We start from the raw sequence: 118423 nt of genomic DNA, 5'->3' as shown, positions 1-118423 counted from the left end.
CCTTCCAGGGCTTCCATAACTCCACAGCTGGCTGCAGCGTTGACCTGCACAAGGACTCCGCTTGTCTACTCATGCTGCAGGGGTTGTCAGCCTGTGTAGCGATTCTGAGAGTCCTAGTTGGTAGAGCTGTCCCTGGCTCTGTCATGGGCTCACTCTGCTGAGTGGCTTTTGTGATGGTCTCCTTCGTCTGCTCCCTATAAAAAGGATTGTTTCATTGACCCTCTTGCTTCTGAGCTTGCTGGAGGGGATTTGGCTCCATGCTTCTCCTTTTCTTACTATAGAGTGCTAGCATGTTCAAAGGCTTTCAATTTAGAGATTAGGCTAAAAAAGTGCTTTTTGATGACTGTGTGAAATACCCACTATTTGTCACTTTCTTCATCGTCTTTGTATTTTACAAGTGTCCAATTAAAGATCCAATAGTCGCATTAGAGTGTGAAGAGTAAAACTGGAATAAGGAAATAAAAATCTTCAAATACCTTAAAGCCATTTTGACTGCCCATTGTTTTTTGGTTTTAGATTTTATTTAAATTCAAGTTAGTTAGAGGTATCTGGGCACCTTAGTCAGTTAAGCATCCGACTTTTGATTCTGGCTCAGGTCATGATCTCAGGGTCATGAGACTGAGCCCCACATGGGGCTCCCTGCTTGGCAAGGAGTCCACTTGAGATTCTCTTTCTCCCTCTCCCTCTGCACCCTCCCTAAATAAATAAATAAATAAATAAATAAATAAATAAATAAATCTTTAAAAAAAAAAACTCAGGTTAGTTAACATGTAGTGTACTATTAGTTTCTGGGGTAGAATCCAGAGATTTATCAATTGCATACAATAGCCAGTGCTCATCACAACAAATGCTCTCCTCAATACCCATCACCTAGGTACCCCACCCCATCTTCCCTTGGCTGCCTGGTTTTTATCTCTCCTCTGGTCAAGCTTATTTCTCAGGTTTGTCCCAACTAGTCCAGTGGAATTTCCAAGGCAGGGCTGGGGGCGGGGCAGTGATTCGAGCAGAATACGGACCCCCGCCCCCAGCTTTGCCACTTGCTCTAGAGGAGGCATCTGATTTTCTCAGTGTGCTGTGAATTACCATGGTTTCAGTCCCAAGACTGTGGCTTCCAAAAGGGGCCCAGAAGCAGTGGACTTGGCCACATGATCCTCCTCCTCCCTGTCCACGTCTAATGTAATATTAGTGAACAATAAGGGAGCACGAGATGAGCAGTGATACAAAGGCTTTGCTAACTCATCCTGTGTGTGGGCAGGTGGGGATGAACCAGCATGGGTCTGGGACCAGCACAGCAACATGGGCCCAGTGCAACAAACACCACTTACAGCTGAGGGGAGGTGAGGTCCCTAAGGGCAATGTATGGACACAGCCATTGCTTGGCTACCATTTCCAGGAGACCCTGGGTGGCTTTTAAGGAACTTGGGAGAGTAAGTAACAAGCTTGGGCCAAATCTAAATAACATTGTGCAGTTAGGTGAAACGAACCTGACTGAGTTTGGCTCTTTTGATACTGTGCTTCTGATACTGTGTGTCATGGGGACCCCCGTGGAGCTGAGGAAGTGGGGAGGGATGGAGGAAGAAGGGGGTGAGCCACGATTGTGCTTGCTGGGTCTACACTTGGTCTAGAGTTACTTAAGACACACCGTAATGGAGGGACGCCTGGGTGGCTCAGTGGTTGAGCGCTTGCCTTTGGCTCAGGGTTGATCACGGGGTCCTGGGACTGAGTCCAGCATCAGACTGCCCGCAGGGAGCCTGCTTCTCCCTCTGCCTATGTCTCTACCTCTCTCTCTGTGTCTCTCACGAATAAATAAATACCTTAAAAAAAAGATACACTGTGATGGAGATTTAGTAGGAGTTAAGAGGTAATGTACTTTTGATCAATGCATGTTATTTGGAAGAAACAAAATGGAACACCAGGGACTCCACCTTTCCTCCCTTTAGGATTTGTAAGAAGGGGGATGAGGGATGCCCTGAGAATGACAAAGCCTGGGTCATACCCAATGAGCAATACTCGTGCCTAGTTCCAACGGCTTCCATTGGGATATGACTGTCACTACCGCACTGTCCCAGACTTAACACAGCTCCAACACTGGATTAGATAGACTGCAATTGAATCATATGATAAAGATTTTAAGTATGTTTTATGGCAAATTGTCTTACTTTTTAAATGATTGCATACATAGGACCATTTCACATTCAAATGAATCTAGGTTTTGGTAGCAGATTTATCCTAAGATAAAAATGTTGGAAGAACCGACATGGGGAAACCCATGAGGAGCTGTGACTCACTCTACATTTCTAGGAAATATGCTGTGTTGAGTACTTTTTGAAATACAGATAAAAGGGCTATCATATCTAATTACATTTTACTAGAATTCCATAAATGAGAAAAATCAAGAAACAGAATGAAATATGTATTTTCATTATCAAAAAAGAGATCGTCTTTTTTGACCAAAATTTTTTCAAAAATTGATTTTAAGTCAACACATCACAACATGTACACTCAAGTGGAGTTGTTTTGAAGTAGTTTGGATGGCTGGGGATTTGTTCTTTGGGGGCTGTCTTTCAGGACAGCAAAGCATTCATTCATTCAGCAAACATTTGTGTACGTACTATGAGCCGGACCCTCTCTACTCTTTGAGGCTGTAACAGGTTTACAATAATCCTTTCTCTCAAGATGTATATGTTCTGGCAATATGGAAAAGCCAAGCGCCGTGTGGACTCAGGTATGGAGGGCGGTATGGAAGCCTCTGTCAGGTGATATCCCTTGGCTGAGAAGCATGAGGAGGCCTTTGTATGGCTTAAAGATGGGTATGGTGATAGTTCCCGGGACAAAATGCACATGATAGCCTCTTTGGGTGAACCTCTGAACAAGCATCTTTGGGTGAGTTTCTGATCTGGGGTATGTGCCAAACACCCTCACTCCACACGTGATGCCTTCTATGGAGTAGATACACTATAGTGAACTAATAAACTTGTTAAAATTTAAAACTGGTCATTTCTCAAATGCGTATTTCCCATATCAGAACTCAGCTGCCACAAAACAAAACAAAGTAAAACAAAACAAAACAAAACAAACCCAGAAGACTGGCAGGCTGGAGTCATGAGATGGTGTGTCCTGAGGGTGTGTCCTGTGACCTATGGGCAGCCTGAGAAGAACTGGTGGTCGAGGGAGGGCTGGCTAGAGCAGGGCGGACACAGTGCCTTCCCCTGGCCTGGAGAGTAGCTCAGGTTGCTGCCTGTTGGCTCCTGCGAGAGAGGTGTGTGGTCGTAATGTCTTCCCTTTGGCCATAGCAGTCATTGCAAATAGTCCTGCATGAGGAAGCAACCAGCCCCACTGATCTGGTGGCCCTTCGCTGGAGGCCATCACTGATGTCGTGTGGTGGTGATGGGAAATAGGTCCATGACGGGCTTTAATACCCAGTGAAGGCTGTCATGAAGCATGACACCTCTGGACACCGACTTCCTGCTCCAAACAAATGAAAATCTGTCACACATGTCCAGACGGGTCTTTTGTGTTTGTAATTTTTGAGCGGTAGTTTGATTTCCCAACTCTGATTTGGCCTTATAAGTTGAAGCTTCCCATGAGGTCCAGGTCCAGGTGAGCAAAACATCCCCAGCCTCCCCCTACCTCTGGTTTTGGTGTTCAGAGATGTTTGTTCCACACTGGAGTGGACCTCTCTCCACCGGAGCTGCTCCTCCTTCTCCTATGTTCTGGTCAGTGCTCTGCGCTCTACACAGCTTGGAAAAAGGGGAGGTAATACAGCCTCTAGCACCTTCACCTTCCACATTTTAGATGCTCAAAAGAAATCTCCCTCTTTATTTGACAGACCGTTTACTGTGCATGATCAGTGAGTACCGTGCTGTAAAGTGTGGTCATCATCACAACCAAGATGCCACGGTACTTCTGCAGGGCAGTCTCTTTCTCCCCCGTCCTGTCTGCCCCTCTTTTTGCAGTTCAGGTCTGTGCCTGCATCCTCCTGGGAGCGGGAGTTTTTCTCTAATCGTTTCTATTTTGTTGGTACAGATACCCCAATAGAGAATGCCCCACTCAATGTCTTCCTTTGGCTTTTTTTTTTAAGATTTTATTTATTTATTCACGACACACACACACACACACACACAGAGAGAGAGAGAGAGAGAGAGAGAGAGAGAGAGAGAGAGAGAGAGGCAGAGACACAGGCAGAGGGAGAAGCAGGCTCCATGCAGGGAGCCCGATGTGGGACTCGATCCCGGGACCCCAGGATCAGGCCCTGGGCTGAAGGCGGCACTAAACCGCTGGGCCACTGGGGTTGTCCTGGCTTTTTCTATCATAAAAACCTACAAAAGACAGACAAATGTGTCTCTCCAACATTTGACTCTATGAGTTCCCTCCGCTCTCAACATACTTCTTTGTCACACTCAATCCTGGTACCACAGGCTAAGTGAGAAATCTCTGTGGTCAGATGGAGGTGCACCGACTGGATTTCCCCTCCAGAACGAGCTTGTAGGCATTGTGGGCAGCACACAATCTCCAGCTGCCAGTTACTCTAGGGTCCTCCTGTACTGCAGGTAGCAGCCCTGGCCAGAGCCATGTCACCCAAGGCCACTGCATCCAGTGCCCAAGAAGTGGGGGATGGAGGCCATCTGGTAGGTGGCATCAGCTGCAGCGCTCCCTGCCAGGCTGGCCACGCTTCACCCAACTTGCTTCATGGAGTCTCCCTCTGCTCGATCCTGCTTCCTCCCACTTCCCTTCATGAGTGTCGATGCCTGATAAACATCCTGCACCCCAAACTCCAGCTCAGTGTCTGCTTTGAGAGAAGTCAGCCTGTGACTATCTTTCCACCAGGGGCTGCCAATTCTAAGAGCCCATTTAAGACCAGACAGGTACAGAGCACCAGGTGTCTACGAGCCACATACTGTGGTGAGCATCTTCCCAGAACACATCTCAGAAGGCTGGAGAGCCCGGGCTGTGTCCGATCTTAATTCACGGGCGGAGATCTTGGGCACTGACAACAGGTCAGGGCCTTGGTGTGCAGGACAGACAGCCTCCCTGCCAGGACCTTTCAGCCACCATGTCCGACTTGTTTACTCCATGCCAGGTGGGTACTGGGATCAACCCCGTTTTACAGACAGAGGGGCTGAGCCTCATGTTAAGTCACCCAAGGTCATGCAGTTAGTAAGGCTGGTGCACAGACAGGGTATGCCGGGCCCTCCAGCCTTGGCTTCTGCCCGTGATGACATCCCGCCTGGCCTGCCATGGTCAGACAAACCAGCCATTGCTTTGGAGAGCTGACCAACGATTTGCCAAATACCAGGCTGAGTAGCAGGGGATGCAAGGACAGATGGACAGACATCACTGCATGCAAGCTCTAAACGATGCCGTGTGACAGCCTGGGCTTTGCTGACACCCCCTTCAAAGGTGGGCTGGGAGGGTGAGCCAACAAAGGATGATGTTATCCTCACAGAATGGAGAAGGTTCCTACTTGCTCCCTGTCCTGGGGCTCCTCCCCAAACACACACAGCTGTGAGGCTTCAAAGTCAGCTGCAGGTGTGCATGCAGGTGCAAGAGCAGTGCACCCTGCCCGGGCAGACTCCTGGGCCACAGCACACCTGGTGGTGGTCACTTCCTCACCCCTGGCCCTTGTCCATCTTTCCTGGTTACTTCCCCACAGACCTGCCAATCCGCCCCCTGAATACCACTAAGTGGACTCCATGGAGACCATGTGGAACAGAAGACTCACCCAGCCAAGCCCTGCTCAAACTCCTCACCCTGAAAATCATGAGATGTACTAAAATTGTTATTGTCTTAAGCCACTGGGGTTTGGGGTGATTGATTTTGTAATTTTGTTATTTTTGACATAGCATTCTTTTTGGCTCATTCACAATTTCCTTGGACCTTTGCTTTTTTTTGATGAAAGAAGTGATTTTACAAACTTGCTTGTATTCCATCCGGTTGTGTTCTTGTTACTGTTGCCACAGAACCCAGTGGCATATAGCAGTAGCTGCTTTATTGTGCTTACTGTTCTGAGGGTCATGGATTTGGAAATGGCTGGTTCAAGGTCTGCCACGTGGTTGTTGTCCGACACTGGCTGGGATTGCAGTCCCCTGAAAGCTTGACGGGAGGTCAGGCCACGTGGCTGACACTTGATGCTGGCTGCCATGCAGGGCACCAACACATGGCCTCTTCAGCTTGCAGGGGGGCACTTATGGCACTTGGCTCCCCTGAGCAAGGGTCTGAGAGAACCAGGAGGAAGTGGCAGATCTTTTTCTGAGGTCACAGAGCATCCTTGGGGCTGTTTTCCCCTGGTTGGAACAGTGCCAGGCTGGCCTAGAATCCTGGGGAGCAGCCACAGGCCCCACCTCTTCTGTTAACGGTGTCATCTAACCTTGGGGTCAGGTGTTAAAGCCACCACAAGCTGCTGCTCTGTAAGTTAACTTGTCTTTCAATGACCCGGATCACTCAATGCCCCAACCGTCTTGCTGACTAGCACCCAGAGAGAGGAGAGCCGAAGAGAGGAAAAAGTGCATGTAGATGACTTTCTTAGTAAGAAATGCTCATGTTTTTGAGTGATTCTTTATGGGAGCCACTATGTGAGGCTCTTTTTTGGTAAGTAATCTCTACATCCGACATGGGGCTCGAACTCACAACCTCAAGATTGAGCGTCACCTGTTCCACCGCCTGAGCCAGCCAGGTGCCCCAGCAAGGCCTTTCTTTGATCTTATGGTCTTTACAGCATCCTTATAAAGTACCTACTATTATGTCTCCCACTTAACAGGTGGAGAAACTGAGGCACAGAGCAGGTCAGTCCCTTGCCTCCAGCCATAGCTAGGAGGAATCCATACAGGTTTTCTGACCCTAGAATCTGATGTCCTAGATGCTCTGTTATACTTTCTCCCCCTCTGGAGTGCAGGCACTCTGGTCCCACTGGTCCGTTCACACCTTGGAATCCAGGTGTGTGGCTCTCGTCCCACATAGGCCAAGTCAGGAGGTGGGGTGGCTGTGGGCCGGGCCGGCCCCTGGGGAGGGGAGCAGGAGCCCTGCCCAGGCTCCAGCTTCCTCGCCCCCTGGCTTCATGCAGTCACGCTTACTGTTGAGTAGTTGATCCTTTGGGTGAATGTCTGAGAGATAGTAACAACTTTGTTGTGACTTGAGCTCGTCGGAACTGAGCGTTTGGTTGTTTATTGTGAAACGGAGACAGCCATGAGCTGATGTGAATTTGTTTTCAAATTTTATTTTATTTTTAAAGATTATATTTATTTGAGAGGGGGGGGGGATGAGCAGAGGGAGAGGGAGAGGGAGAAGCAGGCTCCTTGCTGGGCAGGGAACCCGACATGGGGCTCTATCCCAGGACCCTGGGATCGTGACCTGAGCCAAAGGCAGACGCTTAACCAACTGAGCCACCCAGGCTCCCGTTTTCAAATTTTAAAAGTGGGGATCCCTGGGTGGCGCAGCGGTTTGGCGCCTGCCTTTGGCCCAGGGCGCGATCCTGGAGACCCGGGATCGAGTCCCACGTCGGGCTCCCGGTGCATGGAGCCTGCTTCTCCCTCTGCCTGTGTCTCTGCCTCTCTCTCTCTCTGTGTGTGACTATCATAAATAAATAAAAATCAAAAAAAAAACTTAAAAAGAAATAAAGAAGTATCTTTATAAAAAAACAAATTTTAAAAGTTAATCTGGCGTGTAATAAATGTAATTCTGTGGCACAGAAGGGTATCCCCTGGCACCAGCTCCAAAGCCTGGACAGATGCCCCGGCCGCGTTTCCAGGGGCGGCCACTGCTAAGTTTCTAGCGTCCTCATGCAGAGACAGGCATGACGGCGCCCCGCTGCCCAGTGTGGTGTGCGGGGGCACGCTCCCTCCAGCCGCCCCCACCCCATACGACACCGTCTTCCTCGCTGCTGCTCTCATAGACGATGTGTCCATGGAGAGTCGCGTGTGTGCCGCGGTGTTACACGGGTGGGCGTGTCTGGAGGAGAAGCAAGCGCTTTCCCGAGGGAGCTGGGACCAGGGCGAAAGGGAAGGTTCGATGGTCAGACTCTGAGGTGGCCTCTGCCCCTTGTCCCTGTTCGCAGAGCCACCTGGCAGTTCTCCCAGCAGGAGAGGTCTCTCTTCCCACCCCCCAAGTCTGGGCAGGCCTCGGTGCTTGCTCGGGCCCACAGAACACGGTCCGAGTGATGTTGTGCCTGTTTGGAGAGGGCACGAGGCTGGGCATGTGCACTTGCGGTTCTGGAAACCTGCCCAGCACTTCCCCGAACAGGCCCGGCCATCCTGCTGGGGGTGTGAGACCATGAGGGGCAGGGCACGGTCACCTGGCCGAGGTCGTCGTAGGCCAGCCGTCCCCTGCCCCCCTTGACCAAGCAGCTGGCCGCAGACGCAAGAGGGAGCCGGCCGCGACCCGCCGCCCGCCAGCCACCTGCTGGACACGGGAGAGCTCGGATGATGTGCTGCTGACCAGGGCGTGCGTCAGTTCCCGGCGATGCCTGCGCCAACCTGCAGACCTGGGAGCTAAATAAATGCTTCGGGTTGAGGCCGCTGGTGTTGAGTTTGCTTGTTATGCAGTACTATAGTGACAATAAATATCCCACGCAGCCCTTCGTGTGGATGATGCACACACCAAGGTCAAGGGCTGCCATAGCAAATCCGGCTTTATGAGAGAGGTGTTTTTTTGTTTTTTGTTTTTGTTTTTAAATGAAAACAGTTTAGAGAAAACCACTCCCACAGCTGTCTCAGCTTGGTGCAGGCGTAGTAACAAGCTCTATAAATGGTGCAGACTTACCAGCTCCCCTGGGTCTTGGGCTGACGTATGGTGAGAGCCTGTGAGAATGATATTTACCACCTACTGTTATTAATAAACCGGTGCTGTGATGAGCTGATCTGCCTCCTTTTTTTCATAAAGACCTACCAGAACCCAAAGTTCCTTAGATTCCTCTTTTTTTTTTTTTTTTTTTGGCCTTATGTACTTTGGCACCCAATAAAGCCTACTGGCCCCTTCTCAGAATGTTGTAAAATGAATAAAATAAAATACATAGGATTACAAAGAAAACCTCTGTTGTGATACAATTCTCTAAAAATCAGAACAAATGTATGAACTACTAATATATGTGCCTTTTCATTATTAATGCATTAATTAGAATCTACCAGCAGGTCTAATGACAGCCTTCGCTTCAGAGCGGCGATGACATTTTGAGAGTCTGTGATAGCTGTCGTGTCATGTGAAAATATCTGTTCTTTCCATTGGTGACAAAGCCACAGGTCTTGCTGACAAACTCTAGTGTGACATGTTCTTTATATTCATGATGGAGTGAAGACCGAAGGTTTAGTTCAAAGTCAGGGGAAAGATGCCATTCTGCACCCCCCCCCCCATATTCACGGGCCTTCTGACTTCTGGAGGTGGACCAGGTGAGGACTCCACATTCAACCCAACCTCCCCCAACAGTATCCATCACTACCAAACTCTCATTTCTTCCTATAATCCTTAAATTTTGGACATGAGTGGAGCCACTTTGGGTTGGAGGAAGGGAATGTTTTTCCATCTAGAAATGATCTGCCAGTGAGCAACATGTCCTTGAAGACAAACGCAAGCCATAAACGAAACCATGGGCATGAAAAGATTTTACCTGCAGAACAGTTTCCTTCCAGGTGATTCCCCTGTGCTCGGGCCAGCGGGCTGAGGGAGAGGTCCTGCTTCCAAGATTTAAGGGTCGCTGGTGGAGTTAAATTGGGGGACGGACCCACGAGCTCGTTTAACCCCTCAAGTTCTAACCAAGGCGGTGACGCGGCAGTGACCCTCAAGGGCCTGCTCGGCGTGGCTCACCGTCACCAGCACCACAACTGGTGGATTTGTGAAGGAAGCAGCCTGACAAACCAGACTTGTCGTGGCTGTGGATGGGTGATGCTCTCTCTGAGAACACCCCACAGTTCTGTGGAGGTCCTAGCTGCTGCAGGAGGGACGTCTCGGCAAAGATCTTGGCCCCACACATGGACCTCTGGTGCAGAGGCCTCAGTGGTGGTGGTGTTGGTGGCGGGATGGTGGCTGCTGCCCCGCCCCAGGGCCTTTCTGTGAGAGCACGGGAAGCCCTGAAGCCAACTCAGAGCCAGAGCTACAAACCCAACTACCTTTTCCATGTTTGCAGCCACCGCCTTCTGTGTCTGTTTGCTCTTCTATGCTCTGCCCACCGCCCTCACCCCCTTCCTTCCTGCCTTCCTGGGAAAAGATAGTGCCTGCCCCACTGACCTGGCTCACAGGTGTTCCGGCCTCTCTGGGAAGGATCCTTCTCTCCTTGAGGCTCAGAGGGCTCCTTGGGAGTGGAAAGCTGGGGAGGCCCCCTACCCCATGACCAAACTTTGCCTTCTCTTTGACAATTCTAGGGAGTCCCAGGCCCAAAGCCAACCCTGGCCTGGCACTGAGGCCTTCCTTTTGGCAGGGACACTCACGTGTGTCAGGTTTGGCAATACCTGTCTCACTTTGTTCATTTTTTTAGCTAAGAAGACTGTTCATTCCAGGCTTCAGGTGGGGGAGCCTCGTTGGAGACAACCATAGTCCATCTGTGCCAGAAAGTGTGAGGAAGCCACACCAGGCCCCCTCCTCCCCCAGAGGGCGGAGATTGGGGGAGGGACGGGGGACAGACATCAAAGACCAGAGGTTGGCGATCACACTTGTGCTCGCCTTCACCATCCTCTAGAAACCACAGGTGTGGGAAATGTAGAAGGCTGACCTTTCTGTCAACCCTAACCCACTTTGAATGGCTTTCATAATAGCTATGCTCTCCCCCTGGTTTCTGATGGCTTCAGCGTCAACTGCTCTCTCAAAAAAAGTCCATTTGCTCATCTTGGGTGACAGGTTTCACCAATCTATTTGCTTTTCAGAGGGGTGTGGGTGGCAAGATCCTCTCACCAGATTTTTCCCACGCATCTTCAAACCGAAAGGGCTGACCTGCTGAGAGTTTCCTTCTGAGTCCCCTGGGGGAACCTCTACATCCTCCAGCACCTCCGGGGAACATGGCCAGGAGAGGCAGGGCACCTCCAAGTGCCACAGAACCTGCAGACACCAAGCTGGGCTCGGGTTCTTGGAATTGAATGTAGGGCTTGGAGAACCTGGACCAGACTTTGGTCACCTTGGGTTACTTAGTGCTTTAGCGAGTAGGGTGGGGGTGCAATGGGGATTTTGACATGGAGGCCCCTAGATCCCAGCCTCCAGTGTCACATACACAGCTCTGTGTCTCAGTTGGTTCTCATTCCAGCTCCCAGCCCACGTGGACACCAAGTCTCTGGAGGGGACTGTTCTCTTACCAAAGAGCTCCTGCTGCATTGTTTTGGGCATTTGGAGAAACCAATCTTCCATAACTTCAACTGGACAGTAAGAGGCTTGACTTGAGGGCATCATTAGTACAAGATGGGGATGCAAGGGGAGCAGGATCGAGGCCAGCTCACTTCCATGCTCCCCACACCTCCTCCTGCAGGGTTGCTCTTTGCCCTTCTCTGCCATGGGAATCTCAGGAGCTTCTGCCCCTGGCCAAGCTGGCCAGTGGGATTGTTGATGGCCTTCTAGCTGACCAGTATCCTCTTTGATCTCATATGTGTTGAGCACTTTTGCATCTGCCATGGTGCTTGACACTGTGCGGTTGAGGGAAAAGAGGGAGATGAAGAAGGAAATACAGTCCTTGCCCTTGAGGGAGAGCATGGCTATGGTTACAGAAAGTACAACTTATTTCCCTATAACAGATTCAAGAAGAGGCCGCATGAGAATTTGGGAACAGGGGGACAGTTGGAGGAGGAAGGAAGGGAGATGGAGGGAAGGGGGGCTCAGGGTGTTCTGTGAGGTTCGAGGCACCCGAAGGTAGGAGCCCTTGTCATGTGGGGTGTGAGGCGAGTGTGGATGGACCGTCCAGCCCGAGCTCGATCTGAGTGGTCCAGGAATGTCTGGGTCACATCCCCTCCAGGTCCGTGTCCGGTCATTGCTGACCCAGTGCCAGTAGCTAAATAGCAGTGGAATGGGACTTCTTCCTCTGCCAGCTGCCTTGGCCTGATGGTCTTGCCCAGCTTTGTACCATAGCTCCACTGATCACGGTTTCAGGGCATCCATGACCTTCCCCCCTGACCCCGCTGTTCCGGTAGGTCAGCAGGTGTGCTCTTTCCTTGCAGTGTCTCCGAGTAGCCCAGGAGAGCCAGGCAGCTCACGTGGTAGAGGGGGTAGCTTAGAATGATACCTTGGCTCCAGCAGGTCTGAGCACTGACATCAGGGTAGATGGGAAAGTGTCTGGATACCAGGCCACATGGCAACCTCTCAGGGTATCTGCTGGTGTGAGCCCTTTTGAAAATCCGGAGTGTACCAGTTGAGGCTGTCTCCTGGTAGGGCAACTCAACTATGAGTCTGGTCTGGGTAACTTCATCAACGGGCCTTATGTCCCAGTAGAATAAAAGACAAGGCTACTCCCCCCATGTCATAGTGTTTGCTTTATTTAAATCCTGAGGTTAAAAATAAAACCATTCCCAATGGTGCAGCAGATGCTATAAAGGAATACATTTTGAGATATAAAAGTTTCTCACCCCTACTGCGCAGGTGGGGTGTTGGCATTGGGTGTGCTTCTGGGTAATTCTTTGGCAGGTAAGAATGCAATGGGTTCCCAGACCCACTACCCCATAAGGCCTCGAGAATTGAGGATTTGTCAATCAAAATGCAATTCTGATTTGGAAGCTGCTCAATGGAGGCACGGATGTTGCTCTGCAGCCCCCAGAGGCAGAAGCATCTCTGGATACCACTCATTATGAGGTTCTAAGGAAGCCTGTTCATTGGCGATGTCTACTGAAATCTAAAGATAGACTTTATTATCTTTAAAAAGCAATTATGGGGGAAAAGGCATTATTAATTAAGTATTCCCTATCTCCTTGGAAGAATCACAACGCAATGAGAAAAACTCCAGGTTTCCTCTAAGCAATGCCTTTCGCTCTGTGTTTTGTAAACACGGCTGGCTGGCTCACTGGTCTCTGTAAGGGTGACCGCTGGTTCTCGGAATCACAGACAGCTTCTCTCTGCTTTCACTCTCAACCCCTTGGAGCCAGGAATGGGGGTCTTACATGTAGTTATAAAGGCGAACTTTAAAAAATGAAACTCCTAAAAAACTTTAAAAATGAGCAGACATCTAACCAGTGGCCTGTAAAGCACAAATTCTGGGATTTCACCTCCAAATGGGGATTTCCTTTCATTTGAGTCTAGAACGGCTTAACCACCTTGGGGGGAGGAACAGGGAGTGGATAACTGAAGAATTTCAGAAAAACCATTCCCTTGATTTTTCAGTTATATTATGTGGTTTTTTTCTACTTTACAGACCCGGTGGGGTTTTTCAGTTCCAGATTCCTTCTTGGTCTGGTTGACCTGGAGTCCAGCAGACTCTGGCCACAAGTGCACCGTGGATGCCACGATTTATCCTGACGCCCTTCCTTGCTGCAAGTGAGCATGTCTGAGAGGCTGAGTTCTCGGCAAGGTTGCTTAGTGGCTCCTGAGGCAGAGATGAACAAGGTAGCGGGATCGGTACTACAGAGCAAGTGGCTGTTATTCAGAGAGCTGGGCCATCCAGGGGCTGCTGGGTTTTCATTTTGTTTTGTTTTGTGCTGAATAGTGGTCTGGGGTCCCATTGATGATTTCTAGTGTCAGTCTACCGGCTGGGGCTACCACTTTCAATAGTTGCTCTTCATTGTCACCTGCATTTTTTAAAAGTACCTCAACCCCCAAAACCTCAGTAAAGTCGGGAACCTCTTTAAAATAGGAATAAAGCTATTCATACAAGCCACACTGAAATACGCCACCATGTTCTCTAGTTGCATAATGCACAGCAAACTCGAGCTCACACGGCAAAATAATGAAGGAAAAGTCTGTCCAGTATGAAAATAAATAGGCGACGGCATCAGGACATGGCTGCTGGGGGAGAGCAGGCGGTCCTCTGAACTACTATGGTCAATGCCCCAGAGGGTGCACACCACAAGGGGCCCCTGCTCTCCTACAGCAGGGCTGGCTTCGTGAGAACCATGTCATTTTTAAGCTGTAGTTGGTCCCCTGCCGGCTGAGTGACAGAGGTTCACAAGGGGGGGGGGGCTTGGATGGAATGTTCCAGGCCTTTCACAGGAAACACAGGAGCTGTTAGCTGCACAGGATGGTGGCGACACCATCAGCTGGCCAGTCTCCATAGCATCCTGGGAAAGTACTCGAAACAAGACTCCAGACTGCTTTGGGTTCTTTTGTTAGTTTCTTTCTTGTGGCAGACCACTAATTCCGATGACCCTTTCCAGGGGAGAGGGTGGGTTCAAAGGCAGGACAACTTGCTCTGGAACAATCCGCTGCCCTGTAGCACACCTGTGAGGACAAGTGTGAAGCTAGGGAGAGTCTCTGGGAGTCTGGCTGCTGAGCATGGTCAAGGCCTTGGCCCCTGGGAGATGCTAGGGCCCCTGGTGGCTTTCTGCCAGAGGCAGCGGCTGCTCCAAGGAAAGAGCAGGACAGGTTCCGCTTCTCTCTGGGTTAATCTCTTGGGAAAATTTACCACTCTGCCCCCTGCCCTGCCTAAAATGAACTGCAAATGGCCAAGTCCCCTAAGGAGTGAAAGTTCTGAGTCCATCACGGAGGTTATTTCCCCCTCCCCCTGCTGCACGAGTCCCCTCTGCTGGGTGGTGGCCGGAGGGGTCTGCACTGGACCTGGCCTGGGTGCCCTGACCCGTGCTCAGGCTCTCAGTACCAGCCTGACCAAGCCTGCAGGTGACAGGATGAAGTGTCCGTGTGGTGTGACTTGACTGGTCACCAGACCAGCTGGGGGACGGGCTGGGCCCAGCACTCAGATCCCCAGACACTCTGCCTGGTGCATCTCACCTGGCCAAAGCGGTCTGCGTTGTCAGATGGCCTGCTCGCCTGTGAAAGTGTCTAAGCCCTGACTTCAGGCTCCAGCCTCCGTGAACAAGGCCCAAAGAGGCCAGCAAAGGGAAGCGGGATTCATCGGCCCTCAAGGGGAGATGGCTCCTGGTTTTTAGGGGTGGGCTGAGCCACAGGAAGTGGGCACATGGGGTGCTGGGGAACAGACCAATGGGCAGTAGGGCCGAGGAGGGAACTCAAAACAGATTCATGAATTATGCCTGTTGCACCTGAGTTACCAAAGACTTTTGATAAGAAGGCTGAAGTTTCTGAAAGTGGTTCTTACCCTGATTACGATCATTAGTAAACACGTCTGCGGGTGAGGCAGAGGCTCTTATACAGAGACAGCCCATCAGCTGAGGAGTGAGTCCTAAGGGCCAGCGCACAGCACTGCCTGTGCTGAGGGCCGCGCCGCGAGCCAGCGGGGGCTTCAGCCTCAGTGTGGAGACAGCCACTGCAGGACACGTCCTCTGTGTGTGGCGTCGGTTTCCCCGGCAGTCTTTAGTTCTGATTTCTAGGGCCATGTTTTGAACTACTGAGGGGCCTGCCTGAGTGAAGGGCTTTGCATGAGAGCAGACCTTCCCAGAAGGGCCAGGAAGAAAGTGCAGCTAGTGGCCCCTCCAAAACTGCTGAGTTTTGGAGCAGCCCCAAATTGATGGGGGCAGGAAGGGACAGAGGCCTAATGGCAAGAGGCTGGCTGGGGCTTCAGGAGGCTCCCCAGTCCACCCCGGGGTGCCCTGACTGTCATGATGGCCCTGTGAGAGGCCTCGCAGCCTGAGGACTCACAGGGTCTGGCCGGGACATCCCAGCTCATGGTCACGTAGGATGCCTGTCCCCTGCTGGGCAGAGTGGGGCGCTTCTCTCCATGAGCAGAAGTTGGGATCCCTGATCTGGCCTGGGCAACTCTCCTCGGGAGGCAGGGAGCCAGCTGTGGCTCCAGGAGAGGCTGAAGGTCTCCTGAGTGTTTAAACCTTTGGCAGAATGTCCCTTTGGGTGTGAGGACAGGTGGATCCCTAATCACTGGAAACATTGCTTGAGCCCTTAAAAGCCATGGAGGCTAAGAGTGACCGTGCGTAGTGCTAAGTACACAGGCTCCAGACAATGCAGCTCTGAGGGGCGGCCAGAGGCCTGTCTCCCAGAGTCACACACTGGTTAGATTCGGAGCAGTTGCCCCCCACCTTTTTTTTTTTTTTTTAGTGCTTTATGTGACAGGTGAGCAAGAGTAGTGTTTCCTGTGCATAAAGTGAAACTATTAGAATCTAGAATCCAGGTGCTTGAGGCTACGGGAAATCACTTCCATCGTAGATCACAGGCCTGTCAACTGTCAAGTGATAAAACACTTTCTTGGAGACAAACCTGAGGAAACAGAAGTGGGAAAGGAGGGTATCACTCAGAGCGCCCAAAGCCCAAGGGCAGGGCAGCAGTGCCTGCTGGGGCTTCCGTGGGGGCTGCATGCATGTGGGCTGGCGGAGGGGGGGCCTCTGGGAGGGCAGAGGCCTAGGTCCCTCACCTTGTTTCCTGCCTGTCCAGCAGAGCTCTACCCAGGCAAGGGTACAGGGGTCCTGGGATGTCAGCACCGACTTCCCTGGGGCTTGATACACCAACACCCCAGCCCCTGCTGCTCTGAAGCTGCTGGGGGATGTGGGGGCTTCAGGGGGCAGTGCAGGGAGTAGACTCTGAGGAGAGGTTTCTGGGGGAGGCCCACACTGGAGCACTGAAATCCATTCTGCCATCCACAGTTTAGAAATCTCTGGCACAGAATAAGGTTGGGGTTGGTCACAGGACTCTGGCTGCCTTCAGTGAGAACTAGGAGTCTGGTCAGGGCATGGGGACTGCCTTTTGCCCTCAATGGCGTCTCCTCGGCCCCTCCGAAAACTTGCAGGGAATCTCAATGAGGTGGTGATAAGGCTCACTGCTTCTGCAGAGGATACGGGGCTCACAGCCACTTGGAGCTCTGAAGGCAGATCTTTGGACATGCTGGGCCTGTGCCCATGAGTCCTGCTAATTCAAGGTATATTCCTTTGGTGGATGTCTTTGGTCACAGTCCCTGGGGGTTGAAGGCCTGGATATGGTGAGGGGCGGGGATGGCACAGCTTTCTAGTTATTCTGCTAAAAGCCAAGTGGGCTGGGAAGGGTCCCCGTGTGGGGGGATGTATGTGGCCCCTAGCTCAGGGCCCCACTCACAGAGGATGTAGTTGGGTGCTGGTCAGGCAGGTCTCCTAAAAAAGGTGGCCCCAACAAAGGGCTTATGCTGAAGCCAGAAGACACAAAAGGGATGGGTCCCAGCAACCTTAACCACCCCTATTCTGTGCCTTCATGAAATGAGGGCCCTGGTTCATGGCAGATCTCAACCGATGTGTTCCTCTCCCCAGCTCCTTCATCGGCTGCCTTCCAGCTTGTCCCCCTACACTTCCAACTTCCTGCTTCCCTAGCCCTTCACTCCTGGGTCTACATCTGGTGCTGTGATGCAGTGCTTCCCAAGACCACACTGTTCCCACTGCCATGACAAGAAGGCCCCAGGGCTCCCCCTCAACAGCTGGTCCTTGCCTTCATTTCCCCCTCCCTCCCCCCCTTGTTCCCTCCCTCTCCTTCCTCCTTCTTCCCTTCCTTCCTCTGTTTCTACTGAGCCCCCCTTTGGGCCAGACAGGGGAGCCTAGACATCTGAGAGGCAGGAGGGCTCTGCCTGGAGCCTGGAGGCAGGCCCCCTGGGTTCCAACCTGGCTCTACCACCACCAGCTGTGTGACCTGCGAGTGTGTTACCCACCCCCTCTCCTACCCCACCCCAGTCCTCAGTCCTTTAGCAGTGCCACGAGGAGAAAGGCAGTTCCTATGACATGGGTGTGCCATGGGGCTTAAATGAATCAGTAAGAGTGGAGGGCAGAGAACTCACCTGACATATGCTAAGTCTCTGTTAAGTACTAGCCTGTATTTTATAAAATCTATAATAGACACTAGACCACCACAGTATAGGAGTCTAAGATTAAAAAAAACTATTAATAATCAATTACTGATGATTAAATAGTCTCTTTTAAATGTTCACTTCTGTTCTTACAGCCAGGTGGCAGGTGAATTCTCCAAGATGCTGATGAGTGAGGTGGAAACACCTACCTGGAAAAGGTGTTGTCGAAGATGAGCATGTAGATGCCTGGTGTGCGGACCTTGAGCTGGCCCTGAATGTTCTCCTTGTGGGAGCTGCATCGGGTTGTGGGGATAAGGACCTGGGAGGAAGAGAAGATCAGAAAAAGTGTCACAGAAGCCGAGATGCCCTATGGTGCCTCCAGGCAGACCTTTTATTCTGGGGAGGGAACTAGGCCCAGGGAGGCTAGGTGCCCTGTCTGAGGTGACAGTTGAGCAAGGCTGTGAGATGTGTGTGTCGGGGATCAGCCCCAGGAGTTGGGGGGAGTCTTCCACATGCCCTGCATCTGTTGATAACCTGTGGTTGGGGAGGAGGCTGTGGGCATGCATTCTACCCAGAATCATGAGCCAGTCAGGCCCCAAAGGAGTGGTCCCCAGCTTCCTCTGACCATAGCTGAAATGTTCCACGATCTGGAGGAGCAGGCCTTTTTCTGGTCTGGAAGCGGGGGCTTATTCTAGGTGAAATCTTTGTGTTTGGCAGGCTCCTGTGGGACCTAGTGCTGTCCTGGGTGAGGGGTGTTTCACGGGATAGGCCGAGCCCCAAGCCCCTGCCCACTCCCATCCCTCAAGCACTTTGTGGAGCTGCTGAGCTTTGCCCTCTGGCTTGAACAGGCCCAGCTCCTCCAATCGCTTCTCACCTGGCCCTAGCAGGCTGCCTGTCCTACTGCACCCCATATGTCCCCATGGCCCCAGGACCCTCTCAACTTTCTGGGCCTAATCCTCAGCCTCCTATTTACCTTCTGCCTTCCCCAGGAATGAGAAATGAGTCCCAGGAAATATTTGCTTTCTCCAGGGCACGTTCTAAGGGCCTCGGTGTTGGGGGTAAATCTGAGGACAGGTGAGTGCTGAACAGTGCCAGGAGGTGTTTGGGGGAAGGGTCTTTGGATGGCCAACCTTTCCCATGAGGGAAAGTTTAAAACCAAAGATATGGAGGGGTACCTGGCTGACTCAGTCAGTAGAGCATATGATAGGAAATGAGGACATAGGAAAATAAGACAGAGGCAACCAAGATTTTAAAAGATTTTAGAGGTGATAAACACCCCAGTGGGTTTTGTCTCAGAAAGCACCCTTAGGCCATTCACGCAGGACTGACTACACATAAGTGGTCACACAGACCAGAGGCTTTAGAGACCACAGTTAACACCTCGTTGATTCAAGCTCCTAATGTGGCAAGCTTCCCCACAAGTGAGCATTTTTATTCTTTGCAAAATTAAGTGCTAGCTCCACTCTCAGAAATATAGCTTTGTGAAATTCAGTTGTTCATTCCCTTGAAACATTTTTTGCCCTGTACAAAAGGACTGAATCCAAAATGCTCATAAAAATGTGATGGCTTTTTCAACTTACACTTGAATACCAAGGCACATTTCTTGAAACCCTACGTGTTGGCCAGAGTTCCCAAAGTAAAGTAAGTTTCCACAAAACGTTCTGCCCTCAAAGATCTTGTGGTTTAACAGAGACAGCAGATAAGGAAACATTCAGTTATAACAGTGAGCATGTCATGAGGGGAGAACCAGGAGGGGTGCCCATTGCAGCTGTGCGGTGGGGGGGGGGCATCCTGGAGGAGGCTACGCTGAGCCTGGACAAGTTAGGTAGTTGGAGGGAGCTCTGGCTGTCCCAGGGAGAAGGGAAAACATATTCAAAGACATGGGAGAAGAGCTAAGATTTGATCTCTCAAGAGATAACCAAGAATAGCTCACAAGACACTGGACATCAGGCAATGGAGAACAGTGATCTTTGAGAGAACTAGGTGAGGCCTGCAGCTGCCCCAGCTCACCACTTTGAAAGGAGAAAGGAGCAACAGATAGATGGGATCAACAGAAAACAAACAGTACGATGACAGACTCAAGCCTAAGCTGATAAGTAAGTACATTAAATATAAATAGTCTAAACATCCCAAGTAAAAGGCAAAGATTATCAGGTTGACCCAACCCAACCCCATAAGAAACAACAATTTAAATATAAAGATACAAATAGGTTAAAAGTCAAAGCACATAAAAAGATATGTTGGGGTAGCACTAATCAAAAGAGAGCTGGATTGACTTTATTAATATCAGACAAAATAGATTTGATACCAAAGGATGTGGCCAGGGATAACTTCATAATGACAGGGATGTTAATGGATCAAGATGGATGGACCAGTCCTTCACATTTATGTCCCTACTGGGAGCTTCAAACACACAAAGCAAGAAGTAGAACTGCAAGGAGAAATCGGTAAATTCATAATTAACAGTTGGATATTTCAATACCCCTCAATGACTGATGGAATAACAGACAGGAGCTCAATAAGGAGATGGAAGACTTGAAGAATAGTATCAATGGACTCAATCCAACTGACATTTACGGAACACTCCACCTGACTATAGCAGGACACACCTTCTTTTTGAGTGTACTGGGGACACCTGGGTAGGCCACCTTCTAGGCCATTGGAAAAGAAAAAAAAAATCCCACCTCATATTTAAAAGGATTCAAGTTACACAGTCTGTTTTCTGACTACAAGGGAATGAAATTAGAAATAATTGGTCTCTGGAAAATAAAGATATTTGTAAACTAAGTAGCAGTTTTAAATAGCACATGGATCAAAGAGAAATAAAAAATCAGAGGGAGACCCCACAGGCATGGGAGAGAGCGTGCACAGCATGTTCCTGACACCACCGTACATGTGCTCTTGTTGGGAGCTGGTGGTGGTGAGGGAGTAGAGCCCAAAACAAGCTTGGAGGGGAAAAAGATGCATGGGGAGCTTACTGTGGGTAGGACTTGGGGTAGCCACTTCTGCAGGTGGTCTCATTAAATTCCACTAATGTTCTAGTGTATTCAAATTCCACCGGGGACTGGGAATTCTGGGAGGTTGAGAGTTTGGGTTTGCTTCCATGGTCTGTAACCTAAGAATTCTGACCCTGGACACTCCAGCTAGCACTCTAAGGAGCCACTAGATAGGAAGGCTGGCTGTTTATACAAGGGTGTCTGCGCACCCCACACCTCAACCTCAGCATTTACTACCTTGATTGCAGAGCAACAACAGAGAGCTCGTTAGGGGGTCCTCTGAGGAAAGTACGTTTAAAACAATATGCTTCATTTCCTTAAAACATTCTGCACCACAGACCTTTCAGTCATCTCAGCTCTGCTTTTCACACCAGGGTCAAAATCTATGAGATTTTTCTCAGGTGCCAAAGCTCACACAGATGAGGTGGTGGGAAGATGATGGGGGTCTCTGGAATAAACCTGAGGCAGGTCTCTGCTGGGTGGGCTCTGGGAGCGCCTCCCCCCAGCCTCCAGTGCCTGTATGGCAGTGCCCTGATTCATGTCATGTGTCAGCAAGACAGTCCAAAATGGTTTTATTGATATTCGGATGGGCTCCCATGGCCCTGGACTCTGTACAAAGCAAGGGTTCTAGGCTCAGTGGAAGAAGTGAGTCATAAAAGGCTACATAGACAAACAGGTTGGTGGTTGCTGGGGGTGAAGGTTGGAAAGTGACTGCTAGTGGGTACAGTTTCTTTTGGGGATGATGAAAATGATCTCAAATTAGAGTGGCAACAGTTACACAACGCTGTGAAGGCACTGCGTATCTTAAGTGGGCCGATTATCTGGCATATGAATTATATCTCAATAACGCTAACAAACACCGAGTCAAGGGTTCTTGCTCCCAGTCCTGGTTCTTCCTCTGATTCCCAATGGCCCCAGGCAGGCTGTCCAGTTTCTCTGGCCAAACAGGGGTCCGTTGCCCAGAGAGAGGGCAGGGCCTGGGTCCTGTTCCCTGCTCCATCCCCAGGCTTCAGGACAGCAGATGCCCATGGGCAGCCTCAAGACTTTGATGGACAGTTTCTTCAGTCAAGCATCTTCCCAAAGTCACAATCTCTAATCTCAGTGTTGAGGCACAACCTTGACCTCTGGAAGGAAGCCCTTTGGAGAGGAGGCAGCCCCGGGGGCGGGGCAATATCTGCTGGGTGCCTCCAGAAATGGGGCTGGCCTTTTCAGTGTGGCTCCTCTACCCGGGGTGTCTCCTGGTTTGGCCCAAGGCTCCTCCCCTGATGGCTGTCCCCCAGGTGCCTCCCCACCCCCAGCAGGACACTCTCTATCTGGAATCGTGGTTATCTGTTCACTAGAGGGTGGATCTCCTCAAGGGTGGATCCCACGTTGTCCCTTCTCTCTCTAGCTCTGATGCAAACAACAGAGCCCGGTTTAGCAGAGGCTCAGCAGATGGCTGTGAGCAGACTCTAAGTCGCTTTATCTACACCTCCATAATCACACCCGAGTGCTTCAATCAGTTCTGTACATGGTTTCCTGTAAGGCTCAGGCAGGTCAGGGGATCCCACAGGGAAGGCCCCCAGACAGATGCAGAGGATGTGCATCTGGGAATAGGTTCCTAGGCTGATGTCTGTCCAGGGGACATTCTGGCAGAAATAACACCTACTCCGTGGTGGCTGGTGATGCTGGGCTTATGAAGGCTGAGGGCACCTGATCCCCCTTCTTGCTTGCCCCCCGCATATGGGCTCTTTCTGCCCCCTGGCGTCACCTCTGAGAAACACACTGGTAGTTCTGAGCCCCAGAGACCACCTGGAAGCTGCAGATGAGGAAAGCTCCTTCTTCAGGTCTCCAAGCTAGAGCCCTGAATCCTTGGAGGAACCACATGGAGGAGAACCCAGGGCTGTGAGGATTTGGCGGGTGAGTGATGGAGAAAGGCGAGAGGCCCACGGCTTGGCCACATGTGAGCAGCAGGCACGGCAAAGGCCTGGACACGGGATTTAGTTCCCCCTCCTTGCCACCGACACCCACTGGTGTTTAATGTGGGAGGAAGCGGTACTGTTACTTGGTAGGCCTTGGGCCTATGAGGACGGACAGCCAGGGGGCTGGAGGCAAGGTCCTGGTCAGTGTGGGGCTGACAAGCACACCGGTTACGGTTACCTCATCTGCAAAGGAGGACTGAGGCCTGGCCCACGTCACCCTCCCTGCATGCAGCTGGCGGGGGCTGTGTCTGCACCTGCTCCCACACCGCAAGCCCAGGACCTCCTGGGGGCAGAGTTGGAACCTCAGGAAGGAAGGGCTCCAAGCTGGGTATGTGGTCTGGCCATGAGCCCCCCCCCCAAAGGGAAGGGGGGGTGGAGTGGTTTCTAAATAAGAATAAACACGAAACTCCACAAAACAAGGCCACCTCAAGGAGGCTAGAATTCAATTTTAGGAGTGAATTTGAAGAGGACAAAAATGACAAAGCAGTCTCTATAGCAGTGAGCAGTACCAATGGTGCAGAGATGGCAGGAGAGCTAGCCAGCTCCCCGCCGCCCATCCCGGCCCTCACTGAGAGCCCCCTGCAGCCAGCAGCCCACATGCAGGAGGGACTCAGGGATATTTGCACACAGACCGTACAAGGGTCTCCTTCTACGTGTCTTCAAATTGCTCTCCCCCACCTTGCTTCCTGCCATCTCTGGAGCATGAAGGTTTCTGCATGGGGCAGCAGCCTGAGGTCCACTCTAAGCTTCTGTCTGTCCTTTCCAGCCCCCCTACCCACAATGATTCAAATGGGGCTTGAGTTTCTACCCAAACCAGCTCCCCCTTCCCTCATGCTGAGTCAGCCTCCCACCGAATCCTGCTCGACTTTCTCTCCCGGGCTCTGGATCTCACCCCATCTTATCTTCTCTGGCTTCCAACCCCATGAGCCAGGCCCATGGCTCTCAACCTTAGTTACTCACTGGACTTACCTGGGATGCCTGTGTCCCAGCCCCAGGGCTTCTGATTGAGCGGTGTGGCTATGGCCTCGGAGGTGGGCATTTCTAATGTGTAGCCAAGATTGGGACCCATGGTCCAGGCCATCATCAGCATCCCACGCTTATGAACTGAGATCTGCCACCAAGACTTCAAGCCCCACCACCCAAGTGACACAATGGCTAGGTGTGTCTACTGAGGTCTCTGAGGTGAGACGCCAAACACCCCAAGCTCATAACCCTTCTAATGGTGACCTGTTCAGGCTCTCCTGTTCGGGCTCTCCAAGGCTGTTAAAAAAGGGATCCCAAATCTGTATTCTCTAATGATCTGTCCCAAGGTCAGAGGGAAGCTGTCTGACCCAGGAGCAACCTTCAGGCACCTGCAGACCTCTCTAGCCTGCAGGTCTCTCCCTCCCCAAGCTGGCCAAGACCAGGTGCTTTGGCTGCTGCATGGGATGCAGCCCAGAGGGCTTTCCCACCTGCCTTCCTCTGTGTCCCTGTCACAGCTGCAGCCCAAACGTTCCAGGTGAGTTCTGCCCAGCAGAAGGTGGGGTGGCTACAGCCCCGCAGTAGGAGAGGTCCGCCCGAGCACCCTGCCGTATGAGCAAGCGTAGGAGCCGTCCTTACCTTACACTGATCCAACGGTGTGTCCTCTGCCTCCTGGAAGACCACACTGAAGGAGATACTCTTAGGGTCGGAGGAGAAGACCCAGCTGATGGTGAGGCCTGCCTCAGCCACGGTGATAGGGATGAGGCTGTAGGTACTGGACCGCACAAACAGCTCCCTGTTGCTCTCCCCAAAGTTGGCGATCTCTTCTACCGTGAGGGGTAATTTTATCCTAAGATCCAAATGCAGAGAGGGCCCTGAGTCCGCTGGCCAGGTCATCTGTGGCTCAGAGGTGGCCGGAAGCCCTGGAGGTTCCTGGGAGGCCAACCCCTGGGTTACCTTGACAGACAGGCTTAATTGTGGTGAAAACCTGGATGTGCAGCTCACGTCAGTATGAGCCCTGACTGTGTGCCTAGCATGGTTCTTGGCCCCGAGGACACAGAAGTAAACCACAGGGATGACAATCCCTGCCTGTGTGGGGCTGGCACGTACCCATAGGGCTGTTGGAGGTGAAGGCCGGCCCGAGGTGCTCCACGCGCCCAGGGGTGGGAAGCACACCCATCATTAGAAACTTCCAGCCCTCTCGGCGTCCCTCTTTTCAGTGGATATCTGGGGCCTACTGGTAGATTCCAAAGGGGCACCCTGACTTTTCTTAAACGGGTTCCAGGACCTGCCCTGGAACCTGTCTGCTGCGGAGTCTCACCCCCGGGAAGCCTGAGGTTCCTCCCCTGCAAACAGGGCCAACCCTGCCCATCTGCTGACAGGTGTGGGGAGGGCCTCCGAGGATGAGCTGGATGGGAGCAGAGCGGAGCGGGGTCCTGCGGCTGGTTCCTGGCCGAGCAGCGCCCCCTCCTGGACAGAGCACGCTCGCGCGGGTCACCAGGACAGCCTCAGGGGAGGGGTGCCACCTCAGCAGGGAGAGGCCTTGGGCGAGTCTCTTCCCCTCAACTGTGAACCGGGAAGGTGGCAGCCACTACGCGCAGGGCCCTCTGCTCACAGGCTTCCTGTGCCAGCACCACGGCTACGGGAGGAAGCATGACACTCCCATTTTACACACAAGGAAGCCAAGATTCAAACAGGTTAAGAAACCTGGTCCAGGGCAGCCCTGGGTGGCTCAGCGGTTTAGTGCTGCCTCCAGCCCGGGGCCTGATCCTGGGGACCCGGGATCGAGTCCCACGTCGGGCTCCCTGCATGGAGCCTGCTTCTCCCTCTGCCCACGTCTCTGCGTCTCTCTCTGTGTCTCTCATGAATAAATAAATAAAATCTTAAAAAAAAAAAAAAAAAAAAAAAGAAACCTGGTCCAGGTCCCCCGGCGCTGATATGAAGCCATCACCTGTCCGCTACACCAAACTGCCTCTTGTGGTCAAAATCTATTACTGCTCCCCTAAAGGCAGCAGCGGAAGCTAAAGCTCAGAGAGGTTAGGTAACTAGCTCATGACTGCACAGCAAGTAAGTTACAGGGCCGAGTTCCGTCGGCCTTCAAAGCTGTGGAGATGGATGGAAATATCCCCCAAAGCTGTGCTAGTAAGAAGAGTAATCAAGGACGAAAAAATCCAAAATGCCCTACAGAACAGCCCTGGCAAAGTCATTCCGCTTTTGTGAAGCCTTAATTCAACCTAACGTTTTCCCATGTGTTGATTTAGGCTTTATTTCTAATTATGTACAAAAAGCCTTGTCCAACATTCACAATTTTCAAGAGTCTGAGAGTTAGTCAAAGGGTCTATTTTGGGAAAGAGGTCTTTCTTGTAAGGAGTGAATCTTACTGCACCACCCTATGCGCAGTCACCCTGACAGAACACCCTACTGATGCCGTGCCATTTTATAGTTTTACATTCCCTCACATCCAGTCATTTAGATTGTACTTTTAGTCTTTTCTTTATTTTATTTTTTTTTTACCTTTCTAGACCTCATCTGTTCACTGAAAGGATGATACTCAGTCTTCCCAAAGGAGAGGTTAATAAAAACAAATCAACATCTTGCCATCTCTGCTCAAATATTTTTTTTTTTTTTTAAGAGAGAGACAGAGACAGAGAGAGAAAACACAAATTGAGGGAGGGGCAGAGGGAGACAGAATCTTAAGCAGGATCCATGCCAAGTATGGAGCCCAATGTGGGGCTCGATCCCATGACCTTGAGATTGTGACCTGAGCTGAAGTCAAGAGTCGGACGCTTAACTGACTGAACCACCCAGGCACCCCTCAAATATAACTTTAAATAAAAGGAGCCCACTATCTACTGGACCCACATCATTAATGTAAATTCTCCTGGTTTCCCTACTTCTGTCCTTGTCACTCCATAGTCATTCTCCACATGGCAACCAGAACGATCTTTTTTCAAATGTAAATCAGATTAAGTCATTCTGTTCCAAACCTCATTTGGGGGCTCCCATTTCCCTCAGATTAAAAGCCAAAGTCCTGTCAATAGCAAACAAGGGGGCCCTGATGTGACAAGGGCCCCCTTCCCTCTCTGACTCAGTTTCTCTCAATCTCTCTGCTTCAGTCACACTGGCCCTTTCTCTGTTCTTTGAACATGCCAGCTGCCATTCTGCCCCAGGGCCTTTGTACTGCCTGTTCCCTCTGCCTCAATGCTGTTCCCTCACAGATCTGCACAACAACTCCCTCCAGTCTTTACTTTCTTAGTGCCACTTTATTTAAAATCACAAATTCCACCCTCCCCATCCTCCTTTGTTTCTTTCCCACAGCAAGCACACCTTGTTGCACATTATGTGATTCACTTGTTTACTTATGTTTATTGTCTGTCCACCCCTGCTGGGATATAAACTAAACATGAAGGCAGGGATCTTTGTTTTGCTCACTGACATACTCCAAGGACCCAGAACATACCTGGTGCCTGCTAGGTGCTGAGTGAGTATCTGTGAGTGATTGAGTGAATCTAGTCAGTGACTATTAAGCCATTATGCAGGCATTAGACACACCACAGGAGAAAAAGAATAGGATACATGAAAAGACTCATGCAGTGGTAAGTTTTAAAAGACTATGGGGGCAGGGTGCCTGGGTGGCTCACTCAGTTAAGTGTCTGCCTTTGGCTCAGGTCACGATCTCAGGGTCCTGGGAACAAGTCCTGCGTCGGGTGCTCTGCACATCGGGGCGTCCACCTCTCCCTCTACCCCTCTCCCCTACTCATGCTCTCTTTCTCTCTCTCAAATAAATAAATAAACTATGAAATAAGATGTAGAATATTTTGTGTTGAAAACTATGTAGATATGTATTTTTAAAAACCGGAAGGCTATATACACTGAAGTGGTTTGCTTGTCTTTTCCTATTTTATACAATGAAAATGGACTGCTCTTACAGTAAGAAAACAAAACAAAGTTATTTAAAAAAAAGAAGAACACAGGGCACAGGCCTGAGAAAGGGATGGCTTAGGGGGAACGGGGAGCTTCTGAAGGTGAGGGAACTGTTCTCTGGCATCACTGTGGTCACACGGGGGCGACACTGACCCATCCTAGACCTGTGTCCCCACTCTGGGTCACACTGGGGCCTGGAGCCAGCTGGGCTCTGAGGCCCCTGAGATCATAGAAGCCCCTGGCTGGCGTGGGGCTCAGCAGGATAACTGGTGATTACACTGTATTATTTGTCAAAATCTAAGCATCGTACACATAGAGGGGGAATTTACTGTGTATAAATTGTACTTTTTTTTTTTTAAGCACAGACTGAAAGCCACCATCAGTGCCACGTCAGAGCCTCTGAGGGGCTTCCAGCTCCTCCCCAGAAGTGATGCCCTGGGGCATCCAGCTCAGGGGCAGGAGGTGGGGCGGGGGAGGGGGAGGGGGACGACACCCGTCACTTACATCAGTTCTCCGGACTTCAGCAAGCAGATCTCGGCATCCTGTCCCAGCGGCATGTCTTCAGTGTCCTCAGGGGTGAGCGAGGTTGACATGGTATCCCTGAAATGTCATACACAAGAAGGCACAGCCATTTGGTCATCAGCATGCGGGGTCCCACACCCTGGGGTCCGCAGCCGTGGGGTCAAGTAGCCAACCGCAGAATGCATGGGATCCTTTGGTCACAGAGGCCACAACAGGGCGTCTGGCAGGCTCTCCAGGGACTGGCACAGGGGCCAGGCCCAAGCAGGCAGGACAAGGAGAAGTCAATGGGGCTACCGTGACTTCCCCAGCGTCTTTCCTGTGGGTGTGGGGAGGGGCTGCACACAACTCAGGCCACCCTCCTACCCCACGCCAGTGGAGTACGGTCAGCAGCACCCTGGGGTCCTGCCTGGCCAGCCAAGCCTGCTCTGGCCCATCTCTGGGGGACAAGGACAGACCCCCAGGAAACAACATGGGCCAAGGGGGAGCAGTGGGCCAAAGCCACGGACAGAGAGTGGGCCTACGCCGCACGTCGTCTTTCACTCATGACCCAGTCAGCGCAGACGCAGCGTGTTCCCACGGCGCTCCGTGGAACACCAGGGCCGGGGCGGAGGGCCCCACATGCTCCCCCTCACGGAGCCCCTGCACACTAGACAGGAAGTTCGAGGCTCTAGGGAGGCAGCAAGGACATCTACTGGACTTGAACCCTAGCGCTCCTGTACTTATTTGATCACGGAACATTTTAAACTCCTACTGAACTGCTTACTCTGGGAACAGAGACAGCAGGCCTCCTTCAGTGACAGGGACACAGGGGCCCAGGCGGCTCCTGAGATGGAGGCCAGAGCCCCACACCCCGACTCCAGCTCACTGCGCATCCTGCCAGAGCCCCACATGTCTGGCTCAGCGTCTGTCATCTCTGGGGAGTCAAGCTGAACCAGCTCGAGGTGCTCTGCTCAGAGGAAGCTTAGTCCAGAAAGGAAGAATTATCTGCCCCAGGGTCTAAGTGTGAATAAAGAACATCTCCCACCTAGCACAGCTTCTTCCTAAAATGTCACAATAACCCCCTTCCCAGACGTCTCTGGGGTGAGATCAACGTGCCCCAAACTGTCCCCCTCTCACCTGCGACAGGTACCCCTGAGCTCTCACCAGTTTGGCCCTGGGGGCTCTCATTCGACCCCTGAGGCCCTGAGGGAACGGGAGCGAACTCAGTCCTGCTCCACCCCACCCACCGGTGAAGTGCCCGGCGATGTCGGCCCAGGTCCACGCTGGAGTGGGGGCTGGGCAGGACACCGATGCGGGCACGAGCCCCACCCCGCAAACGCCCTCCGTCTGAGTCAGCAACACACGCACACGCAGCTGGAAGAAGGTGCTCTCGGCACACAGAGCGGCCCAGGCAAGGTCAGAGGCCGGCAGCAGGCATCCGGATCTCGTGCTCGCACGGCTCCCCCTCCACCACCTTCGCACCCACTCGGGCACCAAGCTCACAGCTCCACCCGGAGTGCGGCCTTGACTTGTGCTCGCAAATGACAGTATGTCTGGACTGCGTGGCGTGCCACCCAGAGCCGTGCCTGGGATGGGCTCTGCAGGATTCCCAGCCAATTCCTGCGCTCAGGTGAGCTCAGGACCTACCCTCGTACCATCTCTGGGACATCAGAAATTCAAGACTGCTCAGCAGCTGCACCTAAGGCTCACAGAACTTCTGCTGGAGGCGGCAACTACGACCTCTGCCTGGAAGTGATTCCCAGCACACTGCTGCTCACATTTCACTGCCAGGAGCGTCCCATGGCCAAGCCCGCTGCCCTGGGGGCTCCTCCTTCCACAGGGAGAAGTACGGACACCAAGGGGTAGGGATGTACAACCTGCCCACGGGGAGGGGCTGCAGATAGTCTACAGTCTACGTCCTGTGTCTCAGGCCAAGGCTCCACACTCCGTTGGTAGGACCTCACAGGACCTGAAGGTCCACCGGCTGAGCACCCACGGGTAGTTCAGAGGTGGCAAAATTCAGCAAGTCTCCCCCAAGCCTGTCCTGGCCGTCACTCAACTGTGGGGATGGGAACATCTGCAAGGAGTCGGGAGTGCACCTGCATGAACGGTCCTGCACCCTGAGTCTGGGACAGGCAGCTTCACCAGGGGCTCGCTCACGCACAGGCATCTGCGGCCTGCTCCCACCCTGCATGCTCCTCCCACTCCTGTCACAGCCTTGGTCACGCAGGGCCTTACTTATCTCTTTTTGAGTCCTCTCTCTCCTGGACTGAGTGCCCTTTGGAAGCAGGGGCTGCAGCTGCGCTGTCCCTACCTCACAGGACTGGCATGCTGCGGGCTGGCCGGTGTCCTTTCCAGGAGCCAAACAACGTATGTGCTACTTGCTAAGTGGTATACGTGGGGGTGTAAAACGTTAGTGTGGAAATGCAGGAAGGGGCAGAGGCATGTTGACAAAGTCGAGGATAGAACCGAGGCTGGATCCCTGGAGGATGAAGACTTGGAGTCACGCATGGAGCGTGGAGCAGCAGATGCTGGCTTAGCAGCACAGCCACCGTTAACTTCTAAGGCCTCTCTGCCCAGAGGAGGACAGGTGCCGCCCAGGGAGAGGCCTCTGTCCTCTGGGGAAACCTCTGAGTGCAAGACGGGGCTTCACTGGAGTGGCCCAGACGTCACATCACGCCCATTGACCAGCAGGCCCGCAGCCCTCCTGCCATTTAGCTCCCTGTCCTGGCCTCGTCCCAGTCTGCTGCAGGGCTGAGGCCACTGGGGGTGAGACTGTTCTCAGGGCGCCGCTGTGGGGGGGTGGGGATGGAGGCCGGCATGGGGAGCCAGCAAGGCTGCCTACATAACCAGTTGCTCACTGGCACCCAGCTGTCCAGCCGGCACTGGGTGTGCACATTCTGTGCACAGTCCCCCTCAGTCCAAGATAAACAGGAGAGCCTGTCGTCTTCATGAACACCCAGCCCTCCAGGGGCTGAGCGGTGGGGGCTCCACGTGTCTAGCTGGAGCTCCTCGGGGCTCCAGAGGGCAGGAGAGGCGGTGTGGCTCTTGGTGGGGTTGCCACCCCAAGGTGGTTCCAGTCTTGGCTTTATGACTAATTGTGACTCTGCATGCCCTTCCCTCCTCTGAGGCCTGTTCTCTCTTCTCCACATGGGAGGAGGAGACGGAACCAGATGGATTCCAGGCTCCACTCCGAACTACAGGCTCGGCTGGAAAAGGTTCCTCCCTCGGCCTTTTCCGCTCTTCCCAGGGAAGGTACAGCAAGAACATGCCTGACTCGCCTGCTGCCATGGAGGGCAAGCCTGGTCCCTCACTGCCCCTCTTCCTCCCCGGCCCAGCCCCTTCACCCCCTGACGTCTTCCTTGCCCACCTCCTTCTGTGGCTCTTGAGACCATTGGCTTCTACATCCCCCATCCTTCTCCTGGGAGAAAGAGAATCACAGAATGTCAATGTGAGAGGCTGTTCAGGGGATCAACCACACAACCCCCCATTTGGCGGCCATGGATGTGGGGTCCTGAGGAGCCCGGGCAGGCCCCAGGCCATTCGGGCCTGCCTCAGGCCATTTGTCTTCATCCTTGTGCCAAGTGCAAATACCGTCTGAGACAAAGAGAAATGACATCTGATAGAACAAAACAAACTCTGAAGCCTCTTGCTTTTCCAGCGATGTCCTAACCCATCACTCCCTGTCCTCCTACAGCTCCCCCCCTCTGGCCACGACGACGATGACAGACAAGCCCTGATGACCTTCTAGTACGTGCTTCTGAGGATAGGTCCCCAATCCTTGCAGGCCTAGGCTGAGGCCCTGCACAGGAAGGAGGGTGGGGTGGGAAGCAGGGTGGGCAGGGGGCGGTGATGCTGTCCCTAGCTAAGGATGAAGGGCACAGAGGTTTCTTCTTGATGGCTTTTCAAACTGTGGGTTTGTGGCCCATTGTGGGGTTCGTGAATCAGCTTCACAAGTTGTGACTCACATTAGAAGAAATCGAATGGAAATTGCCGAAGCAGGAGCATACTGCATGTGGTCAGGGCAGTACCGCGTCGCAGGGCTCTTGCTCTGCCTTCGTGCTACATGGACGTGCACACCCTGTGTAGTTGGGTAAAACGGGTACCTTACCGTGGGATGCAGCGTAAGAGCAACTGCTTCCAGCCGTCAAAGGATGAGAAACAAGCTTGAGGATGACACGGAACAAAATCACGGCCACGAGGGGGCACCCTCTCTCCTGCCAGAAGCGTTTCCTTTTGTTGCCATTGGGGCATTTTTTCTGAGCAGTGGAGGCGAATGCACTACACAAGGCGGGCCCTTCCTCCTCCCCTTGCTCGGGCCATGGAGCCTCCTGCTGGCGATGGTGACCGCTGATGGCATGTCACCCTTTCCTGCTGAGTTTCCGTCCCTGAGCCTGTCTGTGGTCAGGAGAGCTGAACTTGTCTCAAGGCACACGTCTGTTTGGCCAACTCCTTCCCGTCCCTCTGGGGCTGGTCACCTTGGCATCCCCGGGGATGCCGCCCTGCACGCTGTCTACGCTCAATCAATGTCCAGATTACGTGCTCTGGCTGAGCTGGCTTTCTTCCCACGTGCCCCCAACAGAGCACATGACCAAGGGTCCACTTTAGAACCAAGTGAGAATAAAGTGGTGGCCAGGGGACAAGGCAGACGGTGGGGAAGTCCCCAGCCATACAGTCCAGGGGCCCGTGCCTGCCTGGATGAGGGGTCATGGGGTGGGGTGTCCCCTCTGGCCTGGTCTCTTTAATAGCTTCCTCTCTCAAATCAAAATGCCTCAGCTGCTTTTTCATGGAATTACTGTACAACTTCAGTCCTGAGAATGCCGGGGGGACAGATCCTCTGGCTTTTGGGTTTGGCTGAAGAAGAAAGGATGCCTAAAAAGCCCCTCAGGTCCGAATGTCTTGCTGACAGACCGCCTTCCTCAGGCTGTTTCTCGGCCTCACTAAGAGCACGGTGAGAAGCGCTGCTTTGCCCAATTACCCAGGGTCCACAGTCCCCAGGCCAGCTTCTACCCGTGGTCAGAGGATGGCTCTGTTTACAAGTCACTGCTCAGTACAGCCGCCACCAGCCTCATGGGGTCACCTGAATTCTAACTTCACCACAATTTTTAAAAAGCCAACAATTTGGCTCCTTGGTTGCACCGGCCACACCTCAGGTGCTCAACAGCCACTGTGTGGGACAGGTCCGTCCCGTAGATGGTGCTAGTGAGCCGCTCGGGCTTGGAACGCAGCGCTGAGCCATGCCACGGACCACACTCCCCGTGGCATCTGGGGGGCATTTTGCCATTTTACTATTAAAAGTTAATTCCTGGTAGTTCTTTCGGTCACTGGCTTCCTTTTTTGCCTAAAAACCGAGAGATGAAGAGCACCTCTGGCATTTTGATTTCTGATTTCTTTGTAACCATGGTCCGACCACAACACCCAAACCTGCAGGCCCAACCTCAGAGCCGACAGCCAGGCGGCTGCGCAGGCCTCTCCAGCTCTAGTCGGAGCCGCCTGCTGGTTGGGCTGTTTCTCTGAGGCTTTCGGGTCCTAATTCAACCTCCACGGCCCCCCATCATCCACCAGTGCTTTGTGGTTAGGCTTCTGCCAGCGGCAGGGACTGCCTCATTCCTGGGTCCTGGGGCTGAAGGTCCATCTAGGGCTCTGGTTCTGGAACGTTGGGTGTTCTGGAAAAGCAAGCAGGTTGATGCACTCTGACTTGCAAGATAAACCTGTAGTGGGCAGGGCCGCTGCTTCCTGTCTATTCTTCCCCTAGTTCTATTTAGAAAATGTGTTAAGTATTCCAGAGGCAATCTAAAACATATGATTGGGTGGTTGTCGTTAAGTTTTGAGTTTTGTTTCAAAGAAAAGTAATGTCGTAATGCCCTTGAAAATGCTGAGTGCTACAAATGGGCAGATTAAAAAAAAAAAAGACAAGCTGGCATTTTGTGAAGTGACTGAAATAAGATTCTGGCCTCCAGAATGGGCGGTGGCTCCCTCCTCCAATTGAGCTGCAAATCTTTGACTGGAGAGCTTCCTGCTGGAGAGTGGCGATGACCGATGACCACGATGACCACGCAGCCGTGCTTTCTCAGACGCGTGTCCCCGCCCTCCCTGCAAGGCTGCACACAGTTGTGGAGGGGCCAGGGCGAGGCCTGTTTCTTCCCACGGAGGATGAGTGCTTGCACTTCCCAGACCAGAGGGCATGGCCGCATGAGCGTTTGATAAGGCTCAGGATGTTCTAACTCTGTTCCGTGAACGGGTCCCAAATGACACAAGTGGCTTGTCCCCGGGAAAAGCTCATCTCTCAAAGCCCAAAAGATTCCCAAATGAAAGGCTGGCTCACCCGGAAGGGATGTCTTGCCTTAAAAAGTCTCTTTCAGAGGATGGGTGCTTTGGCTTACCTCCGTCAGTATTTGGATTGGCCCATCCACTTGTTCATCATCCCTTAGCCCCCGTGTCTACCTGCCTTATGTCCAGAGGCACACACTCTACATAGCCTCACGGCTCCTGCCCTCAGGGAACATCTCATTTGTTTGTATCAGTGTGGTGGAAGGATTTGAACTAGTTTGTTCAAAAAAGCCTTGAAGATCCACTAGCAGCCTTTAAAGTTTCTACTAGAAACACTGGGATAGGTCCATACTCAGCACGCAGTACAGGGAACACTGGCTCTGCAGCCAGACAGCTGCTGGGTGACTCCAGGGGCATGAATGTTCTTCGGCAAGTGTGCTCATCTCTTGACCCCTCTGCTTACTCATCTGTAAAGGATGAGGGCTGGACAGCTGGGTGCTGCCCACCCAGTGCCTGACACCTTGCCCTTAGGAAGAGCCGTAGGAGCCAGTATGCCCAGCAGACTTGGACCAGCCATGACAGGAAGTGGCTGAATGGGGTGCAGAGTCAGGGGAGAGAGGCCCAGTGACTCAGCACAAGGGCAGCTGCTTCTGGGAAAGAAGTGGAGTTTGCACCTCTACTTGGCAGCCTTTTCTGCTTGGGGGAGGTGCTGAGGAATAGACCCCAGCAGGCATTCCTCTGACTCCAGTCTTCCAGGTGTTCTTCCCCAGAAGCATCAGTGTTTCAGGGTCAGGGAACCAGAGGACTCTGAGTCACGTGGGTTTAGGTGGCAAAGCTGCGTCAAGCTGTCTGGCTTCTAGGAGATGGCTGACCCATCTCCTAGAAACCCTCTGGTGCTCTGGCAACGACAGAGACCTGGGTTTGTTTCCTGGATGTGCCAGTTTTTAGCTGTGTGCCCATGGGGCTGTTATTTTGGCCAGGGTCCTCAGTGTTGCTGTCTATAAAATGGGGATATTACCTACTTTATGGGGCTGCAGTGGCTATCATGTTAGGGCTGCGTGCATACCCAGAACTCAGGCCACAGCATGAACTTTGCGCCAGTCCAGAACCCAAATGGCTCCAAAGAGACAAGACTAGTGAATGAAATAATGTTAGGGTACAAATGCCACCGTCCTCAGTGGGCTGCCTGAACCAGACCAACTTGTTGCTCCTCTTCAGTTTACAAATAAAAACCCTCTTAGGTCCTGACAGATGATTACGTCCACAGCCAGGTAGCAGGGAGTGCAGAACATCAGACCCACCGCTTCCTATCTTTGGCCCCCAAGTTACATGGGTACAGGCTGGTCATGTGGATTCTGATGTACAAGGTAGGGGTGGGGAGGGCTGGGTACCTTACGATCACCAACCAAGGGCTCTCAGAAGATAGTCAACGGAAACACGAACCACATAACAGAGAGAGAGAGAGAGAGAGAGGCAGACCTTACTGCTTCAAACAAGCTCATTTCTGGGACAAAGTGACAGAGCCTCTCTGCTGGTGAGTCTTCTGATTTTTAGAGTTAAAAGGCAGGTACTAACCTCAGGTTGCTGGGGTCCTCTGATCCCTGCCTGCAGTGAAGTACGGGGTAAATGCCCATGCTTTAGAGCTTGGCCGATGCTCTCGGTTCGAATTCCATGACCGCACCACAATTAGAGAATTGTGAAAGTGACTCAACGAGGTTCTAGGTTACAAGCTTACAAGTGCTTGTAAGCTAATGGTGCTGGTAGTGCCTTCCAAGGAGATGGGGAGAGTCTAGCCACTGGCCATATCTGCTCAGTGAATAATCTGATTCTTGGTTTTTGTTTCTTTTGCATTATAAAAGGTTCTCAGATAGCTGTTTACTTTCTTTTCTCAATGTTAAGCCAATATGCCACAGCAAAAACTTCAGACAGAAAAATGTAAAGGGAGAAGGGAAATAAGTCATTATGAATTTCACAGCTAAAGGCAAACTGCTGCTAAACTGTGCATTTTTTCAATGTTTTAAAAAATACAGTCAAAATCGGGGTGCCTGACTAGCTCAGCCAGTATAGCATTTGACTCTTGATCATGGGTTCAAGCCCCATGTTGGGTATAGAGCCTACTTTAAGATACATACATACACACACACACACACACACACGTGTGTATATACACAAATTATAAATATATTTTAGAAATATATGTATTTAAAATATATACTATAAAATATATATAATCAAAATCACACAGCTCATTGTGGATTCTTTTTTTTTTCTTTTGGTGGGGAGGGGCAGAGAGAGAAGGAGAGAGAGAATCCCAAACAGGCTCCACACCCTCACGACCCTGAGATCATGACCTGAGCCTAAACCAAGAGTCTGATGCTTAACTAACTGAGCCACCCGTGCACACCATCATTGTGGATTCAAGGTTCCACAGACTATGTGGCGGAGGGACTCAAAGGGCTCACAAGCTCTCAGAACTACAGGCGGGTACATGTTAACTCCGAGGAAAATTTGTGCAGCTTTTATGAGACTCTCAAAGGGTTTATGATCAAAGAAAGTTAAGAATCATGATCAACTTCACATTCTTTTGGTCATCTATTCATTGTGATAGTAACAGCCAATGCTAATTGTGGCAAGAGTAAGTCAGGCAATAATGGAGATTTGATATGACTTTCAAGAAAAGTGAAGCCACCTGTTTCATATTCTAAGTGGTGAAACAAATGTTTTTGTCCCTGCGTGAAGCAGGAACATAAACATCATCATCTGACCTACCTAACCTAGCAGCCCACAGAGCTGGTGGGGCATGAGGACTACAGCTAGCCTATCACCCTTAGACATCTTACATTCTGCGGTCTGAGTAGGGACTTTTCCAGAGTAATCTAATCCCAAAGGCAAGGTCCTTCCTTGGAGAGAAAGGGTGCTCTGTCCCCAGGAGGACCAAGGTGGTAGCGTCGGGGCTGATACCATCTCCAGTCAGGCCAAGTCTTCCATTAGATTAAAAAGGAGACATGATGTCTCCTTATATACGCTCTTATCCGGCCAGTTGGTATTCTGACTTTGCTAAACCAAATGCCTGTTTTTCTTGAGACACCTTGAGGTGCCAGTGGGATATGGCCCTGGGTCACCAGTGGAAATGAGCCTCTGGGTTCTTGGTATCTGCACGTCACTGGCTTGGTGCCCCAAGGCCCATGCTGCCACAGCCAACCCTGCTCCCATGCCAGAGGGAAGTGACGGTCTTGAAAGGCTGGGAGCCCCAGGCAAGAAAGGCAGCTGTCTGGTTTTTGCTACGAGTCTCTCTGCAAGGCTGGCCCTGGCCCCCCTGAAAGTGGCCCACCCATCTGGCATCCCATTTCAACCAGATCTTTCATTTGTTAAGGGAGACCCTTTGGACCTAAGCTGCTAGTCACAAAAGCTAAAGTAATGGTCTCTTCCGGGGATCTTAAAAGATTCCTGAAGATGAGGAAGTCTTCAGGGAACCAGACCCTGGTGGTGGAATGTGGCATGCCAGGTGATGGAGAGCAAGCTGGGCTGGGCTGTGAGCAGAGCTGCCTGACCCCCTGGCCACCACTGGCTCAGTCACAGTGCTGGGCAGCCACGCACTTCCTGTGCCTGGCTTCTCTCACATCTAAATCTAGGCAGTGGAGGGCAAGAAAAGAGAGGTGGGACTGTCTCCCCAGGTGGAAAAGTCCTGGTCATCCCCCAAGCCCCTTCTGGTCTCCATAAGTCTCCTCAGTGGAGCCCCCTGGAAGGGGATAATGCCTTAGCTTCCACAAAGAGCAGTTCAGGGGTCGAATTTCACAGTAAATGAGGCACAGGATGGGTTGGGAAGGCAGGCCTGCCCACCATGGAGCAGTTCTACATTTCCAGAAGGGCACTGCCCCCACTCTAGTACATGGTCACCTTTGCTTTCAAGACCAGTTGGTTTTCTAGATCATGTGCAGGGTCAGTTATGTGTTATCTCCCAGGTGCGTGAGATCCTTAGGATTCTGGGGGCTAATTATGGGTTTTTCATCCTGCCTGAGCAGTTACCCCTCGGCACTGGCTGTCTCCAGGCTACTGGACCACGCTGTTGCTGGGCACAACATAGGTAGGTTCAGGAGATGCCTGTTTGCCCCCTAAAAGGGGGCAACGGGTTTGCAGGAGGGCAGAAGCCATCACCCTCAGCCCTGACCATAATCCCTGTTTGCCTCCCAGGTGTTCACGTGAACGTATGCCATGGCTGACGATGACTACATCGATTCCGAGTTCTTCAACACGTCCAGTGACAGCAGCCAGGGGCACAAACACTTCCTGGAGTTCCACAAGTTCTTTCTGCCCTGCGTGTACGTGGTAGTGTTCATCTGTGGCCTGCTGGGGAACTCCCTGGTGCTTGTCGTATACCTCTTCTACCAGAAGCTGAAGAGCCTGACAGATGTGTTCCTGATGAACCTGCCCTTAGCTGACCTGGTGTTTGTCTGCACTTTGCCCTTCTGGGCCTATGCCAGCATTCACGAGTGGGTCTTTGGCAAGGTCATGTGTAAAACCCTATTGGGCATCTACACTTTGAACTTCTACACGTCCATGCTCATTCTCACCTGCATCACCATGGACCGCTTCATTGCCGTGGTTCAGGCCACCAAGGCCTACAACCAGCAGGCCAAGCGCATGGCCTGGGGCAAGGCCATCTGCTTGCTCATCTGGGTGATCTCCCTGCTGGTTTCCCTGCCGCAGATCATCTATGGCAAAGTCTGTTATCTCGACAAGCTCATCTGTGGTTATCACGACGAAGACATATCCACTGTAGTTCTTGCCACACAGATGACACTGGGGTTCTTTCTGCCACTGCTTGCCATGATTGTATGCTACTCAGTCATAATCAAGACCCTGCTACATGCCCGAGGCTTCCAGAAGCACAAGTCTCTAAAGATCATCTTCCTGGTGGTGGCTGTGTTCCTGCTGACACAGACACCCTTCAACCTTGTGAAGCTCATCCGCAGCACAAGATGGGAGCACGACACCATGACCAGCTTCCACTATGCCATCATAATCACAGAGGCCATCGCCTACCTGCGGGCCTGCCTCAATCCTGTGCTCTATGCCTTCGTTGGCTTGAAGTTTCGGAGGAACTTCTGGAAACTTATGAAGGATATTGGCTGCCTCCCTTACCTGGGGGTCTTGGGTCAATGGAAGTCTTCTGAGGATGCTTCTAAGACCTATTCTGCCTCTCACAATGTGGAGGCCACCAACATGTTCCAGCTGTAGGCCTTACGTGGGCTTGGAGAACTGCTCAGGAACTTATGGGAGCACAGCTGTGTGCTCTGGAAGGGAGGAGGAGGACTTTGTTTATGGCTTGCACATTCTCATGGAGAAGTCACCGAATGCTGTAGCTGGTGTGGGACGCTGCTTCTCGGGCATGAACACATTCTGCTCTGCTCTTGAACCCCTAGGCCTAAAGCTCAGTGGGGGTGGAGGGGGGGTGTGGCAGCAGGGAAGCTCTAAAAACTAGAAGGGCTTTCCTTCCTCTATCCCCAAGAATGCTGGCTCCAAGGGAATGTGTGGCCCTTAAGACCTCAGGTTCTCCTTCACAGGGCTGGAACTGGACGCCAAAGGAGTGGGGGGGAGGGCGTGTCCACACAGTTCCTGAGGGCAGGTGATACTCCAGGCTCCCCAGTTCAGAAGACTCCTCTGGCCACTGGGAAGCAGAGAGATTAGAGCAGCCATGAAAGTAAGTGCTGGGCTGCATGGCTCAGACCTCAATCACCAGGCACCTGATAGAAATGAGATGAGGCTCTGTCTTGCCTTGGGGTTGGGCCTTTATAGAGAGAGATGTTTCTGTTCTCTTTGATTAATCCTGGAAGAAGGAACACCAAAGAACATGAGTGGGCCCAAACAAATTAGTCAGCTGAGGAGTCCAGGGGTCTACGGAATATTAGGAAAACGTGCAGAGTTTAAGACTATCATGAATCGAAGCAGCATTTCTGAAATGGATTCTTTGGTGGTTTTGCTCATTTAAGAACTAAGTTGTCCAATGCCTGACACATATAAATCATGTATCCTTGTATATAGAATACCAACACGCACGTACCAAAGAGCATATGATTTTCGTGACTAAGAAATAAAACCTTTTTAAAGTCTCTAACCTAGTTTATCCTTAGGCACATTCTACTTTAATGTGGTATGTTTGGAATATACTGAAAATGATTACTTATAGGCTCAGAACATAGGAAACAAGTTAAAGTTGTAATCTTCTAGGCGCTGCTCTATGAAGGAAATGAAATATACCAGTGATCACCCCTTCACTGTGGCTTTCAACCTTCTAACCAAAATGTGAAGTACATTTGTGTAACCTCTGTAATATGGTCACAGGATGAGGTGATTCTAAATGTCAGACACCTCCGTATGTTTATTAGATCCTAGCAATCTGCTTGACAAGTCAAGTGGTCTTTTTGGCTCATGTTTCACCAGAACCACTCATCAAAATGGAGAGAACCAATCACCAACAGTGAAAGAGAGTGCACAGGGTGGTGGGCCAGACCTGGCTTAACAGTTTGGCTCTGGGGCCTGGATTGACAAGGCCCTAGCTCCGGCTCTCACTAGTTGGCGAGACCAGTTGGTAATGTCTTTAACTGATTTTGTTTTGGTGAAACATGGACCATAACTGGCACCTGCCTCTGGGGAATGGCGTGGGGAGGACTTCAGAGAATGCCTACACTTAGCACAGGGCACATTTGGGGGTGGGGGTGGGGGCTCCAAAGATGGCAGTAGTGGGACAAGAACCAGTGACACATGGAGACTGCAAGTTGTCCTTTGTGAGTTGGCAAGGTGCGGGAGCGTGGCACACACACCCCAGTCCAAATGAGCACAGGTCAGGCCTGGCAGTGCCTATGTGACCCTCCCTACGGTCTTGCACTCATGCTTAAATGCACCCATGAGGACAGCTACTTCCACTGTACACAGGCCACGTGGACCAAGACCTTCCTTGCTCAACGAAATCTACCCTTTCTATGGTGACAAGACTGACTTTTATCATCTTTAAATTGGCTTCAAATATCAAAAAAAAAAATAAAAAATAAATAAGAGCAAGAGGAGAAAAAAAAGAAATTGGTCTCTAACTAGGAGTTTCCATCACCCTCCTTTGCGCATTCATCTTAAAAGTTTAGCACTTCTGATAGAGGAGCCGCCGGCCCCTGGCTTCCATGGAATGAGACAGAGGCCCTACCTGGAAAGGAGGATGTGAAGAGGTGGGGAGCCAGGGGCCCTGCGGCACCTCTACACATGCCCACACCAAGGGAAGCAGTGTGGTGTGATGGGCAAAGCAGGGCTCTGGGGGCACTTGGGACACTAGCTCGGTGATTGCTCCAGCTCTGTGCATCCTTGGGCAAGCCACTCCACCTCCTCAAGCCCGGTTCTCCATCCACACCACATCACACCCTCCCTCCAGGAGCACTCATGAGGCCTGGATAGTACACTATGTGGGCCAGGTTGGGGCCTGCCTGACCAAGACCTTAGAGGGGCAGCTGCTGGGGCTGCTGGCTTCTCTCTAACCAGGTGCCTGCCAGGCTGAGCCAAACAGGACCAGGCACCCATCAGGCCATGCCCCACCCAAGGCCTATGTTATATGCCCTCTCTCTAAGCTCCCTACACAAAGGCTGTGCCCTTCCTTGTACACCTTAGGACAACCCAGGACAGCACAGCCATGGAACCTTCTTTACCTTCCTTATGTCTTCTGTCACTCATCGTCCCTGTATCTCTGGGCCCTTATCTGCTACACCTGAAAGCAGATCTTTCCCCAAGCCCTCCCCTGGGCATACACCATCACCAGCAACAGAGGCTGCCACAGCCCACATAAGTTACAGAGGACTTCTACGTCTTGACTTTGTTCTGTCCACATAACAGCCCCAGGAGGTGCAAGTTCTCAGGCTCAACCCTGCTCTGCTCCTACCCCTGATTCTGCTGCTCCCAAGTACCAGACATGATGGGATAAAGGTGGGGGGACTGCGGAAGGGGGCTGGGCTGCCTTGAGTCTGGCCTCAGGGTCTGAGGGTTAAGCCTCTCCCCCCTGCCCCTCCCACCCATGTTCCCAACACTACAGGGGGTGGGGAGGATTAGAGGTCCTGGACGGCTGCACTGCCTTGAGACGTGGTGAGCAGGGGGTGACCCCGATTCCAGGGGCTGCCAGGGAGCCAGAAGTCCTGCTGATTGCAGTAGGCATTTTGGACTGAGGCATTAGTGATGCAGGAAGGAAGAGCTAGAGCTGCCCCTGTAGGAGGGGTGGAGGCAGGGCAGGGAGCACAGGGTCCAGGAGTGGAGGGAGTGCTTGCTCTGACCGTCTCCACCAAGGACCCCTCCAGGCAGTGCCTGTTCTGGGGGGCCTGGTCCTCCACAGTCTGGGGTAATTCCTAATGCCTTTAAGGGGGAGGCCTGGCACCATCATCCACATTTTTAGGTGAGGAAAATAGTTCGGAGAGACAAATACCTGCTGAAGCTCATCACAGCAGAGAGAAGGCTAGGACTCCAATGAGCAGCCTTCTTCTCTGCTGGCCAACAGAGGTGTCCTCCAGCTGATGGACTTAGGTACCCACCAGGTCTATATTCATTACCAAGGGCGGAGATGGTGGGTTAACCCACACACAAGATGGCTTTCTAACCTCAACCATCACTACCATATCCTGTTTTCATGTTCTTCTGAGATGCAGGCATCACATCTCCTGGCTGGTGACAAACCCACTGTAGCACCCCCCACAGCACTGTGACCATGAAGCCCCAGTCATAAAGCAATTACTGGCAAAGGTGCTCTGAGGCTCAGGGTCAGTGACTGAGTTTGGCTCAGTATCAGTATCAGTAGCACCTGAATAGTTTGCCTTGGAGAAGGGATGGGGAACTAGGTACAGTGCACAACAGGAGAGACAGGCACAACTCAGCCTCTGACACACTGCATGTGGAGCATCACAGAAACAATGTGCCTCCGTGGATGGCTTCCCAGGCACCAGGCACTGGGCTCAGTGCTTGACACGCATCCTTCTCATCAAATCCTCCTACTATTCCTATGAGGTGGGTGGTCCCCATCTCTTTGTCCAGGGCAGGACCTGAGTTCAGGAGGCTGCAGCACCCAAAGCCATGGAACCTGGCGGTGGTTGCTCAGACTCTGATCTGGTGTCTGATTCCAGGGCTCAAGCTCCTCATGGACAGTCTGCTTGTCTGGTAGCAAGGGGGGAGGCCAGGCCTGGGTGGAAGCTGAGCAGAGGCCAAGGGACCCAAGGCCTAGCTAGCCCTGCTACTGGCTGATAGGAGCTCTCCTTCTGTCTCTGCCCGCCACCTCTGTCCAGAGCATGGATGGACACTGGGCCACGGAGGAGGTGGAGGGTGGGCCTGGAGGGGTGTGGGGAGCAAGTGTGAATAGGCATGTCTGGAGGGCTTTAAAGTATGCCATCTTTTCTCCCAAGGTGAAGGGCTGTGTTTCTGCTTCTTGCCACCATCCTGGCTCTGAACCAGTGCGGGGGCCAGCGGGCAGTTGCTCTGAGGTGTGGGGACCTCTCCCTGTCCCATCACTGCCAGGAGGGGCAAGGCAGACAGCCTCATTTGCCTGAGCATGGGTACGTGTGGGGAGGGGTGGTCATGGGTCAGTGGAGGGTGGGCAGGTTTTTCTGATGTGCAAACGGGGAAGTGGAACCTGGAGGAATTCTGCAGAATGAACCTTCAGCCTGTGGACGGAGGGAGGGAACCCCTGGGCTCAAGGCCTAGTGCTGACACCTATAGCCATGTGACCTGGAGCGGCTTCTCTGGCTTCCTGAGGCTTCAGCAGCTTTATCTGTGACGTGGGGATCCTAATCCCTACACACTGGAGGGTTGGGCAGGGGCTGAGTGAGGCCACACGTAGACGTGGCTGGCACAGGGCAGGTGTCTGGCAGAGTCACTTTCAACAACACTGCTCCCAAGCAGCCTCCCTTCCTTCCAGGATTCGGACACACTCGGTGTTTAATATCTCCTGGACCACTTGTTACTTTGGACTTGCTGATTTCTTTCTCGAAGGTTCCTGCCAGGGAGGGTGACACGTATCCAGGGCTCTAGATTGCTCACATTTTCTCAGAGTCCTGGTGTTTCTGATTGGTCTTAAGCCCAGGAAGGAACAGGGACCCCGGAGTCTTCTTTGATGCATGGTCAGCATGATGCTGACCTTAGCTGATGGTGAGGGCAGGCTCTTCCCCCAAGAGACGGAGTGCAGGGGCTGCAGCTTCTGTCCCCCAGGTCCCGATCCACCCTGGGGGTCACAGCCAGCATGTTGGTAGTTCCCTTTCCCTGGAACACTTCCTGATTTCCCAGGACCAAAACATACCTAACTGTCAGCGATCACAGTGCCTTGTTTTTGTTCTTACTGGGAAAGGGGAAGGTGAGAAGTGAGGGAAAGAGGGAGCTGCAGGAGTCACTGAGGCTACAGTCCTGCTCCCTTCACCACCTAACCACCTGGCAAGGAGCATGGTGGCCAGGTTATGGTGGCAGACTGGCTCAGTGCTGCTGGAATGGAACATGTCCTCGGGAGAATACCTAAGGCTGTGCGGTCAGGGGGGCTTCAGAAGGGGAGGCAGGGGGTTCCAGGAAGGAGAAGGCAAGGTCCAAAGCCACAGTAGCCAGGGCACAGGGGCTGACGGGCTGGGTGATTGTGTCGGTGCTCCCCCGGAGGCCATGACATGGGAGTTCAGTCACCCTCTAGCCAGGGAACAGGGAGTGTGGAGGGATATACTTAAGCCTAAACTCCCTGCCTTGAGAGCTTCATGAGGATTAAATACATCTCCTCCCACATAGCAGAAATCCCGATGATTAATCTTAGCCCTCCTGAATTCTGGGCAAGAAGAGAGGGACAGGGATCTCAATGTGGGTGTTGGCAAGAGCATCATGGAACTCCATAACTAGAGGGAAAGTGGGTAAATGCTTCTTGGCTTTTCTTTGCTGTAGAAACTGCATTTAAGCCTGATACCAGGGTCTGAAAGATGCTGAGCAAGGCTGCTGTGGGGGGTGGAGGGGCGGGCTTGGCCTTTCCCTATGGGTTTCCGGGCACAAACTCTCGATGTTCCAATGTAGTGGCACTTTGTGTGGTTATTTCATGTACTTAAAAATTGGCCTTTGCAAACCTCTCCTCACAAACCTTGTTGGAAAGCAGATGAGATGGTGAGTGAGTGGCTGTGGCACATGCACAGCAGGGCAGTGGTGTAAAGAGGCAGCTATCAGGTGGCTGTCCAAGAGCCAAGGAGAGAGGTGCCCTGCCGACACCCTGATCTTGGCCTTCTGGTCTCCAGAATCACCCTGAGCACTGTTCTGAGGCACTTTCCCTTAAGCACGAACGGCCGATCCTGCTTCCAAGGTCTCACTTTCCTGGTCCTTTAAATCAGCAGGCACACGGGCCCAGCACTCAGTGAGCATGCAGGAAATAAAGGCGAGGTCTACTCACTGTTCGGGCAGGTTTGGGTCAATGGAGTCGGTTTCAGTGGGTGTCTCAGGCAAGGAGGAGCCAGACTCCTGGATCTGGCATAACTCCTCATCTGTGATGATGTCAAACACAGCATCGTCGGGCGGCCTGTAGTCTGTGTCTACACCTGGGCCGTAGAGGCAGAAGGGGAGAGAAGAGACACATATAGTGATGCACAGTGGGGAAGCATGCTGGGAAGTGAGGGGCTGTAGCTGTGTGGGATGAGCCACCAGGACATGCCCTCAGGGCCCACTCGACCCACAGCTATGCTGTCTGGGTGTGAGAGAACTGGCTGCTAGGGCATTCCAGAAAGCAGCAGGAACGATAGGTGGAACTGCACACACAACCTACACAATTTATCTTAAGCTTCCCAGTTGGGCCCTAAAGAAATTCTAACCTCTTACATATTCTCCAAGACCTCGTATTTAGAAGAAAAGAAAAAAAACCAAACCCTGTGAAAACCTTATAAGGCAAGAACCTAACAAAAAAGTAAACACTTCTGTGCCACTGTCTCCTTGCTCCCTAAGGCACAGACACGACTCATTCACACTTTTTTGAATGCAAGATTCTATAGGACCTACATTTTTACCTCCATCACCTGAGGGTAGACAAGAACCTCCCTCTGTTCAAGGTGGCAGCAACCACTGGGCTTCCAGCCAGGGGCCTTGTGCCTGACTTTGCAGGCCACTCAGTAGGAAGGAGGTTGTATGGACACTACTGTGTCAGTTACCAACCTGCAAATACTCTCCTGCCTGTATCATGGAAAATGTGATGGTAGGCGTGAGGCGAAAGAAAGGCAGAGAGAAGGAAAGACAGAAAGAAATATAGACAGACAAGGAGACAGGAAATGTCAGAAATCAAAACAAGTGACTTCAGTACTCTGGCACAGTGCCACGCTCTGTCTTTGCTGGAACACCTGCCAGTGAGTCAGGGCGGGGTAGGTTCCTGGACGAGTTAGCAAGAACAGTTCATACAAGCTACAATTCCCAGCTGGCCCCACCACAGGGCTACTTGGACAGGCCATGCTTTAGGAGAAGCATCCTTCCTCTTGTCTGAGCTCTACATAATGGAGGGTTTGGGACACAGGCTGACAAAGGGGACCAGGGACTGCTTTCTTTCTATAGATCCAGCCACACTTCTGAATCTGCCTTCTGAGGCTGGCAGAGGGGAGGAAGGAGGACAAGAAAGGAACGGACAATGAACATTAGAAGAGAAATCAAAGAAGACTTAAATGGAGAGCTATACCATGCTCATGGGTCAGAAGACGCAATTTTGTTACCATGTCAATTCTCCCCAACTTGATCTAGAGACTCAGTGTGATCCCAATCAAAATTTCACCAGGATTTCTTACAGAAATTGACAATTCTAAAAATTTATATGGATAAGCAAAAAACCTAGAATAGCCAACATCTTTGATAAAGATGACCTGCTCTACCTGATTTAAAGACTCATTAGAAAACCATGGTGATCATCTCAATGGTGTGGTATTGATGAGAGAAAAGGCACATTAATATAACGGAATAAGACAGAAAGTTCAGATAGACCCACATAAGTAAAGGCAATTGATTTTTGACAAAGGTGCAAAGGCAATTCTATGAGACAAGAACATATTTTTCAACCAATGGTATTAGAACTGGGACAACCATATGCAAAAAAGTGAATCTCTATGCAAAGCTTGTAGCATATATAAAAATTTAACTGAAAATGGATCACGGACCTAAAACTATGAAATTTCTAGAAGAAAACAGAAGAAGATCTTTGGGTCTTTGGGCTAAGTAAAGCTAGATAGGATACCAAAAGAAAAAAGTTGATCCATACCCTTATGGATGAAAAAAATGGAATGTACTTCATCAAAATGATAATCTTTTGCATTCTGAAGAACAGTTCTGCTCTTTGAAAGAAAGTAAAAAGAGCTTTTTGGTTGGGAAAAAGGTATTTATAAAACACATATGTGAAAAATAACTTCTATCCAGAATGTATAAAGAACTCTCAAAACCTAAAAAAAAAAAAAGAATTAAAAAGAGATTTGAAGAAGATATAGGAATGCTGTACATTCCACCATCCCTGAGCAGTTCTTCATACCAAATATAAATAATGGGGCCAGTCAACCTCCTTGATGATCCAGTTAAACAAAAGACAAACTAAGAGTATTTCTGAAGGATGGCTGATCTGCATCCAAGCAGAGGCCAAGGAGGAGTCCATAGGGACCAGCTACAGGAGGTGGCTGAGCAAAGACAAGACTTGCTCTTGCTCTTGTCATCTTGCCTTTGCCTCCTTGGTATTCTACATTCAAGTCTAGTCCATGAGAGGACAGTCTGGCCTGCTTTGCAGGACTTTGCTCAGAGCAGGTGCAGCAGGAACCAGATCCCACTTCCTCTTACTGAGCAGAGTGAAAGGACACGAAGGAGAATACATCCTCCTTGGTCACTGAGAGACAGCATGAGCCAGAGGTAGAAGGTGAAGGATGTGATCATTTCCACACACAACTCTTGGCCTTTGGTTACTCTGGTAGTAGGGTTGGGTATATCAGGGCTGAGGCTCTGGAGACAAGGTGTGGGGTACATTTCACTGGTAGCCTGTGAGTTAAGAGGTACACAGACCTTGCATTAAATACATAATATTGAATCATATCAAGAGAAAGTTATTCCTTTTTCAATTCTCTTTCAAACCTAATTACGTAAAAAAGAAAGTCTCAAATAAGTACAAACATTTTTAGTACCTCTTTAATGCCTAAGTTTGGAAAACCCTGAATTAAGCTCATTACAACTAACTATCCACACTGGGGTAGTGGTGCGGGTGGGGGTGGCACCTAAGAACACAGAGGGCGGGAGCCTGACCTTGGCCTCTGGCAGCCTGGGATCCAGCATGGGCTGGTGACAGTGCAGGGCTGGGCTCCCCCTGGCTGGTGCCTGAGCTGGCACTATCAGGGGAGCCAGGGCCGTCACTGAACTTCCGGAAGCAGGCTCGGCAGCAGCGCTCCTTCTTGCCACTGTGCTTGGTCAGTACGTAGTTGTTGCAACAGTAGTAACAGAAGATGCGGCCACAGATCCTGGGGTGAAATGAGCATGGGTCATGAGGACAATGCACTGCAGGCCCTGTGATCTGCTCCACACCTGCACCAGACTCTAGATGCCACACAGCTCTTATTAGACCTGGCTCTACCCCCACTTAGGAGTGAGGCCTTATTGCTAATCTGATAAGATTACAATAGAGCCATCTTGATAAGGCCAGTGGAAGAAAATGTTTTATTTCCTAAGGTTCTGGGAGGCAGGGGAATAAAGTATGTGGCTGAGCCCACTCTCTCTGCCACAGCAACACGGGTACATTCCATGCCTCAGGGGCTAAGGCTCTAATGGACCACAGACCTACATGGGCCTGTGCTGATGATATTCCATATGCCTTGGCCCCAGCTGAGATTTATTTTTGCCCATCCTTCTTTGGGCCCTAGTAGGGTCTCTGCTGTCTGTGTTCACCCCCAGCCAAGCCTCAGCTGCTGCTCTCCCTGGGCTCCAGTAATGCCACTTGCCCTCCGGTCCTTGTGGGCTAAAGGAAGCCAAAGGTTGCTGGTCTCTGGGTACTTCACAGCCCGGTGGGTCCCCTTGACTCTGCGCATACCCCTGTATCAAACCCTGTATCAAACTCCCTTCCTCTTCAGGGATCCCCATGTCCTGCCAGGACCCTGCCTAATAAACTGTCTCGCCTGGTTTCCTTAAGACATGGCAATGTGCTCTTCTCAGACAGACAGTGCGGGGCCCGTGCCTGCCAGCAATGCCTGCTTCAGAGCCTCTGCTCTGGTGCTGGGTCCCACCCGCTGACCTGCAGTGGTGCCGCCGCACCATCCAGCTGAACTCTCGCTTGCAGTCGTGACAGTGGCTCGCCTCTGTGTCCCCGAGCCACTTCTCCTCCGCACTGAGCTTCTGTTGGAATTCCAGGGCATCTGACTTCTGCCAGAGAGCATCCTTGTCCCTGAGACAAAACCACATTAGAAAAAGAGAAGATTCCAGGAAAACAATAGGATAATCCCTGATTCATTCCCGAAGCCGGATTCCAAATTTCCCAAGATATGAGCAGAAAATTTGCTTTACTCATCTGCCCCCCGAGTCAGTCACAGACTCAGCTGATGGCATGCATGTGAAGGCAGAGGAGGCCCATGAGGTACATACACCCACAAGGGTCACAACACCACTCCGATGTCCAAATGACAGTGCACATGGTCACCTGGAATTTAAGCTGTAACAGGCTGTCACAATGACATGACAGCCTGAGTGCTGAGAGCCCAATGACCACAAATGTATTGCCCACACAAATCTTACAAGTGTTCAGGAACCTTTACATTTAACGATTTAAGTAACAAGTGATCATTGGAGAAGACCAAAGACATCCCGCCTGAAAGTCTGGTGGGACATCAGTTTCCCTTTCTCCTCAGAGACAGGACGCACTCCAGGAAGCAAGACTGAAGGAGGAGGAAGGCTTCTCAGAAAGGCCAGGCAGTGTCAGAACACACCTGATGCACCAGCGCGGACGGGCACAGAGGCTTCTGTATTGCTGCCCATGGTCATTTTCGAGGCTTATGTCTTTTGACTTGGGAAGGTTTCATTCCTTCCAATGAGCCCGTGAGCCCTGGCCACACCTCAGTCCCAAAGACCAACACCAGAGCCACTAAGATCCTGAGAGAAATTGACACCAGTAGGAGCCAGGGACTCCAAATCCATAAAACTCTTCATTTAAAGACAAAAGCCAGGACAGGGGTGCCTGGGGGGCTCAGCGGGTTGAGCATCCAACTCTTGGCTTCGGCTCAGGTCATGATCCCAGGGTCGTGAGATCGAGCCCCATGTTGGGCTCTGCGCTCAGTGCTGTGTCTGCTTAGAATTCTTTCTCTCTTCTCCCTCCCCCTCTACCCCTCCTCCCTGTTCTTTCTTTTTCTCAAGTAAATACATTTTCAAAAGCCAGGAATTGATGGCCCTTCAAGGATGCTCAAAGTTGTCAGGAAGCAGGACATCTCATGCCCTGGACCAGCACTGTCCTACCAGCTGGTCCACAGCCCATTTCTTCTGTCCCCAGAAGGCCAGGCACTCACACCCTGGAATGTGGGAGCTGTGAGGACCAGGACTTTTCCATCACACACCTCAGGAAGAGGTCTGAGTTCAGAGGTCATAAAAGTCCTGAATTCCAAGTCTGCAAATTGATGAAACATGGGCAGAGGTTTTACTCTTCCAAGTATTATCATTTTGCAACCCCAAATGAATTAGTAGCTTTAGGCACTGCTCATCCATGGCCGCTAATATTACAAAGAATGGGCAAATCAGATCCTATGTGGCTCTTGAAGGAAAGAAAAGACCCAAACAATAAACCAATTCTATGAAGCATTCTTGAGAAAATTTTGAAACTGGGTCTGAGTAAGCCTTTAGTAGAGCAGTGGTTTTCAACTCTGGCTCACTGATGCCTGGACGCCAGTCCCAGAAATTCTAAATGGGTTGGTCCAGGTAGGGTCTGGACACAGGTATCATGATTCTCATGTACGGTTACGGTGGAGAACCACTGCTCTGGTTTTAACTAACAATTTATAGGAAATACAAAGTTTGGAAGAACACATTAAATGGCACGATGGGGATGCAATCAACAAAACCCAGGCTGTGGGAAACTCCACCAGCTGCATGACCTAGCTTCCTTAAAAGTAAATTGCAAAGAAAAAAAACACATTAAAGAGATCATGGTCAAACTGCAGACTAAGTAATAGAGATCTAACATATCATTGTACAATGTATGGATCTAATCTAGATCCTCATTAGAAAAATTATAAGGCAAATGGAAAAATCCGAAAACGACCAGATGCTTGATGATATCATGAACTAGAAGTAATTTTTTTTTAATAAGTAAATTTTTAAGCATGATGATGATCCCGTGGTGGTGCAAAATGGAGAGTCCTTGTCCTAGAGAGGTGTATACTGAAATACTGGTCGATGAAATGATAATCACTGGAATTTGCTTGAAAATAATCTGGGGAGGTGAGGGAGATGGGACTCTGGAAGAGACAAGACTGGCTTCAAAGTGAATGTCACTGACGAGGGTGGCAGGTACACGGGGTGCCCCATGCTAGCCTATTTTTGTGTATTTCAAAATTTCCATAAGAAAAAGTTAAAAAAAATTTCAATAACTTGCTAACACTGAAAAGGCAAGCCAATTTCACATAAAAATGTAGATTTCCACCTTCTCTTCAGAAGTGAGGTAACCTGGCAAGTTGGGCCCTTTGCCTGTGTGGCAGCCAGTGGCAGGAGCAGAGCACACATGCCGGCGAGTTCCTGAGAGCCCTCCTGGCCCCACTCACACACTTTCATTGGTGGTTTGCTACCTGCAGGCAATGGAGTTTGGGAGGCCTGGTAATGGGGAAAGCGGGATGGAGGAAGGGAAAAGAACTCATCATGAAAGAGGGATAAGGGAACAGAGAGATTCCTGAAGATACGAGACATCACTTACTGTCATACCTGTGGCTAAGCACACAGGTTTTGACAACAGTGACACAGCAGTACAAAAACACAAGCCCAGTTGAGCACTGGTAGGAGCTGTGAAAGCCACTGGTGCCAGGCTGCCCAGGGCCTGGGAGGGGATAGGGGAGTGTGCACAACAACAGAACACAAGCAGACACTTGCTCTTGAGAGGCCTTTCAAGACCAGCTGCTTTCTTTAAAGAAAAACCCCAGCCCGGGAGGTGGGCAGGGTTGGGAGGGTCCCAACTCTCACCTGAGCAGTTCAATCAGACGTTCCTCCAGGTACTGCTTGGTTCTGTTCAGATCATCCAGGTCTGCGAGCATCTTCTGGTCATTCTTCTCCCGGTTTGTCACCTCCTGGCAGAGTTTGTTGTAATACTCCTGAATTTTTGTTGTGGCTTTTTCAAGTTCCTTCTGGGTCCTGGTGGAGAGGTGGGAAGTTTACTTCCAGCTTCCCCCATGCCTCTGGGCTAACGAAGGGTCTGCTGCCATCTGAGCCTTTCCCTACCCCCCACTCCCAGTGGTAGCGCCCTTCAGCACTACCAACTTACAGGTTGCACATTCCCCTGGCCTTCAAAACACCCCTCATGCACCCAAACTCTTCACACACTGCCCCCTACACTAAATACAATAGGTGTTCTGGGAGAACAGGTGACCTCAGGCTGCTAGGAGCACCCCAGGTGAGTTGAACTCTGCACCACTGGTTTTGGGACAGGGGCTGAGGTTAGGGGAGGAGCCCAACGGTGCAGTGCATGGCCTGGTGACAGGGGTTTGCCAGAGGAAAACAGAGTCGGGACAGAAAGCATAGGTCTAGGTCCTTGGAGATGACCACATAGATGAGGACCTGTCTCCCAGGTGTCTTTGGGGCTCAGAACACAGGGCATGGTGCTGGGCATGCAGCAGGCACTCAACGTGCACTGCCAGCCACTGACCTGACAGCCCAGAGGCGTAAGGAGCTCTGTTGCCTCATCTGAGTTTATGGCCGAGGGGCTGGCCGAAGCACGGTCCTGCCTTTGCCTGCTCCCCTTGCTGCTCGCCTGTCCCCAAGGACAGTTGTGTTCCAAGGATGCTCTACAAACCCCAAGGTCCAGCAAGGCATTCATAAAAACTCCATTACAAACAGAGGGCTCTGCAGAGACTAATTAATTTGCTCCAATCCAGCCTTCCCACATCCAGTCTACAGCTGTTGGAAGGTGGTTTACTAGACATTGTCCACCTAAATGATCTTATGGGTGTACACAGGCATGTGCATGCACACACACACACACACACACACACACACACAGTGAATAAAGTAAAATCCAATCCAGGGCAACAGATTATGCAACACTGAGCAGCTCAAACAATTGCTCTGAGATCTTACAAATAAGTTCTGCTGTAGCATTTTTTTAAAAAAATGCCACCAACTTAGGACGTTCTTGCTATTTACATTGTCACATGAATATGACCTGGGCAGCCAGAGCCCTATGGTGTTTGAACTCTGGAAGTCAGATGAGAAGAAATGTTCATCTGGGTTGCCGAATACCCAACATCCTCTGGATCTCCCGCTGAGCCTAGGCCCACCCTAGAAGCCAGGTGGTAGGAGGCAATAAGGGATGGACAGAAAAGGTAAAGGCCTGGGACAATTTAGTGTGCCAATCTTTGCCAGGGGGCACAGGTAACTGGGTTCCAATATCCCTGGCAGGACTGTCTTGACCTCAGCACCAAATGGTGAGCTCATGCTCATAACTCCAGGTGGCCCTCCAGCCTGAAGACAAGGGGTTTCAGGAAGTCTTCAGGCTGCACATACTCCAAAGCTGGGACAATCATGATGAAGGGTGATGGCACGATGTGCTCTTTTTTCACAGACACAGCAGCAGAGTCTGCAGGAAGACAAGCTGGCCTGGTGCTGGACACACTTGCTCACCCTTGGCATGCACCTGGGAGACCCCATCACTCCCAGGCCTACGGCTTCTCATTTCACAAAGGAAACCAGGGAGAGCGTGAGTCACAACTCACAGCAGGGAAACACACACAAACCCCAGGACCTGACACGAGACCAGACACAGAACTATCTGTCCGTGTACTTCTGATGGTTACTGTTGAGGAAACAGACTCTGGAGCCAAGTGGCTGGGGTCACACTCCTCCTGCCATCACCTGTGTGCTGACACTGGGAACATGGCTTAGCTCCCCTGAGGTTCACTTTCCTTGTCTATAAAATGGGGACAGGTAATAATTCCATCCTCAAAGGACAGTCAGGAGGATAAAAGGGACAAATAGATGTGAAGTGTTTAAAACAGTGCCTGGCCCATTTGGGGCATTATTTAAGTGTTTGCTGTTATCATTAGCATTATTATATTCCAACTTCTATTTCATGTCAGTTCTTCTAAAGCAGAAACGTGTCCTGCCAGACATAGGAAACCAGCATCAAGAAAGGCTGAGCACATATAATGTTTGTCCTTCTCCGATTGACTTACTTCACTCAGCATAATACCCTCCAGTTCCATCCACGTTGAAGCAAATGGTGGGTATTTGAAACGAACTAGTGGTGGTGGAAGGGGAGGAGGGCAGGGGGTGGGGGTGAATGGGTGACAGGCACTGAGGGGGACACTTGACGGGATGAGCACTGGGTGTTACTCTGTATGTTGGTAAATTGAACACCAATAAAAAATAAATTTATTAAAAAAAAAAAAGAAAAGAAAGGCTGAGCAGCTGCCCGCAGGGGGCTGAAAGGCAGCGCACCTCCCCCGCCCGTGGCATGCTTCTGGCAAAGTGCCTTCCAAGTCCGTAGCTTTTCTTGCAAAAGGACTGTAATCTGCTATGGTGGCTGAGTTTTTAAATGACTGCACCAAACACCCCCTTCCCCGAAGCCTCGGCTGCCCACCGTGTAGGCAGATCACATCACTAACCTGTCCAAACTCTCACGCAGGGCGGCCCCCTCCTCGTCCTTCTTCTGCATGGCAGCCTGGCACTCGGAAAGGCGCTTTCTGGTGCTGCTCAGCTGCTCTCCCAGATCGGCCTGGGCAGCCTGGCACAGGACAGCGGAGAGAACACACTCAGGCAATGAGAGCCCGTGCCGCAGGCCATAAAAGGACTGGTGGGCTCTCTGCCCCACCTGGCTAGGTCACTTCTCGCTGGAGGGGGTTTTGTTTTAAGTTCAAGAGCCTGAGAACCTTTGTTCTGTATTTGTGGAATGTGATGCCACTCCTGTTTGTAATCCTATTGCTCAAGTATTAATTGCAACTGGCTGTGGAGGTTGAAGGGGCAGAGGGGATCAGAATCTTGGGGTAGGGGTGGAGGTCAGGTGGCAAGGAGTGGGGTTCCCTGGAGATGGTGATTGCAGCACCCACCTTGCGCCCCCTTGATTCTGGACCACCAACTCAGGGATGCCTACAGAAGCAGCTAGGAAGGACAACTCCATTTCCTTTCCACACAGCTGGCTGAGAAACACATCTGGCGGCTCCAGCCGGGTGTCCAGGAAGCAGAAGGGGCTGAGATGTGTACACTCAGGATGCCCACAGAGGTGATTGGATAGGAGCTTTGGCTTGGGAATTAGGAGTCTTGCACGCAGCCCTCCTAAAGGGTCCAGTGAAAACCAAAGCAGACCCTTCTCCCTGATAGGCCTGCACACCAGGGGTGGGGATGACTAGGCAGAGGTGGACATGCCAGTCCCCTCTAGCCAGGTGGGGCTGGCTGCAGACCAGCACACTTCCTGGGGCCTACCTTCAACCCCTCCACCGCCGCCTCAGAGGCCTGCAGCTGCTGGCCTCGCTCCTCCAGCTGGTCCCGGAGGCTCCTGCACTCTTCATTTGCAGTCTGGAGGTGATGAGAGAGGGCTCATGAAAGTAGGGTTGTTGCGTTGAGACCCCCCCACCAGCCCCATTCCCCCCATATGGGTAAAAACAAGCTACCCCTCTCTTTTTCACCAAATTCAATGAGCTTTGGGCTTCACTGGTGACATCTTTTCAAGTTTACTAAGAAACTTAGTTTGGTCCTCAAACCTAGGATTTAATCTCTGCAAGGAGACAAGTGCCCTATAAGCCATGTGGAGTAGCACAGGATGGGGGCCACAGTGCAGGAGCCTCCTCTGCAGAAATGCAATAATGGTGTCTGTGAGTGCACACAGACTACAGTGCAAGAGGGCAAGTGATAAGCTCTAGAAACCAAAGCCCCATGGCCATCCTGCTTGTGTTCTCCGCCTTAGCCACCCTTAACCCTTTTCCTTTGTGCAGCAGGTACCAAAGGCACATGGTACCCACTGTTCTCATAAGCCCGTCTACCTCAAGAGCTTTGCAAAAACGCACCGAGCCACTTTCCGCAACAGTGCCTGCCCTCAGGATGGCACCTGAAGGGATAGAAAACCTACAGATGGGACTTGCAGGCATGAGCTGTTGGTATCTGCAGTAGGTTCTACAAGCCAGGGCCAGAGCCTCAAACCCACAGGCCCAGAGGGGCTGGGCATGTACACGAACGAGTGTAAGGAAAGAACCAGGTGATCCGTGCCTCCTTAAAAGGGGCAGCCACTGCCCAGCTCCTGGTGACTTCTGTAGGGTGGGAATGAGGGTGTAGTCTTTACGATCTCCCGAGGTTTCAAAGGAAGCCCCCACACTGAATTTGTAAACATCTTGCTCTTTAAGTGCTGGCTACTGATTTTAAAAAGCCACTCTTGGGGATCCCTGGGTGGCTCAGCAATTTAGCGCCTGCCTTTGGCCCAAGGTGTGATCCTGGGGACCCGGGACTGAGTCCCACATCAGGCTCCCTGCAGGGAGCCTGCTTCTACCTCTGCCTCTGTCTCTCTCTCTCTGTGTCTCTCATGAATGAATAGATAAAAATCTTTAAAACAAAACAAAACAAAAAAGCCACTCTGTATGAGCGAAACCTGTCTGCAACCACCCTGAGTTTAGACTTCTGAGTATGGCATCGCTCCTGACATGAGCCCCTAATGTGTCCCTGTAGGGGGAAGGGTGCTGTACATTCTTAGGTTCTCACATGCCACGTGGCTGAGGGCACATCCTATCCTCTCTGGACCCATTGGGCCCTACCACAGGAGATCCCCGCAACCCAAGGGGGTCAAGGCAAGGACTACCTTCAGTCGGCTCTGGTGGTCCATGATCTCGGTGCTCAGCTGGAACTTGAGAGCATTGAATTCCTCGTGCGCGGTCTCCTGGAGGCTCTGGGCCTGCTGCTCAGCCTGAGCCAGCTGGGCCTGGAGGGTGGGCAGGGAGCGGGCCACCTCCTCGGCCACCTTCAGCCTCTCCTGCAAGCTGTCCCTCTCTCGCTGCAGTCCTGCCACTTGCTGTTCCAGGCCCTCTCGCTCCCTCGAGGCCACCTCTTTGGCGTCATGGAGCTCCTGGACGGCACGGGCCAGGGCCACCTCTGTCTGTTTTTCCACAAGCTGAGAGCAGATACGGACGCCTGGCTCGTCCATGACCATGCTGGCCCTGGACAGCTGCTCCTGCGGCTCGGCATGTTCCAGCTGAGCCTCCAGGGTGCCGTGTTCTGCCTGGGACTGCTCCTCCTCAGCCCTCTCCTCCCGCGGTGCCCCTTCACACTCTAAGCACTGCAGGGGCTCTGGACCGTGGGCTCTCCTGAGGGCTTCGTTCTGCTCCTTCAGCTGCTGCACGAGGGCCCTGTGCTCCCTCAGAGCGGCCTCAGCCACGCTCAACTGGCTCTGAACCCTCTCCTGGTCATTCAGGGCTGCCTGGAGCTTGGCCTGAAGGTCCATCACCCCAGCCGGCAGGTGCCCAGCCTCCCCCTGCTGGGTCTCTGCCAGGGCCTGACACGGGGCCAGCTGGGCTGCTGGCTCCTGGGGTGCACTGTCTTTGGGTGGGCCGAGCCCCTGTGGGCCTTTCTCTGTCGTGAGGCTTTCGATCAGCTGAGTCTGCTGGTGGCACTGGCTCTCAAGAGCCCTGAGCTCCCTCTCCCGGGCCTCTGCTAGCTGCCGGCACCTCTCCACCTCCTCCTGCAGCTGCAAGCACTCAGCCTCCTTGCTTTGCAGGGCGGCCTGCTTCTCTGCCACGTGGGCCCTCATGGTCTCCTTGGCCTTCCTCACAGCTAGGAGGCTTGCCTCCATCTGGTCACCCATGTGCCGGATGCTGGCCTGCTCAGACTCCAGGGAGGCCAGGGAGCCCCGGATGGCTGTCTCCCGCTGCTGCAGGGCCTGGTAATCAGCCTGCAGGGCCTGCAGCTTGCCCTCAAGCAGCCTGTTGGTCTCACGCACATTCTGCAGCTCCTTCTCCAGCTCCTTGTTGGCCTGCTGGAGCTCCTTCTCCTGACCGCTGCCTCGCATCTGGGTATCACCTGTCTGTCCCCCCTGTGGGCTTCTTGGCTCCTCCTCTGGCTGTGGGGTGGGATCTGGGAGGCCCGGGGCCTCAAACTTCTCACCAGCCAGGGGCAGACCTGCGCCTGGCTGCCCGGCAAGCTGCTCCAGCATCCCCACCTTCTGGCTGAAGTGGTCTTTGTCACGGATGAGCTGCTTCCTCTGCTCCTCTAGGTCACTCACATGCTGGCTCAGCTGTGCCAGCTGGGTCTCCTGGAGCTGGAGCTGCCGTGCCAGGGACCTGGCCTCCTGCTCCAGCAGCTCCTTCTCCTCCCGCCACTGCCGCTCCTCCTGCCTTACCTCTGCCAGCTCCTTCTCCAGGGAACTCAAGTGGGCGAGAGAATCCTGCAGCTGTTGCTGGAGCTGGGCTGCCTCCTGCCCCTTCCCAGACAGCTCCTCCCGGAGCGGGGCCATTTCTTTCAGCAGGTGCTCCAGGCTGGCTCGGGCCTCCTCCTTTAGCTGCAGCTGCTTGGCCAGCTGCTCCAGCTGGGCACTCTGCTGCCTGTTGAGCTCCTGGACCTCAGTGCTCTCTCTTTCCAGGGCTCCAAGCTTCTCCTGCAGCTCCTGGACTGCCAGGGCCGAGTCCTTGGGGAGGAGCTCTTGCTGCCCCTGTGTGTCCAGTGCCATATCTGCCTTCTGCTCAGCTGTGCCTGGCTGCTTGGGGACATTAGCTAAATGCTGGCTCCTCCCGCCCAGCGAGTCCCGTGTAGCCTCAAGCTCCTGTGCCAGAGGCTGCAGCATGGACTCCAGCCGCCGCAGGGCTGAGTGGTAATCCTCCTCCTTCTCTGCTGCCCCCAGCTCCAGGGCTTGCAGACACTTCTGGAGCTCCTTCACGGTGCTCTGGGTCGCCTGGGTGATCTCCCACTGCTTCTGGAGCTCGGCCATCATGTGAGTGAGGCGGGCGTTGTCCTCAGCAGCGGTGCGCCCCCGCTCCCTCTCCATCTGCAGCTTCTCTTCCTGCAGCCTGACAGCTGCCCTCAGCTCCTGGTTCTCTCTGTCCAGCTGTTGCATTTGCTCTTGCAGTTGCTTTTCCCGTACTTCCAGCTGATCCAGCTCCAGCCGCATCTCATCAAAGCCCTCCAGTGCCTCGTTGTTTAAGGGGCTGCTCACGTCAAACCCAGAGGCCATCTCCTGAGTCTGGGGAGGAGAAACAAAACACAAAGTGGCTCTTGGATAGAAACTGCATGGCCACCGGGAGAAGCTTTAGTCAGAAGTCAGAATACAGTAAGGAGAGGGCCTGAGACTAGTCTCCTGAGCTACTTAAAAGGCTAGAAGCACTTTGCTGGAAGCATCTGTCAAAGGAGATCAGAGCACATCCCAGAACCATGATGCCATACACATGAGCTCTCCCAGGTTCTCAGAACCCGCATGTCCCATCCAGCCTCCTACAGCTTTGGGAGCATAATGGACATTGGTGCTTAGATTCATGAAGTTAAATTTAAACCACTGTTCACCACTGCACTGCACCTACAACTCCTATTGCGGTGTGATCACAAAAAAGGGATCAAGCTCAATTTATCCTCCACTCTTAATGCTTCTATTTGTTTTTATGTTGTTTTATTTTTATTTTTTCTTGATTAGCTGCACTGTTCTTTCCTATAAAACTATATGCAGCTATGATACACTCACGTTTTAACACAATTAAGAAAATTAACCCCACCCATGAACATTTATGGAGCACTTACTTGCTGATATCAAGCCCTCAAGTGCTTCTTCACTCAATCTGCACCATCACCTTCTGAGCTAGAATGACTTTTATGAGCCCCATTTTCTGGATGAGAGAGCCGAAGTTCTGAGAAGGTGAGTGGTCTGCCCAGGGTCACACAACTGGTGGGTGATAGTCAGCTTTTGACTCAACTGCTTTTAACCCAAGTGACAACTTCCTTCCTTCAAAATACTTGAAAAGCTTCGAACGGAATTTAATTTTTAAAAGATTTAAATTCTATTGCATTTTAAACACCTGGACTCTAGGAAACAAATGGGTATAACAGAGGATTTATATGACTCTAGTTAGAACAAAAGGTGTCTGAGAACATCTGAGCTGCAAGCGGCAAGGGCACACCCTGGTTGATACTGTAGTGGCGATGTCCTGGGGCTTTCTGGCATTACCTGCAGGTAGCTGCTCACCAAACTGCTCATGCTGGAGCTTCGGCTGGGGGCTTTCCACAGGTAAGCAGAAGAGCCAGTGGCCAGTGTCCTCCTGCGGGGCCACAGAACAGACAAGCCTGTCTCAGAGCAGGAAACACACACACACACAACCGCGTTCACACGCACCAAGGGCTTGGTTATCACAGGTCACCTGGGTGGTGACAGGGGGCATGGCCCTCCCAGAGAGAGCATAAAAAGGCTCATAACCAATGGGTACTTTTACACCTGTTTGCAGCTGACGGGCTCCACTGCCAAGTTTACATGTAAGGCCTTTCCACCTGCTGCCAAAGAAGAACTGAGCGGACATATTATTTCCCAATTAGGGGTTTAAATTTTCCTTAAACCTTTGGTGCCTGTCACGGTCTGTCTGCTAGTGAGGGAAAAGTAGCCATCAGTCTGATATGTGAAGGTGGCACTATGCTTGGGTACAGCACTGTGGCAGCGAAGGAAGTAGTGCACCACAGGGAAGCAGATAAAATGGGGTTTAGTTGTACAACGGAATGCTCCGCACCGCAGGGTAGCAATATTTTTTTAATGAAAGGCCAGACAGGACATATCTTACGCTTGTCAGCCTTATGGTCTCTGTCACAACAACTCATACTACAGTGGCAGCATGAGAGCAGCCAGAGACAAATGTAAATGGGCAAAGCTATGTGACCCCTTCCTTCCCTCGCCCTGTGGGCTATGGCTGGTCAACCCACAGGCTACAGCTATAGAAATCCATGGACAAACACGGGTAAAAATCTCTAAAACATGAAACGACAAAAGCAAGTTACAAAAGGATAGCTACTTATGATTCAATATATGCCAAACTTATAAATACATAAAACAAAACTATACATCTATAACGTATTTATGGATACGCACATAGTAAAACACAAAAATATTTGGAAATGAGCGGTGTCAACTATAAGGCTGTGATTACTTCTAGATGGGAACTAAACAGCATGAGAGTAGCGTGAGGCCTTATTTGGATCTGTAATCTTTTATTTCCTAAACAAATGGTATCAGACATAACAACAGCCAAAAACGAAACAAAACACCAACCCAAAAGAACCAGCTTGAAGGGGCATCTGCTGGCCAAATATGAACAGTTTAGGTCTCAAAAGAAATTATTACAGTGACAGATTATAACCCACTGACCAAAATAAGAACCCATGAGTCAACTCTGCTATAATGAATAAGTAAAGAAATAAATACATAAGGGCCCTCGCTGGCTCAGTTAGCAGAGCATGCAATTCTTGATCTCGGGGTTGTGAATTCAAGCCTCACATTGGGTACAGAGCTCACAAAAATACATACATACATAATAAGGAAAAAACGAGGTAACAACCTAATCTTAAAGTGTCTTCCCATAAAAACATACTGATTACAAAGCAAGAGACAGCAACTTTATAGAAATCTGGCAAATGCCACCTTAACCTAATGGTCATGGTCAACAACCCTGGTAATGAAACAAATCAACATCAAGTGTCTCCGGACATAATGTGCTGAGGATGACACAACATCTGGGTACTCCTCCCAGAAATGTTTATCCTGAATATAACAATGGGGAAATGTTAGACAAACTCCCATGAAGGAACATTTTACAAAGTAACTGGCCAATGCTTTTCAAAAATATCTACACTGTGAAAGACAAAGAATGAGAAACTGTTCCAAATTCAAGGAGACCAGAAAGACATGGCATTAACTACAGCATGTGTTCCTAGGCTGGCTCCTGGATTATAAAAGACGTTATTGGGATAATTCTTAAAATCTGAATGGGGCTGTACGACGGTGGCATTGTATCCATGTTAATTTCCTGATCTTAAAAATTGCCCTGCGATTATACATAAGAGGGTGTCCTTGACTTGAGGAAGTACACAGTATACATGTGCACATGTGCAAGCCCTCTCCCTCTCTCTCCCTCTCTCTCAAAAAAAAAAAAATGCTGGACAGGAGTTAAACTTGAGTCTGGCACCCTGGCTGTGCTGGGTGGCTGTCGGGAAGTCCCCCATTGTCTGAGCCTGTCCCCTCTCACTTCCCTCCTGGTGGCAGGTGAGCGTGCTTTCCCAGCAACTCTTCCGTGGGTGAGCTGTAGTTCCCTCTCTATTGCCTGTAAGGCCTCTATGGTAACCCTGCAAGAACACAACCAGGAAAAAGCCCACCAGGTCCCTGGCTGGACCCAGTTAAGTCCCTTAACACACTCAAAAACCTCAGGTTTTGCATATGCATCTCCACTGACTCATACCAGCTGGCTGATTAGGAGAGTTAAGAGAGTTTCGGGTTGGAGCCGTCAGATGTTATCGTTGGTCAGGACTCACCAGTGTCTAGAAAATTAGCAGGCAGAAATGCTGCAAGGCTTTATGTAATTTACTGAGTGACTGAACTTCAACCTTCAGAACTTCAAACATTTCTTTCCCCTGTCTTTTCCCCCAAGCAATTCCTCAAAATACCTGGCAAAGGTGGGCCAGGCGGCGTCCAAGTCATAGCCTCTCGATGCTAGGTCAAACTGAACCTCGGTCAACTCGTAGAGCTGGCCCACAATGTCGGAGCTCAGCTTCGGTTTCAGGAAGGGGCTTCTCGCATAGTACCAGTCACTGCAGGAAAGGGATTGATGACAAACATAATAAAGATATGGAAAGAGTAAATTTGATATGGCTGTGCCTTATCAAATTCTAACTTCGGTTACCAATGAGTTAAATTCAGACAGGCAGGTGCGCACACACCCACCCACCCACCCCAATTTGATTTTCACCAGAAGAGCACTCAACTCTCAAATAAATTTGCTCTTCTTCAAGGAAATCACTGAAATGAACTAAATGCTCATTCATCTCTTGTTTACATCATATCTAGTCCCCAAAAAGGAGACAAGAAAACTTAAGTCTCAATTATTTGCCAGGAAAGGGGCAGTTATAGGGGCCAGCACCCCTTCTGTTCTTTCTAGAGGATTCAATACAGGATGCTGAGCTCGTGGCTAAGTTCTGTCCAGACACCAATTTTAAAGCCAAGAAGCAAAACAGCTGCACTACGAGGTGCCAGTTGTTGCACTCCACATGAAGCAGCAAGAATTAAGAGAGGTAACACTGCTAAGTATAAAGAGCTACTTGGCTGGTGCCTGTGAAATGCGGCATGCTGGAAGTCAAGCTGCTTGTGACAGTTCTCACCATACATCTAGAATAAAATAACCTTCAGATCAAATGTGCGAAAGTTCTCAACTCACAAGAATCCAGAGTCTGTCACACGTAAGAGGAATAGGTCTTTATGCAAATCAATTTTACAGGTGACAAAATGAAACATGGTATTTTCTACCCCAGTTTTTTGTTTTTTAACTCCACAAGTGATTTTTTGTTTAACTGGAAGACTCTCTAGGGAGAGGGGAGGCAGCACTGGAAAAGGGGGCTGGGGAACCCAAAGAGGTTCAGCTGATAGGGGCCTGAGCTGCAGCTCCTCTTGGGACACCCTGTTTCCATGCTTGGTCCCTTTCCCTGCCCAGACATTAGCACCAGCCCCACAAAGGCTGACCCCACCAATGACCTGGGCTCCAATCTGGCTGCCTGCGACAATGTCCACCAAGCCCAGACACACCCAGCAGGCATCGACTCGGGGTCTCAGGTGAGGCCCTGGCCTTAGAGATGTTAAAAACCCCACAGCTGATTCTGCTGAGGAGGCCAAGGCTCTGCAGCCATTGGCTCCAGGTGGCCAGGGAGGCCTATCCACACGAGGGCTGGCATCGAGGGTATGCCACCTGCTAGGGAAGACCAGTGGGCAGCAGATCTCAGAGACCTGGATCCAAGCTCCTGCTTTGTGACCAAGCATCAGTGGGGCCTCAAGAAAGGCACTCGGCCCCTCTGAGCTTCATCTCTTTACCTGTGAACATGCAGTGCCACCGCCCCAAGTGCACCGGGGACTGCTATGGGGCTCCCCTGTGGGGTGCTCCCTGGTACTGATGTGGGCACCCGAGTTCACAGGGGAAACTCCAGCATCGCCATGCATTTACCTGGTCACCTTGGTGTTCATGAAGCACTGCTGTAAGGTGTCTGCCAACCTCTGGTGCATCAAGGAGTAGCGAATGAATGCCCTTCCTTTTCCCAAAGATGTTCGGAGCTGGAAAAAGTAGATGATATTGGAACAAAGACCTGTTGGCCTAACTCCAAGTATAGCCCTGGCCTCATGTCGGCTCACAGGGTGAGGCCTAAAGCAGGCTGACTTCTTGCAGTCCGCCATTTGAGAATAGTCTGTAGACTCTAGTGAACATGTCAGGGGAGATCTGTTCACAAGAGGCTCAGACACATCTGTGGGTGCTCCAGGAATGTCACCCTCCTTACCCTGCTCCATCAGAAGCACTGGATTTTGAGTCACATGTGAAACTGATTTAATTTGGAATATTTAGAGTAAAACTTGGCAGGTAAAAGAAGGGCTCCTCACACCAGAAGTGAGCTTGAGCAAGAGATGGTCTCAGTCTGGCTAATGTCTGGGCTTATGTCTGAGGTGCTGGGAGAAGAGGCATAGGGGAAGAGGCCAGGGGCTTGGCTGGACCCCCTGTGCAAGAGGGGTGTGAGGGAACCAAAAGGCAGGGATGCAATCAGGGGGACTTTTAAGAAGTTCTGATGGATGATGTATGAGGGCCTTCTCAGTATTCTCATAAAATCTGTTATGTGTCCATCCTTTCCTGGTTGGATTTAAGATATACCAGCTCACTGTGCCTAGTTAGATAGTACCTAGGGGGTGAGAGAGAGCAGGGTGTCGCTAGATGGCCTGGTCACACCAGGGTAGAAAAAAAATGCGGGTGGTTCTGTTTCAGGAAGTCTGAGCTGGACAACACAGGAGGGTCTAGGTGCAGGGCTGCCATTAAAACCTCACCCCCACTGTGCCAAAACATGGCTTCTAAAGAGATTTCTGGATGCTTCTTGGGAGGGAGGCGGGGTGTGCTGGCCAGAGACACCCCCCTGAGACTGCCAAAGCAGGGCTCTGCTGGCTAGGGGCACACACAACCAGCTTGCCAAACAGGATTCATTCTCAATTTTTCAGCCCCAGAGGGTCAAGATCAGGGGGCAGGAATTCAAAACCTCTCAACCTACCAGCTCTGTCAGGTTCAGAGTCTGGGTCAGATGAGTTAAAGAGCCATACTCTTCTCAGCCCTTCAAAGGTTAGAAATGTTTTAAGTTGATAGTGGGGCCCCGGGGACAGATGGTCCTAACACCCCATATTATCAAGAAACCAATCATGGCACTGGACTAAGACAGGAAACGTGTGGTACAGCCTTAAGCATTGACCTATTAGTGAAGGTGTAAACATCCCAGCATATAGCACCTTTCAGCTCAGAGCTGTAGGTCTTCCTACTGCTGACTCAAGGAAATGATACTACAGCAGAAGGTCGCTCTAAAAAATAAAAAGGTGTGAAATGTCATGAAGTAGAATGGTTGTAAGCCATCTGTGTGTGTGCTTTCTGAGTCCAGGTCATGGTCAGGATACCTAGAAGTGAAGGTGGGTGGCAGCCTGACAAACTGGCTTTATAAAAACCACCGTAGCATGTCTGAGATAGCTGGTCATGACAGATGCCCAGGGGAGGATCGTGATGACAGCCCCAAATCCAAAAAGTTTTTCCATTGATAAGTGAGGGCAAACGGGGTAGTCAGTGATGACACCCAGAAAACTCAGGGCAGCCCAGAACAGCTGAACAAGGCATTGTGAAGCCAAGTGTGTTGGTCAGATGGACACATCCACAAATAGGCCCTGCAGAATGTAATAAGAACCTCACAAGACAGCCCATGTCCATGAGCTCCCAAGGGATGAGCATATCCTTATGAGCAAAATGGCCACTGTAACAGCATTTTGAACATTAAGACTTTTTCAGTGACAAATATTTGAAGCTATATTTTTAATCAGTCTTATTAATCAACTTGATTTTATTTATGTATATATAAATGGAGCTATTTATTTTAAGAGGTATCTTGAAACATCCTTTAGGGAGACAAACAATAGTTCTCTTGTACTGTGAGTGAAAACACTGCCCAGCTTTTTAATTTTTTATGTTCTGAAATCATGGGTCTAGGTTCGTGACCTAACTCCTTAAATGTTTAGCATCTGGCCCAAACTCATCTGCAATATTCCAGGAAGCTATCCAATGGCAGCAAAGGGCAGGAAGTCTGCAGGGTGCACGAGAGTGGATTCTGCTTCCAGGCAGGCCACTGTGCTGACAGCCCGACGCCAAGCTGCACCCTGGTTCAGACCCTGTTGAGGATCTGGAGGGGAAGACGCGCAGCTTTGGCTGAGCTTATTCTGAACCTCTAGAAGTGGCTGATTATGGCTTTAGACTATTTTAGCCCAAAAGGTTGCCTCCCACCCCAAGAGGGCCTGAGGGGCCCAGCAATGCTTCTTATCCATTAGCTTTTGCTTTCTGGCTTGGCAGCCTGGACAACACTTGATCATTACAGTTAAGCCAGCATCTCCATGGCCCAATGCCACTCCAAGCCATTCCACCCAAGGGCGCCCCGGAGAGCAGAGCCTTCAAAAGGGAAGAGACAACTGGAGCCCTTGGAAAGCAGAGCCCATGTATCCACTGGGAAACCAGCAATATCTGTGCAAGCAGGGGATGCTTTCTGCTTTGAGAAGTCAGTTTCCCTGGCCTTGGACTGTCTAAAGATTTGCCCATTACCCAAAAAGTAGATTTAAGCATTTTGTAACCCTGGGCCATGAGGACTAAGTTAAACTTATTTCCAGACTTCAGTTGTCTGAAGCCATAAAGTCAAAGGCCTTTGTTGCTTTCAGGAGTGGAAGACAGCACAGTGATACCAAGAACTTCTTCCAGGCTTTTGGAGAGGAGACAATGAGATCCCTCTCCAGGTTTCTTCTCTTTTTTTTTTTTTTTCAAGATTCTATTTATTTATTCATCACACACACACACACACACACACACACACACACAGATAGAGACAGAGAGAGAGAGAGAGGCAGAGACACAGGCAGAGGGAGAAGCAGGCTCCATGCAGGGAGCCCGATGTGGGACTCGATCCCGCGTCTCAAGGACCATGCCCTGGGCTGAAGGCGGCGCTATACTGCTGAGCCACCCGGGCTGCTCCTTCTAGGTTTCTGACACATCAAAATGCTTTATACCAGGGACCCAACCATCCCACCAGGCAAGATCTCATAAGACTGTGGTGCTGCTTGGACGTTAAAGAAATCCAAGCAGCAAACTCTTCACAGCCAAGGTCTTTCCTCAATTTCTCAGATGTCAGAGGGTGGAAAATGCTTGGCCCTTACTGCCAGTGCATCAAATGCTGTCATTCTCTGTAAGAAGAAACCCATCTGGCTCCAGCAGGTAGGGAGTGGGAAGAGATCTCAGAGCACCTGACTCTGTGGACTCTGTGGGTGGCTGGCCAAGGAGCATGGCTGCTGGCTTTAAAATGACTCTAGACATACTGATGAGATACCGAGAAGAAAGATGAAATGTAGAACCCCTATAGGCTTCCCACCTCAAATCTAGGGGTTTACTCACTCCTGAGTGTGCATGGTTCTTCACTGCCAGAGGTACTAGGCTGGAGTAGGGAAGGAGGCGGGGAAGGGAGAGGTTTCATCAGCCTTCCACCCCCACCTCCTCATGGGGCTGTCTGAAGCAGAGGTCCAGGCAAGAGATGCTTAAGGCAGTGAGAGGAAGGTGTGAGGTCCTTGGCTGCTCTGCTTACCTCAGGAATCGACTTGACAAATCGGATCCCATCATTGGCTCCTTTCACCTTGGCCAGGCAGGCACAGAAGTAATCCCAGTAGTCCTTCCTATTGCCCAGAAGGGTAGCCTTCTCCTTCTGATCGAACTGCAGAGAGAAAGGGACAGAGAGAAGAGGACCAGACTTGCAGCTGTTCATCCTGCCATTTAAATGATCAATAACAGCAACAGCTTCCTAGCCACCCAATCCTGGACAAGGCCCTTTATTGGCACCATTTTTACTGACTGGCAAATGTGGGTGTTTCAACCCCCAATTTACAGATGAGGGGACTGAGGCTGGGAGGGATTACGTAGCTGGCTTGGGGTCACACAGCTAGTGGAATTCAGGAGTAACAGCCCCCAGAAAGACTATCCCTTGAAAGGATCTCTGTGCATTGAACTGGGTGGAAGACCACCAAAGGGGCTGTTCACACAGGATGGAGACAACCAAGAGAAAAGTCTTGAGAGCACCACAAAGACTGTTAACTTGGTCTCAGCTTAGCAAAATGAGTTTGTGACATCCTACCCTGGCTACTCAACTCAAGTTTTAACACTTGTTTAATATCTATGTAATAAATTCAAATTAATGCCAACCATGAGTCATTTCAAATCCAAAACCAAAATGGGCTGACTAAAAACAAAAAAAAAAGTCCACAAATCATTTCCTAGTGTAAAACAGAAGTAACTGGAAAGGTGTGTGAAAGATGAGTCTCTCAACACATTGGGGCATTGTCTCCAGCAGGTGCTCATTCCCTAGCTGGACCTTACTGGGATGTGACGTTGCAAACTGAAGGTGTTCAGAAGGATAAAGGTGTGTCTTTCTACTATGTAATATTTTACAGTGTTTTTTCTGGTCATGGAAGTCAGATACGTATACTGTGAGAAAATGTGGATAAAATGAAAGATGGAAAAAATGCTAATGCCTAATACCTGCTCTCTAAGATAACTTGTTAACATTTTAGTCTGTTTCCTCCCTGCCTCCTGTGATTGTATTCTTCCACATCTGTAGAGTTCTGTAGATCTGTGCTTCTCGAACCAAACATACATAAGCATTATACTGTGCGCATGCTGAAAAAAAAAACTTCCTGGGCTGATCTCAAGAGATCCTGATTCAGCAGGTCAGGATGGACACCGAGAATACATTTTTCACCTGCTCCCAGGTGATGCTTTTGCTACTGGTCTGCAGACTCCACTTTGAGCAGCAAGGCTCTAAAACTGGGGCTTCTGGATAATCTTCAGAGGGTCCACACATTCCTGAAGAATGGGTGATTGGGTGTGTATGCATATGCGTGTCTGTTTGGGGAGAGATCTCACTTACAGCTGCTACAAGACTCTCAGAGGGATATGTGGCTGCCCCAAAGTTAAGATCCCCACTATCCAGTGACCTTGTGAACTGCCTTAGGATGACCTAAATCTCTAAAGAATGTTCTTGATGCCCACAGCCTTCCTAAGGGGCAATGCTCTGATTCTCCAAGGGCTCACACTTGGAGGCTCAAGCTCCAAGCAATGGGGGACTGCTCTGACCTTCTGTCTAAAGCAGGAGGGCCTAATGGCTCCTCGGAGCTGTCTGAACCACATCCTGAATGCTGATGAATCACCGAGAGGAAAACAAGAGAACAGAGCAGTAATCAATGCAGTACAAGAGTCACTTACTTGCAGGAGATACTCAAGTTTGTAAGAAAATTTATGCAGGCTGGTGCTGTCGTCCGTAATGGGCTCCCCTGCTTCTTTGAATTCTTTGCTCAGCTCTGTCACAGCATCTTTAAGACAACAAACAGGAACACGTAACTGGCCTCAGAGAGAGAAACAGAACCATCCTGGGAAGCACGAGGAGTAAGTAGTCAATGATGGCAGAGCCCCTGGGAAGCAGAAAGTGGTGTGTAACCCTGGAAGGAGGAATGCTAACTCTAAAGGCAGTCCACAGGGCCCACAGGTACTCTACAAGCGTTCCCTGACAGGCACATTCCTTGGTCCTCCCTAAAGGCCCACTATGAAGGCCTTATAATATGCATGCAGTATTTGGTCAAAGAAGGTTTGCTACGTGCCTGAATCACTCAGCAGGCCCCTCATAGTGACATCCAGAGAGCTTTATCCTTCATGCTGGCTGTGTTTCTTGTCATTCTTTCATTATAACCTGACTACTCAGTACAGGTTGTCTCAGCTTCAAGAAGACCCAGAATATGCAAATAAGAGTAATGAGAACAATCCCAAGAATGACAACAGTGACACCTGCTTCTGTGAGCTGGGTGCCCATCAGGGGGCAGGCCTTTGCATGTCTTTCTCATTCAACAGCAAAGAGAGACCTGAATTGTTTTATTTCAACAATGCAACACGCAAATGGTTTTAAGATGATCTCAATTTCAGAACTGTTAAAATGGGGCGGGGGTGGGGTTGTACAACTTGAGAATGATGGAGGCTGATATTACCATCTCCTTTTGGCAGATAAGGAATTCCCAGAGAGGTTGGAGCATTTGGCCAAAGACCATGGGCTACATACAGCAGAGCTGGAAGGAGAAGCCTGGTTTCTCCAGGGCTTTCTGACTCCAGTGCCCACCTCTCCACTTCTAAGACAATTGACCTCCTATCGCAGAAAAGAGGGAAAACCACCTTTACTTTCACTCGCAGCCTCTGCTGTGGCACAGAGGAACGGCAGTATTTGGTGTAGATACTGGGAAAAGTACTCCAGTTGAGATGGTTGGGGCAGGCTGGACAAAAATCACCTTCCTCTCTGATGGCTCATAATGAAGAGAAGCCCACAGCCCCTGCTCTTTAGTACCATGCCTGGAAAGCAGACCTGTCCAGCACTGAAGCTGAGCCTGAGCTGCTAAAATTTAATCGACACTGATACTCTAGAAGCATCTGCTACAGCTGGCATTGAGAGCTGGGGGGCCAGGCACAAGGGAAGACACACGGCCTTCTTCCCCCACTCTCAGGCAGGGTTAATGCTCACAACCTGATCTGATGCAATGAAACGCCGGGACACCTACACCCCGATGTTTCTAGCAGCCATGTCCACAATAGCCAAACTGTGGAAGGAGCCTCGGTGTCCATCGAAAGATGAATGGATAAAGAAGATGTGGTCTATGTATACAATGGAATATTACTCAGCCATTAGAAACGACAAATACCCACCATTTGCTTCAACGTGGATGGAAATGGAGGGTGTTATGCTGAGTGAAGTAAGTCAATCGGAGAAAGACAAACAGTGTATGTTCTCATTCATTTGGGGAATATGAATAATAGTGAAAGGGAATATAAGGGAAGGGAGAAGAAATGTGTGGGAAATATCAGAAAGGGACACAGAACATAAAGACTCCTAACTCTGGGAAACGAACTAGGGGTGGTGGAGGGGGAGGAGGGCGGGGGGTGGGGGTGAATGGGTGATGGGCACTGAGGGGGACACTTGACCGGATGAGCACTGGGTGTTATTCTGTATGTTGGTAAATTGAACGCCAATAAAAATTAATTTATTAAAAAAAAAAAAAAACCAACCTGATCTGAGAATTCCTGAAATTTTGAAAGGAGGAGGCTTGGGTATGAAATATGAAGTTCTAAGTTTCAATCTCTGGTAATCCAAATGCATTACTTATGAATAATCTTAGTTGTATGTGAATTCTACATTTGTATGTATATTTATATGAATTATACATTATGTGAATTATATATTTATGTCTGCCAACAATCTTGGGAAGTGGGTGTCATCATCAAGCTGATCTAACACATGAAGGAAGCAATGGGACCTTAGAAAGGTGATGAAACTTGTCCAACATCTTCCAGAGTTAAAAGGCAGAGCCAGGAGCTGACCCCAAAGCCTTCATCACTGTTGTCACAGGAGGATGAGTGGGCTATCCTGCAGAGGCATGAAGGCTATGTACTGCCCAAGATACCTCAGTTAGGGATACACCACCCCCATGCTACATGGTGGAGATTATTATGTGCCGTTGAAGACAATTACCAACAGCTGCAAGGGAAGGGTCTTGAGAAAGTGCTGTCTCAAAGCACTCTGCGGGCTGGGTATAGGACACTGAGATGGCCCTGGGAAGTCGAGGATGACCAGACCAGCCAGGACAAAGGGTGGAAGGTCCATCTGAACAAATGCCAATGCCTGTCCTCCTCCCTGGATCAGAAGTGCTAGCAGGGGGTCCTCTCTCTTCCCTCCCAATAAAGACATCTGGGTCCCAAAGTCATTCTGGAGAACCAAAGGCAGACATGTACAAAAAAAATGGCCTCCTTTGTGGCTGCTTCTCAAGACCAGTGGTGAACTCAGATTTGCAGAGATTGTCATTTGACTTCCTGTGTGTGTGTGTGTGTGTGTGTGTGTGTGTGTAGACTTAAGAAAAAAAACCAAACCAGTGGACACCTGGGTGGCTCAGTGGTTGAGCCTCTGCCTTTGGCTCAGGTCATGATCCCAGGGTCCTGGGATGGAACTCCATCTGGTTCCTGCAGGGAGCCTGCTTCTCCCCCTGCCTATGTCTCTGCCTCTGCCTCTCTGTGTCTTTCATGAATAAATAAATAAAATTTAAAAAACAAGCAAACATCTAGTGTTTTAGCTGGAGGTAGGCTGCTGTGGTTAAGAGTGGAGACTGGCACCTGGTGTGTGTGCAAACCCAGGCTCCGCCCATCTGGATGTGTGACCTTAGGCAAGTTGCTTAACCTCTCTGTGCCTGTTTCTGCATCTGCAGAATTAGAGTAATGGTTCCTGCCTCACAGACCAAATGTGAGGACTCGATGAGTTATCATTTATAAGGCATGTGTAGGACAGTGCCCAGCACGTGCGAAATGCCATGTGATTGTCTAGCTATTCAAGGCCCAAAATGCTATATAAGTGGGAGATAAGCCTGAGAGTGATTTTCACCTCATCAACTTTTGCCTGCAGAATGAAAAGTGTATGGTGGCTGCCACTTGCCCTGGGTCATCACTGTGCCTGAGCAGGTAGGAACCTGGATCTTCAGCCTGTCAGGAAAGTATCACTGTAATCCCTGTGACATGCAGGAAGAGGTGGCTTCAGATTGTGTTGTAGCCAAAGTGCTGGAGCTCCAAAGAGGCTTACAGGCCAGCCCCGGTGGTCTGCAGGGGGTGGGAAACTTGCCCAAATTCTGACTTTTGGGGCATCATCTGAAAGGGTGAACTCAGGCCCTGGACTCTGCAGCCAGTGGAGAAAGCCCATTCCTCCTGAGTCTACTTCACTGTACTTACACCTTCCCCGGCCCTGCCCTTCTCCAGGGAGATAAGAGCTACAAGTCTTGGATGGAGGGGGGGAATGGTAGTTTGCTGAGCTTAGGTAAATCTGGGAGGCAGCAGGCCCAGAATTACAGTGTGTCACAGGAGACAGGCTTAGGTAGGACAGCAAAATAAGAAAGACGGGTGCCTGGTCATCCTGCTCAAAGGGAAGGAGAACATGCCTCCTCAGATGAGCCAACTCCATTACGGCCCAAAGGCTCATGATTCAGCCACAGATTTAACAGGTGGCTGGAAAACACACATACACTCACAAACAGAAGGCAGACCCAGACCCAGAAAAGGGGACTGGATTTTGTTTACAGACTGGCTTCACAGAGCCCTGAGAGGAAGCCAGGCCAGCTTTCCCAGCCTGACACAGGGCAGACACCTGAGCACCAAGTGCTTCTACACAATGTGTCCCAAGGGCTCCAATTACTCCCTGTGTGACAGGATGAGAACACAGCCCCAGCTCCCCCACAGGCAAGCCCCATGTGCCTCTCCACTCCCCAAACTGTACCTTGCAAATCACGGATGATTCTCTGGAGCTGGCTCTCTGCCATGGGGGAAGCCATGGGGATGGGGTACAGGCCGCCTTTCTTGGTGGCACGCCTCCTGCCTGGGTCTGGTCAGCAGAGGTCAGACTCCATGGTGGCACCTGCAGGAGGGGAAGAGGGAGAACTTGGAGGAAGCAGTCACAGACACAACGTGAAGACAGCAGGAGAGGGGCGCTGCTCTGGGCACAAGTTACCCCACTGGGGCATCTTCCCTCAAGAGGAAGGGTTTGATGTTTCTATGTGGGCCTGGCTCAGTGGGCATCATCTGGCTGGCTTCTGACCTACTTCTATTCAGACACAATGACCTGGGTTGGGGCTTAAAAAGCAGCAAGTTCAACCAAACAGCATGACTCATTCACCCTGAGCTTCTCTCCTCTTCCAACCCTTAGGCAGGACAGCCTCCTAGGTGGACAGTCTCCTTCCACCTTTAGAAATGCCTCCCGGGGGCAGCCCAGGTGGCGCAGTGGCTTAGCGCCGCCTGCAGCCCAGGGCATGATCCTGGAGTCCTGGGATCGAGTCCCACGTCAGGCTCTCTGCATGGAGCCTGCTTTTCCCTGCTTGTGTCTCTGCCTCTCTCTCTCTCTCTCTCTCTCTCTCTGCATCTCTATGAATAAATAAATAAAATCTTAAAAAAAAAAAAAAAAGAAAGAAAGACATGCCTCCCGGTGGCTCCCCTCACCCCCTTACACCAAGGCCAGAACCAGCCCAACCCACACTCAGATGGCCTGCTGAGCCGACAGGTGCTGGCCACCACCAGATCCCTGTCTCCCCCACGCCCAGCCCCCCTGTGTCCTCTCCAGGCTCGTGTCCTCTCCAGGCTCGTGTCCTCCTAAGATCGGGATCGGTCAGTAACCTCTGGCTAGGTAGCAGTGGAGGCAAGAGGCTGAGAGGGGAGCCCAGCTTGCCTGGTGGGGGAAGCAGCTCCCTCCTGGGGGCCCAGCAGCTCCAGCTGCCTAGAGTCCAGCTCAACCTGGAGTGCAGACACCGCCTGGCCTGCATTGGGAGCCTGTGTAGCCCTCGGTCCAGTCAAGGGACGTGTGTCTATTTTAAGCTTGGTTACAGTCCTCTTACAGCTGATGAGTCCTGAGTTACCAGCCCTGTTCAGGCAGCTGCTGAAGTGATCTCAGGACACAGGAGTGGCTGAAGACCAATGGAGGTGAGGAGACAGGAGGGGCACTGAAGAGAAGCACTGGGACACTCTTGTGTTCCTCCTTTAGGACCTCCAATTCTCTCCATAGGTGTTGAACGCAAGGTTGTGCAATGCTTGTGGGCAAAAGTCGACAGCAAGACTAAAGTGGCCGTAGGAGCAGCCAGCACTAAACAAGGGCCTACTGTGTGCTGTGTGCTGGGTCCTGTTAAGTGCTTGACACATGATCATTTTAATCTCACAATCACTCCAGTGGGGTAGATAACAGGCAAAGGAGAACCTGGTGTTTGAGAAGTCATGTAAGTTGTCTAAGGCCATGGGTCAGTAAGGAGAATAATTGTGGCTTGAACCCTGGTCAGTCAGATTCAAACCCTGTGGGTTTATAGCCATCGTTACTGCCAATAACCAACTGCTTCCACTGGCTTTTAGAAACCACCCTCTCTCTAGCATCTCCCAAATAATGTGCTGCCCCTCTGAGTGTTTTTAACATGTGCTGGCCCTCACTTTCTCACGCCAATATTACCCTCCCTGCTCCAAGAGTCCAGGAGAGAAGACTCTGGAATAGAAATGGTCCCAGGTTTCAAGTTCCTCCAAATATTTACATAAGCATTCCAGTGTGGGCCTGAAGCAAGAAGGGCTGGTCATGGGGTGGATATGCCAAGGCCTATTTTTAACAAAACTAGTGCAGCAGTGACCCAGTGCACACAAGGCCCAAAGAGGGCTTCTCTGGCCTAGGAGGAATGAAACAGGCACATACCGACACCAGGCTCCCAGTAATTCCTGACAGAGCCCACAGATGCTGGGGATCCACAAAGAGCCCTCCGAAGCCCCCTTACAAGTGATAGCACCCTGCCCATCACAGACACCAAACTGAGGCTGGGAGGGGATTTCGAGAAGCCAGCCTGCCCATCTCTCTCCAGGTCACCTGCTGAGCACAGAGCCTGAGCAGGGACCAGCCAAGGGCCTAGAGAGAGCCGGAATCCAGGCCTGCTCACTCACATCTGCAGGGGCTCTGCTACCTGGGGCGGGGTCAGGGGTAGGGGTGCAGGGGCCATTCTGCCCCTCCCGGGGAGGTAAAGAGTCGAGGGTTCTCCCTTGACGCACAGCAGCCCCGGCACCACTCTGTTAGGTGCTTACTATGTGCAGGCTGGGGACACAAAGGCATGCAAGACAGTCCATCCCTGGAGGAGAGCTCGGCTGCGCACTGAGCAGAAAGACAGAAAAAATATCCAGGTATGTGGACATGGCAGAAGCAGTCCATGCAGAGATACGAATAAAAGGTGATGGGTGCACAGCTACGAAAAGGGCTGAGCCCTGGATATGTACAACCAATGCTTTTCTGCAGTGAAAAACAGCCAGCCTAAGAGGCTCTGTACAGACTTGATGATTCCATCCAGGTGCTATTCTTTTTTTAAAAAGATTTTATTTATTTTTTCATGAGAGACACAGGCAGAGGGAGAAAGCAGGCTTCATGCAGGGAGCCCAACGTGGGACTCGATCCTGGGACTCCAAGATCACACCCTGGGCCGAAGGCAGGTTCTAAACCACTGAGCCACCCAGGGATCCCCTCGGGTGCTATTCTTGCCAAGGCAGAGCTCCGGGGAGAGATTCCCCACAGCGGTTGCCAGGGCCTGAGGGTGAAGGGAGGGTTGGGCTCAAAGAGCCTTCAGAAGTTTGGAGAGGCAGTTCTGTTCCGCACCTTGCTTATTATGGTGGTGGTTACGTGATAGTATGTGTTTGACAAGCACATATTTGTCAAAACTCACAGATTGTCAATGGTGTCTCAACAAAACGGCAGTAGTGTGATGGATTCAGAAAGATGCCACGGGACCTCAGGAAGGGAAGATTAATTCTGCCTGGGGCGGGAGAGGGTGAGAGATGGTGGCAACCGAGCTGTGCCAGGCCTGCAACGTGAGGATGAAGTCTCTGAAGAGATCCAAGAGGGACGGGGTCCAGGATGGAGTCGGGGGGAGGGTGTGTGGCAAGCACAGAGGCTGCTTCCCTCCCCAAGTTCTCTCATCTGCTGCCAGGAGAGGGCCTGGTTGTCTCTGGGAGAGATAAACAGCCCCCGGCCCCCCAAGTCCTCAAAAGCAGCCCCCCGGGTCTGAGTGCATGCTTCAAACTAGGGTGAGAGCCTCGCAGACGGAAGAAGGCAGGATGCAACAGCAGCAATTGGTTCTGAGTGCCCTCCCCTAGGCTCTGGCAGCGGCCGATGCATGAACAGTGGAAGGCAGTCCTCTCTGAGGCCCAGCAGGAGGACAAGGTCTGCGGGCCGAACGGGCACCCTGGCATGACGGGTCTCAACAGACACAAAGGTGCTCCTCAAGACTCGCTGGTGCTCTGGAGAGAGCTGGCCTGGGCCCGCATGCGCGGGAGGCCTCCTCTGCCTGGCCCTCAGGGCGTGCTCGCCTGATGCCAAGCTCCTGGGTCACAGGGTGAGCTGGGCCCAGCAGCTGATTACACAAGCTGGTTTTCCAAAAACCCTGAGTCACCACCCAGGTAATGCGCCCGAGGGCCGGAGGAAAGGGAGGCCAGGGCTGCAGGTCCCGCTGTGGGGGTGGGTCCCACCTCACTGGGGTTCTGGAAGTTAATCAGAGATTCCTTGGAAGATCAGGGTTACCACTGGGAAGCTACCTTCCTGGCCTTGGGAAGGATGGCTCTTAGCATTTTGCCCCCATTCTTCCCGGGTCTGAGGCAACTATTAACCACCAGAGGGTGAGGGATGAGGCACTGTCCCTCTCCACGCCTCGGTTAACTTCCCTGTGTCTCCAGATAAACCTGCCCTGTGGTTGAGGGATGAGTTATTTTTTATTCACAACGCTCCTGACACCAACACTGTGGATTTTTTCCACACCAGTAACCTGTTCTGACACCAACTGGGTGTTCTCTAATTCAATTCTGACACTAATTACCTGGAGTTAGTGCGCCACAGGTGCAGGGCTCTGTCCACACACTGCCCTGGCTTCAGACCTGGTCCCAAGGCCCAGGCTGCTGCTACCTGTACTCCTGACCAACTGGCTATAAACCAAGGGTCCCCAGGATCCCTCTGTTCAGCTTCGATAATTTGCTAGAAGAGGTCACGAACTTGGAAAAACACTGCGGTGACCGGTTTGTTTTAAAGAACACAATTTGGGACCGGCCAGTGGAAGAGAGGCAGGGTTGCGGGGCGGGGGGTGGGCTGGTTTGAGGTGCTTGGGGCTGGCTTCCGTGCCCTCAGAGTTCCCCCCACCCTCCAGCACGTCAGGTGTTCACGGACCCAGAAGTTCTCAGAACCCCGTCACTTAGAGGGTTTTGAAAGGAGGTTTCATTGTAGAGGCACGGCTGATTCAACGCTGGCCATTGGCGATGAGCTCCATCTTCAGCCTCTCTCCAGTCCCAGAGGTCTGGGGTGGGGCTGAAAGGGCAAATCTCCAAACACGCAGCTAGTTTCTCTGGCAACCAGCCCCATCGAAGCTATCCAGGCGCCCACAGTGAGTCACCATATTAGCATAAACTCAGGTGTGGTTGAAAGAGGCTTGTCATGAATAACAAAGGACGCTCCCATTACTCAGGAAATTCCTAGGGTTCCTGAAGCTCTGCGGCAGGATCCTGAGACAGACAGCAAACAAGTATTTCTTATTGGATCACAGAGATCACAAACTTCAGGCCCGAAGCAGCCTGATCCTGACAACCGATTAGCAAACTGCTCTCATAACTCAGGGGACACTTAGAGCTTTTATTCACATCAGCAGCCACAGCTGCTTCAGCACTGGGGGAAGGATGCCAGGATTCCCACGCCTCACAAAACCCCGGAAGCGCCAATCAACCTCCCTGAACCCAGGGTCCTTGCTGCAGGACACGTAAAAACCTCCATAGCGTGTCTCTGGCAAGCTCTTTCAAATACCAGAGAAACTCACTTTATTTAAAATTTGGGGGAACATTGAATTCTCTTGCTAAACAACTCAACACTGTGTTTAAGCTTATCCGGCATGTCTAAAAGCATCCGATATTCTGATAAAGTACAAAAGGGGCTAAGTGCGTTTTTAAAAAAATTCTTATTTATTACCCAGGATGATTGTCTGGCTTCCTAATCACAGCTTAGGAGGTATATTAGAGGTAAAGACTCTTCCCCAAACTCCAAATTCCTCCTATACCTGTCCAGATGCCCTAACAATAGCGATAGCAGTTTAGTCCCGAATTAAGATACAAAGACACCAACTGACTCCTGTAAACTTATTTACACTCTGGTGTTAATGACTCATATTCATAATGTTGCCCAGAAACTGGCTCTGGCAGGAGCAGTACAGCAGCTGACTAGTCACATTAAGGAAATAAAGATCAGAAGTGGGGGAGGTTTGGGGCGTGGAAGACAAGCTCGCCCTGTCTTCAGAATGTTTTGTACTTGTTCTTGACCCAATAGCTGAGAAGGGACCCAGAGAGGCCACCATATAGTTGGGCTCCTCCTCCACTCCCAAACAAGGGGAAGCAGACCAGTTGTCAAGTCTACTCTGACCAAGAAAGAATGTTAACAAGGACACTGTGGATCAGCCAAAGGCAGAAAGCCCTTCTGGAAGAGTCCAGTGCCTTGGCCTGGTTCAGCACAATCAACAGTATCTATCTAGCTGCCACCGCTGGAGAGGGGGGCACTTGCCTTGTACCTGCAGCTCTGAAGGCCGGGTGGTCCTGCTGGCTCAGTACTGCAGCGGTGGGTAGGCAGGCTGCCCTCACCAGGGCCTCAAGAGGGTGCCGAGGAGAGTGCTCAGGAGTTTGTCAGAGGCAGACATTTCAGCACATGTGAGCAGAGGCTCATGAGGCGACCCAACCCCTCAGACCTAATTAAAGTGTTGACCAACTGTATGCCTGGGTCATCCTTCCCACACTCCTTGCTTGTGATCTTCTTTCTTAAAGGGAATGGAGACTTGAATGGAGCTTTTGCCATCACTTTTTGAAACTTCCCTTGGGCCTCCCTCTCGCACCAACTATTCCAGGCTCCTCGGTCACTGCCTCTGGAACACACACAAAACTGGCTCCAGTTCCAGCTGCCCCAGGAAGGCAGGGTTGAGAGACCTGTGGATAGGAGGTGTTGCCTCTGGGGGCCTGTGGGAAGCTGACTGTCTTTTTTTGGAAGGGGGGCAGCTGCTCTAGAAGGAGCAACATATCCATACCTGGGGCTGTGGGGCTGAGGTCTTGCCACTGAAGCCCAGACAAAAGAACCAGGAGGCGGTGAGTGCATGCATGAAACTCTGGGCAGTCTCCAGAACAGCTGGGCAAACACCTGAGAACCCAGCTGGGGCACCTATTTATTCCTGCCCCCCACCCAGATGGAGAAAATTGCAGAGTTCCAAAACCAAATGCTCAGGGGGACTCTCCTGATCAGAGTATTTTGGGGGGGTGGGGTGGGGGGAGGAATGTCAGTCCAGCCAATGATGAATTACCAACTGAGTCTCTGCTAGAATATGCTCTAGGCACTAAACACGGCCTTAAGGAAGCACGTGTGTAACCCATCTGTGTTAACAGACTGTCTGCCAGCAAGAGGGGGCTGCTGGGCACCACTAGTGAGACGCAGACCTGACCCAGGAGCTGGGACTACAGCTGTGAGCCAGGCAGGCCACGGTGGGCCCTAGTCTACAAGGAACACATGCTCCAGAAGGGAGAAGAGACAGCATACACCCTCCTAAGCTTATAGATGAGTAAGAGGTCACTTGAGGCCTGAAATGGGCTCTGATGAAAGCAGGTGAGCACAGGAGGCACAAGATGCTAAGCCCCTACTGCCTTTCGTCCACGTTTGTGGCCATTCGCCAGTGTGGTAGTTTCTCATTTAACCTGTCTTCCACCTGTCTGTAAGCTCCACTGCTACTCACCATTTCCTCAGCACCTAGGACAGGTCTGACCTGTGGCGAGCCCGAGATAAACTATTTGTTGAATGAATGAATGAATTAGACAAAACCAAACACATAGACTCTTGCTCCATAGACTTAACTGAACTTTAAGGCATGGAAATGTACCAGCATGTAAATAATGCCATTATCCTTCAATGGGGGGAAACGTGAGTAAATTTTCCAAAAACTTGATTTCTCTGATTTTTCAATTTTCCTCTTTACTGGACATAAATTAGTTTTATGTTGACTAAAATAACACACTAAAAAAATCACACTGCAATTGCAGAAGTTATACTGTCGTTATTGTGGAAAAGCCACGGAATTATTATCCTAGGAAGGAATGGAATAATGTATTTAGGGACTGGATGGATTGTGTCTATGGGAGAAAGTACGCCCCACGGCTCTGGCCTGAGGCAGCCTTACCCAGAAGCCTCTTCCATCTATCCAGACAAGGATAACCATGGCCACCTCTCCTGTGCACCCAACCCCCCCAAAGCCCTTCCTTCTCTGCATCTCTGGGACTTTGGATCCGGCACCATCAACCAGGAACACTTCTGGTGGGGGAGGTATTGATGGGCCTGAGCTCTGCTGTGCTCTTTGGGTGACATTAGCAGCATCTTGGGAGAGACAGGGCAGAGGGTGGGGCTATGCTGGTAGACAGGAAGGGCGAGCAAGACCTAGGATGGCTCTGACGCCGGAGTTTGGCAATAGGCAAGAAGACTGTCTTCTCTTTTACCAATTGTAGCTGAGGCTTGCCACGTAGGACACTATTTGGATTTTGGAATCAGACTAGCCATGTGAAATTTCCATTCCCTAGCATTCAGTGGGTAATGAGATAAAGATTGTGCCATGATCGGGTGAGACTGCTATATTTAGCTCACCAAACTCTTTTCAGGGAATTTAAGCAAATCTGTCTTATCTTGGGGAAGTTATTTAACCTTTTCCTATCTTCTGTGTGTAAGGGTTTTTTTTCCCTGTTTTTTAGTTTTGGCTTTACCCCCATGTACAACATGGGGAGGTTGCACTTTATCTTCCTCAAGGAAGAGGTAGGGAAGGAGAAGAGCAGACATTGCCAGTGGCTAACTTTGGCAGAGGCTTCTAAGTGCCCCCCCCCCCGCCCCCTACTCTTGATGAAGCCCACGGGACTACAGGTTCAGCTTGAGGAAATTCCTCTGGTTCCTTGTGAAACCACCACCTCTGGTTCGGCTGTCCAGTCCACCCTGGACCTCCTACAGGATTCTCCTCTATGCAGTATACCCCCATGCATACTAATGGTTTGTTTGGATTGCTTTTTTACCTCAGGTTTTTCTGGATTCTATAAGCTCCTCTAACTCGGTTTTCCACCCTAGACAAAAGATGCAGTACTCCCAAGCTCCTGAGGTGGTTAGCCAGACCTGCCCTTGGGCCCCGGAACCAACTGCAGGGTGACAGTACTATAACCAGACCACAGATTCCCCTCAGAACCACACTGATGTACACATCCTCGTCCTGGAAAACAGGATCTGGCCAAACTAGATGCAGGTGCTCGGTGTCTTTCAAATGCCACAAAGACCTTTGTGAACAGGGAGGATCCTTGGTGGTCACAAAAACCATCAGGCTGGCTCCAACATGTGGAAGAGGGAAAAAATACCTCCTACTCAACTGAGCACAGCTCCTCCATGCTCATCTTGTAAAAGCCATGAACCCATGTGCTCTGAGGCTGAAGCTCTTATTATGGGGCAGTACAGTGATGAAAAAACAGTATGTCTAAAAGCAGCAAAAGGATAAATAGAGACCCATGGAAACATTTCAGTATCCACGCTACTGATTTACTTGTTCAAACAGAGGCTCTTATACCAATCAAGAGCTTTAAAAACAAAAACGAACAAACAACCCCCAAGAGCTTTAAAAACAAAAACGAACAACCCCCCCCCAAAAAAAAAACAAACAAACTGGCATTGAGATCACAAGTAGAATATATTTTTCATCTTTAGAGCAACACAGTGACATTCAGCACTAGGTGAGCAGATGCTGACGAGGCCAAACTCCACTCATCTCTGCTCACAGGCAGCATCTGGCTGGTTACAAGGGACCAGTTAGTGCACCTGACCTGCTATGCATTCTGGGGCTGCTCCAGTGAATGTGGCCCCAAACTCAGAGTTCCTATCAGTGATTTTCATCATGAGATCACAGCTAGACAATATGCTTCCTCCGCCTTGTGTTTAAAGACATTCTAGTCTTCAGCCACCAAAGTCATTCTCGAAATCACCTGAAAATAAAGATTACCCATCAGCCAAACCTCTCCCCTACAGGGAAGAGAGGGATTGCCATTTCTCAGGTGCCTGTTATATGCTCTGGAGGCAGCAGCCCACAGCCTCAGTGACTGATACAGGTCAACACTGACATTACTAGCTGCTCTGATCTTGTCTGTGTGGGGTGCTTCCTCTCATCACAAACATCTGCCCAAAAGGACCACGCTAAAAGCACGGCTCCTCAATCTATGCTATTGCCCCAAAACCAGGTGCAAGGAGCAAAAACCATCTGAGGGGCCGCTAGAAGATCGACTCTAAAGCAACTACCAAAAATAATCAGAGTCGGGGATCCCTGGGTGGCGCAGCGGTTTGGCGCCTGCCTTTGGCCCAGGGCGCGATCCTGGAGACCCGGGATCGAATCCCACGTCGGGCTCCCGGTGCATGGAGCCTGCTTCTCCCTCTGCCTGTGTCTCTGCCTCTCTCTCTCTCTCTTCCTGTGACTATCATAAATAAATAAAAAATAAAAAAAACACAAAAATAATCAGAGTCGAATACAACTTGTGGATTCTCACAGGTGGGCACAAGTTCACGACAATCCTTTCAATGATTATATTTAACTATTTTCCTACCAAAATAGGAAAACAGCTTAGAAACTAAATGAAGCACCACACCAGGATGAACACTTTTAACAGAAGCAGAAAACCTGTTTCCCAAAGCAAGAGCTGGTGCAGATCCTCCTAATCTCTAGAAGGTCAGGTCCCTTCACCGAGACAATGAACTCTAATTTCCAGGGTGATAACAACGGTGGCCCACAACTGCACAGGGCATCCCGTAACTGATGAACAGTGACTGTCACAGAAGGGACGGTCAAGTGGAGCCCCATGAGCACGGGCCCACTTCAGAAGGGGGGAGCCCCGGAAAGCATTTAACCTCAGTGAGACAGCTCTTTCCTGGCACGGGCACACAGGGGAAGCCGCATTAGGCAGATGGCAGGGGAGTAAAGCTTGCTACAGAGACCACAGGGCTTGCAGGGCCTGGACGGCAGTGAGCAGATTACAGCCTGATCCTCTGCCCTCAAAGAGCCCCTGACCCATTTCTCCGTGGGAAAGGAAAGGGCCGCGGTTTAAGACAGACAAGCAGAGGGGGCAGAGGCTGCGGCCAACACAGGCACTTTCTATCCACGCTCTCTTGGTTTCTGGAGGGAGCAGCCAATGGGAGCTGTCAAGAGTGACAAGGGACATCAGAGGGCACAGGTGCATTAACGGGGAGTCACGTGGTTCATGTGTCAACCGCCCTTGCTTACACAAAAATACAACAGAACCCAGCCCTCCCCCTACAACCCGGGGTCTTATCTGGCCCACGTCCCATGCGGCCACGCCACCACCCCAAATGCACAGGTGTCTCAAGGCAGGATCACTGCGGGGGCGGGGGCGGCTGTCCCGAGATCTGGGACACAAGGTAAAGAGAATGGGCCAAGGCCTGAAGACGGCCCGGGATGGGCAAACTGTCCCCTGCTGGGCGGCAGCGCGGGATGCGGGATGCGGGATGCGGGATGCGGGATGCGGGATGCGGAGGTCTGGGCAGCCCCGGCCCCTGAAGGTCAGCGGCCTCCCGGGCAGGGCGAGCAGGACCTCCGGTGCCTGGAGGGTCCAAGGCTCCTTCGGAGGCTCCCACCGGGGGCGCCCCTCGGCCGTCGGAGGTCCTGGGGCTGGTGCTTCGGGGGTCTGCCTTCCTCACTGATGGCCGGAGGCAGCCCGGGGCCCAGGGTCTGTTTCAGCCCCGGCTCCAGGTGCCTCCCAGGCCGGCCGGGCTCCGGCGGGGTCCGGGGGAGACCCGGGGACAGGGGCGGGGACGCGGAGGGCAACAGGTGATCAGCCGCGCCCGGAGCCAAGTTCTCGGCTCCCGGGCCGACGGCGGCCCAGGCTCCCCCGAGGTCCGGCCGGCCCCCCGCCGCACTTACGCGCTCGAGGGTCCACCGCTGGGCAGAAGCGAAACTTTCTGGGGCCCAGCGGAAGAGTGCGGTAGCGCGGCGCGGCCCGCCATGACACGCAGAGCCGCCGCAGGAGGGCGCGGACTACAACTCCCGGCATGCTCCGCACAGCCGGCGCCTACAAGTCCCGTCGGACCCCACAGCCCAGGGGCGCGGACTACGACTCCCGGCTCGCTCAGCGGGGGCCCAGGTTTGCATCTCCCCGGGGCGCTGCGGTGTCACCCCGGCCCCGGCTTCAGCCGTGCAGTCCCCGCGGGCTCCTGTGGCACCCGAGAGCAGCGCTGTCCCCGGGCGGCTTTGGGGAACTTGAAATGCGGCTAGTTCGAGCTGAATCGTACATGGGCTGTGAGTGCAAAACACACCTGACTTCCAAAGCCTTAGTATGGAAAACAAAATGTGAGACGGCTTATCACTACTTTTTTTATTATTACTATTTTTTTTTATTGAGTACGTGTTGAAACGGTAATATTTTTGATACGTTGGGCAGGCCAAATGAGAAGCGCTGTGTATTGCTGGGGCTTCCCATCTTTTGATCCCCTCTCTCTGTATCGCAGGGACCTATTTGAATGCAGTGCTCAAAAAGCGTGTGTTGATGAATGAAGCACCGCCCCTGCCTTCTGCTCCGCGCTCGGCCCGGTTTCTGTTTGTAAGTTCTATTTTCTGTTAATGAGTTGCAAGGCATCCTGAGGCCGGACTCAAGAGAACCAAACAAGTGACATCTAACTGAAGAGCGGCAGCAAGCACACGGGGCTCTTCGGCCTGTGGCTTGAGGCCTGGGCTCTTGTCATTCCTTAGCTCCGGCTGCACCGTCTTTTACTGTCTGCCCCTGTTCCCACCATTTAATCTAGAATTACCTTTCTATCTCACAGGACTTAGCTGGTTTTGTCCAATCAGGCACCATGGCCCCAACATTACCTGGGTGGAATAGTGCAGGAAAGGAAATAGATGTCCTCATTAAGTTCAGGGTATGGCATGTCATTAGTGCTCTTTTAGGAATTATTAGGTATAGGGGATCCCTGGGTGGCACAGCGGTTTAGCGCCTGCCTTTGGCCCAGGCGCGATCCTGGAGTCCCGGGATCGAGTCCCACGTCAGGCTCCTTGCATGGAGCCTGTTCCTCCCTCTGCCTGTGTCTCTGCCTTTCTCTGTCTCTCTCTACCATGAACAAATAAATAAATAAATCTTTAAAAAAAAAAAAGAAATTATTAGGTATAGATAAGTCAGTGATTAGATGGATTAGACTAGTCAGTTTGTGGGGGTCGTGAAAAGTGATTTCTATTCTTCTTGTTAAAAACTGTGAAAGGAAGAGGAAAGAGGGAGAGAATGGCAGAGGAATAGTCATTGTTCCAACCACGGTCTGAATGGTTTTATGACATATCAAGGATGGGAGAGGTTTTTTTTTTAATATTTTATTTATCATGAGAGACACACAGAGAGAGGCAGAGACACAGGCAAAGGGAGAAGCAGGCTCCCTGCAAGGAGCCCGATGCGGTACTCAATCCCAGGACCCCAGGATTATGACCTGAGCCAAAGGCAGACGCTCAACCACTGCGCCACCCAGGCACCCAAAGGATGGGAAAGATCTTAAAGTCAGATTTTAGTGCCACTTTTTTCAGGACTATGACCTCACATCCTCAGGACTGTGACCCCACATGTTCAAAGCTGTGGCCCCAGTGAATAGGTCATGACCCCACATGCCAGAGGACTTGAACTCATGTCCCCGGGGTCGTGACCCCACGTGTTTGAGGCCATGTCCCCACTTTATCGGAGCTATGAGTTCACATCCTCAGGGCTGTGATACTTCATGCTCAGGTTCATGACCCCATGTCTTCCAAGTCGTGAGCCTTGTGCTAGGGCCTGAGGCCCCACTTGACTGGGGCTATGACCCCTTGCCTCAGGCAGTGACCCCACATGTTTGGGGAGTGTGACTTCTCTAAGCCTCGATACCCTCCTTGGTCAAAGTGGAAATAGGAAACTTCCCAGGGCGGCCGTGAGGTGTAAAAATGTATGGGCCCAGCACAGAGTAGATCTCAGTAAAAGTCAGCTTCCAATCTTCTATATGGGCAGGGTAAACCCTGAAGCCTCATGAGGAGCTCTGAGATGCACTAGAATTCCTTGCACACCCACTGAGATTGGTGCCATGTATTAACCTGTTCATGCTGCCATAACAAAGTCCCTCAGACCAGGTGGCCTAAATAGATCTCTAGGCCAGAAGTCTATGGTCAGGGTGTCTGCAGGGATGTCTTCTTCTGAGGCTGTGGGAGAGCACCTGTTCCATGCCTCTCTCCTAACTTCTGGTGGGTGCTGGCAATCTTTGGTGTTCTTGACTTATGATAGCATAACTCCGATCTTCACATGGCTTTCTCCCTTTGTCCGGATCTGTGTCCAAATTCCCCCTCTTTCCCCCCTGTCATATTGGGTTATGGGCCTGCCTCACCTCTCTTTTCGTAATTACACACAAAGTAATGCTCTTTACAGAGAAGGTCACATTCAGAAGTACTGAGAATTAGGACTCAAACCTAAGAATTTGGTAGGGAGGAGGAGGAGGACACAGTTCAACCCGTAACATGCCTGAAGCTATAGGTTTGTGTTCCCTAAAGAACCTCATGGAAATGCAACTCATGAGATTATAGGCCCACACATCTCATTTTTTTAATCACAGGAAAGGATCTTAGAGATAACTAGTTTAAACCTCTCTAGTTAAGTTAAATAAATAAGGAGAGGAAGTGGCTTGCTGAGGACCCAACCAGAAAGGTGAATGTGATTTCCTATGAAGACCAATATGTGTGGGTTTCCTCTAATCTTTAAACAGAAGATGCTTTGAAAAATTAGTAGTGTTCAGTGTTTTTTAAAAGTCACATTATCCTTATTGCTGGAAAAAGTTAGAGGCAGATTGTTGTACCAATTGTAACCAAAGTGGGGGGAACAGATACAGATGGGTATTTCCTTCCCTAAACTACCATAGTTTACTGCAAAATGCTTTGAAATGGTTTCCATGACACATTTAAGGTGACGTATTCAAGGTGTGCATTTCCAGTTGTGTGGACAATGGAGCCATATCATTTTCTCTGAGTCAAGAAGGTTCATCCAAGTCACCTGGGAAAAAGATCAGCACTTCCCTAGGACTAGAGTAGTCCTATGGAAATCTATCCCCAAATAGGAATGACCAGAGGCTGGCCAACTTGAGAATGGGGCTAATTTGTCTTTGTGATTTTCTACCTCCCAGCACGGGCTTTCCACTGCTTCCCAGAGTAGGCCTCTACACATGTGGCCAGGAACATCCTTGAGGTCTATGTGCCCCCCTCTCACCCTCTGGCCTGATACCATGCTTATAACTACCCAGTTCTCCATGCCCATCCATTGCCTATATCTTCTCTCTGACCATGATTTCTGATATGGCCCAAGTCAAGGAACCAAGCTGCTATTGTCCTCCTTGTGTCCCTTTGGCCACGCTTTCTTTTGTGGAGGGATTACGGGTATGGGAGAGGAGGTTACAACCACCCTGTACCTAAAATCTGGGCTGGCCTCAGGGTAGAGAGGGGAGTCCAGGATAACCCTTCTCAAACTTCCCTAAGACCTGTAAAGTGTTTCCCACCAAGTTTTCAGGATACCTGAAATTCACAGCAGGAAGTGTGCCATTCCTTCTGATTGGAAGGCTGATCTCTGAAAAGTCTTTGTTCTGACACAATGTTGATCACAAAATAGGAAAAAACCTTGGACTTGAAGACAGTCAACTTAGGTGCCAGGCCAAGGGAGAGATGGGGACAGAAAACTGAACCATGGAGCACTCAGGACACACTTGGCCTCCTGGATTTTGCGAGGCCTAAAAGGAGTCAATTTCCTACCATCCTGACCCACATAAGTTCCACACTTTTTAAAAAAAGATTTTATTTATTTATTCATGAGAGACATAGAGAGAGGCAGAGACATAGGCAGAGGGAGAAGCAGGCTCCTCACAGGGAGCCTGATGTGGGACTTGATTGCAGGACCCCAGGATCACTACCTGAGCCAAAGGCAGATGCTCAGTTACTGAGCCACCCAGGTGCCCCTTATTCTACTCTGTATCTCCATGGTCAATATCCAGTCCTCCTCCTGTGTTCCTCCCTCCACCCTAAATCATAACCCAGATCACCCATAAGCAGAGAACTTTTGGGAGTTGTATATAATGACGTTGGGCAGAAATGAAGAAAACACAGCCAGAGGTGCATCCATACATGCTAATTTTTAATTTGTGCATATGATACGATGATGCTTTCTGTCTTTATGAGATGATTACAGTAGTGATTCCTATTTGGGGCTGAATCATTGGCAAAGCAAGTACTTTTATGCATGTGACCTCATGTGCATCTCCATAGTGTGGGTAGAGTCTGTCTTTGCGTCACTGGCATTTATATAGCTTTACAGATGAGGATACTGAGGGTCTGAGAGGCCCAAGATCATAGTGAGTCAGTAAAGGAGTTTTGGGGTTTGGGTCTAGGGCTCAGGTCCTGAGAGCCTTCTCAGATAGTCTACTTTGGGATCTATTCTGCTGTGCTTTTCTAGATGTGTGGGCCTCTTTGTCCTGTCACATGTAGGTTCCACAAATGAAAGCTGTCAGGAGTTCAGCAATTGGGCAATGTCTGGGCTGATGGGCCCTAGGGAAGAGTTCATGGGAAGCCATTAGGTGGTACCTGGTGGAAGATATAATGTAAGCAAATGTGGAAAGAAAAAACGGAAGTAGAAAAAAGCCCAAAAGATGGTCTCTTATCTACTGACTCAACCAACCACAAACATTGCTGGGCACAGAGGGAGACTCTTGAGCTACAATATGAGGCTTGTGCCCTTGAGGAACTTCTACTCTGGCTGGGGTCATTTGAGGTCTGGGGCTGCCCTGAGCTTAGAGTTCCTATTCAGTGACGAGCAAAGTTCCTGTTTTCCTGATTTTGTCCGAGTAAAGGGAGGTAGCAATGCTGTGAAGACATCTTCCCTAGGAATCACTGTGGTTTTTTAATGAGATGAGCGGCAGAAGCAGCAGGAGGTCGGTAGCCCTGTGGTTGGGTCACCTTTTATTGACTAGAGGAGAGGGACAGGTCCACAAGAGACTAGCTGAGGTTGAATCATGGTTCTGTGGGTGGAGAGAGGGGAAGGCAAGAGGTTGTGGCCAATGGAGGGTGTGGTCAAGGTATATAGAGAGTAGCCACTAGCCTGTAGCTTTCTGGCTGCTTTTTTCAGGAGTCTTACCCACAGTTCCCTCTCTGATACAATGTGCCTCTGTCATCCCATTCATACCTTTCCTTCTCTGTGCCTCTTTCCTTGTCTTCCCAAGGAACTAGACTGGGAGAAGATGCTCTACTCTCTACTCCAGGGAATGACAAAACATCACTAGAAATTTAAGAAGATGGATACACTTGTGTTTAGTGATATGCTCTTGGGGGTATGGGTAAATGTGTTGAAAGAAATACTTAGATAAGCATCTTTGGATGTGAAGGTATGGGATGGAATGAGGAGCTAATGAAGCACACCTCTCAAAAGGCATACTCTGTAGTGATGTAAGACCTCCAAACCTGCCTTCTAGGAAGAGTGGGATTAAGGCTACACTGCTTTGATTTTGGAGGGTGTGAACAAGAGTCTTCTGCTCTTCTCATCCCTGGGCTCATCCCACCTTCTGAATGAACATTGAATGGAGTTTTAATAATATTAGTTTGAAAGGGGCACTGAATGATCACCCCAATCGGAAGCCTATGGGCTTAGCTCTGAGCCCATTACTACCTCATGTCTCCTTCCTTTTGCTGTTTTCTATCCGTGGTAAGTGATGTCCTCAGCTATTAGTTGGCAAGTCCATAAGAGCTCTATCCCTTTGTTGGTTACCACCTAGTTCTCTTCAGCAAGTGCTACTGGCCTAATTCTTAAAACTAGACCTCTGTCTTTCCCAGCCAAGTAAAATGCCTCCAAGGCTGGCCACCCAAATGCAAATGCATAATTGAAGCTGGAGCTGAAGGAGTGGATGCTTTTGTGCTCTCTAGGCTCTAGCTGAGGGCTGTAATAGTAGCTACTTTATTTGGTAAGCATATATTGAGTGCCTACTCTGTGTAAAGCCCTGCTCAAGGGACTATGGAAGACTTTGGAATTCTCATTTTCAAGGACCTATAGCCAAATATATCTAAGTGGAATGCAGGTCAGAATCACCTGGGGAGATTTTCCAAAGGCTCCACTCCAGAGCTAAGTCAGATTGGGACCAGGTCTGTGTGATATGGGAAAGTTTAGAAGGTGAGTTTTATCTATGTCCTTGGATGTGACACTATGGGACAGTGTAAGAGGCAGGCATGTGTACCACTAACTAAAAAGCAAGGTCAAGTATAGCTATTTCCACTGAGAGGGATAAACAAGGTGCTCTGAGGGTATAGACTAAAGAAGAAAGATAACTATCTATAAACTAGCATCCTGGGGCAGGAAAGGTAGACTATATTCCCTAGGCACGGGTCTCCAAAATGCATAAATTAGAAGAATAATAACAATTGTCATTCTTCGCTCCCATGCAATATATAGTGATAGAAAACCAGGGCCAGTGCTTGGCAGAGTGCAAGAAAGACCAGGTTCCTGCCCTCAGACAGTTTGCAGTCCAATGGGGCAGGATGATAAGACATGTACAAGTGTAACTATGACACATGGTGGAGAGTGACAAATGCTATTTTATAGGGGACAAGTAGAGTGCCACAGCACCCCAGAGAGTGCTCTTCTGATTTACAGATAGAGGAGGGCTTCCTGAGGAACTGGCCTTTTAGGTGGTGAAAGAGATGAGCAGTAGGAGGATGCTGAGGAAGTAAAGCCATTGGGGATGGAACCACAGGCATGTGATGAACACAGGCAAGGATATCTCTGAGGGCCTTGGAGAAGGCAGAGTCCACAGGACTGGGCTGTGGGAGTAGGGGAAGGGAAATGCAGGACTTAGGGATGACCCAGGTTTGGAGCATTAGTGGCTGGAGGAAGCTGGTGCCATCAACCAGGCAGGTGGAGAACATTTTAGGTGGACAGTGATGAATCTAAAGCATCAGCTCAATATCCAACTAGAGAGGATGAGATGTTACAGAACTCTTTACCCTGGATGCCTTAGCCAAGGCGGGTACTTCTTTATCTGGACCTTCAGAGCTGGACTGTTGGTACCTGTAGGATTACAATAGTATCTCATTATCTTTATGTCTTGCAGATAAATGCTTCATGTGGAAGGTAGCACTTATTGCATTCATTCTTTCCACAAAAGATTTATGGACTGAATATGCAGGTGCCAATTCATGTGGCAGACACTGGAGCTATGATATGGGACATGTCTCCCATCTAATTGTGGGTTTTCAGAATCCTGATTGCGTCCTGACTTGTTATTTGAGGATGTGCTTATCTTGGCCTTGCAGAATAGTCTCATCCAGCAGTCACTGAGGAGTGCAGAGCCAATCCCTCCAAAGTCAGCTGGCACAACCCTGCAGTGGAGCAGGGGACAGATCATCTGCCAGCAGCCTGCATTTGTACAAATAGCACACACATTGAGTCTCAGACCTCATAAAGTCTTGAAGGACCCTCCTTTCTGGGAATCCTTCCAAGTTTTGGAAGTCTTCTGGACTAAGCAATGTCCGAATGAATGAATTCATGAAGGAATGGATGGTGAACTCAGAATCCAAGAAGTGTTTTTCTGGATGGTGATCTAAAGTTTCCAGGTGGGAGCCACTGTCTGCAGGAGAGGAGACATGAAGCCTCTGCAGGTGGAAGCTATTTCTCTCACCCCATCGTCATGGCCATGGCATTTGCCAGCGTGCCCTCCATGATGCTTCTTCCTGCTCCCACTCTAGCAGCTCTGTCCACCTCCATTGGCACCACCAGACTCCCTTTCAATAGAAGGAGGCACCCTCATAGTTGAAGGCACCCGCGGAGTGAGGGGGAGTGCTGGGTGCCTGCTGCTGGCAGAGCCAGAAGTGCTGGAGTAGACTTTTGAGATGCCTGCGGAACTTGACCCCGACAAAAACGTAGAGCACTGGGTTGAAGCAGCAGTGGGAAAAGGCAACATTGCGGCAGATGAGCAGGGCATAATCTATCTGCTGGCTGAGCTCACAGCTCTGGATGACCCCGAGTTTCAGCAGTGTCTGTAGAAACAGGACCAGGTTGTAGGGAGCCCAGCTGAGGAAGTAGGCCACCACGATGGTGAAGATGAGCCTGACTGTCCGGGGGCGCCGTTTGGATCTTGAGCGGAATAGGGTCCTGAGAATCTCCACATAGCAGAACAGGATAATGCCGATGGATAGCAGGAAGAAGATGTTGTGCTGGTAGACCGAGGTGAGGAACCACTTGTTTTCTGAGTAGTGACAGCCTTCGGGAAATACCTTGTGGAAGATGGCATCAGGGATGGAGGACAGGATGCTGGTTGCCCACACAGATGTGGTCATCAGCACACGGCACTGGAGGGTGTGGACGCGCAGGGACGAGAGGGGTCTCACTACTGATATGTAGCGGTGGATAGTCATGATGGTCAGGAAGAAGATGCTGCTGTAGAGGCTGATGGAGAAGATCATGTTGAGGAGCTTGCAGAGGAAGTCCCCCAGCACCCAGCCCCAGTGGTACCCCATGGCCCACACTGGCAACAAGCAGGAGAACACCAGGTCTGAGAGGCACAGGTTGAGGATGAAGACATTGGTGAGGGATTCCAGGCTCTCATACTTCACCAGTACCCATAACACCAGGCTGTTGCCCACCAGGCTGAGAAGGAACACCAGGAAGTACAAGATGGTGGTGCTGAAGGTGGCAAAGGTGAAGGACTTGGTCTCACACAGAAGGCTCTGATAATCATAATAAATGGTGATGGACTCTGGGGTGCCTGAGGGCTCCATCTAGACATGGAGAGCATCTGAAATGACAGAGATGCAGAATTTCAAACTATGTGGTTAGGTGAGGATCGGAAAAAAAAAAGTGTGGTCCGTGGTCTAGCTACCAGTGATGAACTATATGTAATGAGACTGGGAAATTTGCCAGAACACGAAGTCACAAAACATACTGTTTAGTTTGGGGAGCATTTCTTCTTAGCAAAGCTCTTTTGATGAAGGAAGTGGCACACTCATTTACATTCGGTCACATGCCCCTTGGGACTGGCATTCGAGTAGCACTAAGCTAGACCGTTCTCCCAGTAGGTGTACAAGAAAGAGCAATGGAACTGGATTCAGAGAACTCAAGTCAAATTTACTGTATTTCTGGGCAAGCTGTCTACCCTTCCTGAACCTAAGGTCCTCATCTATAGAATAGGACTAATGATCCCCAAACTGCTCCTTCATTTATTTAACAAATATCTCGTGAGCATCTGCCTGCCTGCCTCCCTTCCTTTGCCTCTCCCTCTGTCCCTCCCTTCCTTTCTTCCTCTGCTCCCTCCTTTTCTTCCTTCCATAAAGTCTACAAATCCTGATGGCAGGAAACTTGCTGTCTCTTGGAACAGGTCTGAAAAAGAAAGGAGCAAGCATTTCTCATGTAAACTCAGGTATGAAATAATCTCAAGACTACTCTGGGAGACCAAGTCGTCACTAACACAGATGATCCCTGAAAAGGAAGTATATGCCAAGTGACTTCCAAAGGCCAAAGAAAAAGGCAGACCAAGTCCAGCTTGCCAAGCAATGGTTTAATAAAGGGGCTTATGGACACAGGTGTGTTTTGGGTGACTGCAAAATGAGTAGATCTCGCACCCCACCTCCCATAAGACCTGATTTTATAGCCCTAGAGGCTAGGGAATGTGTAATGGGAGACAACTGGGAGGAGATGTGTGAGAATAGTTGTGTGTCATAGCCATATCTCCAGAGCAGACCAAGGACGTTATGCCCCAAGTGTACCCTTAAGGGTAATTTATTATACAACTGGTTAGACAAAAGGAAAGAATGGTGGTGGTGGTGGTGGTGGTGGTGGTGTGTGGGGGGGGAGGACTGTGCTCAAGAGGGCTCCAGGTCATAGAGCAGTCATCGTGATGGATTTGTCCAAGATGGCATCAGGCTGCTACATACACTCACTAACACAGAGGATTAACTCTGAGCAGAAAGCTTTCTCATTTGGAAGTTTAGTTTATAGAACATCCTATAGAGGCAAACAAATGGCAATAACCTAAGCATCCAGTTGGAGGGGAGTAGGTAAGAAAACTATATTGAGTCACATTGATTCAATCCCCTGAGTTAGTGAGGTTTGGGAAATGGTGAGACTACAAAACCAGGGGGAGGAGAGGGAAAGTGATTGAAAAACTGGAACTCTGGTTGAAAGAGGTGAGTGAAGATATAGGGCCCTTGGGAAAGAAGATAGGAGATTGGGTGAAGGAGCTGCCTTCACCACATAAGAGCCTTCTCATCACCTACTACGTGCCAGGCACTGTGCTAGCATAGGCTACACACCTGCTTCTTCTGTCCTCTGTCTGTAAGGCACAGCCGCTCCCATTTTACAGAAGAGGAAACCAAGGCTCAGACTGGTGAAGTGACCCTCTTGACTGAATAAAGACAGTAAGCAGGAAGGAGAGAGAGCCAAGCTAGGAGCCGAACACAGGCTCTCCTGCCTTGTGCTTGGAGGAGGAAAATCAGAGGAATAGCCCAAGTTTCTCACTTACCTAGTTTTGGATGGCAGGAATAATAAGGGGGTCTCTGATGAGTCCTGTTTTGGGTAGTAAGTCAATCATGTCTCCAAAGACCAAAGTGGAGATGATTGCAAGTATTACATATTGTTGTTCTCTTTTGTATTCTTTTGATTCCCAACAAAGAATACATATACTTTTGTATGTTTACTGTCTACTTGTGTTTCTTATTTTGAAAGTGTTTATGGATTTTGTTTATTTTTCTGCTTGGAAAAATTTTTAGTCTTGTCAACCTGTTGTGCTTTTTAGCTTTTAATTCTGTCCATGCATTTTTTTATTTATTTATTTATTTATTTATTTATTTATTGACATTTAGAAAGTGAGAGTTTATATTTTAAAGGGGAGCTCATCTGACTCAGTCCAATTGTGCTTGATGACCTCTGACCTATGCCAGGCTGTGTGACAGATGCTGGATTCTAGGGTGGAAACATAACTAATAGATAGTCTCTATCTGCAAGAGCCTTATAGTTTAGAATGAATTAGAAATTGTACAAATGTCTGGGATTTCCTGTAGTGTGCCTAGTTGGAAATGCAGGTATTTGGGGACAGGGCCTTGTAAGAACCCCTCATATCATACAGGTGATCCCTAAAGTCTGCTGTGTAGCTCTTGTCTTCCCCTGACCCAGAGCCAGTGTAGGGCTGACCCATCTTCTTAACATCAACACCTCAGCTGCGTGGTTGGAAATTTCTCAAAATTAAATGGCTTCTCCTGACAGAGAAGGTATCTTGTCCCTCTTTTATTTGAATTTACTAGAAACAAGTAGGTTTACACTCTCAGTGTTGTAACATCTCTGAAGAATACAGAACAAAACAACAGAGAGATGGTTTGGCTTCCTTGGCCGATGATTTGTGTTGCATCGCCAAGACAGAATAATCACACATCTCTACATTTAGTGGAGTTCACATTTTCTCCCCGTATCTGCAGAATAAAAGAAGTCCTTGGGCCAGCCTGAGATGGCAGGGAGCCAGTGACCAATCTACTCGACTTCCATTTCTTCCACCTTACCTAGTCTTTTTCTGATCTGTGGTCCTGAATAATGCAGCCTGACTGAGTTGCTAAGAGGACTTTCTAATTCCTGCTCTGCCAGGGACTGGCAAATATTGAATTATTTACTATGGAGAAGATAATGTAAGTGGGTGTCACTTCTCAGTAACGGTTGAGTAAGCTCAGATGTAACCAAGCATTCTACAGATAAAAACCATAAACCCCACCCCCCAAAAAAACCCATAAACTCTGGAACAGAAACCAAAACTGAACCCCAGAATCTTCTTTTGGGCAATGTTGAGCTACGAGAAGATGGTGAATCCTGGAAGAGACCAGGCATTTGAAAGAGGAGGGCAACTGAATGGAATGGGTAGGATTCCCATTTTTATGTCTTTGGCTTTGGGGCAGGAGCCAATCATGAGGGGCAACTAAAATTCCAGTAGCAAAGTCACAAATTTTTGGTCTTGAAAAACCAGAGGGCTGAGTTTAGGGTAACTACAGCCACTGGACAGGGGAGGAGGGGAGATCACAGAGAGGAAAGGGCTAGAGAGTGAGAGCCCCAGAATCTGTATTTTTACTCTGCCCAAATACTTGGCTGACCTCTGAATCACGAATGCCCCTGTGAATGCTGGAGGCACTCAATTGAAATTGAGCTGCTGCCCACTTCAGGGGAGGCAGAGTTTAGAGTCTGAGCTGGGCATCTTAGTTGTGTGATAACGTGAACAGTATATAAAATAATCATTACTTTTCAAAAGAATGAAATAATCCAGTCTGCACAACATAGCATCCACAATGATCAGGCTATAATACAACACCCCTCGGCATGTGGACAAATAGGAGAACATGGCCCATCCTCAAAAGAAAAAAATGGTCAAGAAACTGATCCTGAGATGACCTAGATGCTAGAATTTGGAAATAAGCATGGAAATGCAATTCTTTTCACTGTTCTCAAGGGACTAAAGGAAAATATATCCCTAATAAGTGGAAAGATAAATCTCAGCAGAGAAAGACAAACCAAATGAAAGACCCAAAAGGAAGTAGAAACCCATAACAATAAGATATATAGAAAAGCCAAAACAATTTGGAAGTAAAACAACATACTTCTAAAGAATCTGAGTCAAAGAAGAAACAAAAAATGAATTGTAAAATATTTGGAATGGAATAATAATGAAAATAGCACATATCGAAATCCATGGCACACAACCCAAACATACTTAGAAATGTATACCTTCAAATGCTTTTATTAGAAGAAAGGTCTAAAATTAATTACCTAAATCAGCGATTCAGAAGCTAGAAAAATAAAAGCAAATTAAACCCAAAGAAAGTAGAAGGAAAAAAATAAATATAAAAGAAGAAATAAAGAAACAGGGAATCAAAAAGAAAGCAAATGTACAAAACTAAAAGCAGTTGTTTGAAAAAGTTTTTTAAAATGTTTTTTAAAAGTTTTTTAAAACTCTAGTTAGATTGAGAGCAGAAAAAGAGAGGACACAAATTCTGAATAGCAGGTATGAAAGAATGTGCATTACTGATTTTAAATGACTAACAAAGAAATATTATCATCAATTTTACATTAGATTCAGCAACTTAAATAATGGACAAATTTCTTTAAAAATTCAACCTACCAAAGCTGACATGAGGTGAAACAGCAAATCTGTAAAGTCCTGCCTTTATTAGAGAAATTTGATTAACTATTTTTTTTAAATCTTCTTACAGAGAAAAAACCCCAGGACTAGATGATTTTTCTTGTGCATTCTGTCAAACTTTTAAGGAAGAAATCATATCAATCCTATACAAACAATCTGAGGTACGGGATGGAATACTTCAAATCATTTCATGGAGCCAGCATAACCTTGATACCAAAACCAGACAAAAACATCACAACAAAGGAAACTACAAAACCAACATCCCTCATGAACATAGGCACAAAATTCCTCAACCAAGTATCAGCACGTCAAATCCAGCGATATATTTTAGAAGGCTAATACATCACGACCAAGTGGTGTTTATCCCAGAAATATGGGTATGGGTTAACATTTGCAAAAATCAAGCAATTTAATCAGTCACCACACTGACAGAATAAAGAGAAAAACTATCTGACACTTTTTGATCTGTGCAAAAAAGTATTTGTCAGAACCCAATACCCATTCATGATGTAAACTCTCAGCAAATCAGAAATTAAAGGGGTGTTGGACATCTATAAAAGCTATTCCACTTTTCTGTTGGTTATTCATTCCTTTACGCAAAATGTCACAGGCACTTCTGGCCTAGGCTTGGGAGGTCTTGGGGATACAAGAGGGAATGGTGCCAAACCCCAAACCACTGTGAGTTACATTCTAGAAGCCTGTTCCCTTTCACCTGTCACTGCTCTCCCTCTCTGTTTCTGCTCGCCCACCTCCACACCAGGACAGCAAATTTAGCTTTCCAGTCCACAGTATGTTTCTGGATCAAGAAACACAGGTCTAAATTATCCAACCACCGATAATAACAATGTCTTACCTAAACGCTTGGAACCAGATAACCCCCTATACTTTCTTCAGTAGAAGGAAAAGAAAAACATGTACATGATAAGTCTGTTCAAAGTACACAGACCAGGTTTTTAGCAATGCAGATTTGAGGGAATCCCCAGACTTGGGGACTCAGAACCTCTGGATGTAGGGCTCAGGACTCCAAATATTTACCACCTCTCCAGTTGTCTGATGCCCACCTAGAGTTTAAGAACCCCTGGTACAAGCTATTAACATGAGAGGAAAACAGAAATATTTGTTAAGGAACTCACCTATATCTACACCTCTTTATGTGCGTCTTGAGGCAGAAATGGCGCTTCTCTGTTGCATATTTGTGCTCTAAGAAACTGAAACACCTGCCCTGCCCAGAAAGTTAGAGGAAGGTAGGGGAAGATTGTTGTGTACAGTTTCAGAGGGAGACAGGGAACATTGACTGATCCCTCTACTTCCCTCCTGGCTTCCAGGCTTGACCCATCCCCAACCCTACTCCCACCCAAGATCTCAGGTCAGAACCTGGCCCCAACACTGGTCACCTGGCCTGTCTCCAAAGCAAGTGGGGTCAACAATTTAAGGGTCATCTGAGCCCCTGGGTCCCACTGAGAATAGAGTGAGATAATTTTGGATTTGGAAGGAATCTTAAAGGATAAATGTTTAAAAAGTTGTATTTGTATTTTAGCAAAAATATATTTGATTAGCATATCAGTCATGTATGATGACGATGATGATTTTAAATTGAGATAAAATTCATGTAACAAAAAACTGTCCATTTTAAGTTGTGGAATTCTATAGTGTTTAGCATATTCACAATATTTACAACCATTATTGCTATTCAATTCCAGAACATTTCCAGCACCCCTAAGAGAAATCCCATACTTGTTAGCTGTCAATCCCTTTCCCGTTTCCCTCCATCTTCCAGCAGCTGCTAATCCACTTGCTGTCTTTATGGTTTTGCCTAATCTGGACATTTCATCAAGTGGAATCATACAATACGTGACCTTCAGTGATGGGCCTTTTTCACTTACTATAATGTTTTGAAAGCTCATCCATATTGCGGCATGTATCACTACTTCATTCCATTTTATGGTTGAATACTATTCCTCTGAATGGTTATACTACATTCATTTACCCATTCATCAGCTGAGGGACATTTGGGTTGTTTCCACTTTTGGGCTATTATGAATAATGCTGCCCTGAACATTTATGTACAAGTTTCTGTATGGACATATATTTTTATTTCTCTTGTGTATGTACTGAAGTGGAATTGCGGGGTTATATGGTAACTCTATGTTTAAATTTTTTGAGGAACTGCCAGACTGATTTTCATAGAGCTGTACCATTTTAATTTCTCATTAGCAGTGCATGAGGGTTCCAGTTTCTCCATATCTTCACCAACACTTATTAAGTGTCTTTCTTTCTTTCTTTCTTTCTTTCTTTCTTTCTTTCTTTCTTTCTTTCTCTCTCTCTCTCTCTCTCTCTCTCTCTCTTTCTCTTCTTTCTCTTCTTTCTTTCTTTCTTTCTATCATAGGGTATGAAATGGTAGCTCACCATGATTTTGATTTACATTTCCTTAATGAATAACAATGTTAAGTATCTTTTCATGGGCTTATTGGTCAGTTGGTATTTCCTTGAGAAGTATCTATGCAGACACTTTGCCTTTTTCAAGTTTGGGTTATTTGGCTTTTTATTATTAAGTTGTAAGCATTATTTATATATTCTGGAAACCAGAGTCTTCTCAGATACCTGATTTGCAAATAGCTTTCCCCATTTTGTGAGTAATTTTAAAATTTGTTGATAGTGTCCTTTCACACACAAAAGCTTTTAATTCATACATACATTTTATATATACGTTTTTTATTCCTGTGATAAATTATATTAGGGTGATGTTAGCCTGACAGAATGAGTTAGGAAGTATTCCCTCTGCTTCTACCTTCTGGAAGAAACTGTAGGGAATCGATGTAATTTCTTCTTTAAATTCACTGGGTCTGGGTGATTTGTTATGGAAAGTTATTAATTATTGATTCAGTTTCTTAATAGTTATAAGCCTGTTTGTATTGTCTGTTTCTTCTTGTGTGTTTTGACAGGTTATGTATTTGAAGGAATTGGTCCATAGGTTATCAGATTTGTGGGCATAATATTCCCCTATTATCTCTTCATGTTGATGGAGTTTGTAGTAATGTCTCCTCTTTCATTTCTGGTATTGGAAATTTGAATCCTCTTTTTCTTAGTCTGACTAGATAAGTTTATTAAGTTTATTAAAATTTTCAAAGAACCATCTTTGGTTTTGTTGATTTTCTTTACAAAAATGGAATCATATTGGGATCCCTGGGTGGCGCAGCGGTTTGGCGCCTGCCTTTGGCCCAGGGCGCGATCCTGGAGACCCGGGATCGAATCCCACATCGGGCTCCCAATGCATGGAGCCTGCTTCTCCCTCTGCCTATGTCTCTGCCTCTCTCTCTCTCTCTCTCTCTCTCTCTCTCTCTCTCTCTCTGTGACTATCATAAATAAATAAAAAATAAAAAATAAAAAAATGGAATCATATTATGCACACTTATTTATCCTTCTTCCTTTAAACAAAGTGGCATGAACATCTTTCCAAGCCTATTTTATTCTTTTTAGCAGCTGAAAAGTATTTCACTGCATTGAGGTGTCATATTTTACTTATTTTCTTGTCAATGCACACTCAGTTTGCCTCCAAGTTTTAAAATTACAATGATATAGAGAACATCAATGACTATATACCTTTAATGCACTGGTATTGATATTTCTATAGGATGGATTTTTAGAAGTGATGGATTTCTGGGTCATATGTGAATTTTACACTTTGGTACATATTGCCAGATTGTCCTCTATTATGGTTGTATTTATTTACATTTCCACAATAGTGTGCAAGTTTCCCCATTTCCTTTTTAAAATTTTTTTTATTGGAGTTCAATTTGCCAACATTTAGCATAACACCCAGTGCTCATCCCGCCAAGTGCCCCCCTCAGTGCCCATCACCCAGTCACTCCAACCCCCTCACCTCCCTTTCCGCTACCCCTTGTTCATTTCCCAGAATTAGGTGCCTCTCATGTTTTGTCACCCTCACTGATATTTTCACTCATTTTCTCTCCTTTCCCTTTATTCCCTTTCACTAATTTTTATACCCAAATGAATGAGACCATAAAATGTTTGTCCTTTTCCAATTGACTTATTTCACTCAGCATAATACCCTCCAGTTCTATCCACATTGAAGCAAATGGTGGGTATTTGTCATTTCTAATGGCTGAGTAATGTTTCATTGTATATATATACCACATCTTCTTTATCCATTCATCGTTTGATGGTGTCCCCATTTCCATGCACCTGATCAAAATTGGACGTTACTGGGATGCCTGGGTGTCTCAGTGGTTGAGTGCCTGCCTTCGGCTCAGGGCGTGATCCTGGAGTCCCAGGATCGAGTCCCACATCGGGCTCCCTGCATGGAGCCTGCTTCTCCCTCTGCCTGTGTCTCTGTGCCTCTCTCTCTGTTTCTCTCATGAATAAATAAAATATTTTTTTAAAAATTGGACATTACTAACTTTAAAAGTTTTAGTCATTCTGAAAGGAGTATAGAAGTATCATGTTGTTTTGATTCAAACTTTATATTATTTTTAGTTGGGCATACTTTCCCACAGCTTTATTGGCCAATGTGTGTGTGTGTGTGTGTGTGTGTGTGTGTGTGTGTGTGTGATTGTTCTTTGCCAAAGTAGATAATTATCGAGAGGACTCATATAGGAAGTGTTCAACAAATGTTTATTCCCTAAATATGAAGACACAACTTGAAACTAAGATGTTCACAATTCCTCATATTTGGTTTCAGGCTGGATGAAGGTGGAACTGAGTTCTAGCCTTATATAGACTTGAGATGCAGAAGGGGGAAGTCCAGTCTTGGAGACAGCACAACATAGATAGGGGCCTGGCCACCACAGTTAGAGTCTGGACTCAAGTGTAGGGAAGTGGGATTCAGGGCAGAGACTAGCATCAGAGGTCTTTTGCATCAGCATCAAAATGGGACCCTTGACAGGTATTAATTGCTGTAACAGGAACTGCTGACTCTAGATCCCCTGGGTCTCATAATCTAACTGGATCACGTACAAGATAGATGATTCTGTTTGAGTCCACACACAGGAGACCAGGCATAAGCATATGTACATCAGAGGTCTTGCAACTTTGGGAGCCCTTGGAAGTACATCCTGGCCTCACTGGGTGGTACATTCACAGGGAATATCTTCAGTCACAAAAATGATGAGGGCCACTTTGAGTAGCCACAGAGGCTAAAGATCTCATGGAAGGGTTAGAAGGAAAGAACACTGGAGTTTGCGGATGACAACACAGGAGACCACTTCATGTACCTCATCATTAATTGAAGTTGGCATTGTGGGGTTGGGAGGACAAGTGCTGAGGTCCTGTCAGTGGAGAGGAGTGTGTGCTAGAGCCACTGTAATCTGGGCTTTGAGGTTAGCATGATCTTATTTGAAACAGGCTGAAGAGCTTGGGGGTCCCTCTAGTTACAGTCTAAGGCAGAGTTAGATCTACAGGAGGAAATTAAACAGTCTTAGTTTCAAGCATTATAGACAGACATAACTCCATGAAGGTAACAGTATGTCACCGCGCAATAGGGCTTCAAAGTTATTTTTTACAATTAATTATATTATTATTATTATTGAATAGGTAAAAGAGTCACAGGAGTCAGTGCGGATCATAGATCAAAATCAAAGATACATATTGAAAAAAAACAAGAACCCACAACTCCAATTAATACCAAGTAGATAAGTAAATAGGTGAGCGAGGAGGGCTCTGCTTACAGGAGAAGCTAGTAGGTAAATGTGGAGGTGGAGCTAGGGTTGGAAGATCACTGCAACTGTCCACAGAGAAGGTTGGTTTGGGCAAGAGCCTCTTTGGATGTTAACTCTAGGGCTGGGAACTTTTAACGAGGGGCAGGATATCCTCATGGTTCTAAAGTGTCTCCACACAGACTACTTATTAGTTACAAAGGTAACAATTATAATTATATAGCAGAGGTATTGGACAACTCCTTGACCAAATCATCAAATTCAACATGCCCAACAAGGGGCAGGTGGATGCCATGTGCTTCAAGATGTGATGTCCTGAGGAGGATACAATATGGCTCACATAATATTCCAGACAGGGATGCATGACCTGAATCTGAAGATGGTGAATCATCATCAGACAGACTCAAGTGAGGAATGTCCTGTTAAAAAGCAGGAAGCTCTATTCCTCAAAAATGTCAATGTCAAGAAAGGTGAAAAAGGCTGAGGAAAGTTTCTGATTCAAGGAGGTAAAGGGACATGAGTGCAGTGCATGGCCCTAGATTGGATCCTGTGCTAGAGGCAAAAGTGTTGATGCAGAACATGATCGCATCAACCGACTAAGCTGGGACACCCATAAGCAGATTAGATACAAGTGCTAGGTCAACACTGAGCCTACTGATGTTGATAACTACAGTGCAGTTACGTAGTTTACATAAGAGAATGTTCCCATTCTTTGGAAGCGCACACTGAAATATGTAGGAGTAATGAGTTCTACAGTTTACTATCAAATAGCTCAGGAGAGTTGGACCGAGTGCACATGATACTGCCTGTGTGGTAAATGTTAATAATAAGTGAATTTGTGAGAAGAGTTTGGAGGTGCTGTTGATGCGGTCCTTATACTTGTCAATTTTTCTGTTCGAAATTATTTTTCAAATGAATAGCGAAGAAGCTTTTAAAAAACAAACGTATGCTGTGTAAAATCTTACTTCCAATCTGCCCCCACTCCCAGACCATTTGTATTAATTCCTTGTGTTTCCTTCTAAAGTGTCATTTTGCAAGCACAGGCTATTTATGCTCAGGTTATTTTTGCATGATGTCACAATCTAGAGATTTTTTTCAGCCTCTCATAAAGCCACACCTATAGGGTCTTCCTTTTTAATTTCTCCACAAGTCTTTGTTATCAGCATAACATGCAGGAGTGTCCCCCTTTCGCTGAGTCAGCAATAACAAATGCCAAATCATGATGACATCCTGCCTTCTCCTTCCCGTGGAGGCAAGGGACCCACAGCTCTTCTGGTTCATCCCGGGAAGCATCAGGCCCATCTAAAGCAGTGGTCTGTAGGGGATCCCTGGGTGGCGCAGCGGTTTGGCGCCTGCCTTTGGCCCAGGGCGCGATCCTGGAGACCCGGGATCGAGTCCCACGTCGGGCTCCCGGTGCATGGAGCCTGCTTCTGCCTCTGCCTATGTCTCTGCCTCTCTCTCTCTCTCTGTAACTATCATAAATAAATAAAAATTAAAAAAAAAAAAGAGTTTCTTTAAAAAAAAATAAATAAAGCAGTGGTCTGTAGACATGACTCATCAAGCAAATCTTGGGAGCTGATAATCAGCCAAAAGCTGGAATGACCAACCTAAAGAAATGAGGCAGCCAAGGCATCTGTAATTTGGAGTGCGAAAAAGAGAGTTTCTCCTAAGTTGTATTCCTTGGTGCCTTCTGAAGCATGGGGCTCAGGCCAGCAAGAAGGAAACAGAGATCCTCAGACGCCCCTCTGGAAACTCTGATTCCATTACTTCAAGATGCCTAAGGTAGTTAGAATCTTCACCTGTACAGTGGGAGGGTTTGCATAGAGAAACATCCGTTTAGGGAGTCACCATTACTCGGCTAAGTATTGACCTGATCAGAAGGAACATCCTGAAGAAGGTATTATTAATATTCAAATTTTAGGGGATCCCTGGGTGGCGCAGCGGTTTGGCGCCTGCCTTTGGCCCAGGGCGCGATCCTGGAGACCCGGGATCGAATCCCACATCGGGCTCCCGGTGCATGGAGCCTGCTTCTCCCTCTGCCTGTGTCTCTGCCTCTCTCTCTCCCTCTCTCTCTCTCTCTCTCTCTCTCTCTCTCTGTGACTATCATAAAAAAAATAAAAAAAAACAAAAAAAATTCAAATTTTACAGAGGAGCTAGCATAGGTACCAAGATGTGAAGTCACTTGCCCACAGTCAAAGAGCAAGAAAATAGTAGCTAAGTGGGCTTCAACCCAGCTTATCTGGCTCCGAGGTCTCAGGTTTCTGGGAGAAGTCTTGGCTTAAACCACACTGCTGTCCAAGGTCCGGAGTGGGTATGTGACACAGTCCTGACTCTGCAGGCTGGGGTGGATAGTCCTCCTCCACTCATCCTCCAGCATCCCTTAAAATGCTGCCACAGATGTAGCCCTCATTATAGTGCCAGACTAGCATTGCAAGATTTCATTTCAACATGAATTTTTCTTTTCATACAAAATTTATGACCCATATAACAACAAAAGATTATTTGGTGACAGCTTTAAAACTTGAAGGGAGGCACAACCACTCTGGGAAACAGTTTGGTAGTTTTGAAAAAGTTAAGCACATAACTACATGACCCAGTTATTCCATCCCTAGTGATTTACTCGAGATAACCCAAAACAGTGTCCAGGCAAAATTTTGTTCATGAATGATCATAGCTGCTTTATTGCAATAATGCAAAACTTGAAGCAGCCCAGACATCTGTCATCAGGCGACTGGGTAGATTGTGGAATATCTGTACAGCAAAATACCCTCAGCAATAAAAAGGAGCAGCCTATTAATACATGCTGCAACACAGATGAATCTCAAGATAATGATGCTGAGTGAAACAAGCGAGAAACAGCACACACAGTGTGATTCTATGTATATAACGTTATAAAAAATGCAAACTAATCCATGGGAACAGCAAACCAGTGTTGTCTGGGATGAGGATGGAGGGAGGGTTCGATTACAAAGGTCAAAAAGGAAATTGGGGGGTTTTATCTTGATTTTGGTGATTGTTTAATGAGTTTATACATGTGTCAAAATGAACAAATGGTGCACTTTAAATACGTGTGTGTCATTGTTCTTTAATTATTCCTTGCAATTGTCAGTTTTATGTGTCAACTTAGTTAGGCTATGGTACTCAGTTATTCAGTCAAACACTAAGCTAGGTGATGTAGGTGTGATTAACATCTATGGTCAGTTTGACTTCTATAAAGGAGATAATCCTTGATACCTGATGGGTCCCATCCAATCAGTTGAAAGAACTGAATGCAGAATTAAAGTTTCCCTGAGGAAAACTTGCCTGTGGGCTAGAACATTAGCTCCTGCTAGAGTCTCCGACCTGTCCTTCCTGATGGCCTGCCCCTCAGGGGCTGGATTTACCTGGTCAGTACCTGCAATTATGTGAGATAATTTCTTGCAATAAATCTATCATCTCTCTCTCTCTCTCTCTCTCTCTCTCTCTCTCTCTCTCTCTCCCCCCTCTCCTCTATCCTTTTGGTGGAACCCTGACTTATATATAGATCTTGGTAATAGAAGTGGTTCTAAGGGAACAGATTCTAAGGAAAGAGTTTTCTGAATTGGTGCTGGGTTTTCTATTAGTTCTATAATACAATTACATTTAAAGACTTTGATGACTCTACCTTCAGTGATAAAGAGGGCATTAGCTGATGTGGTGGTAGGAAAATGCAAAATGTTACTAGTATATATTCTTTTAAAATATTTATTTATTTATTTATTTATTTATTTATTTATTTATTTATTTATTTAATATACAGAGAGAGCATGCCTGCACAAGTAGGGGAGGGCAGAGGGAGAGGGAGAGGGAGAGGGAAAGACTCTCAAGCAGACTCTCTGCTGAGTGTGGAGCCAGATGTGGAGCTCAATCTTAAGACCCTGAGATCATGGCCCTGATTCATGACCTGAACTGAAATCAAGAGTCAGATGCTTAACCAACTGAGCACCCAGGTGCCCCACTAATATATACTCTTAATCAAATACTTAACACAGGTAAAGTTCTGGATGATCATATATTTGATATCTTAGGACATTTTAGTCAAACTAAGGTATATAATGTGAAAGAGGACAAAGAAAAGGATGAGCTCAGGGCTTTCATTTACCAGCTCAAGCTCTGTATTAATGACCTGAAAACTTCTGTATCTATCCTTAAAGAAATCTTATTTCCTATAGCCACATAGCTGAGATTTCTGAACACCAAACCAACTCTCAACCTTCAAGTAGTTGAATTACAATGTAAATCAAATCCACAGTATTGCAAAGTGTCTTCTGTTCAAGTGAGGGCATTGGTTGGGAAGGCATGGGATTCTGAAAATTGAAGTGGGGACATATAGGAAGATCTCAAGGAATCTGAGGTTATAGAATCCCTACATCCTCTTGAATCTTCTTTGCCAGCAAAAGCAGTCCTTCCAGCTCTGTCAGAATCGACAAGCCCTCATCAAATGGATGTGGTATATATAAGATGAGGCTTAAGCCGTCCTTGAAGGCACAAGTATAACATATGAGGAAGTACCCAAATGCCCATGGCCCCTATTCTTGCTACACTGCCTTCTCTCTCCAGCCACACACTTATAACCTCATGAGCAGTTTCTGAGGACCAGTTGAATGAAGAAAAGAACTCATGTCTGGTTTAAAGCTGGTTCTGTATGACATGCAGGTACCACCCACAAATGGTGGCATCCCTCCCTGGGAATCCCCAAATGACAGTGTTGAGAGCAAATCCTCCCTGTGAGCAAAATCTTTGAGCATTGCACCTGGTTGCTCATTTTGCTTGGAAGGAGAAATAGGTACTCAAATGCCACGTGCTGTTATTTATAGACAACCTCTGAGTTCAGTCCATACAGACCTTGTCCTGTACATAGCAAGTTTGCTAGTTGACTTCAGAAAGAAAATATTACTTCCCTGATTTCCACATTTGGGGTTAGAGAGGTAAAGAACTCTGTCACTTTTATGCAACATGCAGTTTACAGGTTCGTTTCCTACTTCTACCGAAAAGAGGAAAGGGTGCTTGGCCATTTTTCACTTCTACTTGGCTAAGGTCTGAGTACTCACAACCAACGTCCCCTCCCAAGGTTTTTTCCCTTGATACAATTTTATGAGGTGTTGTAAGGTATGTTGTACATTTACTAATATATATATTTACAATAACATATGTGCATACATTTAAAATAATAAAGTCATACCTCCATGTGACATGACACAACTGTCTTGCATGCAACTGCAAATATGCTAACTCTTTCCCTGGGCAGGTTGCAAAGTCTTTGGGTGATATTCATTCTTTTCCTTGAAACTCTGTAACTTGAATATGTGATGTAAAGTTAATTATTATTATTGTGACACCTCATGTTAGAAAAAAGAAAGTAAGAGAGGGAGAAAAATAAAAATATTTGCTTAAAATATGTTTATAACATATATATGTATATAAACATTCATATCAAAACAAGGAAGAAATACTCATATTAATTATAGTTCTCATTTCTGTATCTGGTCACATGGTCATAAGCTTGTATTTACAGCTACCTTCTTCCACTACCTGTTCCATATTTCCTTTGCCCTCAGCAAGTACTTTAGCCAGTCATGGTTCTTTGCCTGGTGGGTGACTCAAACTTTCATATCTAAAACCTGGACCATTAGCATTTCTGCTTGAATTGGGTTGTTGTGATTTCCTACAGGCTTTAATTACAGGACATGGTAATACATGGTAAGAGACTCCCTAAGAGATATGGTCTCCTCTACTCCAGACTTATTCTTTCTTCTCTGATGTAGTAACACATCAGTTTCCTCTTGGTGGCCAGGATCAATCACCCAGCCAGCACAGTGACTCCCTTCTTTGTCTGTTGATTCAGAGGCAAGAGGATGCCAAATTGGCCAAAGTGGTCATTTCAACTTCTGGTTCAATGGAATCATCGTTTTGTCTCCTCTGTCACATGTGGAAGCATGTGCGTCATGATCTAAGGGCTCTCCCAGCTAACCCCTGCCCCCTCTCCCTTTATCCTTTCAAGCATTTCCTCCAATACATCTTTTGTATGTCTGATCCTCACTTGGTGTCTGCTTTTGAAATTCCAAGAGAACAGGACCTCACAGGCCAGCTGAGGGTTTCAAGTCTGGCATGGGGCCCTGGGAGAGGAGCAGAGTGAGGAGTCTGACAGCATTTAGAAGGCCCACCTACCTCTCTGTTGGAACCTCCATCCTGTCTTTGGCTGGGTGGCTTGGTGCCCATACAGGTGGAGGACCAAATGTGGACCTGGAGGGATAAACATGAGACTCCCCTTCAGAGCCTTGGGTGATCCATCCCAGTCCAGCCTCCCTTGAAGCATGCTTGCACTTGCCCACTGCACTCCACCACACATGCTGTTTCCTCTGCATTAATGCTCTCTTGCTTTCCTCTCTTGAAAGTTCATTACCACCCCTCCTTGGCATAAACTTCATCCTCTTGAACATATCAGGCTCTTTGCTGATTGTGTTGTCTTGTACCAAGGCATTTCTCTACTTATGGCAACATTTTTATCCAATAGTGACTTGTTTAATAATCATAATGCCAGTAGCCAATATTTACTGAGCACTTACCACATGCCAGGCACCATGTTAACTATTTGTTAGAGTTTATTCTAGATTATAGTCTCTATAAAAGCAGGGTTCATCCCCTGTTGTGTTTGTGTCTCCATCTCTTCAGGGCCTAGGACAGTGTCTTGAATATACTAGAAGCTCAACAAACAAGTGTAGAGTAAAAATCCCCACAAAAAGCCTAGCAAGTGTCCCCTAGTGCTTTTGTAGTATTAGACTAACTATGGCTGCAAAGATTTTACTTTTACTGTTCCTTCAGTTGAGAGGTGAAGTCTAATTCCCCTCTCCTTGAATGTGGGTCAGTCTTGGTGACTTGCTTAAAAGAATGTACTGGAAGTGACATTCTGGGATTTTTAGGTTATGAGAAGCCTTGCTGCCTCCAGCTAGGTCACTTGGAACATTCTCATTGGGCATCCTGAACCATCATTTATGGATTCAACTGCATGAGGCTGCCATGCTGGAGAGGCTGTGTGTGTGATGGGTGGTAGTTCCAGCTGAGCAAAGCTATCCAGCTTTCTCTGCTGAGGTCCAGACACGTGAGGAAAGCTGCCCTGGAGCATCAGCCAGCTCAACAGCACAAAGGGGTCTCTGTTGAAGCCACATGAAAAAGAAACCCTGCACAGGTTCTTGAGCCACAAAATTATGAGATAGAATTAAAGGGCTTTTATTTTGGCCTCTCTGTTTGGGGTGCTTCATTATACAACATTAGTCAAGTACACAATAGTGGTTAGGGGGAAATCCCCAGGCTGATTTTCCATCTCACCTTCACTCATCCCACGCCCTTGGGTTCCCCTTGAGGACTGCCACCACTGGAGTCTTGCTAACTCTCCGGCAACTTACCTTTGATGTGGCTTGCAGAGAGGTACCTTTTCTACTTAGCTTCCATTTGCAACACTGCCAGGAAAACCCTTAAGTTCAGACCTGCCTTGCTCTGTGGCAAAGCTCCAATAGCTGCGTTGTCCTACCACATCATCAGATGGCCCCCTTCAACCCCAGAGGAGAGTGAAATCACTGACTCCCAGGTGGAGGCTCTATTCCTTTGAAATCTGCTGTGCCCACCTGATCAGGCTCAAGTCTTGTTAGGTGGTTTCTCACTGAGAATTGGGGAAGCACAGTCAGCTGGCTCAGGCCACCCCTGGTTCTGCTGTTGCCTTGTTCCCTGGTTGGACCTGTCCCAGGAGGAGCAAAGCCCTCCTGGAGTTGCCAGGATTTGTGAGGAGCTTCAGAGGGCAGATATGGGGTGCAGTGAGAAGCTAGAGCCTGGTAGGTGTGCTCTGACAGCATAAAGAGTTCTGGATGCATAAAGAGTTCTGGATGGAGTTGTTTGAAGGTTTCCTGTAGTGCCAAGGACTCAACAGACTTTTTTTTTTTTTTAAGATTTTATTTATGTATTCATGAAAGACACACAGAGAGAGGCAGAGACCCAGGCAGAGGGAGAAGCAGACTCCCTACAGGGAGCTTGATGTGGGACTTGATCCCAGGACCCCAGGATCACACCCCGAGCCAAAGAGAGATGCTCAGCTACTGAACCACCCAGGTGCCCCTCAACAGACATTTAAGAAGCTTGAGGGCTCTTGGCTTTTCTAGTGCCTCTGGAAGGCACTGTGTGGGGATGTCCCTAGGGCGTGGGGCATTTGCCAGCTCATTCCGAGCAGGAAATCCACCCTCTCCTCACCCCCTCATGGCTCTTCAAATACACATGGGTGGGTGGGGCATGGGTGACAGCATTCCTGGTAGAGATCACAGAGACTGGAGAAGAGTAAGTACTGGATGTGTAGCAAGACATGCATGTCAGGCCCAGAGCTTGTAGTCTTGGACACTTCTTGATATTCCCAGGGCACAGCCATCACTTCTTAGTGGGAAGTCAATGTGGAAACTGCAGTATGCGGGACTCATGAGGAATGCAATTTCCCAGGCCCTGCTTAGACCTATGGAAACAAGCTCTTTGGGTGAGATCTGGCCTCTGCATTTGTAACAAGTGTCTAGGTGGGTCAGGAGAAGGAAGCCAGCAGTGTAGAAATTAGTATAATGGGCTCTGGAGTTAGACTGTAGGGTTCAAACTTGGGTCCCAGGATACAGGGGCCATGTAATTTTGGTGCCTCGGTTCAACTATATGCATTGCAGATGATGATAGCATCAATTTCACTGGCTTGTAATGAGGATTAAATCAAGTAAATGGGTTAGGGACTTTAAACACTGCCCAGTGAATGCTCAGTAGCTGCTAGTTCCAGCTACCTGGATGGTGGTAGTAGATGCAAGGCAGGAAGCTACACCTTCAGTGCCTGGTCAGATCTTAATGCATGTCTGAGTGGAGGACAAAAGCAAAATGTACTTAGTCACCGCATTGGCACAATTATGCCATGAGCATTTATTTTTGCAGCCAGCCCTGGCATTATTCCCTATATATTTGTTTAATTAAGAGAGAGAGAGAGAGCACAAGCAGGTGAAGGGCAGAGGGAGAGAGGGAATCTCAAGAAGCCTCCATGCTCAGCACAGAGCCTGACTCAGAGCTTGATCTTACAACCCTGATATCATGACCTGAGCCAAAATCAAGAGTTGGACACTTAACCAACTGAACCACCCCAGTGCCCCAGCCCTGGCATTATTCTAGTTGCTGGGTGTTCCTAAATGAACACATTGGTCCCTGCCCTTGAGATGCTCATGGGCTCACAGATGTGGAAATGGGTGCAATGTGTAAAGTATGAGGTGGCGGACAGGCTCTAGGTACACCAGCCTTGGAAAGGCAAGGAAGGCTTCCTAGAGGAGGTGATGTCAAAGGAAGATCTGGAGGATGAGTAAAAGTTATCCAGGGAAAGGGTGCTGAACACCAGGTGTAGGGGACGCTTATGCAATAGTGCACATTCTGGACCACCCAGTGATTCAGAGTGGGGTACGTGCATAAGAGGCAGGGCTATCAGGGTTTGTGGCTTGCAAGATGAGCAGCATCAGTTGGTGGGTTGAGTTCGTTGCCCAAAGCCTTCAGTTCTGGCTAGCTCATCTCATGCACTGTGCATCCTTACCACAAAAGTCACCTTCTCTGTTTCCCCCTTTGCTCAAACTTATGGTTACCAGAGGGGAGGTGGCTGGGGGAATGGGTAAAATAAGTGATGGGGATTAAGGAGTCCACTTGTGATGAGCACTGGGTGATGTATGGAAATGCTGAATCACTGTATCATACACCTGAAACTAATATTATACTGTATGTTAACTAACTGGAATTTAAATAAAAAAATTTTTAAAAGTCACCTTGTGTGTCACTGAATGGCACTCTGTCTAGGTTAGTCAATCAGTACTCAAGAGTATGTTTTGGTGCTCAGAGTATGAAAAGTCACAGAGGTCTAAATTCGATCACATGAGGCAACATGTGATCCCCTTCAAATGGAGGAGTGTTAAATAATTTGGGGTCCTTGTTTGAAAACTACCACATGGAGATTCAGGAAAGACTTCCTGGAGGTGATGACATGGGCTAAGTCTGGAAAGGTGAGTAGGAGTGAAGAGAGGAGGACGAGGAACATGACATTTGGGGACCAGCACATGTAGAAATCGGGAGGCAGGAAGCCTCAAGACTGCTTCAAAGGACTCTAATTATGGCTCAAGAGGAGAAATTGTGTCCTGGCAGGAGCCATGGTAGATGAGATAGGAGAGGGAGGCAAAGGTAAGGAGTTTGAAGTTCATCCTAACTAGTGAAGGGTTTTAAGCAGAGGAATAAGGTGATCAGTAGATTCACTTGGATGCTCTTGGCTGCAAGTGACAGAGTATACTTTAAGCCACTTAAAGTGGCTTGAGTAATGGGAGGCTGTTAATTTCCCATGGGAAGGTAATGCCAGGATGGGTGCAAAAACTCAGCAATGTCATCAAGAACCAAAGCCCTTTCTATCTCAACACCTCTGTAGAATCATTCTTCATGCTTACAAAATGGATGCTGTGGCACAAAGCATCATCCAGATGCTTTGTACAGCATCCAGAGCAGGTAATAAGGAGGCATATGTCTAAACAAGTGGCTCTCATTGGGAACTATTTTGCAATGCTGGGAGCATTTTTGGTTATCTCAACTGGGAGGAAGCTACTGACATCTAGTAGGTAGAGGCCAGGGACACTGCCAAAAAGAATACACTTCCATGAAAGAAAATTATCCAAATAGCAAGAGCACCAAGGTTGAGAAACCCTGATCTAAACTGATAGGGTGCCTTCGGCTTATATGGGGAGGTGAAGTTGCCTCCTCTCACTGTACGTGGGGAGCTTAGAGCCCAAAGATCTAGTTTCATGGCTTCCCTGCTGAGACATCCTAGACACTGCTAGATTCATAAGTGAATGATCAAGCTACAACCCCATGAAGTTCTGGATAGACTGAAATGTAGGAAATTAAAGCATAAAACCTGGAAAACAGAAATAGCTATCAGATGGATGGGGAAAGACTTACCTATATGTTTATATATATATTGCATAAAATCATAAATACAGTATGTCTGTGATCCTCAGCATAAGCCATTTGAGAAGGGCTTTATTATCTGTCACACACTGAATTGTTGTTTTGCATGACTTAGCTTTCTTTCTGCCTGATACATCTTTAGTTGCCAGAATTTCTATTCCAATGTTAAATGTAGTGTTCTGTTTCCTTTCAATTTTTCAAAACAGAGTTAAGTTGGACTGTCATGATATGGGCAGTGATGGTGGAAGTGGAGAAGGGGATGGATTTTGAAGGCAGGTATTGCCAATATACGAGAAATATACCTTGTCTACCATCAACCCAGACCCTGATACTTCCGCTGGAGGTTTCTGGTTTGACCTAGTTCTTTCAGAAATGCAATGCTGACTTGATACCTTTTCCCTAAACTGCTTCCTTTTCCTGTTTCTTGTTTACCATGGTGTCTGACGCTTGCCTTGGTTTTGAAAATGAGCTCTGCTGATTAGGTGTGGGTATAAGTGTACTATGGGATTGTATGCATTCATGTGTTCATGTGTGTGTGTGTGGTTCATATATGTTTCTATATCTTTCTATGTCAACACAAGTTAGCTAAAAAAGCTCTGGGCTCCTTCAAAAATAAAGATGTGGCTCTCCTTCCAGTGCACCCTTACTATGAAACCAATGACTGAAAGAATATAATAAAAATAGTAAACCAACTTCCGGTGCCTGAAAATTCACAAAGGGAGTTGTTGGAAAAGAAACAGCATACTTGAAAGTAATCCAAAGATAAAAGAAGTCTCAAGGGGAATTTAAAAAAACACACTGAATGGAATAAAAATGAGTCAGGAAGGGAGCACCGAGAGGGAAATTTATAGTCCTAATTGCTTACATTAGAAAAAAGAAACTCTCACATAAATAATCTAGGCTCAAAAAAAAATAATCTAGGCTCCTATCTTAAGAGCTGGAGAAAAAGAAAAACCAAAATAAACTCAAATAAGTAGATGAAAAAAAAGCAGAATTAATAAAATTGAAAACATAAAAACAACAGAGCAATGAAAGAAAAGTTTGTTCCTTGAAAAGATCAATAAAAGTGGTACATTTCTAGGAAGACTGACCAAAATAAAAAAGGAGAAAGGCACAAATTGCTAATATCAGAAATGAAAAAGGAGACATCACTAGAGACCCTGAAGACATCATAGGATAGTAATCAAATTCTACAAACAACTCTACAGCTTAGATGAAGTAGATTGATTACACAGAGAGCCCAGGTTACTATAGCTCACCCAAAAGGAAGGAACTCGACTAGCCCTATAACTATTAAATTGAAATCATAACTTAAAAACTCCTGAGAAAGAAATCTCCAGGTTCAGATAATTTGAATGGAGAATTCTTCCAAATGTGTAAAGAAGAATGAACACTAACTTTACATAATCTGCTGCAGAAAACAGAAGAGAACATTTCTCAACTCATTTTGTGAGACCAATATTACTCTGATACCAAAGCTAGACAAAAATATACAGAAGACACATAAATGTAACTACAGACCAATATCACTGAAAAAATAATTTTTAAATATTAGCAAACAGAATATGGGGTTTGCAGAGATGCAAGACTGGCTCAATACTCAAGGTCAATCAATGTAATTCACTATATAAAAAGGCTAACAAAGAAAAATCATATGATCATAACAACTGAGAGAGTGAAAGCATTTGAGAAAATTCAACACCCATTCATGATAAGACTCTCAGAAAAACTAGGGATGGGGGGACTTTCTCAATTTGATAAAGAATATCCACCACAGAGGAGGGGCAAGATGGTGGAAGAGTAGGGTCCCCAAATCACCTGTCCCCAAAAAATTACCTAGATAACCTTCAAATCATCCTGAAAATCTACGAATTCGGCCTGAGATGTAAAGAGAGACCAGCTGGAAAGCTACAGTGAGAAGAGTCCGCGCTTCTATCCAGGTAGGAAGACGGGGAAAAAGAAATAAAGAAACAAAAGGCCTCCGAGGGGGAGGGGCCCCGCGAGGAGCCGGGCTGAGGCCGGGGGGAGTGTCCCCAGGACAGGAGAGCCCCGTCCCGGAGGAGCAGGAGCTGCACCAACCTTCCCGGGCGGGCGGAAAGGGGCCCGCAGGGAGTTAGAGCAGGACCCAGGAGGGCGGGGATGCCCTCGGGCTCCCTGGGACACTAACAGGCACCTGCGCCCCGGGGGACTGCGCCGAGCTCCCTAACGGCTGCAGCGCGCACGGCGGGGCCGGAGCAGCTCGGAGGGGCTCGGGCGGCGGCTCCGCGGAGGGGGCTGCGGGGCGGGAGCGCGAATCCCACAGCGCAGGCCCCGGAGCACAGGGCGCCGGGACACAGCCCAGGATCCGGCCTCCCCGGGACAGGCAGAGGCCAGGAGGGCCCAGGACAGCGAGGACGCTCCTGCCCCGAGCTGAGCAGATCAGCGGCCCCGCCCCGGAGCCTCCAGGCCCTGCGGACTGGACAGAGAGCCCCGTAGTTCCTGCGGAGGCTGAATCCAGGCTTCCAGAGTTGCCATAGCAACTGCGGCTGTTCCTCCTGGGGCCTCACGGGGTAAACAACCCCCACTGAGCCCTGCAGCAGGCAGGGACAGAGCAGCTCCCCCAAGTGCTAACACCTGAAAATCAGCACAGCAGGCCCCTCCCCCAGAAGACCAGCTGAACGGACCAGTTCCAGGGGAAGTCAAGGGACTTAAAGTCTACAGATTCAGAAGATACTCCCCCGTGTTCCAATACAACTTGTTTTTGGCCACTCTGCACTGAGCAAAATGACTAGAAGGAAAACCTCACCTCAAAAGAAAGAATCAGAAACAGTCCTCTCTCCCACAGAGTTACAAAATCTGGATTACAATTCAATGTCAGAAAGCCAATTCAGAAGCACTATTATACAGCTACTGGTGGCTCTAGAAAAAAGCATTAAGGACTCACGAGACTTCATGACTGCAGAATTTAGATCCAATCAGGCAGAAATTAAAAATCAATTGAATGAGATGCAATCCAAACTAGAGGTCCTAACGACGAGGGTTAACGAGGTGGAAGAACGAATGAGTGACATAGAAGACAAGTTAATGGCAAAG

General features: G+C 49.2%; 3 protein-coding genes across 6 annotated transcripts; 1 reads left to right on the top strand and 2 right to left on the bottom strand.

Annotated features, from left to right (window-relative positions):
• Positions 1-12411: 12411 nt before the first annotated feature.
• FYCO1 (FYVE and coiled-coil domain autophagy adaptor 1) lies at positions 12412-85511 on the bottom strand. 3 transcript variants are annotated; one of them, XM_055342804.1, is made up of 18 exons: positions 85402-85510; positions 74169-74306; positions 70085-70191; positions 68415-68540; positions 64730-64836; positions 63186-63329; positions 60712-60802; positions 57370-59739; positions 56007-56099; positions 55193-55311; positions 52557-52724; positions 49636-49785; positions 48657-48868; positions 45802-45946; positions 28116-28211; positions 24327-24537; positions 17980-18089; positions 12412-16227 (listed from the first exon to the last, which is right to left on the bottom strand). In XM_055342804.1, the coding sequence occupies exons 2-18, from the start codon at positions 74221-74223 to the stop codon at positions 16152-16154; spliced, it is 4380 nt and encodes a 1459-aa protein (XP_055198779.1). In that variant the 5' UTR covers positions 74224-74306; positions 85402-85510; the 3' UTR covers positions 12412-16151. The 3 variants fall into 3 exon arrangements, with proteins under 3 accessions (XP_055198779.1, XP_055198780.1, XP_055198781.1); XM_055342805.1 differs by lacking the exon at positions 85402-85510 and adding an exon at positions 79990-80130; XM_055342806.1 differs by lacking the exons at positions 12412-16227; positions 17980-18089; positions 24327-24537; positions 28116-28211 and adding an exon at positions 40072-40209 and having other exon boundaries at positions 85402-85511.
• CXCR6 (C-X-C motif chemokine receptor 6) lies at positions 36650-39934 on the top strand. Its single transcript, XM_055342807.1, has one exon. It carries the CDS (start codon positions 38595-38597, stop codon positions 39618-39620), a length of 1026 nt encoding a protein of 341 aa, XP_055198782.1. The 5' UTR covers positions 36650-38594; the 3' UTR covers positions 39621-39934.
• Positions 85512-89373: 3862 nt separating the features above from the next.
• Positions 89374-100949, bottom strand: XCR1 (X-C motif chemokine receptor 1). 2 transcript variants are annotated; one of them, XM_055342808.1, is made up of 2 exons: positions 99803-100949; positions 89374-94295 (listed from the first exon to the last, which is right to left on the bottom strand). In XM_055342808.1, exon 2 carries the CDS (start codon positions 94276-94278, stop codon positions 93286-93288), a length of 993 nt encoding a protein of 330 aa, XP_055198783.1. In that variant the 5' UTR covers positions 94279-94295; positions 99803-100949; the 3' UTR covers positions 89374-93285. The 2 variants fall into 2 exon arrangements, with proteins under 2 accessions (XP_055198783.1, XP_055198784.1); XM_055342809.1 differs by lacking the exon at positions 99803-100949 and adding an exon at positions 98649-99668.
• Positions 100950-118423: the final 17474 nt, after the last annotated feature.

The sequence above is a fragment of the Nyctereutes procyonoides genome, unplaced genomic scaffold, assembly GCF_905146905.1.
Source record: "Nyctereutes procyonoides isolate TBG_1078 unplaced genomic scaffold, NYPRO_anot_genome, whole genome shotgun sequence".
NCBI lineage: Eukaryota > Metazoa > Chordata > Mammalia > Carnivora > Canidae > Nyctereutes > Nyctereutes procyonoides.
The sequence above is the reverse complement of the archived record's forward strand: the minus strand, read 5'-3'. Positions and strand labels throughout refer to the sequence as shown.

What these genes read in the sequence shown, in the direction of transcription:
- FYCO1 (XM_055342804.1), bottom strand. Translation starts at nt 74,223, where the DNA reads ATGGCTTCCCCCATGGCAGAGAGCCAGCTCCAGAGAATCATCCGTGAT. An exon ending in AATCATCCGTGATTTGCAAG is followed by an intron (nt 70,192 to 74,168) that starts GTACAGTTTGGG and finishes GTTGTCTTAAAG; the next exon opens with ATGCTGTGACAGAGCTGAGC. An exon ending in ACCACCAGAGCCGACTGAAG is followed by an intron (nt 56,100 to 57,369) that starts GTAGTCCTTGCC and finishes CATCACCTCCAG; the next exon opens with ACTGCAAATGAAGAGTGCAG.
- CXCR6 (XM_055342807.1), top strand. Translation starts at nt 38,595, where the DNA reads ATGGCTGACGATGACTACATCGATTCCGAGTTCTTCAACACGTCCAGT.
- XCR1 (XM_055342808.1), bottom strand. Translation starts at nt 94,278, where the DNA reads ATGGAGCCCTCAGGCACCCCAGAGTCCATCACCATTTATTATGATTAT.